Below are 118,181 nucleotides of genomic sequence, written 5' to 3'. Positions count from 1 at the left end.
GCTATTGCTTAACGCATTGTAAGCCACCCTGAGTCTCTGGAGAACGGCGGCATATAAATTAAAGCAAAAAAAAAAAATCTGAATAGATAAGCCACAGCCCTTGTTTCAAGCCGCTCCTGTAGAATGGACATCCTCCTTCCCAGTGGCTTCTTTTGTCACTGGATATACAAAGTGTGTTGGTCATAACAGCTGCCGCCTGATGATGCTACCTAGTTGGGTAATGTCTGCAGGCAAATAAGCCAAGAGTACTAAGGACTCCACAGTTCAACCTTGAGCTATAAATTCTATTGACGGTTCCAATATTTACTGAACTCCCCAATCTGGAATCCCAAAAGAGAGCAGAGTTCAGCAATCTTGGCAGGAAGGCCCATGTCTCCATTACCCAGGACTTCTGTACCATTTTGGTTACTGGTTAAGTCAAGTGAAGGTCTTTTGCCACCCAGGACCATGCAGACCATCCCCTAAACTGCCAAACGTCCACAGAAGAATTCTTTCAGCTATTGAAATGATGTAGATGCTTGTGGAGAAGTGCCAGCCAAGAAAGAGCCACAGCTCAGCATGCCCACATTAGCAGGATATAAAGGAAGGAGTAGAAGGAAGCAATGGGCATGAAGAAGGGTGAGAAAGAAGTAGCTGTTTCCTGGTCAGTCTACATCTGTTATGATGGTCTCTGACTGACTTGCAATGAGGATTCAGTCAAAGACACGGGATGGCTACAAGAGGACACCAAGGAATGGTAAAGAGAAGGTTCATTTGGAGAACTCCCTCATCCCTTCGAAATGCTTTTTCCACAACTGCTGCTATTATTTATCATGTATATAAAACACTGTACATTAAAGGTGGTCTTGTATTGTCCTCATCTGAACTCCGAGGAAAACTCCTTATTCTTTTCTTCCTATCACATAGCCAGAAATTAACTGACACATCACTGATTTACATAGATTTGCACGGCTGCTCATATCACCATAGTGACTTTGGGCAACAAAACATGTAAAATATCAACCACAAGAACCAATCAATATATGAAGCCTAAGACAGTGTCCCCCAACCTTTCCAGCTTTGTGGGGGGAAGGTGAGGGAGAGGAAATGGCTCCACACAAGTAGCAGCCATGTGCATTCTATTTGTGTGAGCAGTGGGCACGCATGTGCGCACATGAAGCTCCATTTGTCTGCCACAGGTTTGCACAAATGGACCTTCACACACGTGTGAGTGCCTGCCACTTGTGGAAATGGAGCTGCATGCACAAGGACACACCTGCCGCTTGCAGGGCCCAGTTCCAAGCGGTACCCCTGGCCTAAAAAGTCCACAAAGGTAAAAACAAATCCAATGAATTAAAAGTGCCCTGAAGGCTCCATCTACTGTAGCCATTCCCACCCTTGAGAGCAGAATTGGATCTTTAAAGCTTGTCCAAAGACTCAGCAGACCAAGGCTCCACTTTAGTGGAGGTCAGAGTATGGTGTCCCAAGGGGGCACAGGAAGGGGGCACACTGCCACAGGAAAGGCTTGTTTTCTGGTCCCTCTGGGTGACATTCTTTAACCTGACACTGACGTAGTGTCAGGGGGACACAACTGAATGTTTTGGGTGATACCACAGCATTTACCAACACCCGACAACTATCCAAGGGAGATGGGTGCAGTGGTGGGATTCAAATAATTTAACAACCGGTTCTCTGCCCTAATGATTTACCCAAACACAATAAGCAGAGAGAAAATGTTTACATACCAAGACATTTTAGACAATAGCGGTAACCTCAAATCTAATGAGACATTGAAAGAGCAAGGGATCCATATAGATTGGTGGCCCTATTTACAGATAAAATCCCGATATAGGAAAGATAAACAGGAAGAGGGAATAGAAGCGGGAATAAATAGCTTTGACAAGATATGGCTTGGCAACGAGAATAAACTATTAGCTAAATTATACTCCTACCTGCTCGATTATGATAGAGAAGGAGAAATACTTAAAGACGAAATGATCGCTTGGGGAAAAAATATTGATTCAAAGATAAATTTAGACGATTGGGAAGAGATATGGAATAGCAATCTTAAATTGACAAGAGCAATAAGCTATAAGGAAAATCAGTATAAAATGCTGTACAGATGGCATTTAGCACCATCTAGAATTGCAAAGATCTATCCGAATGCAAGTCCCAAGTGTTGGAAATGTGGCCACCACCAAGGTACCTTCTACCATATGTGGTGGACGTGCCCGGAAGCGAGGAAATTCTGGAAAAAAATACAAAAATGGGTCCAAGAAATATTAAATGAGGATATTAACTTTTTACCTGAAATCTATCTCCTGGGAGTGCTAAAATGGAAATTTGTTAAAGAAAAGAAATATCTGATTATTCATATCATCACGGCTGCTAGACTCTCCTATGCCAGTTGCTGGAAAGAGAAAGGATGTCCGACTGAGGAACAGATAGTCAATAAAGTATTGGACTGTGCAGAAATGTGCAGATTAACATATGTTTTAAATGGAAAGGAAGACGCAGAATTCTATACGATCTGGGATCTGTGGTATAGGTGGTTGAAAAATAAATGCAAAAGTTAATTCTCATTAGGACAATGTACAATTATTAATCAATCTATATATTATTGTTGTATCATGTATTCAATTTCACAGAATTTATGTATGAATTGTATAATACTTAGATAATTGATTAGATTCCATATATGTAAATATACAAGATGACTACACGTTGCCGAACCATAGAGTTTGAAATGTAATATATTCTTTATTCAATAAAACTTCAAATATATATATATATATGTTTTTCTATATATAAATCCATTCCCAACGTGCAAATAAATGTGTGAAGGAGGTTTATATTTTTTTTAACTATGCTGCCCAGGATAGAAGCTTCATCCTGCAATAATTCCCATCGGAATTCAATTTAATTTACTTAATCCTCCAGCAACTGATACTTAGCCACTGTATCTTCAAAGCTACTACTATATTAGCCAGGCAAACTCTTATTTTACTGTATAATTCCTATCTCTTTTTGCAATTTGGAGCGCAAGTACTTTTATGCTTTCAATTTGGTCTGCAGTCAGTTAAAATTGCACCTTATCAGTGCTGGATTTAATCCCCTCCCATTTCAGCACTAGATGGAGTTGCAGTCCTACCAATTGCTATGTAGCCCAGGTGAAAAACTTATGTGTTTTAGGATAAGTTGACTTGTATTTTAAGTTGATAAGGATGTTTGATAATAAGTACCATACAAGAATTCTGTGTGTCTTTGGTTTCCTTGCAGAAAATTTCTTCCCTGAGATATGAATTCCTGTACTCCCAAACAATGGACTGAAACATGATGCTTTCAAGTATTTATATAAGCGTATCTCAGAATTGGCGGTAGAACATAATTCAGCCAGAAAATATAACCTTTGACACAGATCTCAGATTTGGAAAAGAAACACATATTCATGATCCCCAGGGTCTGTAAAGCCCCAAACACGCTGAATTGCAGACCTGAGCTTTCCCTGAGGAGTTATATGAAGGCGGAACTCAGAATTGGCCATAGGACTCAATTCAGCCAGAAAACGTACCTTTTGACACAGAGCTCAGATTTGGAAAAGAAACACATATTCATATTCCCCATGTTCTGTAAACCCCAAAACACACTCAATTTTCAGGTCCAAGCTTTACCTGAATAGTTAGACCAAGCTGTATCTCAGAATTGATGGTAGGACTCAATTCCAGTTGTTGGAGTGATAGAAAGTTAAGTCATAACAACATTCCATACTCGAGGATTTTGCCTGCGTCTGATGGAGACTGACTCAAGTTTGTATCCAGTTGAGTGTGAAGAGTTGATTGGACAATGTATTGAACTTGTGGGTGTGGGGCAGGGCTGTGAACTGTCATCTGGGTGTCGAAAACCTGGTCTCGGCTTGTCCACCCAAACGCTCTGGAAGCAAACAACAACCAGAAGGAAACGAAGCGGTTTGCAGCATCTTTAATCAGGTTAAGCACAGCAACACAGGCAGGAGTAAGGCACAAGCCGGCATCGACGTTTAAAGTTAGCGCTACACGCAGCCGCTGTGTAGTGCTCTTTATACACTTAGTAACAAGCAATTTACCATTTGGCAATCAAACAGTTAACACAACACCCCCCCTTCCCACTAGCTTGCTCAACGATAGGGCGCGCTTCTGTTACGTCACGAGGAGGCGCTATTCGCAAGCTTTATGCTCCACCGAGCTCCGATGAAAGCGTTCGTTTCTTTTGTGCTTGAGCAGCAAGGTCCCTCCAAACAGCTGGGAGCACATCACCGGAGTTTACAGCCGCTCGGCCCCTTCTCATCTTCCTCCCCAACAATGGCGAGACCCATCCGGGGCTCGACAGGCGGCTCCCCTCTACCAGGAGTCCACCTGCAGGAGGTAAAACAGAGACATTAGTTACAGAAGATACTCTACCCACTGGGTCCCGGTTTATCTGGATGTTGGCGATGATACCGACGGATTAACTGGTCGGCATGGACATCTGGGGCTGCCACCCAAGACGCTTGTGCTAACGGACAACCTTTCCAATGTACTAAGTACTGCAGCCTGCCCCTGTGTACCCTACACAGACAAAGGTCCAAGTCATCCAGGAAGTTCCCACACCCAAGAACAAGACCAAACTCCAGGCGTTCTTGGGGCTTTAAAACTTCTATAGTCTTTTCTTGCCACACAAAACTTCTGTAGCTGAGCCTCTCCATTGCTTGCTTGACAAGAAGATGTCTTGGTCATGGGGCTGAAAAGAAGCTGCTGCTTTCTCCGCTGTTAAGGAATTGCTATCTTTAAACAGCATCCTGGTGCAGTACAACGAGAATCTCGCTTTGGAACTCACCAGTGACATCTCTCCATTCAGCATTGGCGCTGTTTTAAGCCACCGATTCCCAGATGGAAGAGAGGTCCCGGTTGCCTTTTTTTCATGGACTTTGTCATGAAATTACAGCCAGCTGGACAAGGAGGCTTTGGCTGCGGTCACAGGAGTCAAACGCTTCCATGAATACATCTACGGCAAATCATTTGACCTTGTGACCAATCACAAGCCACTACTGGGCCTGCTTGCTGGAGACTGCCAAATGCAACTATGTCAGCTAGGGAGTTTTAAGTTGCTTTTCAGTGGAAATAAATAAAGAGATAACTCTGGCCTCACCTCCATTCTTCGCCCACAACATAACAACAAGAAGACGACTTTCCTCTCCCTCCCCCCCCCAATTCCTGATCCTGCCTTTCTGCTACCAGGCAGGCAGTTAGGGGATACCAAGCATGCCCAGGGGGAGCACCTGGCAAGGCTGGGATGGGCCAGGGCTAAGGCAGTGGGGGTCATCCCCTCACCATCTCCTTGGTGGCCCCACTGACCAGATCTAAACACATTGCTGGCCAAATGCAGCCCACGGGCCTTGAGTTTGACATGTCTGAACTATTGAAATCTGTCAAAGTGTATGGGTCGGAGGGAGGTCCACTCCTCTCCTTGCGGGGAGACCCAGCTTTGTAACCAAAGCATCCTCAGTGATAGGATGGGAGACCACCAGGAGAGGTCAGGAGGCAGGGACAAAAGGCAACAGGGCTTCTGGTGACCAAGTGCTAAGGGAAGGAAGGAAGGAAGGAAAGGTTCCTTCCTTCCTTCTCTCCTTCTTCCTTCCTTCCTTTCTTCCTTCCTTCTTCCCTTTTCTTATTTTTCCTTCCCTCTTATTCTTTCTTTCTTCTTCCTTCCCTTCTTCCCTTCTTTTTCCTTCCTTGCTCTCTTCCCCTCTTCCCTTTTTCTTTGTCTTTCCTGTCCCTTCTTGGATGCATTCTCTTTCCTTCTTTTTCCTTCCTTGCTCTCTTCCCCTCTTTCCTCCTTTTTCTTTCTTTCCCGTCTCTTCTTGGATGCTCAAATGCAAAAGGGGAAACATTTCTCTATGCCTCCTCACCTTGTGATCAAATGCCACTTTTGCTAGTAGTTTGTGGCCACTTAAAAGACTGAGAACAAACCAGGCTCAGTTTATCCCATGCTTGCATTTTGTGGGGGTGTCCACATACAATAGTACAGCAAAACTGTCAAAATGATGGCTCTGATAGTTGATCAGAGCTCCTCTGTTTTTTATGTGCAACAGCTTTAGCGTTTAAGAACAGAGGCAAGTTACTTGCTTTTCTATATACATAATCCTTAAAAGAGCTCTCCTGTAGGGACCATGCTATGGTCTAATTCAGACTGGAAATATAGTCAAGGAAAATATTTTTCTCCACTTGTTTTGTCCTGTTTTCCCCACTTGAGATGGCTGTTTGCAACACACAAGGAGGGGATACTTTCCCAAGAGCTCACAATTCAAGAATACTAATGTGCCATTTGTTAAGTACACATGAGGTATCTCAGGGTGGGGAAGGCCATGGAAGGCCTATTGATAGAACAGGCCCTCAAGGTCTCCCTGACCTATTAAGATACCTCATGCTTTGTTGCGTGTTTCCGAGGATCTAGCCCAATAACTCCAACGCAGGTTAAGTTTGATTCAAAAGACATTTATTTACATCTTACTTATCTCTTACAGGTGAACATCTGGAATGGCGCTGGACCCTTGGACAATGACTTATATACCTGGGAGGCGGGGTCAAGGTGAGGAGGGATCAAGGGAAAGGCTAGGTGGGATGGATAACGTTAACCCTTGCCCTGCCATGAGTGCACTGTATTAGGCATTTGTATGTAACATGCTTCTCCCTCCCTTCCAGCCACAAGGACTCACTTACCTTGCAAACATCTGTCTCCTCTTTCCCAGTGTTTCTTTGCCTTTGAGGAAGGGAGAGGAGAGTTGGCTTGGAAATGCTTTTCTGCCAAGAATGGATGCTATAATACCATGCAGGTTCAGGCACCCACCCTCTTTTGCAGGGACCCAGAAACTCATTCTTGGTGAAAAGTGTTTGCTGGTCTTTTGCTCCTGCCCAACTACTTTGCACTTAAGTACTTAATGAAACCTCATTGTCCCATGGAGCACGCTTGCATGCAAATGAGGCATCTGCATGCACATGGGGCACTTGGAGCAACTTTTGAAGGCAAGCCCGCTGCTGCGTCTGCTCCCTGCCTGGCCAGCCGGTTGGCACAAAGTCTCACTATTTTTCTCCTTGTGGTCGTCCCTGCTCAAGCAGTGGCGGGCTCCATGGGGTCTCATTCCTGCTCTGGCATGGTGAACTTCGGTGGACTGGATGTGAGTGTGAAGGGCCGGGCCTTTCTCGCTCAGTTGGAGGCTTCGTTCAGCCTTCAAACAGTAAGGCTGGCCATGGAATTGGAATTGGCTGGGCACAGGAACCAATGCCGTCTGTGGCCCTGATGCGCTACTCGCTTGTGTGCGCCAGCCTTACTGTTTGAAGGCTGAATGAAGCCTTCAACTGAGCGAGGAGGCACTAAAAAATATAGTTCAGACCTTCCAACTTCTCACGAAAAAAGAAATCTCGTGAGGTTGGAAGATCTGAACCATTTTTTTTTACCATAGTCCCACAGACTACTTTAGTTGCCCTGCATGCAGCGATGGAGAACTGGGCCTGTGCATATGCACGCATGCTGGGATGATGTGGCCCGGGCCGAAGTGATGTGGGCTGGACCCTTACAGTTTCCAGGATAGCCGTGCGGGCCTGAGTTTGACACCCCTGATTTAATGTTTTTTTCCATTCAATTGTGTTCAATTGTTGGAGCCTGCTTAGAGAAGTCCCTGCAGTTCTTAGCAAGGTTTTTCAGAAGTGGTTCACCATTGTTTCCTTCCTAGGGCTGAAAGAGTGTCTGGTTCAAAGGCATCCAGTTGGGTTTGTGCCCAAGATAGAACTTGAATTCCCCATCTTCTGGTGAAGGTCTGGTGCCTTCACCATAGCATCAAATTGGCTTTCTCTTCTAACTTAACTCTACTTTCTTATGTCCTGCATTCTGAAATGGAGAAATAACGGCACCTTCTTCTATGTACTTGAAAAGTGCTGTCAAATCTCCCATCTAGTTTCTTCCATTTCTCTGCAGTGGATTTCATTTCTAGTCCCCTAGGAAGACTAGAAATCTTCATGGCTCTTCTCTGAAATAGGTAGTTTAACTCTTCCTTAAAATGTGGCGTCCAAGACACATTATTCAACATGTCTACCAATGCAACAGTGGAATTTTTATTTCTCTTGAGATGGCTTAACATTGCATGGGAAGGGGAAGGTGGAGGAGGAAGGGAAAGGGAAAAGAAATGTCAGCTGCCTATCTTCACTTTCTTTGAAACTTGCTAGTAACTTCCATAACCAGAGGGAAGGGGGCGTTTGGGAGGAGAAGAGTGCTGAAGGTGCAAAAGAATGCTGTGAGAATTTGGAGAGTAGGGACACTGATAGGAATCAGAGGTGCCAAACCGAGCCATCTTCCTGCCTTCAAGGATGCTGACCCGGGGAAAGGAATTTACAGTGGCACTTGAGGAACAAGGTTCCCAAACATCTGAACAGGACCTGATTGGGCTATTCTCCCAGGCGGAGGGTTTTAGACATTGGGAATTGCTTTCAATATAATAACAATTCATTAAATAAGTCCAACATTACATTACTAATCACTTCTTCCAATGTTTTATACAACTCGGCTGGTAAGCCATCTGGTCCAGGCGCTTTTCCATTCTTTTGTCTTTTTATTGCTTCTGTTAATTCCATTATTGTTATTCTTTCATCTAACATTCCTCTAAATTGTTCTGATATTTTAATTAAATCTGATTTTTCCAAAAAGTTTTGTATCTCCTCCTCAGGGATCTTTTCCTGTGAATAGATTTTTTCATAATATTCTTGGATTACTTTCTTTTTTTTCTTCAGTTCTATATTGTAATTTCCCTTCTTCATCTTGTAGATACTTTATAACTTTTTTCTCTTTCTCTTTTCTTAGTTTATACGCTAGCCATCTTCCTGGTTTGTTTGCGTTTTCAAAAAAATTCTGTTTCGATGGTCTCAATTGGTTTGCTAATGCTTCTTGTTCATTTAAGATTATTTCATGCTTCTTCAGTTCCATCAATTTCTTAATTTTTTTATTTTGAACATCTTTCTGAAACTTTTTTTCCAGGCTTTTATATTGTTCTTCCAATCTTACTTGTTTCTGCCATTTCATTTTGTTCTTTTTCCCCAAATATGTTATTGCCAGTCCTCTAATATATGCTTTTATTGTGTCCCATACATTTTGGAGTGATGTATCTTCCTTTTTATTTAATTTTTTAAAAATGTCCAATTATTTTCCCACAAATTCCTGGAATCCTTTTTCATTTAATATTGTTGTATTCAAAGTCCATCTTGTCTTTTTCTTTTTCCCTTTCCATACTATTGTCATCGGACTGTGGTCAGCCCAAATATTTGAACCAATATTCACTTCTTGCACCTCTTCTATAAGTCCAGTTGACATCCATACCATATCTATCCTTGACCATGATAGATATCTATTTGAATAAAAAGTATATTGACTCTCCTTCAAATGTTTTTGTCTCCAAATATCTTGGATACTTAATTCTTCTACCATTGTTAAAAAGGATTTTGGTAATGTTTTCTAGTTTTTTTATTTGTCTTCAGAGTTTTATAGTCCAAATCTGGGTCTGTAACGGCATTAAAATCACCCATTACACATACATTTTCATAATTCAATGCTATAATTTTTCTGTTCAATCGACGATAAAATTCTTCCTGCTTTTCATTTGGTGCATACAATGCTATCAAAAGTAATTGTTTAAAGTTCATTTTTATTTCCACCACCAAAATTCTGCCTTCCTCATCTTCAAAAATTAGTTTAGGTTCTAATTTTTCTTTTATATATAATGCCGCACCTCTTTTACTTTGTTGTATCAGTGATGTAAATAAAACTCCTAATTTGGGATATATTTTTTTAATTTGACTTATATGCCGCCCTTCTCCAGAGACTCAGAGTGGCTTACAATGCATTAAGCAATAGCCTTCATTCTTTTGTATATTTATACAAAGTCAGCTTATTGCCCCCACAAACTGGGTCCTCAATTATTATATTGTAATAATTTTATGTGTTGTTTTCTAATATGAACTTCTTATAAACATATAATGTCCATCTTCAGAGTATTTAATTTAGCCAATAGTCTTTCTTTTTATCGCTGCATTTAATCCATTTACATTTAAGGATATTGCTTTTATTTCTTCTCCCATGTTTATTTATTACTAGGTTTTAATTTCATTGCCCTCATCTCTCTTTGTTCGCTTGGGTCTTTGGCTCTTGCCCCTTCTCTCCAAGCCCTCTCTTCTTTCATTTTTTCCTCTTTATCCTTTTCTTCATCTTTCTCTTTTGCAATGCCTACAGCTCCCAAATCTTCTTCCATTGATACACAAAGTTGTTGATAAAATAACTTCTCTTTCTCAATTGAATCAAGTCTGTGTCTTTGTTCTCTCCATGTCACCATAATCCCTTCATGTATTAACCATCTAAAACTCACTCCTTTGGATATTAAAAATCTTGTTAAAAATTGGTATTCTCTCCTCAAATCTCAAACTCTTCTAGGTATTTGTCGTAGAACCACAAGTTCTTTATCCTTGTGTTTCAGTGCTGTGGTCTTTACTGCTTGAAGTATCTTTGATTTCATTGCTCTCTTTGTAAATCTTACATGTACTTCCCTTGGTAATTTATTCCTTACTGCATATCTAGTATAGATTCTAAAGGCTTCATCAATCTCATTTAAAATCTTTTCTTGGGGTCATTCCAAGGCTTCAGCCAAAATCTCTGCAATTATTTCTGGTAAATTTTCTCCTTTTTCTTCTTCTATATTTTGGAATCTTAAGTAAAATTCTGAGCATTCCATTTCGAGAAAGATAATTGTCCTTTTGTGGATTTTGTCCACAGAAACCAGATTTTCAACTTTTTTCTCTGTCATTTCCACTTTTTCTTCTACTTTTGTAATTCTCTCCTCCTTCTTCCCCATTATTTCTTTCATTTCTTGCAGTACCTGTTTGATATCATCATAGAGTGATTGCATAAATTTGTGCAACTCCATCATCTCGGATGTTTTCTGCACTTTTGCCACTCAGGGACTTGGTTCTGGCTGTGTATATTTCTTCATTTCTTCATTTTCACTTCTCCAAAAGCTTAATATAAATAGTTGATAATCCACTTATGGTTTAATTATAATCCAAATGTCTAATTCAATAATTGAATTAGTAGGCAAAAAATAAAAAATAGGAAAAAGGAAAAAAGTAAAAATTCTCAAATCATCCCTTCCCTTCAAAAATATAAGGGAAAAATAAGGGGAAAAAAACAAGCCAGAGGAGAGGGAGGAAAGAAAAACAAACAAAAAAAGAGATTGTAACCCAACTGTTTTAAAAGGGGGAAAAAAATTTTAAAGATCAAAATCAAAAACGAGTGCCCATAAAGAAAAAAAAAGTGAAGATAAAAAAAAACAGAAGTTTCTTCTGACTTTTCAATTCTCAATCCACAAAAAGGTAATACTTAAAAAGAGGAAACCAATCTATTGAATTCCATAAAGAAAATCTCCAACCAAAAAAAGAGAGACAAAAGTAAAAGGTAAAAAGACAAACTTAAAAGACTTTTTTTTTAGTTCTCGAAGCAAAACTAAACAACCCAGGAAAAAAAAAGGTGAAATAAAATAAAATAGTTACATTCCACAAGGCCAATATAAAAAAAGAAGTTCCAAAACACGTTTGAAGTATAATCTCTCAGCTTTCCACAGCTGTTCTATTATCTTCTTGGTTAAAATGTCCAGGTCAAGTATCTGTTAGACTTTCTTTAGAATATGTGTCTTTTTTATTATTTTCTTCTGCCACTAGATGGCACTGCAGGTTAACTTTCCGCTTAAACAAGGCTGCCAATACTTTTGCTTTAAAACAAAGTATCTTTTAAGCAATCAACATGGTAACAGTCCATTCAAAAAAAATAAATAATAGGTAATCCATTCAGTCAAAGCTTTAATATCCAAATGTTCAAATATCCAATTGTTTTTAAAGTCTCCAAATCTTCTTTTTTTTCAGTAAGTTTAATAGAAAAAAAAAAGTTAATGGGCACTCAGTCACGCATTCCTTGCCACCCCAATTTTCTAGATGTGGTTACGAGCACACACCCGCACCCACTCCTCACTCTCAGCCTCTCTTCTCCACCCTTTGATCATCCAGTTAGTTTAAGAGAAACTTTCAAGTGATAAAATCAAGTCAGTCTTAGGGTTAAAATTAGGGATAAAATCAAGTCAGTCACAGACTGATTCTTTACTTTCTCTTCTGGTATGGCCGCTACAGTTTTTTAGTGACTTCCTGGTCGCTTTCCCACCGTGTCCAATTTGAGGAGCTTCTTCTAGTCTTCCTAGGGGGTTTGCAGCCCCCCTGGATTGACCAGTGCATGCTCTTCTTGTTGGCTGTCCCTACAGGACAACGTAGATCACAAAAGACCCTCGGACATCGGGGATATCGACTATTTTTTAGGAGCCCCTTTGTAATTTAGATTCTAATTTTTTAATCTCCTTCTGCAGTGTATTTTGCATTTGCTTTTTTTGCTTTTTTTTTTTTTTTTTTTTTTTTGCTATATAAGCTATCACTATACCCCTTAGGTATGCTTTAGCCATATCCCATATAATTTGTAATAATGTTGGTTGTTTTGTATTTTCTGTAAAAAATAATTCAATTTCTTTTTTAATATTTAAAATAAATTCTTTTTCCTTTAAAATTTGGGGATTCAGTGTCCACCTTCTCCTAACTTTTTTCTGTCCTTTCCAAATTATTTTTAAGGGGTTGTGATCAGCCCACATATTTGGCATTATTTCTATTGTTTCTATATCCTTTCCTACAACTCCATTCATTCATGCCATATCTAATCGGGACCAGGATTTATGTGGGTTCGAGAAAAAAGTGTATTCCCTTTTTTTTTTTTTTTATTCAATTCCCTCCACTGATCGAATAAATTGAGTTCATATACCATATCAAAGAATGATCCTGGTAGTATTTTTTGTTTCTTTTTATTTTTCATACTGCTAACATAATCCTTTTTTTCGTTCACCACCACATTGCAGTCTCCTATCATGCAAGTATTTCTTGTTCTATATTCCTGTTTTATTTCTGTAACTTTTTCGTGTAATTTGCTGTAAAATTCTTTTTGATTCTCATTTGGGGCATAAATTGTCACCAACAACCATGATTTCTGCCCAATTTGTAGTTCTATGATTAAAACTCTTCCATCTATATCTTGATATTTTAATTTAGCCTTTACTCCCTCCCTGATATATACCGCTATTCCCCTCTGTTTTTGTTCAGCTAATGCTGTGTATAGTGTTGCTAATTTCGGGAATTCCAAACATTTTCTATGCTGCTCTTTTATATGTACCTCTTGTAGGCACACTATAGCTATACCTTGTTTACTAATTTTGTTAGTATTTGTTTTCTTTTAGCAGGGGCATTTAATCCGTTAACTTTTTTTTTTTTTGCTTTAATTTATATGCCGCCCTTCTCCAGAGTCTCAGGGCAGCTTACAATGCATTAAGCAATAGCCTTCATACTTTTGTATATTTATACAAAGTCATCTTATTGCCCCCACAATCTGGGTCCTCATTTATTGATATTAGCCTAATTTCTTCTTCCATTGTTCTTCTTCCACAGAAACCATATTGGTTTCTGTCTTCTATTGATTCTAACATCTCTTTGTGGTCATGTTCTCAAACCCACTCCTTCTCCTTCCCTTTGTCCCTTTTCTTCCTTGCTTTCTATCTCCAGTTCTATTTCTTTGAACTCCCATTGCTGGTCTTCCTGACTTCTAGATTCCAATTCCTCTTTGCTACTGCTCTCTTCTTCCACCCGCTCCAGCTGACCATAGAGTTCTTGTGTCTTGTCTAGATTGTCTATCTTGATCTTTCTCTCCTGCTATGATACCAACATCCCTTCTGGAATTAACCATCTAAATAGTATATTTCTTTTAATCAGCTGTGCAGCGAGAAACCTACAGTCTCTGTTCTCTTACTTTCTTCGAGACTTATTTGAATTTCTTTATCCTTATAAATCATTGGGTCATCTCTCGTAATCTTATAAATTATATCTCTGACTTTCTTTCTCGCAAATCTTATATGAACTTCTTGTGGCAGTCTATTGCGCCTAGTGTAGTTTGTGTGAAATTGGTACGCGTCGTCGATCTCCAATAATATTTCCTGCCTATCCCTTTGTAATGCTCCCGCTATCAGCCCTGCCATAATAGTGCCCAAGTCTTCTTCCTTTTCTTCCATTACATTCTGGAATCTTAGATAGAATGCAGCTCTCTCCATTTCCAGGTGGATAATTGATTCTTCGAGTCCCTTGTTCATTGCCATCAATTTTTTTGTCTACTACATCCAGTTTTTTTTTTCCATTTGTTCCAACCTCACTTCCACTGTCTTTATTCTTCATTTTTCTCAATTGTTTGTTGTATCGTCTCTATCTTATTGTCCAATTTATTCATATCTCCTTTCAATTCTATGATTTTTAGACATTGTTTCCTGCATCTTCATCACCGTTTCTTGAATGGCCAATAATGTTGTCTGCATAGTTTGCATGTTTGATATTACGCTGTTTTTCTGTCCCCAGCATTCCTTCTATTGTTCTCTGACCTGATGGGGATGAGGGTGTCAGTGATGGGCTTGATGTTGTTTTCTTTCCTGTCCTCAATCTTGTCGTTGTAGTGCTTGTCATATTACTCAAGTTTACAGTACTCTTTTTAATTAATTCTCAACTTAATTCAAATCTACTCAATTCCCTTTATAACCAATCTTGGCAGTACCTTAAATACAATGTTATTTGTTCTCTTAATTCTTCTTTATACCTTTATACCTTAATCTCTTCTTAATACCTTAATTTAGCCTCTAATTATTCATTACCACTATATATTTATATAAATGTCTATAAGTATTATTTTCACAATACTCAAATATATATGTTGGAATCTCAAGCAACCAGTGGTGTTGTAAGGCCTGCCAGAATTCTTCCTTCTTTGCAGAGGGTGGCTAGCAATAGGGAGAGAGAGAGGATCGAGCCAGAAGATAGGCTGAGATCTCAACTAACAATCAAGGGTGCTGTGATGCCTACCAGAATCCTTTCCCCTCTACAGCAGACAGATAATAATAGAGAATCTGAGAAAGCTGGGCCTGTAACATGAAGCCAAGTAGCTAGGAGGAGGAAGCAGGAAGAAAAACTGTGTCCTCCAATCAGAACACAGAGTTGAAGGCTAGCCAGCATACGTCAGCAGCAGCAAATATAGATAAGCGACAGCTCCGGCCCCGCAACAGAGAACCCATAGCTTCTACATGAAATAGAGCCTGAAGATGACAGGGTGTGAGCCTGTCGAAACGTTGCTTTAAGAAAAACTTTTAAAGTCACTGGTAGGATTTTAGCTGAGGTTTTAAAGGACCTTGCAGAGTGCTCTGTAAGGAATTTTAGAAGATTTTAAGCTGGGATTTTAACCAGGATTTTAAGAAGCACCGGAGTACAAGACGCACCTACCGTTTTTGTTTTATTTTTTTATAAAAAGCTTTTTTTATTTTTTAGACAAACACACATACAAACATACAATGTATTTTCTTTGAACAGAGCATTTGGTCGGTTCACAAATTTAAACAGTGTTTAGTCATTTCAATTAAATTTACAATTTCTATATTTCCTTTTTGCCATATTTATTCATCTATTTTTTAAAAAAACCAAAATTACCCTTCATCCTCTTCTCTAATCTTAATCAAATTCAATTTTTCCCTTCTATTCTATATTATACCCCTTCACATTGTCATCTATTTTTATATCCATCCTCACATTGGTTAATTATGTAATATTACAGTTGTTTAATACATTTTAATATAAATCAATTAGTTATATAACTATCTTTTTTGTATATTAATCTATATGAACATGAATATTCCAATTATTTCCATGCAATCCAATTTCTTACAAATCAATTAATTATCTTTACCAATAATAATAAACCAAATAATTTTCCCCATATATTCCTCCAATCCACAACTTAACCATTTCTGCTTTCAACACAATATACAATTAATAGTATCTCAATTATTACAATTCCCTAGTTAAATAGAGCTTTCCCCTTATGTTACTCATTTTCACATCTTAAACTCTCCCAATAACCCAAATAGTTTTGCCCATATAATCCTCCAAATCACAACTTAATCATTTCTACTTTCATCACAATATATAATTAAAAATATTTAGAGACTTCCGGTGGCTCCGCGTTCCCCGAATGGACGCTCCTTTAGGAGCTCCAGCCCTGTGATTCCGTTTGCCGCTAGAACAGCGAAAATCAACTGTTCTAGCAGCTCGAAACTCTCCCCTAGGGAAAAAGGGGGAGAGAAGAGCAGAAGGGTCTGGGTAGAGCTCCCCTAGACCCCCAGGCTTTTTTTTTTTAAGCCTGGGGTTTGCAGGGTGAGAGCTCCCTGAAAGCCCTTCAGTGCTCCGGATCCGGGACGAGTCTGCTTTTATGCAGAACAAGGGGTTGCGACCATACCAGCAGAGCAATTTTAAGGATTATTTGAACCTGGACGCTGGCAGAGCAAAATCAGGAGAGCAGAAAATGCAAGTATTAAACTTTAACTCCATTTAAAAGAAAAAGAAAAAAGATGGTGCTGGAGGGCATTAAAATGAAACTTACTAGTGAAAGTGATCGTTAAAGCTGCAACATTGTAAAAGCTACTGGAATATGTGGCTAGAAAGAGATTTAAAGTGCTAGTGAAATGAAAAAGACTATGGTGCTGACCCCAATTATTTCATACTTCTAAATTGTGTAGAAAATTATTGACCTGGCAGCTGAATAAATTTAAAGTGGAAATTGAAATATGGCTGACATCAAGGATGGAGGATCATTATTATGTGAGCCAGCAAACTCACAAGTTGTGACTGTAAAGGTTTTACAAGAACTCTTAAATTTTTATACTTCTGTTATATTGGAATCAGTTGAAAGGACTATTCAAAATTATACTCTGGAGAACAACAATGATTTGCTGGCTGAAAAAGAGGAAGAAAATCAAGTTATTTCGACTTTGGAGCAGGAAAAAGAGGCTGTCAAGATCATGATGGAAGTTAGCACAATGAAAACAGAGATTTTGGCAGAAGCTTCTATGCAGTTAACTGAAAAGCAGCAAATAGACTCTTTCCTGCAGACTGATAAGCTTTATTGTGACAATTTTTGGCTTGATAGACAGAATCAATTTTCAAGGAAGGAAGTGACTGATTATATAAGCAGGAAGCGTCGAAATGGAGGTTTCAAATTGAAGGAGATAACTTTTAGAAGAGAACGATTTCTAAAGAAGCATCAGCCTCAAATCTGTATTCAAAAATTTTTGAAAATAAAAGCAGGGGGAGGAGCAATGCTGAGGAAGAAAGCACTATTGAAGAAGAAGGACTGGAAAAAATATCAAAAGGAAGAATTGAAGACTAGTTTCTTTTGGGGAGGACTTGAAAAGTTTACTGAAATTGGAATTTTTTAAGTTTAAGTAAAAATGTTTAATAATGGATAGCTTTTTTAAAAAAAATTATCGAGGTATTAAAATGCTTAACTTTAAACTTAATTGATATCTTTCTGAAAGTTTTGAAATTGATATTTTGAAGAATGAACTCAAGAAGTTTACTGAAATTAGTATTTTTTTCTAAGTTTAAGTAAAAATGTTTAACTAAAAATGGATAGCTTTTTAAAAAATTACTGAGGTATTAAAATGGTTAACTTTAAAGTTAATGGATAGTTTTCTGAAAGTTTCGAAATTGATATTTTGAAGAATGAACTCAAGAGTTAGAAATAATTTAACTCAAGAATTAGAAATAATTTAATTCAATGGATTAATAGTATTTTTAAGGTTACATTCTGAAGAATATTCTATTGAAGTGTCTTTTCAAAAAACTTACTGAAGAATTAAAATGGTTAATTTAAAATTGAATGGATATAAAATAATATTTTTTTTCTTCTAAAAAGATATGCTTTAAAGAAAGTTTTATAATGTTTAAATTAGAACTTCAAAAGGGGAGGCTGATGAACAATTTTTAAAAGAGGAGTTAAAGAGTGTGAGGAAGTTTTGAATCTTGTAGTAAATTAGTTTATTTTAGCTTATGTTTGTTTTTGCTCTGGGAAGTTGGGGGTGGGGGTGGGGAAGGGGGGGTTAAAGGTTGTGTGGGATAAAAGGGTTGTCTAATTTTTCAATAAAATTAAAAGATAGATAAATGTATTAATAGAGAAGTAAGGAAAGTGGGGGAAATGTCATAATAAAGGAAATGATAATATTAAGATATGAGAAATATTGGAGGAGCAAAAAGAAGACACAAAAGATGTATTTAGAAGATATATTGACTGATTGATTATGTATTGTTTGTTTATAAAATAAAAAAAACTTTTTGAATAAAGAAATAAAAAACCAATATATCATTAAAAATATTTCAATCATTACAATTTCCCTAATTAAATTTTAAAATGTTCTAGCTGTTATCCAAGGTACAACTTAATCCTTTTTACTTTCACCACCATATACTATTAAAGGTATTTCAATTGTTACAGTTTATTTATTTATTTATTTATTTATTATATTTCTATACCGCCTTTCTCCCGTAGGACTCAAGGCGGTGTACAGTCAAGAAAAATATAGACACACAAACAACATAAAATTGCTAATTAAAATTGTTACTTAGTTTGGTCAATTAAATAAAACCCAGAATTAGATAACATTTAAAAAATCATTTGCATGTTTGTATGTTTAGCCCTGCCTGTTGGAACATCAGGGTCTTGAGGGCACGGCGGAAAGCACGGAGATCAGGGATATTCCGTATCTCCGGGGGCAGTTCATTCCAAAGGGTTGGAGCCCCCACAGAGAAGGCCCTCCCCCTGGGAGTCGCCAGTCGACATAATTTGACTGACGGTACCCTGAGTAGTCCCTCCCTGTGAGAACGAACTGGTCGGTGGGAGGCTATTGGTGGCAAAAGACGGTCTCGTAGGTACCCAGGTCCTAAGCCATGGAGCGCTTTAAAGGTGATAACTAACACCTTGAATCGCACCCGGAAGACCACCGGGAGCCAGTGCAGCTCGCGTAGGAGAGGTGTTACATGGGCGTAATGAGCTGCGCCCATAATCACCCGCGCGGCTACGTTCTGGACCAGTTGGAGCCTCCGGGTGCTTTTCAAGGGGAGCCCCATGTAGAGAGCATTACAGTAGTCCATACGGGAGGTAACTAGGGCATGAGTGACCGTGCGCAAGGCGTCCCGATCCAGAAAGGGATGCAACTGGCGGATCAGGCGAACCTGATAAAAGGCACCCCTGGCCACGGCCGTCAAATGATCTTCTAAAGATAACCGTGAATCCAGGAGGACACCCAAGTTGCGGGCCCTCTCTGTGGGGAGCAAGATCTCATCCCCTATTGTCAGTGATAGTACCAGCTGACTATACCGGGACGCCGGAAGCCACAGCCACTCGGTCTTGGAGGGGTTGAGTCTGAGCTTGTTTCTCCCCATCCAGATCCGCACGGCCTCCAGGCAACGGGACATCACAGCAAGGGCATCATTGGGGTGGTCTGGGGTGGAGATGTATAGCTGTGTGTCATCAGCATACTGATGAACACTCACCCCAAAACCACGGATGATCTCACCTAGCGGTTTTACATAAATGTTGAACAGAAGGGGTGAGAGGACTGACCCTTGCGGCACCCCACAAATAAGGTGCCTCGAGGTCGACCTCTGCCCCCCTGCCAACACAAACTGCGAACGGTCAGAGAGGAAGGAGGAGAACCACCGAAGAACGGTGCCCCCTATTCCTAACCCCTCCAGCCGGTGCAGTAAGATACCATGGTCGATGGTATCAAAAGCCGCTGAGAGATCTAATAGGACCAGGATAGAGGAGCAACCTCTGTCCCGAGCCCTCCAGAGATCATCCACCAATGCGACCAATGCCGTTTCTGTGCTGTATCGTGACCTGAAGCCCGACTGGAACGGATCCAGATAGACAACTTCATCCAGGTATCGGGGTAGTTGTCGCGCCACCACACTCTCAACAACCTTCGCAACAAAGCGAAGATTGGAGACTGGACGATAATTTGATAATATAGCCGGGTCCAGGGAAGGCTTCTTGAGGAGGGGCTTCACAACCGCCTCTTTCAAGGCGGCGGGAAAGACACCCTCACTCAGAGAAGCATTTATAATCCCCTGGAGCCAGCCTCGTGTAACCTCCCGGGAGGCCAGTACCAACCAGGAGGGACACGGGTCCAATAAACATGTGGCAGCGTTAAGCTTGCCCAGAATCCTGTCCACGTCCTCAGGAGCCACAGAGTCAAACTCTTCCCAGATGACGCTCTCAAGACCTGCCCCCGTCTCCTCCCCTGGATCTACCCAATCGGAGTCCAGGCCTTCCCGAATCTGAGCGACTTTATCATGCAGGAATTGTACAAAATCCTCAGCTCGACCCTTTAAGGGATCTTCCCGTACCCCCACCTGAAGTAGGGAGCGGGTCACCCTAAACAGCGCAGCTGGGCGGTTCTCTGCAGATGCAATAAGAGCGGAGAAGTAGCTAGACTTCGCCGCTCTTATCGCCACTAGGTAGATCTTAATATAAGATCTCACCTGTGTTCGGTCAGATTCAGATCGGCTTGTCCTCCAATCACTCTCCAGGCGTCTTTTCCGACGCTTCATCTTTCTCAGCTCCTCGGAAAACCAAGGAGCTAGACGAGATCGGCATCGGGTCAGAGGCCGCAAAGGCACGACGCGGTCCAAGGCCCCAGTAGCCGCCCTGTCCCAGGCGACCACCAGGTCCTCAGTCGAGTCGTGAGCCAGAGTCTCAGGAAATGGCCCAAGCTCCATCAGGAACCTTTCGGGGTCCATCAGGCGCCTGGGACGGAACCATTTGGTTGGTTCCGTCTCCCTGCGGTGGGTGGAAGTGACTTGAAAGTCCATGTGAAGGAGAGAATGATCAGACCATGACAAGGGCTTGATGTCTATATCCCCTATTCTTAGATCATTCAGCCACTGATCAGAGACAAAAATCAAGTCCAGAGTGTGATTCCCCAAGTGAGTGGGGCCTTGAACTACCTGGGTCAGGCCCATGGCCGTCATGGAAGCCATGAACTCCCGAGCCGTCTCCGACATCTCACCAGCAGATGGCAGGTTAAAATCCCCCATAACAATAAGTCTGGGGGTTTCCACCGCCACCCCGGCTATAATGTCGAGCAGCTCAGGCAGGACCGCTGTTACGTGGCAGGGAGCCAGGTATGCAATCAGTAGGCCCATCTGAATCCCCTGACCCCACTTCACAAGGAGGGACTCACATCCGGCTATCTGAGGAACAGTGGCCTCCCTCGGGCAAAGACTTTCTCTAATGATTGCTGCCACTCCCCCACCCCTTCCCTGAGCCCTTGGCTGATGGAATGCACGGAAACCTGGCGGGCACATTTCCACAAGGGGAACTCCTCCCTCCTGGCCTAACCAGGTCTCCGTAATCCCTGCCAGGTCAGCACCCCCCTCTGAAATAAGATCATGAATGAGGGGGGCTTTATTTACTTTATTTAATAAGTTTATACTTATTCATATTTCTAAAAAAAATAAAAAAAATTATCATTGTCTAGATTTCAAAAATATAAAGACAAATATTCCAATTATTATTCATTTCATTTTTACAATCATGATTTCTCATTCCCAGGATACTGTGGCGGCTAAACGCGACCACATGTTTACTGGACCCGTGTCCCTCCTGGGTGGTGCTGGCCTCCTGGGAGGTTACGTGAGGCTGGCTCCAGGGGATTATCAACGCTTCGTTGAGGGAGGGTGTCTTGCCGTCCGCCTTGAAAGAGGCGGTGGTGAGGCCCCTCCTCAAGAAGCCTGCTCTAGACCCAGCTGTTTTGGCTAACTATCGTCCAGTCTCCAACCTTCCCTTCTTGGTGAAGGTTGTTGAGAGTGTGGTGGCGCGACAGCTTTCTGGGTACCTGGATGAAGCTGTCTATCTGGATCCGCTCCAGTCCGGCTTCCGGCCTGGTTACAGCACGGAAACGCCATTGGTCGCATTGGTGGATGATCTCTGGAGGGCTCGGGATATGGGTTGCTCCTCTATCCTGGTCCTGTTAGATCTCTCAGCGGCTTTTGATACCATCGACCATGGTATCTTGCTGCACCAGTTGGAGGGGTTGGGAGTGGGGGGCACCGTTTTGCGGTGGTTCTCCTCCTATCTCTCTGACCGGTCACAGTCGGTGTTGGCAGGGGGGCAGAGGTCGACCCCGAGGCGCCTCGTTTGTGGGGTGCCGCAAGGGTCAGTCCTCTCGCCCCTTCTGTTCAACATTTATGTGAAGCCACTGGGTGAGATCATCCGTGGCTTTGGGGTGGAGTTCCATCAGTACACTGATGATACGCAGCTGTACATCTCCACCCCAGGCCATCCCAACGTTGCCCTTTAAGTGATGTCCCGGTGCCTGGAGGCCGTGCGGATCTGGATGGGGAATAACAGGCTTCAACTCAACCCTTCCAAGACCGAGTGGCTGTGGCTTCCGGCGTCCTGATATAGCCAGCTGGTGCCAACGCTGGCTATTGGGGGCGAATCATTGGCCCCCACAGAGAGGGCTCGCAACTTGGGCGTCCTCCTGGATACACGGCTGTCTTTGGAAGAGCATATGACGGCCGTGGCCAGGAGGGCTTTTCATCAGGTCCGCCTGATTCGCCAGTTGCGGCCCTTTCTGGATCGGGACTCCTTACGCACAGTCACTCAGGCACTCATCACTTCCCGCCTGGACTACTGCAATGCTCTCTACATGGGGCTCCCCTTGAGGAGCACCCGGAGGCTCCAACTGGTGCAGAATGCGGCCGCGCGGGGGATTATGGGAGCAAGAGGGCGCTCCCATGTGATGCCTCTCCTGCGCGAGCTGCATTGGCTTCCAGTGGTCTTCCAGGTGCGCTTCAAGGTGTTGGTCACCACCTTTAAAGCGCTCCATGGCATCGGACCTGGGTATTTGCGATACCGCCTTCTGCCACTGATAGCCTCCCACCGACCAGTACGCGCCCACAGAGAGGGACTCCTCAGGGTGCCGTCAGCCAGGCAATGTCGGCTGGCGACCCCCAGGGGGAGGGCCTTCTCTGTGGCAGCACCTGCCCTCTGGAACGATTTGCCCCCAGAGATACGAAGAATACCAGATCTCCGGGCCTTTCGCCATGACCTAAAAACTTTTCTTTTCCATCAAGCAGGGCTGGCGTGAACCCCCCCCCACCCCTTTTTTTAGCTCTTTTTAGCTTTTTAAGTGTAAATTAGGTTTTAATTGGATTGTTTTAAATTGTGGGCCAAAGCTGTATAATTCTTTTAATTGATTTTAAATTTTGTATTGGTATGTTTTTTATCCTTGGCTGTGCACCGCCCTGAGTCCAATAGGAGAAGGGCGGTATATAAATTGAATAAATAATAATAATAATAATAATAATAATAATAATAATAATAATAATAATAATAATAATATATTTCTTACTACTATTCATATTTCAATTCTAAATATGTATAACATCTTTCTCTTTCATTTCTTTTTCTTTTTTTCCCTTTCCCTTTTTATTTTTGCCTTTTTCTTTCTCCTTTTTTTCTTTTGTGTTTTGAAATCTTGAACTCTCCTCTTTTGCCCTAAATTTCCCATTGTTTGCACCTTTAGTGAGGAAAAATAGAAAAAGAAATCTGCCTCTGCCTAATTTTTCCTTGCAGCAAACACCAAACACCCTGCTTTACTTTCAGTTTCGTTTTCAGTGTAGCTTGATTAGCATAAGGGGGGAAAAAATCTGCTCCAGCACTTTTTGCAGCAAGCAGCAGAGCCCTGCACAAAACAGCTGAGAGCAAATCAGCTGAGAGTCGGGAGGCCAATCTAATCAACTTGTGCTAATTAGCCTATGCTGAAGCTGAAAGGAGCTGGTTTTTTTTTTTTTGCTGTTTGCTTGCAAGGAGGTAACTGCTGCGAGGCAGAGGCCAAAGGGTGGGGCCAGTAGGTGGGCAGGGTTACATTTGGTGTATAAGAAGCACCTAAATTTTCACCCTCTTTTGGGGGGTAAAAAGGTGCGTCTTATACTCCAAAAAATACGGTATATCCTTGCTTCCACATTGTCTGTGACTAGTCATGGCCTCGGGTCTGCCATCACACAATAGCAGACGGTTTCACGCCAGGTTTAAGGGGTTTCCTTTCATTGCAGCAGGTGAGCGCCTTTCACCTCGCTAACCCCCAGGCTTCCCCTTTATTTCGCGTGGCTCTCCAAGCTCTCCGCGTCCCGAAGGGTCCCCAATCATGAAAAAAATCAGAGTTAGAGGACGGAGACCATCCTTTTTCCTCTGCACTGCCACAACATCGCCACTGGAAGCCAGCTGTGTCCACAGCATTCTTAAGGGTTCGTAGTCACTTTGTCAAAGAATGAAATAAGATTTATTTGGCATGATCTGTTTTTGACAAACCCTTGGTTATAACTTCTGGTTATAACTTTGCTTGCTCCTAGATGTTTGCAGGTCTGTTGCTCGGTTATCTTTTCCAGTATCTTCCCAGGATTGATGTCAGGCGGATTGGTCTGTAGTTCCAGCATCTGTTTATTTTTTCCTTTTTTGAAGATGGGAACCACATCAGCTCTTTTCTAGTCTTCTGCTAGTTCCCCAGTGCTCCAGGATCTTTGGAAGATGTGATTCAATGGTTCTGAGATCACATCTTCCAGCTCCTTCAAAACTCTGGGATGTCTTCGGGTCCTGGTAATTTGAACTTTAGCATGGACAGGTGTTCTCTTACAATTTTCTTGCCTATTTTAATTTTAATTCCTAGTCTGACTTTTACAGTTGTTTTTGGTAGGGGTGTGTGTGTGAGAGAGAGAGAGTGGGGGGGGGAGAGAGAGAGAGAGAGAGAGAGGGAGGGAGGGAGGGAGAGAGAGAGAGAGAGAGAGAGAGAGAGAGAGAGAGAGAGAGAGAGAAGAGAGATGCAAAGAATAAATTAAGCAGCTCTGCTTTCTCCCTGCTGCCTGTCTCTTCCTTGCCATCTTCTTCCATTAGTGGACCAATTGTTCCTTTGATTTTTCCATTTTTTTATATGTTGAAAGAAACTTTTTTTATTACGTTTGACATTTGTTGCAAGTCTTACTTCATTCTGATCCTTAGCTTTCCTGACTTCATCTTTGAAGATTCAGGCTTTATGTTGGTATTCTGCCTTAGTATGTGTCCCTCTTCCCATTTTTCATACTTATCCTTTTTATCTTTCAGGTTATCAGAGAGTTCTTTGTGCATCCATGCAGGTTTCTTCTTGGGGTTTTTTTTCAGTAGTATTGAGCTGGACTGGGCTTTTATAATCACATTTTCCCAAAATTTCTTGAGCAGTTTCCTCGTTTAAGATTTTCATCCAAGGAATCCTTCCCAAGCTCTATCTAGGTTTCTCAAAATCAGCTCTTTTAAAGTCTAAAACAATGGTTGGATTGTGTTCTGTTGCTTGTGTCTGCATTATATTGAATCCCAGTATGACATGGTGAATCTCCCACAAAGTTCAACTCCTTCTATCACTTTTTCTCTGTTAGTGAGAATTAGGCCCAGTATAGTTTTTCCTTGTTGTGACCCCGGCTGATTTATCTTCGCATGCTGAGTTGGAGGATGATATGGAGGAGGAGGAAGCTGTCACGAGCTATGTGCTGGAGGGACCGTCTTCACTGGTGAGTCAGCAAGAACTGACATGTGCCTCTGGACCCCAGCCAAACTGAGGAGAAAACAGAGGCCGGTAACGACAAGGGGGAGCCCCTATTGGATGCAAGAGAGAGACGTAGGAGACGTCGTAGAGAACAGCTATTGCCACATCCCAAGAGGTGTGGTCAGGAGACGTAGGGCCACACCCTACAAAGTATAAAAGGGGTGTGACTGGGCTGGAAAGGCGTGGTGAACAATTTGTTGGCGTTTTGGATGCAGTGGATTTACAACTGTTAGTTTGGAGTTTTTTTGACAAGAGTCTGCATTCCTCCATTTGTCTGCTGGCTGTCTGCCAAGACCTTTGGAACATTGCCCGGTAACTATTGGACTGATATACTCTTTGGAAGAGAACTATTTATTAAAGGGCCAGCTTCAGCATCTCTAGCCTGCGTTTGTTACTGCCGGGCTATTTGAGCCTCTGCAAGGCCACTCGTGGGAGGGGACAGAACATTCCTCTAGTTCCCTCTTCTACCTTTTGGATGACAAAGTTGTCAGCTAAATTGGTTAGGAACCTGTTGGATCTCCTATTTGCTGCAGAGTTTGTCTCCCAGTTGATGTCAGGGTATCAAAGTCCCCCATTACCATAGTGGGAAGCAGAGGTGATATTCAGCAAGTTCTCACCAGTTCCAGTAGTGGAATTTTTGAGTAGTTCGGAGAACCAGTAAATACCACCTCTTACTGTCCCTGCCCCCATCTATTCTCTGCCTCCCGAGTCCCAGCTGGTCATGAGGAAATGGGGATTTTGCAGTAACCTTCCCCTGGAGTGGGGAGGGAATGGAGATTTTACAGTATCCTTCCCCTGCCAAGCCCACCAAGTCATGCCATGCCCACCAAGCCACACCCACATAACCTGTAGTAAAAGCCCCTCCCCCCACCCCCTGAGAATGAAATATTTGGGGGGATATTAAAAGAGGCAATTATTATATTTCCCCAAAGGAGAAATGGAGAAAAATCTTAACAAAGGCAGAAAGCAGCCCCAGTTTTCCTGCTTTAGGAAAACAGCCTCAAGCAAAAAACTTAAGTCTTTAGAGCAGCAGTTCTCAACCTGGGGGTCGCGACCCCTTTGGGGGTCGAAGGGCCATTTCACAGGGGTCGCCAAAGACCTCTCTTGCCCCCCCACGCCTTCACTCACCCTCACCCTCACCCTCTGCCTCGCCGGTCGCTTACCCTGCTCACCCCCAATCTATTGCTCCCTCCTGAGTCCCGCTGATGGCTAGAGGGAAAAAAACTGTTTAAATTCTTGCCGTGGGGTTTCAAAGGGCCGCCCTACAGCTGATCAGTGTTAAAAGAAAACAAATGAGAAGACCGGTGCCTGCAAAAATAGAAAAAAACAGCCCCTTTCAGCTTCAGCATAGGTTAATTACCATAAGTTGATTTGATTAGCCTCCGGACTCTCCGCTGATTTGCTCTCAGCTGTTTTGCGGAGAGCTCTGTTGCTAGCTGCAAAGAGAGAAGGAGATTTTTTTTTTTCCTAGCTATGCTTGAAAAAGCAAAACTGAAAGTAAAGCAGGGTCTTTGCTGCAACGTGACAAAATGAGGCAGAGGGAGATTTCTTTTTCTTTTTCCTCACCAAAAAAGGTAGGTGCAAAACTGCAAACAATGGGAAATTTAGGGCAAAAGAGGAGGTTCAAGATTTTAAAACACAAAAGAAAAAAAGCTCTATTTAACTAGGGAATTGTAATAATTGAGATACTATTAATTGTATATTGTGTTGAAAGCAGAAATGGTTAAGTTGTGGTTTGGAGAAATATATGGGGGAAATTATTTGTTTTTTTATTATTGGTAAAGATAATTAATTGATTTGTAAGAAATTGGATTGCATGGAAATAATTGGAATATTCATGTTCATATTAATATATAAAAAAGATAGTTATATAACTAATTGATTTATATTAAAATGTTGAATTTGTATTAAACAACTGTATTACATAATTACATAATTAACCAATGTGAGGATGGATATAAAAATAGATGACAATGCGAAGGGGTATAATATAGAATAGAAGGGAAAAATTGAATTTGATTAAGATTAGAGATGAGGATGAAGGGTAATATTGGTTTTTTAAAAAAATAGATGAGGAATAAATATGGGAAAAAGAAAATATAGAAATTGTAAATTTAATTGAAATGACTAAACACTGTTTAAATTTGTGAACCGGCCAAATACTCTGTTCAAAGAAAATACATTGTATGTTTGTATGTGTGTTTCTAATTATTGCTATTTATTCATATTTGTTCTCTTTTATTCTTTAAAGTTTAACAATTCATTCTTTATCCTAATATCCTTATATTTGTTTGGGGTTGGTTTTCTTCCCTTTCATCTTTTTTATTGTACAGCAATCTTTCAAACCTACCACCTCTCTCTTTTCTTTCCTTCTTTCGTTCTCTTCCCCCCCTCTTCTTCTCCTCCCTACTTCTTCATTTCTCCTTCTCCTCCTCTCTTCCTCCCTCTCTTACCCTCACTCCTACTCTGATTTCCCTTCCTTCATCCCTCTCTATTGCTGTATCCTTTTACGCATATGGACTACTCAGAGGGCTGAAAAAGTTATTTCTGACTGGTCCTCACACTTTTGACCAGTCCTCGAACTTACGACTGTCCTCACATTTTACGTTTTTGCCCTATCTTGTCACCATGGTGAAGAGAAGCAGTTGTGAAATGAGTGACACGGTTGTTAAGAATGCTACAATGGGCATAAATGATGACCAGTCATAAGTGCGAAGACCGGTCAAAAGTGTGAGGACCTGTCAGAAATCACTTTTTTCAGCCCTCTGGGTACTTTTTTTTTTTTTTTTTTTTAATTTGATTTATATGCCGCCCTTCTCCGGAGACTCAGGGCAGCTTACAATGTGCTCAGCAATAGCCTTCATCCTTTTGTATATTTATACAAAGTCAGCTTATTGCCCCCACAATCTGGGTCCTCAATTTACCTACCTTAGAAAGGATGGAAGGCTGAATCAACCTTGAGCCTTGGCGAGATTCGAACCTGCAGTAATTGCAGGCAGCTGGTCTTAATAACCAGCTTAATAACAGGGTGCCTTAGACCACTGTACTACCAAGGCTCTTTTGTGCACATGGACTGCTAGTCAAAAGTGCGAGGACCTGTCAGAAATGACTTTTTTCAGCCCTCTGAGTAGTCCCTATACACATAGCCATGGCCACCCGGTCACATGACCAGCTAGCCATGGCCACCCAGTCACATGACCTTTAAGCCACACCCACAAAATAAGCCACGCCCACAGAACCAGCAGTAAAAAATTTAGAACCCACCCCTGGTTGGGGGTCACCACAATATGAGGAACTGTATTAAAGGGTCGCGGCATTAGGAAGGTTGAGAACCACCGGTATTCAGAGAGAAGTGGGGAGAGCACACAGCCATGGGGGGCCACTGTATAGGTATCTGATGGATATTTTGTACCCATTAAGATAGCAGGCCATCCTATTCATAAACAAAAGCCTTCAGCCATAGCTATGTACAAAAGCCCACCTATCTCAATCCCATTTTGTCAGCCACCCCAGAAACAAGCTGCTGTCAATGAAGTTTCTGGAAAACCAAATACATAAGAGACCTTCCTTTTCTCGCAGCAAGCCTCCATTTTATTTCCAGCACCTTTCTCCCGGCTTGAAACCAGACTGGATTTTTATTCCAATACTATTGTTGGAAGAAACATCCTTCTAGGTTCTGCTCCAAGTGGGGAAACAGACACTGGAAACATGGAGACTGCTTGGAAAGATGGTTTAATGGTGGACAGGATCACATGGCTTGAGTTCCTGATCAGAAAAGGGGCAGTTACAGTGAGTTTTTCAGGTTTTATGCTCTCTCTGGCTTTGAACTTCCTGGGGCCCAGAAAGAGTACTCTGATTGGTTGTCAGACTCCCAGGGGGTGGGGGTCTTAGCTAGCCTTGCTGGCTGATGGTCACATGTGCTTCCCAGGTCACATGTGGTGAGTTTCTGCTGCTATTGTGTAGAGGGCTAATCCTATCTTTGTTGGATCTTTGGCAATTCCTACTATGGCTCTGCCTGAAGGAGGCAGATCTTTGTTATGTAGAATAGACTGGCCCAAGCCTTAATGGTCCATTGACAAAGGGTGGGGGCAGGAAGATGGCAGCTGCTTCAAAATATGCTCATCCATTTCTCATCCAGGGAAATATAATATTCTGCCTTTTTCATATTTCCTAAACTATTTCACTCTTCCAGGAAAGGGGTGGGTGCTAACTTCCTACACTATTGTGGTGTGTTTCCTATATCCATTAGTTCTGCTTCTTGTGTGGCAGGAAGTAAACATCTATGGCAATGTCATTTTTCCCCCTTTATATTGATCCATATGGATTCTAAGTTTTCCTCCTTGGTTTTGTGCATTTCTGTAGAGATTAGTGATCTTTTGTATATAACACAACTCCTCTTTTGTTAAGTCTGTTTCTTTTAAATAGTTTATCTCCTTCCATCAGTATATTCCAGTCATGAGTTTTAACCCAAGTTTCAATAATGGCAACTACAACATATCTGCCTTCAGGAACCAATACTCCAAGTTCCCCGTTTGTTCCCCAGGCTTTGAGAGCTGGTTCATAGGCATTTAAGTCCTTTTTGGCTGACCCTGGGGACGCTGCCTCCCTTTCCTGCTTCCTGTGAGCTTTTCCTTCCTTCCTTCCTTCCTTCCCTCCACCTCTTTGTTTGATTGCTTGTCTTAGAGTTTCTGTTTGGGATCAGGTCCTCAACGTCTTAAAGGCCGGTCCCCCTCCCAGCTAAGTTCGTTTCCCTCCGGGGAAGGAACCGGCAACTCCCTTGGCTCCACACAGCCTGGCAGCGTAAAGGCTCCAGCGAAACCAGGAAGCGAGCGCTGTTCTTCCCCGGGGAACCCCTCTCCAGCATGGGAGGCAAATCTTCCCCATCCTCGGGCGGCCTGCTTTGCATACAGAGGCCGGGTGTCCTCGGAGGAGTCCCGCCCCGCGCGCGCCCCGACTTCTCGGGCAGACGCGTCGCCGGATGCTGGAGCAGCGAGACAGCGGCCAACCCCGGGCGGGCGGAGGCGGGAGTACATCACTCCCAACCCCCCCGGAAAGAGAGCGAGCCTCGTTCGGAAGACGAAGCCGGAGAACTCGTCTCGGCCGCTTCCTGCTCCCAGGGCCGGGCTCGGCTCCTCTGCAGCCGGCAGCAGCTGCTGCGCCAAGTCCCACCTTAAGGACCGGGCCGCGCCCCCTTCCCTGAACCGGCTAGCTGGCCACCCCAGGACAAAAGCTGGTCCGGCTGTTCGGCTGCCCTCAAAGGCCGCGTCGATAAGCGGTCTTGTCCTGGTCCCGCAGAGCTCATTTGCCGGCTGCTAAGCCGCAGTTGCCACCCAGGAGCTGCCAGGGGAGGAGACCCCCGGTGACGCGCCCCCTTCACCGGGGCAGCTCGGCGGGGAGAGTCGAGCCCCCCCTGCCCTGCCCCGCCCCGCGAGGCAGCAGCTCCAGAGCGACGCAGCTCCTTCAGACGGAGCCCCCGAGGGTGCGGCCCCTTCCCTGGACTGAAGGCAGCCCCCCCCCGCCGCCGCATCTCCGTTCCCAGCTGAGGGCTGCAGGCAAATCCCCCACTCGGCCGCCGTTCCCGGAAGGCACAGCTCGGGCGTTTCAAGCGCCGTTGCGGGAGGCCTGGGAGGGCGAGGCCGAGGTGAGAAGAGCCGCCGACGGGAGCTCCAGGCCCCGCGTTCCTCGCCCTCCAGCGCTCCCAACAACCCCGGCAGGCAGGCAGGCAGGCAGGCAGGCGCGTCCCAGCCAACCCCCGGCGACGGGTCCCGCCCGCCGCGTCTCTTCCGTGGAGACCTTCCCCGACAAGCCCGGAGGCGGCAGTGGGGACTCCACGAGGCGAGCCCTCGGCGCTCTATAAAGAGGCGGCCGCGCGCGGACGGGGACCCTTCGGCCCCATGGAGGCGCCCGGTAAGCGGCGGGGCGAGTCGGCAGGGCGCCGCCCGAACCGGGGCTCGAAGGGCCAGTTCCGCGGAAAGGCCCTCTTCATATCCAGCCTTGGGGCGGCTACCACTTCCTGCCCCGCCACCCTCCGCGCTTCGGGGAAGCCCGGCTGGGCGCCCTGCGTTGGGTCTGGTAGCGGGCGGGGAAGCGCCGCGCCCTCCCCCGCTTCCTTCCGGGCCTCCTGGCGAAGCGCCGCTCTGGGGCGGGCCGCGTTTCTGGCCGGCTGCTGGGAGGGAGGAGCCGTGCCGTGCGGTGCTCTGGACGGCCTTGCCCGACCCGCGGGCGCGCCTGGCTTCCCGGCCCGGCCGCCGTCCTAGCTGCGCGCTTCTCTCGGCAGGCCGGGCGTGAGCGAGGAAGAGCGCCGCCAGAAGCAGCCATGGACCTGGACCGCCTGCCGCCGAGTGCCCTGCGCTTCCCCGGCTGGAGCGAGCCCTCGCTGCCCTTCGCCCGCGCCGTCGGCAGCGGGCGGGAAGAGTCGCTGGAAAGCGGCTACCTGAGTCTGTGCGGCCGCAGCCTCGAGGGCGGCGGAGAGCCCGTTGGGTCCGACCCCGGCCTGTGGCGCCCCCCAGAGCAGGGCCGAGTGGAGAGGCGGAGGAAGGTGGAGTTCTTCCGCAAGCTGGGCTACTCCTCGCAGGAGGTGCTGGGCGCCCTGCAGAAGCACGGCCCGGAGGCGGACACCAACACCATCCTCGGAGAGCTGGTGAAGCACGGGGCGGCCCCGGGCGAGAGGGAGCGGGAGCCCGCCCAGGCGATCCCGGAGGCCCCCGAGGCGCCGCCGCCGCCGCCGCCTCCGAGGGCGCGGCCCGCCCCCAGCAGACCCCCAGCCCAGCCTGGGCCTCCCGACGAGCAGGGAGGGGATCACCTGCGGCCGATCGTGATCGATGGGAGCAACGTGGCCATGAGGTATGTCCGGGCTGGCTCCTCTCCGGTTGGGGCGCAGTTGGCCTGGGAAGCGTTCCGTCAGCGAGGCCGCGAGCAAAGGCCCCGTCGCCACGCTCGATGCTTTAGGGACTGGGCTGCTCCCAGAGGGAGCTTTGGCCTTGGGAGGTGAAATAGCCTGGAGTGAGCTGCTTCCAGCCACACGGACCCCCGCTCCCTCCTTGGGAGTCGCTGGATCTCTCATCCACCGAGAGTTCTGACCTTGTGCTGGAAATAAAATGGTTGCTCAGAGAACTAAAGTACCACCAGGCTACCATTTCCTCATGATGTCCTGCCCTGCAATCCGAGTCACATCAGCCCCCAGAAAACAGACCTTGGGATCTGGTTCTGATCTGGAGTGGAAAACAGTGGAGAAGGTAGAGACTGAAACCCCTATAATGTCTCTGCCCTGGCTTTGGCTTCCTTCCTTCTCAGCCCTACAGGTGGCCATAAGTAATTTTATCTTCTTGGGAATTTAATAATGAGTGATTGCTGGATTTTGATAATACTGTAAAGCTGTGTGATTAGATGAGATTTAACAGGTGGGTTTTGAGCATGGTGTATCCTTGTCTTTGTTGCATGTGAGGGGTCTCTTGGGACCCCCTGCAATTCCCTCTATCTCTGAAGCAGGAAGGGGGGGGGAGCATGTGGGCATCCTCTTGACTGGCAACCAGTTTTGTGGCTCAGGCAGCTCTGCCTTTTCTCCTGCATTGACTGTTGGGCAAACATTCTTTCTTATCTAAACAGGAAGGAACCCAGCACCCGCGTGACTCAAGCACCAGTGCCTGGAGGAGCGAGCGTTTCTCTCTTCCTCCAGAAGTGCCTCCCCCCCCCAATCAGTTGGCCTCTCAGTGGGAACGGAGAGGGATGAGGCCCCAACAGAGTGGCATTGGGCAGAGGAGGCAAGCTCTGGGCCAACCAGGTGTGGCCTTTAGTGCAGACTGGGAGCTTGTCCCTTTAAGAATTGGAAAGAAGGATGGAGGGCCAAGTTTAAAACAGAATGAAGCTCCACCTATCCTGGGTGAGAGGGAGGCAAGCCCAGGGAACTCACTTTGCTTCCCTATCCATTTTGGTTTTTAGGTAAAAACTGTGCTTCCTAGAACAACAACTTCTTCATCTCCCAGGATTCTAAACATGTTGGAAATACAGTAGCCCTCAATTTACGACCACAACTGAGCCCAAAATTTATGTTGTTAAGTGAGTTTTGCCCCATTTTATGACCTATCTTGCCACAGTTGTTAAGTGAATCACTGCAGTTTTTAAGTTAGTAACATAGTTGTTAAATGAATCTGGCTTCCCCATTGACTTTGCTTGTCAGAAGGCCACAAAAGGTGATCACTTGACCCTGGGACACTCTAACCATCATAAATACATGCCAGTTGGCAAGTGTCCGAATTTTGATCATATAACCATTGGGATGCTGCAATGATCGTAAATGTGAAAAACAATCATAGGTCACTTTTTTCAGTGCTGTTGTAACTTTGGTCACTAAATGAATTGTTGTAAGTTGAGGACTAACTGTACACGATAGGGCAGGGATCCATGAACATTTAGCCTGAGCTATAGCTGCTTAAGTGGAGAATTTGCACTTGAGGATGCTGGAAGATGCCCTATCCTCTCCCTAGCGCCACCAGCTGGGTTAACCACTCAACCTGGAACTCTCCAGGCAAGCATCCTCCCATCACCAACTGATCCCGTGATGCTGGCAGTGGTGGGGCTGCAAAAATCTGGACCGCCACCAGATGGCAGGAAAAAGACAAGCAAGCCCTAATTCTGCTCTTGGCAGTGGGGAGAAGCCAGCCAGCAGTTATGGACTTCTGCCCTTTCCTTGCTGTGTTTAAGATAAAACAGATTGCTCTCCAGCTGTAATTGCCGGCCAGAGGGCACTTTCTGTTGAAAGGGAGGGGGACAAGAGGAGGTTCTGAGCGGTTCCTGGAGCAGCAGAGACGGAGTTTCTGAACAATCTCTTTTCAAGGAAAAAAAAAAGAAGGGGAATTTTTACAGACTGCTTCCTGCATGAGTGGAGTGACAAACTGTTCCTCACCGATTCACCCTTGCTTGGATAATACTTGTGGCAGGTTTATGCAAATCTTGGAGGGTGTGTGGAGCAGAATTGTCCCCGACTTCCTTCTACGGGAATTTCTCACGTCTGTTGCCACATCAGATGAACTACTTGGACCCTTTTCTCTTCAGTTGAGAATGTGGAAATGTTGGAGGAGATCCATCTCTGGTATTCCTTGCTCATCCTGCGTTGCACTTCAGGGTACTGAGGGGGACCAGATGGGCATGGATTGCTAGGGACCTTTGTGGAGGGGGTACTTTTCAGAAAAAGTAGTAACAAGAGATGAGTCTTCCCTTCCTGATTTCATTGCTGCTTTTTCTAGTGTTGGACCCAGGAAATAATAGAATAACAGAGTTGGAAGGGACCTTGGAGGTCTTCTAGTCCATCGCCCTTGTCCAAGCTGGAGACCCTATGCCATTCCAGACAAGTGGCTGTCCAGTCTCTTTTTTAAAGGCTCCAGTGATCACAACTTCAGACTAAATGAGAGTGGTAACCTTCATAACAGCCCACCCTCTGAGAAGAGTATGTCCTGGGGGACTGAGGGGCAAGTGCCAGCCTTGCCATTTATTTCATTTGATCTATGTGAACTATACATTAAATTGGGTGGTGCTGGGATTAAACTGGCATTAAACATTCACCCAGTAGCAAGAGATGAATTATATGAGTTATATTGCTTGCTCTAAGCCCGTGATGGCGAACCTATGGCACACGTGCCACAGGTGGCACGCGGAGCCATATTAGTGGGCACGCCAGCTCAGCTCTGGGGGGCATGTGCGCGCCGGCCAGCTGATTTTCGGGCCTTCTGGGCCCACCAGAAGTAGGGAAACAGGCTGTTTCCTGCCTCTGGAGGGCCTGGGGCGGGTGGGGAAGGCCCGTTTTTCTTTCTTACCTGGCTCCAGATCCGGTGGGATAGGAAGTGACGTTTTTTCCTGTCCCCAGTCTCCAGAGACTCCTAGAGAGGCTCCTAGAGAGGTTCTGGAGGCTGGGGACAGCAAAAAATGTCACTTCCTGTCCCACCGGGAGTTGAGAAATGGGCCCTTTCAGCCTCCGTAGGGCCTCCAAGGGAGTGGGAAAGGCTGTTTTTGCTGTTCCCAGATACACAGAGAGGATTTGGAACCAGGTAAGAAAGAAAAACGGGGCTGCCAGGCCATCATGTGCCAGGAGTGGGGGGGGGGAGGGGGTTGCACACACATGCGCGTGGGCACGTGCGCGCGCGACCCTCCCCCGCCCCCCCCTCTCCTGGCACGCGATGGCAAAAAGGTTAGCCATCACTGCTCTAAGCAATAGCACTTAGACTTATATACCACTTCACAGTGCTTTTACAGCCCTCTCTAAGCGGTTTACATCTTGGATGAGAACTGAACTCTCTTCAAAGAAGAACCAGAAAGTCCAGTTACCTCTTGAAAAAGCACCTTCGGAACAACCATGACCTTGATGACTGAGAATCTCCATCGACACTGCTTGCTCTATACTGTACTAGTGAGGTCACATATGGAATAATATTGCACTCAGTTCTGCTCACTACAATACAAAAAGATGCCTAGGCTCTAGAAATCATACAGAGAAGTGAAACAAAGGTGAGAGGGGGACTGAAGGCTAAATCAAGTGAGGGTTCTAGCAGTGGTTTGCTCTCCAAGCTTGTTTCAATTTAGTTGATGATGTTACCAGGTCTGGTAACGAAACGTTCAGAAACTAAATTGAAACAAGCCTGGAGCACAAACCACTGCCAAAACCTAAAACCCGAGCTACAAGTATTTTCTATTATTTCCATGTACGAGGGAACTGGATATGTGTGTGCGACTGAAGGGAAGGATTAGGGGTGACATGACAGCTGTCTTCCAGTACTTGAGGAGTTGTCACAGAAAAGATGGGGTGTCACAAAAACTGATATAAAAACGCATCAGACCCTTCCCACCAGCCATCTACTGACCACCCCAATTCAACACTTCCCAGTCCAATGTTTAAGGGAAGAGTCAAGTTTTTACAGCCTTCCAGAAATCTAAAAGGATAACGCCCATCTCAGCAGGAGGTTATTCCAAAAGTCCAGGCAGCTACCAAGAAGGTGCACCTCCAAGCTCTGGGAGAGATGATTGATGACCAGCATCTTGAATCAGGTAGGAGCCAGGGCAATTCAGGCAAGACTGATGCAATGTGGGCAAACTGTGGAGTGCCCAGATCTGTACATGCCTCTGCATCCTGGACCAGCTTCTGGGTGATCCTCAAAGGCAGCCCCATGTAATGTGCAGTGCCATAGTCCAGCTGAGAAGTGACTGCTGGCAAAACTTCGCAGTTTTGCTGTAGGGGTTTTCTGTAGGAATTAGGAGCTTCGTATCGTGTGAGAAAGGGTGATGGGGCATGTGAAGGGGAAGGGGTTCTTCATTTGGATGAAGCTGCAAGGAGTTTTGGTTTTTTATTTTTTTTAATAAAAATATCAAATCAACATGTGGCACCTGGGTGTCATCCATTCTAATACAAATAAAACTAATCAAGTTAATCATAATCCTTACATTCAATCCACTTATATATTTCTAATAATACATACTTATATTAAGTTATAATCTATCATTGTTCAATTATTCCACATTTTCTCTTATTACTTTCATTTTATGATATAAAATGTATACACTAACATTCCCCTTTTTATTTCTATCACTTATTCTAGCTTTTAATCATATCACCCTTTGTTAAGAGACTTTTTCTTTCTTATCTAACTTCTAATCATGTCACCTACTTAAAAAAAGAAAAAAGGAAGAAGAGAGAGAGAGAAAAGGAATAACAACTCAGAACAACAAAAAAGAAAAATCATCCAATTATCATCTCTTGCCTGCTTCAATATTTTAATTGCTACGCTTTAAAAGAAAGATAGGAAAAAAGAGTGAATCAAAGCAACAATATAAAAATAAAAAAAAAATCATCTATCCATCGTCTCTTGCCCTCTTTAATAATTTAATTGCTATGCTTTTTTTTTTTTTTTTACTAATTCCTCTCTTAAATCTTTACCTGCTTCTTGGATGTTTAATCCTGGTATTCCTCCAACCTCTACCCTCTTCCACTGCCTAATTATTAACATTTCTACCCAGGCCCCTAACATCCTTTCCACTCTCTTAATATATTTTCCCCCTGGTTTAATTCATCAATCATTATTATTTCCATTGTTGCCTTCTCTTTGTCTTCCTCCTCCTTCATTTCTTCTGTTGACTCCTTTTCCTGGGTGTCTTGGTCTTTACTCATCCTTCGTATGGTATTTTCCATTTTTTCCATAATCTCCTTAAATCCTTTCTCCATGATGTCTTTTGTATTTTGAAAAAGTAAGTCCATCTCCTTCATAATTCCACTTATCTCTATTAAGTATCTTTTTTTTTTTGAAAAAAGTTTTATTTTTTTAAAACACAAATATAAAACACCTCTTTTCCAAAACAAAGCATTGATCCAGTCACAAATTAGTACAAATCATTAACAAATCTTAACTTCCAATTAACACAACTTAATATTTTACTCAGTTATTTCCCTAAACTCTTATCAATTTAACTATGCCATTATCCCAAAAACCCGTTACTTAAATCTTAATCCTAACCAAATAACATTCCATTTTTCTCTTCCTTTTTGCTAAAATGGATATACTTTAACAATATAAATCATTACAGTTATTTTAAACATTTAAAAAATATTTTAACTATTACTCCCAATATAATCATCTTCATTTTTACTGTTCCCAACATAATCATTTTTATTTTTTAGCTATTAATTCCAACATAATTGTTTTATTTTACTGTTGAACTCAGCATTATCGTCTTTATTTCTGTTATTAAATCCAATTTATACATTTCATTTTTACTGTTAATCTCAACATACTCCTCCCTATTTTTGCTGTCTTACCCAGCATAATAATTTTTATTTTTGGCTGTTAATCCCAGCATAGTTGTTTTATTTTTACTATTAAACCTAACATCTTTATCTTTGTCTTTGTTGTTAACTATGATTATGTATCATTGCATTTTTGCTGTTACTCCCAGCAAAATCCTCTTTATTTTGTTGTCCTACCCAACATAATCATTTTTGTTTTTTGGCTGTCAATCACAGCATAATCATAGTTAACTTTGCTATTAATCCCAGCATCCTCCTCTTTTTTGTTGTTTCCATCCATTTTTACATTGTTTATTTCAGTTGATCATATTTATCATTATCCTTTTTTATGACAAATTTAACATTGAGACATGGTTCTTGCTTAAAACATAACTTTGTATATATTTAAAAATCTCTTTTAACATCTTAATTTCTCTTCTATTCTAATTTCCATCAACATTTCAATTTTATATATCTATGTCACAGTCTTCTCATATTTTTATACATCCATAATTATCTTATAAGAATCTCCTTTTTATTATTACTACCACTTATACATTATTTCATTTTTAATCACATTGTTTTAATCTTTTTTCTTTTTCCAGACGTGTCTACTTCATTTCTTCACTTTCTCGCCTGCTAGCATATATTTCCTTCCATTTTCAAAGTCTTCAAATTTTGTCCTCCATATGTCATAATATGTCTTTTTCTTATTTTTAATCCGAATAAAATGCATCAAGTTCCCTTCTTTTGAGCCTGCGCTAAATCCTTCTTTTGTTCCTGCGCCAGTTTTTTAAATTGTTATTATTCCAATTATAGGAGTTCCATTGTAGTTTCCTTTTCTTTTCACCAAAGTCAAACTGCCTGCAGATGAGAAAAAAAAAAAACCTCCTCCACAAAATCCCACTTTTATCTGTAAAGTTCAAAATTTTCCATAACAAAGACGAGTTACAATGTTCCTTTTTAGACTAGAAGGTGTCCCTCTGCAATCCACATTTTCCATTAGTCATGTACGTATCCATTTTGTTACAATTATATAACAGTCCAGTTTAATTACTCTTCTTCCTTTGATTTTAAAAGCATCAAATCATCTTTTTTTTTAATATCCAGTTCCAGTTTTAAAATATCCAGTCTTTTCACCCTGTCTCAATATTTAATTTCATTAGTTTTGTTCTAGAATTAGTTGTTTATCAGGTCTTTGTCTCTTTAAAGATGCATTTTAAATTTTCCATAGCTCCTTTGTTGTTCAGCCGCTGTTTTAAGGCTAGGGGTCTTAAAGTTAATAATATTGCTCTAAGTGTTGTTGCAAGCCTGGGTTGGTTGTCACTCACCCGGCTTCAAAGTGCTCCGTTTCAATCCACTTTCCTCCTGCACATCTCTTAGCCCGGTTGTCCCAGCTTCGTGGCAGCCGCCATGGCTGCCGCCCCCCCGCCACCGACTCACAGAGGATTCCCTCTGACCTCCGAGGAACTTGTCTGTCCCTCTTGGTCTTCCGAGTCACCCCTCCTTTTCCCCCGTTCCTGCAGGACGGTTCCGGTCCAAAGACCCATTGGTGGCAGTTCAGCAGCCGGGGTTTTCGCGGCGCTCATCAGAGCCCGCTATTTCCCCGACTGTCTCGCCACGACGCCAAACCGGAAGTTCCATCTTTATTAAGTATCTTGTTTTGTTTTTAAAAATACAATTTTTATCCAGCAGTCCAAGAACTATTTATTCAATCTTTAAATTACCCTTCAAGGAGTGCATTAGTCCCAATACTTTATGTCCCATAGGTTCCATTTAAGTAGTCCCAGAGGTTATACTTGGGTCTCCAATAATCCAGTCATAGGGTGGTTAAAAGTAATCCAATAAAAATTTTCACACACCTTTATATAGATATTTCCAGACTTGTAATTTTCCTTTCATCAGCAGGTGGCGCACTCAGCTTAAATTTCAATATCACTATGTTTCCAATGTTCTTTTAGTTATAGAAGAATTATAAAAGCAGAATAAGTTTTGCAAATGAATGATTCCAGCATTTTAAAATGCCTTCCCAGTACCACGCCTTCCCAGCTTAAGGGTTCAATTTTCTGTATATTTCAAAATTTCAAAGTGTATTATTTTCACTCCTGTGCCCTTCACTTCTGATCTGGTGGTTTCTCAGAATGCCTAGATGCCACTTTGACAGATGATTCTGAGCAGATAATTCTAAATTGTTCCTTGGGGTTAAATTTAAAGCGAAAGAAAAATCATGTCCCCCAGTTCCACTCACTGTTCACCTACTTCGCTCCAGCACCAGTTTTAGATGTTCATCGGCTGTCACAGCTTTGTGGCGGCCATCTTTAGGCTGCCTCTTCTTGCCGTGGCTGAGAGGGAGATAGAATCTAGATAGCCCTGAGTTTGGGGGGGGGGGAAACACGTGGTGTTTTTCCACTTCCTGGTGGTACAGCTTGAGGGCCATCTTTCCACCTTGAAAGGGGGTGGTGGTGTCAGGGAAAAGTTTCCCCATGGCAGGCCTAGTTCTTGTGCCAGCTCCACCAGATGACAGCCCTTCTTTCTACTGTTCACAGCTTTCCTTGCTCTACTGCTTTGGCCATCTTATTAGTGCTGAGACTGAATATTAACTCATCTTTCCAGATGAGGGATTTGAGTAGGGAGAGCATCAGGGGGTGGGCAGAAGAGTTGGGTGTGTGGGGGTCACTTTTGGAGGCAGTGCAGGGAAGGACCTGCTGCAACCAGGCCCACCCCTGTCAAACTTCATAACAAACTGCTTGTATCTTCCGGTAAACGCTCATTTCAGAACAGCTCTTGATTTTTTAAATTGCAGTGCCATTGTTTTCTGGCAGTTGTCAAGGAGATAGGAGAGCAAGTTGTTGATTAGGAGGACCATTTATGTTTGACTGCATAAATTCCAAGGGCTTGCACTGTCATGCTGAAGTGGATAGAAACTATGGATGTATAGAGGGGCTTTGGGGTTCCCTTCTCTTTGGCAGAGAGGGACAAGGCATCTCTCTGGCAAAAGAGGATCTTTGGATAGACATGGAAGAATTGGGAGGTTTCCAGTATTTAGTAGATGTATTGTCAGAAATGAAACTGCATTTGCTTGGAGGAAATATCGGTTTCATTACCCAACACAATATTGTCTTTTGGAGTAAATAACATGATGCAGAAGTGGGTGAGAAACAAGTGAGCAAGGGCAATTCAAAGCAGGCGAGAGACAAAGAGAAACAAGGAAGGAAACCAAACTGCTTTATGTCAACACCATCTGCCGATACTTTTCCATTTCTTTCTAGTTTGCCGATAGACTCTTTGGCACATTGCCTTTTGCACCTCAAATTTCTCATTCTTCTTAAGAATCTCACCCAACTCACAATCCAACAACTGCTTTTCCTTTTCTCAGGATCCTGACTCAAATATTGGTTTTCAAGTGCCATCTTTATTCATTCTTTCAATGAGAACACCAAATTTCTACTCACATTTTCCTGTCTAACGTACAGGCTCTCTCAGCCTAGAAAAGTATATCCACAGCTAACACACCTCCAGAGCCACCAGAAGCACACCTTTCACATTTTCCAAATGAAATGTCTTTCTTGTCCCACTCTCTACCGGTGCTGAGCCACTTCCCTTGAATCTCAGCCACGCTTTGTTGTTCTTACTGCATTCCACAGACAAGCCCTGCCTCCATATTCTTCCAAAATGTCCCATAATGCAAGCCTATTCACTGTCGTGCTCTCTTATGCTGCTCTGAATCATAAATAATTGAAAGTACAATAAGCTGCCTTCCTTATTATTCGTATATTTCTCATGACCAGCTGAAAGGCAAATGAGTGCTTCCTACACCCTATTCCTAGCAAAAAGTTGCAATGTGTGCTCCCTCATCAGCCTGGCCTCACACAGGATTTAGCAGGGGTCCCAAGGAGACCCCTGAGAGAGAAGGTCTTGGCGCCTGGGAAGAGAGGCAGAAAGCTGCAGAAGAAAGGGAGTGGGGAAGGAGGTGGGTGCCTCCCAAGCATCTTGAAGACCGGCTCAGGAAGGAAGGAGGGGTCAGCAGCCCCTCCAGGCTGAAGAGGAGGGGGAGGGATAGAACAGGTACATGTGAGAAGGCCACAGGGATTTTCAAGAATACAGTGTTTTCCCTGTAGGTTTCTCATTCGTCTAAGACAATTGAAATTGGGCATGCCTAGTCTAGTGAAAAGACGCACTAGGGGTGATATGATAGCAATATTGCAATATTTCAGGGGCTGCCACAAAGAATAGAAATAAATAGGAATAGAAAAAGAATAGAATAGGAATAGGAATAGGAACTGAATTGAATTGAATTGAATTGAATTATAGGTTTAGTTGGAAAGTACCTTGGAAGTCTTCTAGTCTAACCCCCTGTTTAGGCAGGAAACCCTGTCTAACATTTCAGACAAATGTTTATCCAATCTCTTCTCAAAAACGTCCAGTGTTGGAGCATTTACAACTTCTGGAGGCAAGTTGTTCCACTGATTAATTGTTCTAACTATCAGGAAACTTCTCCTTAGTTCTAGGTTGCTTCTCTCCTTGATTAATTTCCACCCATTGCTTCTTGTCCTACCCTCAGGTGCTTTGGAGAATAGCTTGACTCCCTCTTCTTTGTGGCAGCACCTGAGATATTTTAACACTGCTACATGTTGAGTGCAGTTGGTCAGCCAGTTATGAATCCATCTGGTGGTGGTGATGTCTAACCCACATTTTTCTATCTTATCAAGTAGTAGGTTATGGTCTACTTTATCAAATGCCTCAGTGAAGTCCAAGTAAATTATATCAACAGTATTCCTCTGGTCCACTAATTTTGTCACTTTGTGAAAAAATACATTAAGATTTGTCTGGCATGACCTGTTTTTGATAAACCCATGTTGGCTTTTGCTTATTACTTTGTCTGCTTCTAGGTGTTCACTGATTCATTGTTTGATTATCTTTTCCAGAATCTTCCCTGGTATTGAGGTCAGGCTGATAAGTCTGTAGTTTCCTGGATCTATTTTTTTTCCCTTTTTTGAAGATGGGAACTACCAGTCCTCTGGCAGTTCCCCTGTGCTCTAGGATCTTTGAAAGATATAGTTGAGTGGTTCTGAGATCTCATCTGCCAGTTCCTTCAGGACCTTGGGGTGTAATCCATCTGGTCCTGGTGATTTGAACTCGTCTAGGGTAGACAGGTGCTCATTTACCATTTTCTTCCTTATTTTAACTTGTGTTCCTAATCTGTTTATTGTGGTGCTGTTTTTGATAGGTTGGACTGTTTTTTTCCTTTTGTGTAAAGACAGATGCAAAAAATGAGTAAAGTAGTTCTGCTTTCTCCCTGTTGCTTGTCACCTTCTTGCCACTTTCTCCCAGCAATGGGCCAATTGTTTCCTTGACTTTTTCCTTGTTTTTAACATGTTGGAAGAAGCTTTTTTTGTTATTTTTTTACTTTTGTCACAAGCCTTGGTTCATTATGAGCCTTAGTTTTCCTCACTTCATCTTTGCAAGCTCGGGCTATTTGCTGATATTCTGCCTTAGTCACATGTGCCCCTTTTTCCACTTGTTATACTTGTCCTCTTTGTCTTTCAATTTATCTGGGAGTTATGCAGCTGGTTTCTTTTGAGAGTTGTTGTTTTTCTTCTTCATTGGTATTGTGCTAGAGTGGGCTTTTATAATCTCACTTTTCAAAATTTCCAAAACTTCTTGCGTTGTTTTCCCCATCAGGATTCTTATCCATGGAATCCTTCCAAAGCTCTCTCTAAGTTAGAGTGAGTCAAGCTATTCTCCAAAGCAGCAGAGGGCAAGATGAGAAACAGTGGATGGAAACTAAACAAGGAGAGAAGCAACCTAGAGTTAAGGAGAAATTTCCTGACAGAGAGAACAATTAACTAGTGGAACAGCTTGCCTTCAGAAATTGTGGATGCTCCATCACTGGGGGTTATTAAGCGATTGGTCAGCCATTTGGCTAACCTTTTTTCCGCCCGCTCCCATAATTCTATGTGCCCTGTCCCCGCGCATGCGCGCACGACCCCACCCCTTCGCTCCTGGGACATGATGGCCCGGTAGACCCATTTTTCTCTCTCCTCAGGCTCCAGAGTCTTTCTAGGCGTCTGGGGGGCCCAAAAACGGCCTTCCCCACCCCTCCAGAGGCCGAAAACGGCCCGTTTGCCAACTTGGGACCGGACGTTGGCAAACCGATCATTTCCGGCCTCCAGGGGGGTGGGGAAGGCCATTTCTGCCCTCCCCAGACTCCTAGAAAGGCTCTGGAGCCTGGGGACAGCAAAAAACGGGCCTTCCGGTCCCACTGGAAGTTGGCAAACGGGCCACTTCCGGCCTCAGGAGGGCCTCAGGGGATGTGGGGAAGGCTGTTTTCACCCTCCACAGGTTCCTAAAAAGGTCTGGAGCCTGGGGAGAGAGAAAAACAGGACTTCCCCACCACCCCTCAAGGCCCTCCGGAGGCAGGAAACAGCCTGTTTCCCTACTTCTGATGGGCCCAGAAGGCCCGAAAATCAGCTGGCTGGTGCGCACCGGAGCTGAACCTGTGTGCACCTGTGGCACATGTGCCAAAAGTTCGCCATCACGGGTATAGGGTCTCCTGCTTGAGCAGGAGGTTGGACTAGAAAACCTCCAGGGTCCCTCCCAACCCTGTTACTTTGTTATTCTGTGACAATCAGAGTCAATTTTCTGGCATGGTTGAATGAGTTTGGGCCCAGATCTCTCCCCATCGATGAGCCAACTTGGCTTGGTTGTGAATAACAGAAGGGAAGGGAAGCATGACCATTGGGAAACTTTGGAAGGGCTACCCCTCACATGTGGCTGCATAAGGTCTCTTCGATGCCAGCACATGAGGTCAAGTGTGGGAAGCGCTTTGAACCTGCAATTCTCTTCCATTTGCAGTCATGGAGACAAAGACACCTTCTCCTGCCGAGGCATCCAGCTGGCTGTGACCTGGTTTCTGGAAAGAGGACACAAGGATATCACGGTCTTTGTCCCATCTTGGAGAAAAGAGCATCCACGCTCTGATGTCGCCATTACAGGTAACAAGGTGGCCTTGGGCCATCTTGCATTGATGCAGGCTAGTGCTGGGCTCCTGTGCTGCTTTCCTCAGGATGGGGAGACACTTGACTGAGATGGGACATGCTGCTTCTTATCCCTCTGGAATTTTGCTTTCCAGTGGCTTTAAGAGGCCACTCCCTGAATTTTGCTGCTGGCCAAAGCATCAGGAAGACTGTGGGCACCATTCAAGTAGTCAGCCCTGTTTCCAGAAGTCTATCTGGAATCACCTGAACACTTGACAGCTTCTAAAGGCAAAAATTATGTTTGCAGATTTAAAAAAATGCTACAGCATCTTTAGGGGATTGATTTGTATTCTTGACCTTTTAAAGCAGGGTCTTCAATTTGGCAACTTTAAGACTTGCAAACTTCAACTCCCAGAATTCCTCAGCCACCTATTCTGAGAGTTGGAAGTCCACAAGTTTTAAAGTTGTGAAGGTTGCAGCCCCCTACTCTAAAGCATAAACTTGTTTAGACATTTAAATTAAGGGCAAAGCTATGGGAGGCAGCACCTGGAAGAAAACATGGAGGAAGAGGGACATCTAGGCAAATAAGAAAGACTAGAAGGAAAGAAGGAAGGAAGGAAGGAAGGAAGGAAGGAAGGAAGGAAGGAAGGAAGGAAGGAAGGAAGGAAGGAAGGAAGGAAGGAAGGAAGGAAATAAATGATTTGGCAGACCACTCATTGAGATCTTCCAAGGGGCTACAGTATCTGGAGCACCCACACCTTGGTTCACCTGATCTTTCCTCTGTAAGAAGCCTCAGTGGGGATGACTTCACCACCTCTTCCTGCAGACCAGCACATCCTCCATGACCTCGAGAAGAAGAACATCCTTGTCTTCACTCCTTCCCGGCGAGTGGCAGGCAAGCGAGTGGTCTGCTACGATGACCGCTTCATTGTGAAGCTGGCCTGGGAGTCAGACGGCATTGTGGTTTCCAATGATGTCTACCGAGATCTGCAAGCAGAACGGCCCGAGTGGAAGAAGTTCATTGAAGAACGCTTGCTGATGTATTCCTTTGTCAATGACAAGTAAGTCCTTGGCCTTGGGGAAGACTGGAGGTTGGCCATGAGACTGACCAGGGTTCTTGGGGGTGAAGAGTAGTCCCCCAAGGCTGTGGCTGAGAATTCTGGGACGTGAAGTTCCTGGCTAGGAAGTGCCCTTCTAATTCGCAGCCTGCCTGCTTCTTCAGCTTGATCTGACACCATGCCTAGCAGAGTCTTCTTAATCTCTCCTGAGCTTCCCAGGCCCACCAGGTTGCTCACTTCTAGCCAGCCTTTCAGGAGGTGGTAGAGTTGGTGGGGCTCCCAGCATTATGGCACACACTGTTGCCTTGGCAGATGGGGAAGGACTAGGCCTGGCCTTGGGACCTGTAGCTCCTGATGGATGTGGTTCCTCTGCTCTCCAGGTTCATGCCTCCCGATGACCCCTTGGGGCGCCATGGACCCAGCCTGGATAATTTCCTGAGGAAGACACCAGCAGTGCCCGAACACAAGAAGCAGCAGTGCCCATATGGTGAGGCCGCTCTCCTCTGCTCGGGACAGAACAGCTGGAAGGGTTTGGGGCAGTGGATGCCTGTCACATGGCTCGCCTTTCTCTTTGCAGGCAAGAAGTGCACCTATGGAATCAAGTGTAAGTTCTACCACCCTGAGCGGCCACACCAAATGCAGCGCTCTGTTGCTGATGAGCTACGGGCCAACGCTGGGCTCTCCCCCACCAGGACTGCGCCAGCCACCAAAGAGGAGAGGAGGAGCTGGAGGACCCCCCATGGGGAGTTCTGGGGCTCTGCACCTGCAGAGAGTGAGAAAGTTCCCCTGCAGAAGGCCTTGTCTGAGAAGATGAGCTCTGCCCCTCACATTAGACATGGCGATGTGCCACCCTTCTTCCTCAGTGCCCACGGCATCCCAGCCCGGAAGAGCCACAGTTACAGGAGTTCAGATCAGTACCAGCTGCCTCCCAGGGACTCCCTTGCCCATGTCTCTCAAGACCACCTTGACTCGGGCCTTGGCTCCCTTGAGAGCCAGCTCTCTGAAATATGGCCCAGCCCCTCAGCTAGTCCTGTCAAGTGGGCCCAACAAGAGCTGCTTGTGGGGAGCAGCTGCAGGGGTCAGGTGCCTGCCTATCGGGTCCCTCCTGGCCCGGAATCCAGGAGGTACAGCCAGTACCTGCCTCAGAGCTTCCTGCCATCCCCATCTGAACATGTCACACCTCACTCCTTTCCTGGCTACGATGTGGCCACCAGTGCTTCTCTGGGCCCTGGGCACGAGTACTGGTCCGAGCCGTACCATCCAGGGCCTGCAGTGTGCCAAGACCTGCCAAGGGCTCCCTGCCTGGCCTACAAGGACTCCTCACGCCATTGGGCCATTCCGGACAGTTTTGCAGAAGAGCGTGCAAAGGTGCATGTCAAGCTTTGTGGGATCTTCCATCCTCACCTGGTGGACACCGTCATGAGCCGCTTCCCACACCTCTTGGACCCACAGCAGCTGGCTGCCGAAATCCTCACATACAAGACCCAACACCCTGGGATGTGACACGGCTGGAGGAGGGAAACCCGACTCTGGGGTGGGGCAAAATGTGCCTTTCTGCCTGCAGTTTAGCCCATCATCCAGCGGCCACTCGTGGAGGGCAGGCACCAGGCTTGGTGGTGGCTCAGATGGGATGAAAAGGTCTGCCTCAAGCAATCCAAGAAAGTGGCCCAGGAACCACAATGCTGAGCCATTTTCTCATGCTGCATGAAGCCTGGCTGTCGGGTTTGTGCCAGGCAGAATGCAGGCAGCACGGCCTTGCTGGCAGTGAGTGTGTCTTTTGCTCCTGACAATGGCCGCTCAGAAGAGGTTGACATGGAAAGGAACCTGGAGGAAGTCCCAAGCTCTCCGGCTGTGGCACAGCCAGAATTGGAGCAAACCAGAGAAGATGTTATGATTTACAACTATAGCCATTCCCCAAATGGCTGCAGGGGGACGTAGCGGGTCACAAAAAAAAACGGGGAGGAAAAAGTTCCAGGGCGTGGCCAACTTTTTTTTTTACTTTTAAAAGATTTTTTTCTACAACCTCAAGAGTTTGCAGAAAAAATGCTTTTAAAAGCCTCTGATGAACAGGCAACTCAGCTGGGATCGTCAGAGGCTTTTAAAAGCATTTTTTTCTACAAAATATGCTTTTAGAAAAAATGCTTTTAAAAGTTAAAAAAAAAGCCTCTGATGATCGCGTGGCTCAGCTGGACATGGGGGGGGGCAGGAATTTTTGCTACCGGTTCTCCGAACCACCCGCCACCATTGCTACCGGATCAGGCGATCCAGTCTGACCCATTTCACCCCTGGCTTCCTCCCCCTCTCTGCTGGTGTGGTTGTCCCAATGGTCTCCTTTCCCTTGGTTTGGAACCTTCTGGGATTGTGAAGCATAACATTTGTTTCAAACCAAAAATCAGCTGTCCTTTCAGTTCCCCAAAGTTCTGTGTGACTCTTCTAGAGTAAGATTTGAAAATATCTTAAGGCCTTCATGTTATTTCCTCTCTCCTGGGAAAAGCCATGAGGCGCTCTGCATCCCTTCTCCTCCTCCAGTGCTGCTGGTGACAGGCAAGTCCTTCTCTGAGGGTTGTGGCTTCTGCCCTGAGATGGAGCAGTGGTGCCGAAAATGCTCCATGGGGAATCTTAACAATGTTAGCCTTATAATCAAGTTTATATCTTAAGCTCAGATGTCACAAATCCCAAGACTAAATACTAAATACAAAATGCATTAATGTGAAACCAGGAGGGTCTCCAGAAAAGGGACTTGCTTGAATCGACTGTTGGGGAGCCTTTTTAGTGCCAACTGTTTTGGGCAATTTGCTTGTCTCCTGACAGAAGAGAACTCCACCACTTTCTCAGTGGCTGTAGAAAGGCCCACTGGAAATTTGAGGGAGGGGGCCATGTTTAGCTTATCCTTTTCTATCAGCTCAGTCTTGAGGATTGGTAAATCCAATACGGGCAGTTACAGATCCTTCGGTAATGAATTTGCAACAATTGTTCCTGGTCCTGCCCTTTTCGGAATAAGTGATTCACTTGCAGGCCGGGATCAGTTGATCGGTTGATGCACATTGCATCGGTCTCTTGAGTGGTTCTTTGGAGTGGTTGACACTGAAGTCATCCCAGGAGCTGCTGCCTGGGGGAGAAGCAGGGCAGAAGTCCCTGTGGACAGCTGGCAATGCCACCAGGCCCTGCTGCTCTCCCTGCCAAGTGCCCTGAAGATCAGTCAGCCCTGCCAGCACCATGTGCTGAGGAGGCCACGTGTCCAAAGAAACCCTGTTGTGTATCATTAATTATGATCCATCACAGAAATGTGGTGTTTCGTGTTAGTAAGCAAAATGCTTTTTAATAATCATTTATAATCTTACAACTTTGCACTTGTAAATTACAAGAGTCATAGTTTTTAATGAAATGCTTTCTGAGCTGAGGCTGCTTTGGTGATGGTTGGTCTCCCTTTATTCTGCCCTAGGCAGAGTTGCAATCAAGTAAAAAATAAACCAACCTTGAACCTTGGAATGGCTGTCTCTTTTCTTCAACAGTAAAGTCTCTTTCCAAAGTACAAATCAAAGCTTTGGGTGCTAAAACCACTCTTGGCTTTTTCCTTATCTGCTACAAAGCTCCTCAAAGCAGAAGGGTAGGGCACAAGCGCCCTCTGCCATTGCCCCAGAGGCTTCGGAAGGCAGCTACGGGATGCTAGGAAGGCCACAGGAACATGTCTCCTTTCCAGGATAGCTGAGCTGGGGTCAAACCCATCAGCCAGTAACTGAGTGGGCCTGCATCCAGAGGAGGAGGGAGTTCGGAAGACTCTTTACAATATTTACTCTCCTATGGCCACCCTAAGGTAGGAACAGGCAATCCAGCTTGTGCGATGATTTACAAAGCAGTTCACACGTTACTTCGCTGCACATGGAAGGCAGAGGATAAAGATGCTTAAGAACAGCAATGCACGCAATTAGGTGGGTCCTGTTATGAGCGGGACAGAGGTCGAGGGGGGGGAGGGTTTTGAGGTCTTGAGTCTCTTGAGAGAAGGCGCTTCACCCAACAGCCCCCCTGCAACAGCCGGGGGGGGGTGTCCAAAGACTTCAAAAAGAGCTTATTTTTTCCGGGAGGGAGCTGATTCCTAAAGAACTGTCGGAGCTCTCAACCTGCAGCTGGCAAGAAAATGATGGGGCTTCCTGGTTCCTTCGGCGCTGAATCCTGGGGCGACTTCTGGATTGGCGGCACCTCTCAAGCGGACCTCCTACGGCCAGGCCAAGGGTGGCTTCGCCCGTGACAATGCCCGAGAGCGACACAGCGGAGCACGCGGCCCTACTCGAAGGCCCCAGGGCTTTCCTCTCCAGCGTGGGACTCCTGCCAGGGACTTTCCCTGAGCCTGGGTGCTTCCTGCCGGCAGAGGCGGTCTGACGCAGCCACTCGGGGGATTGCTCTCAGTGGGGAGGGGGCGGTGTAGCCTCGTCGGGAGGAGGGCTTCCTATGGGCCGAGACGGCTCCTGCTTTGCTTAGGCAGAAGCCAAGAAAGACCCATGGCGGTGGGGGGAGGCATGTGTTGGCTTCTCTCCTCATAGTTCATGGTGGGGGTGCCCCCTGTCCAAAAGTCCCTTTCTGACTCTCCAAACATGCAGGCAGGATGGCAACCCAGATTCAAGGACTTCCTTCTCAGATCCAGAAACAGGCTCTGGTCGGAGTGCATGATCTTAGCGCCCCCCCCCAAACTGTTTTTATCCTTGGCCTCTTTGGAGACAGGCGGCCAGCCGGTGTCCTCCTCGGGCCGAGGATTGACGGCCTCCAGCCACAAAACCAAGTGGCTATTAAGTACAAGACAGAGGTCAGAAGCAGCGAACTTCCTTCCTCTCCCAGGCCAGCTGCCTTGGGGCAAAACTTGGAAAGTCCCCACCTCTGGACACAGACTTGACACGCAGGACTTTCCGGAAATGGTGGAGCAAATCCTTAGGGCTTAGGACGAAGGAGGGAAGCCTTTGGGATCCGTTCCCCAAGGAAAAATCCACCAGTTGCATCTGAGCATTATTCACCTCATAGGGAGGGAGGGAGGGAGGGAGGGAAGGAAAGCCCTGCGCCAAAGAACACAAAGAAGTGAGGCTTGGGGAGCTGAGCAGCACCAATGACTAGCTTCTGCCCAATGCCCCTTCAGCAGCTCCCTCCCCTAGGAACTCTCTAAAGGGCAAAGGATGCCGTGCTGCTCTCCTGGGGAAGCAGCACAAGAGCAAGAGCCCCAGCTGTGCTTCTCTGCTATTCTGTGTACACAACTCTCTGGACACCGTACATTGAGCTGTACACCAAGCAATGCACACAAATCGGTTCACAGAACCCAGGCTAAATTGGCAACAAAACAAACTTATATGACCAAGTCATAAATATTTAATTCATGTTATTAAACCTACTCTTATCAATGAACCAGACTGAGTTTGGTAATTCCAATTCTTGTTAAAATAAAAATGTAGGATTGATAACATCATCACCAGATAGATATTGTCAATGGGACTACATGTCATCAGTCTCAGTGCTGCAGTAGAACGCTGGGTGGACTCGCCCGAGTACCTTAGCCAACTGCAACCACAGTAATTGGGTTTATGATCCGAACAATTGGGAACGGACCTATATACTTAAGACCCAAGTTCTTACAAAGTTGGTTTAGCTTTTAAGTGTTGACAGGTAAACTCCTCAATTCTGAGCTCCCTCTGAGGGGCTCTCTTCTGATCTGCCTGTCTCCTTTGCTACTCCCTGGTCTTATTCAGAGCTTTCTGCACATTTCCCCAAGCAGCTTTCAAGCTATCCATCCATTCAGCTTGTCAGGGTAATGCAGATTTAAAGCTGACCAGCCCCTTTAAGACTGGGGATGAGTCAGCAGGGTTATTGCCCTTTAAGAAGCTGCCTATATAAAGGAGGCCATTAGGAGGGGTGTCTCTTCGTGTATCATTCTCCTTGTGTATTGCTCCATGTGAAGAAGACTGATTGATTGCCTGGCTTTGCTTAGCACGTGTATCGGGTGAAATGCTCCCGGTTTGGACCAGATTGGGCGATCTGGTAGCGATCGTGGTGTGTGGTTCAGCGATCCAGTAGCGATGGCAGAGCAAAGCTCCACCCACCTGCCCCAGTGTTGTTACTTCCTGGTTTTAACATGCACTTCCGAACCGGTAAGGAAGGTAAGTAGATTTCACCCCTGACGTGTATGTATATATATCTTGTAGATAAACCACTGTTTGAAAAACCTCTGTGTACTGTATTTTGCTCCTGGGTTGTCTCAAAATAGCAGTCACACTGTGCACACTCTAACACAGCTATTGTTACTGAGGGAGGAGATCCCCTCAGAAACTCTGGCATTGATACAAATTTACCCCCCATGTTATTTTAAAAGGGGTGAATCCAGTACTGCTATGCACCAAGTAATTATAAGCCACTTCTGCAAAAGGTAGGAGCTCCACCCAGTTGGTTTGCTGATAGCAATGTTTACATAGCAATGTAAGTATTGCTCCACCATTGTGTTAGTTTTTTCTGCCACCCCATTAGTGCACATATGGAACCCTGAACTAAATCCCTGAGCTGACCCTATTTGCTTTAGGAACTCCCACCAAAACTTTGCTGTAAACTGCACCCACCCACCCACCCCCGGTCTGAAATGATGTGCCTTGGGACTCCATGCAGCCGGTAGACGTGCTGTGTGAACATTTTGGCCAACCTCTGGGCTGAGGTAAGCTTCGGGCATGCGATGAAGTGCGCTTGTTTTGAAAACAGGTCAACAACAGTCCAGATTATGGTTCTCCCATTACTCTCCAGCAGTTCCATTATAAAATCCATGATGATTTCCTCCCATGGTCTGCTAGGGTTAGCCCCAGCTGTAGCAACCCCTGGCAATCGTTTCATAGATGCAGACACTGGGTAGCTTTCATTTCCATTCCCCACTGTCCTGTCAGAGCTGAAGAAGCTGCTTGGATGAGAAATTAAACATCTTCAAAAGAAAAAACAAAGTCCAGTTTCCTCCTGAAAAAAGCACCCTTGGGACAACCATGACCTGGATGACTCAGAATCTCCGTAGACCACTGGGCAGCTGGTTATGTCAGATCCGTGTATCCGCCATTCTTCATGGAAGAAGTGGGGGGGGGGATTTTGAGTGTCACATGTAGGTTTTTTCCTATCCAAATTTCTTGCCTGATCCTCTTTGGGTATAAACCTTACCCTGATTTATAACCGTTGCCTGGCGCCAGGAATCCCTGAAGAAATCTCACACCTCGGAAAAAGGGGGAACGAGTAGATTGTAAAATGATCCTGAGAAACTCTTCGTATCTGTTTCTCAGAGAGGCTGGTGCAATTCGTATTCACACCTGCGGATTGGTTGGAATGCACATCGGACAGTGGGCAGGGGTTCCTAATTTCCTTTATCCTGAACTGCATGCCCTGAGGGACCCCAGAGCCTGCTTTGAGTTTTGACTTGCTTTCATCCCTTTCAATAAAAGATTCCTTTTGAAATACGAAGTTCTCAAGAATTTGTATTTTCTTGGAAGCGGGGGGGGGGGGGAGAGAAACTGGTCCTTACAGGTTATCTAGTTCTCTATGTCCTTCTTCATCTTGGGGTACCAGAATTATATTTTAGCCAGGTGAAGGATTTTTACAAACCCAAAGTGTCCAGCTGGCTTTATATCATGGCACCTTTGTAGGATTTGGGTCCTCTGGCTGGCTGGAACATACAGCTTGTCTCCCTTCCACGCCAGGTCTTCCCTCATTCTCAGGTTGGCTTTGTGATCTCTGAGCCATTCATCTTCCTTCAGGACCTCTTTTAGCTGTTTGCGCAGCGTGCAGTTGGCTGGCTGAGGAGTGGGTAGTTGCCGCTGCCTCACTGAGAGGTGAGTTGCCTGGAGGAAATGATGGATTATTTCCTCTTGGATGCTGTTGTATTGGGGCATCCAAGAGAGCGCATGAGCTTGGTGAACACCCTTCCCTTGGCCAGGTATCCCAGCATGTCCTTCATGAGGGGGAGGGGGTACATGTTTTCCACACAGGTATGATTGATCCCCAAAAAATCCACGCATAATCTCAAAGACCCATCTTCTCTTTAAAAAACACCGGGTCTGCCATCCTAGATTGTGCCGGTTGCATGAAACCACTAGTTAGATTTTTATTCACCAAATTCCTGAGCTCCTCCATCTCTCTTGGGGTCATTGAGTACATCTTTGGCTTTGGTAATTTTGCCCCCAACAATATTTCAATGGCACAATCAGTAGGAGGATGAGGAGGGAATACGTCTGATTCCCACTCGCTGAATGCTTCCACTAGGTCTTTGTATTCTTTTGGGATGCCTGTCCCTCTTGGCTGCCCTCGGTTAATGAGTTGATGGGCTCTAGTTTTCCTATTGCCATCAGCAGGCTTTCTCTGCCTCTGTGCTTCACTCCTATGCGTTGCAGTCCACCTGCTCTACTCCAGCACCAGTTGTCTTTCAACCTAGTTGCTGGGTTCCACTTTTTCAGCCACGCCAACCCCAATAACATTGTCTCTACCATTTTCAGGGCTACTATGAAATGTATAGTTTCCTTATGGCTTCCTGATCTCGGAGTTACTGGTTTCATTTAGGCATGTGGCTGGCAGTTTCCCAGTAAGGGAGCCATTGACTTGCTCAAACTTCATAGGTTGCCTCAATTTTTTAAGTCTCAGTCCCATCTTTTCCACAGTTCACAGGTTAACCAAGCAGCGGGTGCCACCTGAGTCTACCAGGGCTGTAAAGAATGCTCCCTCTTGCCCCTGAGTGGGGTACTAGCATCTCCACCTGAGCAGTCAAAGGAGTGATGGTTCCACTTATCAGTGGATCATCTTCCCCCTTGCTTTCGCTGTTATAGAAGACCAGGTTGGGGTTGCTGGGGGTCAGAGGTCCCTCCCACTCGCTAGAGGAGAAAGAGACGTCCACGATCTGCTGCGCCACCGGTGCCTTCTCCTTTCTTGGTGCCTTGGCCTTTGGCTGGCCGGGGCCCCTCTCTGCCAACATGGGTTGTGGGGCCGGACAGTTGGCTGCTCAATGGCCCTCTTTTCCACATCGGAAGCAGGCTCCAGGCAGATGCCACAGGTGGCAGGAGGGGCTGTTGATCCCTTGCACATTGGCAGGCATCTCTCCTGGCCTCGTCGGGTGTGACCCTCGTATGCTGTATGCTGCCGGTACTACAACAGGTCTAGTTCCACTGTGATCGCCAGTTGGTACCATGCCTCGAGGTTGTCTGGAATTCCTTGGGGCAGGCAGTTGGGGTATAGTTCCTTATTTAGTCCATCGCAGAAGGGGGTAGACCAGTAAGCATTCTAGCCACCCTCTCAGTTTCCTAGCCAGGCTGTAGAACTCCCGAATGTATTCGGCTATTGGCCAGCTCCCCCACCTTATGGCATGGATCTCCAAACCTGGTTCGGAGTTTGTCCAGGAGGACATCTGCATCCCCCAGCTTGTCATGCCCCCTTTGGAACCTGAATCTACAAGGGAAAATGAGCTGGAACAGGAGCCGACAAAGATCAAGGAGGCGGCTCCGTTGGCTTCGGAGGAAACTGGGGAAGGGCAGAGCCAGTCCAAGCAGGGTTTTTCAGGATTAGTAAGGCTTGTAGACAAGGAAGAGCAGGAGAGACAGAGCTCAGGTGATGATCCTAGAGCACGAAGAGAAGGCAAGAACAACACAGACTGAGCCAGCTACAAGGGAGGAGAGTGCCCTACCCCCTTCTCAAGGCACACCTGGGGACTAAGATATAAGGAGATGCCGGTGGGAGGGGCATTTGTCAGGAACAAGCATTTAATCTGTGGAGCCTCGTGTGCACTTGCCAACGCCTGGAGATTACTATGCTCTGTCTTGTGGGGCTTCCCCGGTTTGCCTGCTTCACTGAACTGGTTATTGTTTTGCAAACCTTGCTTACTGGACTTCTGGCCTTGGTTACTGCTTTGCTCACCTTGCTTACTGGACTATTCGCAGCCAGAGGCTGTTGAATGTGTATGTGAGAGTTCTGCTCCAGGACTTATAGTAAACGTGGGGAGGTTTGGGGGCAAAGTTGGAGCAATAAAGGGGAGTTAGACATGTTCTCTGGCTGTGTTGGTTTCATGCCACGCCCCAAGTCATCACATTTTGTTCCCGACCTAACTCCAACTTGCTCCTCCGTACCACTTTGGGTAACCATGGATCAGCTCTGAGCAGACAATGATCAGTTAGTCCAGCAGGTAGACCTCCTGCCTGCACAGGTTGCGCAGATGCAAGTACTTTGGCCACACCACAATTGCCGGGTAGCAGTGCCGGATAAATTTAATGGCTTGCTAGCCCAATTTCCAGTGTTTTTTGGGCAGTGCCAGTTTATATGAGCCTTCAGCCCAAGGACTTCCCCACTGACCGGGATAAGGTGGGGTTTTTGATTAGCCTTTTGTCGGGGTCAGCACCGCATTGGGAGATGCCCCTGCTGACCCAGCCCAACCCGTTGCTGGATAATCATGCAGTTTTGCCATCAGGTAAGGGCCATGTTTGAGGACCCTGTTAGGGCCCAAATATCAAACAGGCAGCTGAGAGAGTTGCGGCAGGGGTGGGAAATGGACATGGCCCAGCCAAGAGGGCTCCATAGGTCAGGCTTTCTTGGCAATGGGCCAGCTATCTCCACCCACACTGACTCTTGTGAAGCACCTTGTGCTAGCACTGAGTGTGTTCATGCCTGGTCATGAAGTGGTGGAGATCCAGGCCTTGGTGGACTTGGGGGCCACGGCCAATTTCATGGACTCGGTCTTTGCTGCACAGTGGTCCATCCTCCAGCGGCAAGTGTCACCACTGGTCTTGTTGGAGACAATTGACGGCCCCTTCGAGCCCTGTGGTTGCAGTGCCGAGACCCTTTCACATGCCCATTGGGCCACATGTGAAAGAAGTGTGTTCTATGTTGCCGCAGTGGAGTGGTTATGGGCTCATGATCTGCAGGTCATCTGGGGCACTGCGGTTCCCTGTTAAGAAGTATGCCACCCATCACCTGCATGCCTGTTCAGGGGGTGTGGCTACCCATCTGGACCTGGACCTGGACCTACCTATGGAGTTGGTGCACTATGCCGATGTATTCGGGGAAAAGGAGGCAGATCAGTTGCCCCCGCATCAATCTTATTGACTGCCCTATTGATTTGGTGCCCGATGCCAAATTGCCAGTGGGTCGGATTTACTCTCTGTCAGAACCGGAGTTGGCAGCATTGTGGGACTTTATCAAGAAGAATCTCTGGAAGGGGTTTATCTGGCCTTCAACCTCCACTTTGGCTGTGCTAGTGCTCTTCATCAAGAAGTCATCGGGGGGACTTCCGGTTTGCCTGCCACCGACGAAAGACGGTCCCGTTTTTGGACCGCCAGCCCCGCTGCCTGTAGAGCCTCTTCGATTCAAAGAAGCGGCTTGAAAATTCCCAATTCTGAAGGATTTGAGGAAGAGAGTGGGCGAGGAGCAGGTTGAGCCCCTGTGAGCCCCCAGAAAGTTATTACTGGGGAGGAAACAGGCGCAGCTCCCTTTCAACTCGCTGAGACTCCGGATGGCGTGGGACGACTCTACCCAGCGCAGAGCAAGTCGGCTGCAGCAACCTTTCAAGCTAAACAAAATTAACTCCAATAATTAGTGGGAGATAACAACTTGAACCTCCAAACCTCGAAACTGCAAGTATTATTATTTCTGTGATTTTATGATTCAAAGCACAAGCGTGAGTGAGTGAAAGCGGCTTGGAAAATGGCGCCCGGCTTCAGCGTTAACAAGCTGAAAGTGAGAGTGGATTTCTAAAGTTATTTCAGCTAGCTACAAAGTTGCGCTGTCTGTAACGAGGAGGAAAAAGAAAAGAGGAAAAATTCTTTTAAAATAAGTCTGAGCTTGCTTCAATTTAAATCTTATCCCCAATTTGTTTAAACCTGGGGGATTTTTTCAGAGGACTTTGTGGTGGTGGAAAAGGAAAAAGGATCTCCTTTTTCAGAAAAGCTAGCCTACATGGCAGAATGGCTTCCAAGCCTAAACAGGAAGGAAAGGCAGCAGGGGGGGGGGATCCCCCACACGTAAACCTGAGCAGCAGCAGCCTCCCAGCCAGCAGAGCCAGAAGACAGATTTTGATTTAGAAAGTTTGAAAGACTTTATTACCCAGGCTCTGGATGATAAATTTCAAAAGTCACAACAGGAAATTAAGCAGGAGATTAATGAAATTAAAAAGGTGGTTCAAGAGAAATATGACAAGGTGACTAATAAATCAATGACTGTGGTGTCTGGTCTGTCAGAAGCAATTATCAGAACAGATTCCAAGCTGGAAGAATTTAAATCAGAAATGAATGTTAAAATGAAGGATACTGATTACAAAATTTCTGATGCTGATAATAAAATGCAGAGAGTTGAAAACGAAATTACAATGATACAGTTCAGGTCCATGGAATTCGCCATAAGGCTTAGAGGTATTAAAGAGAATGATAGACAAGATTTGAGACAGATTTGTGCTGATGCTCTGGTTGTGCTGTTAAAAATTAACTCTGAAGAGATTTTTTACAAAATAGACAAAATTTACAGAGTGAATTCATGGGTGGCCAGAAAAAGACAACTGCCTAGAGATGTGGTGATATATTTCACAGATAGAAGAATGAGAAATGATATTCTGCAAAAGTCTTTTCTCTCTGCTGTGCAAGTGGAGGGAGCTCAGATTGGAGTCTATAAAGAACTACCACCCAAGATGTTAAAAGATAGAAAAGATTTCGGATTTTTAGTGAATGAATTAAAAAAACAACAAATTCCATTTCGGTGGGATGCTCCAACTGGTATAATTTTGAGGTACAATGGAGAAAGATATCGATTAAACACTGTTGAGAAGGCAGAACAATTCTATTCTACTGTTCTTAAAGAGCGCTCACCATCCCCACGTACATCCACTGTGTTGGAGATAAAGGAGAGTGACAAGGAGAAGCAACTTCAGCAAGAGATGGAAGAGCAGCTTAAGCAGGTGGAATCAGAGGCAGCGGAAATGCAGGGTGCTACAGGAGGTTTTCTGGAGGAGCCCCTGTTAGAGCTCTCTCCAATTCTGACTACAAGAGATGTGGCTTTGGACCTAGTCCGGATGGCTGAAGCTAAAGACCAGCATGTAACTCGAGCAATTTCTAAGCAACTTAAAGAAAAGCAACAACAGGAAAGATCTAAGGCACAACAATATAAGAAGGGAGTTAAGAGTACTACACAAGAATGTGAAGCCATGGGGGGAGCAAAGTCGAAGACTTCGGAAGATATTCGGCAATTCTGCTCATCGCTTCAAAAAAGTCTACATGACGATTAAGTTTCTATCTTGGAATGTGAATGGACTAAATTTACCACAGAAAAGGAAGAAATTATTCACATATTTGAGACAATTTAATAATGATATAATTTGCCTACAAGAAACTCATGTCAGAACACAAGATCAAAAATATTTGATAAATTCAAAACTAGGAACACACTTTATAGCCTCAAATTTGGAAAAAAAGAATGGTGTGGTTATTTATATAAATAAAAGACTGTCAGCTAAAATTATAGAAGCAGATGAAGGTGGCAGGTTCATAGCAATTGAACTGAACACAGTAAGTGGCCAAATTCTAGTGATTGGAATTTATGCTCCTAATCAACAACAGGATCATTTTTACAAAACTTTGCATACCAAAATATTGCAATGGGACTATAGATCTATTTTAATCATGGGAGATTGGAATGGAGTAATTGACTCTAAAATAGATAAAAAGAGTTTGGGGAAGTCAAGGATTAGACTACCACAGACTTTTTTTGACATGAAAGAAGATTTGGAATTAAAAGACATTTGGAGAATACATAATCCAAAAGAACTGGACTTTACTTTTTTTTCAGACAGACATAGATCTTTTTCTAGGATTGACTTTATTTTATTATCAGATGATTTACTTGTAAAGACAAAAAGAACAAAGATCTTTCCAAGAATTCTAACCGACCACCGCCCAGTATGGATAGAAATTGAGATGGGAAAGATTGAGAGAAGATCATGGAGATTAAATGAAAATTTGTTTAGATACGAAAAAAATATAACAGAACTTAAAAAGCAGATGAAAGAATTTTTTGAAATGAATTTGAATAAGGGTACCCCTATTGAAATCGTGTGGGATGTGAGTAAAGCGTATATGAGAGGGGTACTCATTCATATGAACTCTAAACACAAACTGAACCGACAAAAGAAAAGATCTGAAATGGAAGCAGAAATAAAGAATAAAGAACAGCTACTTATTAAAAATCCAACAGATGAAAGAATACGTGGTGCTATAAAACTTCTGAAAGATCAATTTCAAATGCTTATGGCGAAACAAACTGCAACAAATTTACAATATGCGAAGCATAATACATTTTGTAATGCTAACAAACCGGGCAGATGGTTGGCTTATACACTAAGGAAGAAGCAGAGTATACGGACTATTGATAGTATCGATATTGGAGGGAAGGAAATCTTTCAACAAAAATTAATTAAAGAAGTCTTTGTAGATTATTACACTAAATTATATGCTAAAGATGATATGCAGAATGGACTTATAGAAAAATATTTAGAAAATAAAAGAGTTACAAAAATTACCAACCAACAAAAGGAGAGAATGAATTATCCTATAACAGCTGAGGAGATTATTGTAGCAATTAAACAACTGAAAACAGCTAAAGCTCCTGGAACGGATGGTTTAACTGTGGTGTACTACAAAACTTTGCAAGCAGAAATGGTTGAACATCTTAGAGATTTATTTTGTAACATACAACAAGGGGGTAAAATACCCCCATCATGGAAAACAGCTTACATTTCCTTGATACCAAAAGAGCAATCAGGTCCTAAAAAACCTGAGAATTTTAGACCAATATCTCTTCTGAATAATGACTATAAAATATATGCAAAAGTATTAGCCAACAGGTTGATGCCAGTTATCCAAGAGGTGATTCATGATGATCAAGCGGGATTTATAGAAGGCAGATATATGAAGGACAATGTAAGGCAAGTTATAGATTTATTGGAATATCTTGAGAAGAACAAACAGATCCCTGCAGTGCTGGTTTTCTTGGATGCGGAGAAGGCCTTTGATAGAGTGGATTGGAATTTTCTACTAAAGACTTTAAAAAAGATGGACTTTGGGGATCAATTTATACAGGCGGTTTCAGCAATTTATCAAGAACAAAAGGCACAGATTATTATTAATGGAAGTTTGACAACAGATTTTAATATTGAGAAAGGAACAAGACAAGGTTGTCCGTTATCCCCATTGTTATTTATTTTAACACTAGAGGTCTTGTTGAATACAATACGGGACTCAAGTACCTTGAAAGGTATAGTGATAAGGCAAGAGGACTACAGAATAAGGGCATTTGCAGATGATCTGGTTGTTACCCTAACACAGCCGATGGAATCAATAATCCAGATGAAAGACATTATAAAAGATTATGATACAGTATCAGGATTTAGACTGAATCAGAAAAAAACTAAGATGATAGTCAAAAATATGACACAAGATCGAAAATACGAACTTGAAAGGAGGGCAGGTTTTGAGATTGTACCAAAGGTTAAATATCTAGGAGTTCAGGTTGCAGAATCAAATATGAAATTGTTTCAAAATAATTATGAGGTGTTGTGGCGTGATGTACAGAAAGATATAGAGACTTGGAAAAAACTGCAGCTGTCTTTACTTGGAAGAATAGCAGCAGTTAAGATGAACATTTTGCCAAGATTTCTTTTTTTGTTTCAAATGATTCCGGTGCTTAAAAGCGATAAACAATTGAAAGAATGGCAAAATGGATTGAATAAGTTTGTCTGGAACGAGAAAAAACCGAGAGTGAAATTGAAAATTATGCAAGATGTTCCAGAAAGGGGAGGTCTCAAACTTCCAAACCTACAATTATATTATGAAGCAGCAGCCTTGACTCAAGCGAGTGATTGGTTTGGAAGGAAAAAGACTGGAATATTGAATATAGAAAGCTTTGATCTTGAATTTGGTTGGCATGCTTACTTATTCTATGAAAACAAAGTGGATAAAGTCTTTAAAAGCCATATACTTAGAGACTCCCTGATGAGATTTTGGAAAAAGCACCGATTCAAATGGGATTACAAAATACCGCTATGGCTGGATCTTGGTCATATTATGTGGAATACAAATATAATGTCACTCGGGGGGGGGGGGGTTTATATAAAGAAGTTCTTTTTACAGATGCGGGCAGATGGCAGCTGAAGACATTAGAGACACTGTTGGATGAAGGGATAAATCTAACTTGGTTACAGTATAATCAACTTCAACTGAGGTGGAAAGAGGACCAAAAAACTGGTATAATGATGCATGAGGAGGAATTGGTTAGACATATAAAAGAGAAAGGTCCAATGCATATTAAAAGGCTTTATAATGTTTTGTTAGAAAGAGATTCAGAAACTGAACTGGTTAAAGATTGCATGATTAAATGGGCACAAAATTTTGCAGAACCAGTGATGTTGGAAACATGGGAAAAAATTTGGGTTCAGAATGTCAAATTCACACAGTCGCAGAATTTGAGGGAAAATTTTTACAAAATGTTTTATAGATGGCATTTAGATCCTAAGAAATTGTCGTGCATGTACCCTAATGTTCAGCCAAAGTGTTGGAGATGTGACTGCTTAGATGCTACATGTTATCATATTTGGTGGACTTGTAAGAAAGTGAAGGCTTTTTGGATAAAAATTTGGTGGGTTATGCAGAATGTTTTGAAGAAAAAAATTCAGTTTTCTCCACAATTGTTTTTATTGGGTATAGTTAAGGGTTTTACACTGGGTGAAACAAAGTTGATATTGTATATGATAACAGCGAGATTACTGATAGGTCAATATTGGAAAAATGAAGCTGTGCCCACTATCAAGGAATGGACTATGAAGATGGCCAGTTTTGCAGAGATGGCGAAGATTTCAGCATATCTAAAAGATCACTCACAAGAGACTTATGAATGGGAGTGGAAAAAGTGGATAGATTATGTGCAGAACAAATATCAAACTAGGAAGTATCAGATAGCTTTTAACTGAAAGTGTTATATAAAGATAGAAATATTTGAATTTTGTGAAGATGAAAAACATTGGGGATGGAGGGGTTCAAGTTTTATAAAAAGGGGATCTTGATTTGGATTATATTCTGTGGAAGTCCGGGGGGAGGGGTGGGTTAGGGAGGGTTAGGGAGGGTTGGGGGGGGGAAATGGGGAGAAAATGTAATTGTAAAACTTTTCCAATAAAAAAAAAAAAGAAGAAGAAGAAGTCATCGGGGGAGCTGCACCTGTGCTGTGATTATCACAAATTGAATGTGATCACAGTACAGAACCAGTACCTGCTTCCCCTCATCCCTGAACTGATCAAGTGGCTTCGCCAGGCCAAGATCTTCATGAAGCTGGACCTGTGGGAGGCCTATAACTTGGCCCAAGTTCGTGCCGGCAACGACTGGAAGATGGCCTTCCAGATGCATTACAGTCACTTCGTATATACCATGATGCCATTCGGCTTGACCAACACATCCGGTGTATTCATGCATTTTATGCATGACATCTTCCGGGACTTGCTGGATCAGTTCATGGTCATCTACCTTGATGACATCCTGGTCTACTCGTCATCCCCGCAGAAACTCTGGAAACGTGTGGCTGCTGTTACGACGCTTGCCAGACAACCACTTATTTGCAAAGCGAGAGAAATGCCAGTTCACACAAACAATGATCAACTTTCTGGGTCATCATATCTCATCCGCTGAGATGGAGATGGACCCAAAGAAAGTCGAGTCAATGTATGTGTGGCAACCTCCATGGCGGGTCAAAGACATGCAGCGACTGTTGGGGTTCATGACGGGTGGTTTCTAAAAATTTTTACTACCAGTTCTGTGGGCGTGGCTTGGAGGTCATGTGACTGGGTGGTTGTGGCTAGCTGGCCATGGCTATATGTATAGGGACTACTCAGAGGGCTGAAAAAAGTCATTTCTGACAGGTCCTCGCACTTTTGACTGGTCTTCACACTTACGACCCTCACATTTATGCCCGTGCAGCATTCTTAACAACCGTGTCACTCATTTCACAACTGCTTCTCTTCACCATGGTGACAAGATAGGGCAAAAAACGTAAAATGTAAAACGTAAAACCAGAAGTGACAGTAAGTCTAGGCATACTGCCGGAGAGGCAGTTTCTGTAATAAAGATTAGGCTAGGAAACAACACCAAATGTTGTAATAAAGTGGAAAAAACCAAAAGGAGATTTCTTTTAACAACCGATTCTCCAAACTGCTTAACTACTTAACAACCGGTTCTACTGAAGTAGAATTCCACCACTGGGTCTACCCATTTATTTTTGCAGGCACCAGTCTACTCATTTGTTTTTTTTTAACACTGATCAGCTGTAGGGCAGCCCTTTGAAGCCCCGCGGCAAGAGTTTAAACAGTTTTTTCCCCTCTAGCCATCAGCTGGGACTCAGGAGGCAGCAATAGATTGGGGGTGAGGCCAAATAAAAGGTAAGAATAACCCGGGGGGTGGGGGGCAGAACCGGTTCGGTGATATCATATCGTCACCCCTTCCGGCTCAGCCGAACCAGGCCAAACCGGGAGGAACCCACCACTGGTTCACAAACTATTACTGCATGTTTGTTCCCCACATGACTACTCCCCTTTCTAATCTGCTCAAGAAAGGAAAAAAATTCCATTGGGGCGCCGGAGAGCAGGGAGCCTTCGATGCCCTGAAGGCTGCCTTCACCTCTCAACCCATCCTCAAGCATACTGATCAGTTCCGGCTGTTTGTGGTGGAGACAGATGCATCGGATCCAGATAATTCCACACTTGGTTCAGGAAGTAGGCTTGTTTCTCCATCAAACACAGCTTTTAGAGGTGGGGCCTCCCAATCATCCCAAACTATGTTTCCCCCAAAATAAGACCTATCCTGAAAATAAGCCATAGCTTGATTTTTTACACATGCGTGCAATATAAGCGCTACCCCCCCAAAATAAGACCCCTAATTAAGACCCCTAGTGGTGAAGCTGCTTACCTTCAGACGGTTGCAGCCAGGCCTTGCACACCCCAACACCTGCCTTGCCTTGCCAGCCCACTTCTTTTGCGGGCGCTTACGCACCTCACTCCTAGCCTCTGTTTCGGTGTCAGAGGCCTTCGGGAAAAACTCTGCAGCCAATAAAAAAGCTCTGGATTGACATGCACAGCACCCCCTGGCCTCTGTTTCACTGTCAGAGGCCTTCAGAAAAAGCCTCTGTAGCTGATAAAAGAGCTCCAGATTGATGGCAATCTGGAGCTCGTTTCTCGTATAGACCAGGTCTTATTTTCGAGGAAATACGGTAGCACGTAGCCTGGGTTCCTGCTGCTTCAGGGATTCTCTGGGCTTGCCCCGCAGCTGTGGGAGGGGGGTTGGCAACCCCTACTGGGGGAGCCCCTACTCCTTAGACGATACTCCCTAGACTCACTCTTTGTGGTGAAGGGGAGTGGGCTGCTAACCCAAGCCTCGTTCCAAGGACTGATGGATTCACTGGTGCTGCTCCTTGCATCTCCATTCTGACAAATCTCTCACACAGTTGTCCACAGATGGGCTACAGCTGTTAGGAATTTCGACTCCTCTGGCTCTTCCCAATCTGCAGCCCTCCAGGCCTTCCATTTGCTGCCTAGATTCATGGCAACTCCAGACAGAACCAAGGGGAACTCCAACTCGGCTGCCTTCTGCACTCGCTCAGCCATCGCACCTTCGGGTCAGGGCAAATGGATCCGGCCACAATCCTCTCCTCACGCACCAGTAGCTGCTCCATCTTCTCCGTTCTCACTTTGGATCACTGTTTGAACTACGGCATCCACTTCAGCAACTACTGGTGCCTCCTGAGGGGGGAACGATCCAGGATTCGCTGTGGCATCAGCTTTTCACTCCGTTCTGGACATCATTAGGTTACAGCTCTCTTGGAGTTATCCAAGTAGGCTGAGTTAAAAGAGATTATTTAATGTCATTGGTCTAATTAGCAAACCAAAAGCAAGGAAATAACTCTCAGAAGACTTGGAATTTCCAAAAGTAAAATTTTATTGGATAAACCATGTTGTGGGAACTGAAGAAACAAAACCAACTCTGATTTCCCACGCAAATGCTTGCCCTATTAAAACAATACTTTATCCTTCTCTCCACCCCTCGTTGATCACATTGTCCAATTATGAGATGGTCTTTTTTTATGAGAATGGTCCATCTTTCTTATGCACTTACAGCGATGACCTTGCTGGCTCCATGCTCACAATCTCTACATACATTCTCCACATTCCATTTCCCTCCCTCCAGTTCATTGGCAAATTGAAAAGCATTAGGTTTGAAAGAAGTGGTTCCATCTTGACACTACATTTACATGGAGGGAAATATGCAGTGGGGTACCCCAAGGCTGTTTTAGGGCCAGGACTCTTCAACATCCTAACAAATGATCTATATGAGGGGCTAGAAGGGAAATTCATCAAATTTGCAGATGACACCAAGCTGAGGGGAATTGCTAAAACTTTAGATGATAGACTCAAGATACAGAAGGATCTTGACAGACTTGAGCATTGAGTGCTATCCAACAAGACACATTTCAGTGGTGAGAAAAGTTAAGGTCCTGCATCTAGGCAGAAAAATCAAATACACAGGTATTTCATAGGTGGCCTCTGGCTCAACAGCAGTAACTGCAAGAGGGATCTAGGTGTCTTGGTGAACCTGGAATTAATTCCTGATAGAACAATTAATTCCAGAAGTTGTGGATGCTCCATCACTGGATGTTTTCAAGAAGAGATTGGGCAGCCATTTGTCTGGAATGGCATAGGGCTTCCTACTTGAGCAGGAGGTTGGATGAGAAGAACGCCAAAGTTTCTTTCAACTGTTTTTCCAAATTCTAATCTTTAAGGACCAGTTTGTTTACACAGAACAGGCCCTGTACTCTCCCCATACCACACGTCTAACCAGATGACATGTCAGCGGAACAGAAGGGCTGCTGAGCAGGAAAGGATTGTTATTCGTGAGGAACATCTTTCCGGAAGTAGAAACTCACTGACAGGGATCTCAATCAATGCCTCTGAGAATCTGTGGCAAAGCAAGAGATCCTCCCCTCAAGGGAAACTCCAGAAAGCCCCCCAAAGGCTATTTCTGCCCCAACTACCCGCCTTTCCCATGGGTGGCTGAGAAGACAAATAGAACAGATCCAGGCTCTGAAATCTGACTCCTTGGCCTGACTTTCTCTGGGAGGCTGAATTCACACAACACCCAAGGCCAAGGGAACTTTGTTTATCTGTACCTTTCTGTATTGCAACTCAAGCCATTATGGTTCATAAATCAGACTCATTTATTAGATTTTTATCCCATTACCCTTTATAATTCAAGGCAACAAACATACCTGATATTCATTCCTTCCTATTTTCCCCACAACCCAGGGAGGTGGATTGGTCCGAGGCAGCACTAGAACTCGAGTCCCCCAGTTTCTAGCTTGGTGTCCTCACCACTAGACCAGACTACGCTTTAATACTTATGCATCAGCACAATTTAGGATATCCCCTAATTTTGGTTTACTCAACCACCTGTGGTTATAGCTCTCAATGTGATATGAATGCAGCCACAAAACAATCTAAAGTGAATGTGGATGTTGTTTTATTTACAATAAGGAGACATACGTATTAAAAAGGAGACTGCTTGCCCCACACATCCATGTTTTTCCCTCAAGTTAGCAAGTATTTCAGAGTAAAATCGAATCACCTTTTCCAGTTTGAAAAAACTATTTGGTCTCTGAAGAATAAAAGCATCTAGCAGGCAATTTGTCTTAATCTTTAACAAATGGAAAATTAAATAAAGTTTATTTTTTTTTAAAAAAAAGAGCCAAATACATAAGACAAAACAATTCAACCAGAAGATGGCAGCAAGTAGAGAGGACTTGACTTCATGGATTTTATGCATGATGAATTGGCAGCAGCTGTTTCAGCCAGCAGTGCCGCTGGTGTGCAGGCTGCTGCAGGAAAGAGCTGGGCTTGTGCTTATTCAGTCTCTTGGGAAGGAAGGAAGGAGAAAAGTTCCTGGAAGATTCATCCTGAAGGACCACTAGTAGTCCTGTGGGCACAAGGGCAGAGTGAACATCAGTGAAGATGCCAGCACAAATTGAAGAGGCACCACTTCCCACCCAAGGGAGCTGAGAAGGACCAGCACCACAAGGTGACTGCAGGAGTAGAGCAGGGCTAACCCTGGAAAACCCGGCTCCAGACTCCGATCACACCCCCTCAGACAATGCTGACCTTCAACCATCCGAAGCAGAGGCTGCAAGGAGGACATTCTTCTCCCCTTTAAGCAAGTTTCACCTCAACCCTACCCAGAACTGTGCAGTAACTGAAAGATGGCAGGACGTTGGGGAAAAAAAGGGAAGGGATACTTACAGCTCGTGGTTTTTTGTTCAACTTGAGATCAATCCTGCAATGGGAGGAAGGAAGAAGTGAATGTTGGCCTACGGATGGCTAAAAAGGCAGTCCTTGCCTGGGCCACAGCAGCAAAGGGACAAGCCTGATATGAGCATTTCCAACCCACCTCCCAATGGCACCGAAAAGCAGATTTCACCCAACTATCAGAATAAACACATTAGAGAGTTAGGCAGCATCCAAAGACCGTGGGAACACATCATCTGCTGGGTTAGCATGTTAAAGATAGAACTTAGAGGAGGAGGAGGAGGCAGCAGCAGAGGAGGAGGAAACGGTAGCCAGAGGATTTAGTGGTACCAGTAAGAATCAAATTGTATTTTCTGCATTTGGGAAACTGCCTTATCTGTAGGCCTCAGAAAGCAAAGCAACAAAAATGAATTTTCAGAATTCAGTAGAAGTTTATCTGCTTTTCAAAATAAAAAATTAAAGAAGCAAAGAGGGTAGCCGAATGAGTTTTTTTAGCCAAGGTTATTAAATAAAAAGTTACCTCCATTGTGGTTTTGTCTGTATTTTTAAAAACTTGCCAGCCTAACCTAATATACATACCTACAATTAAACAGATAAACTATGGATTAGAATAGTTTTGAAAGCGCACATGGGGAAGTTGAAGGAGGATGGCGAAGGGGAAAAGAAAAGTCTACACACTGACATCACAGCACAAAAACTAAGTCAAATCAAGTCAAACTTACTCAAAGTCATAATCAAACATGCCAGACGGGCTGAGGGGCAGCATTCGAAAAGAAGAAAGCAACAGAAATTAATACACTAAGGAATTAAATCAATTAGTTGATTAGCCATCCTAGCGAAGTTCAAAAATAAAGAGCAAGTGACACATCATTGTAATCTTGAAATATAAAATCCACCCAAAACCGCCCCCACTCCCCCAGAAGTCTGCTACCCCAAATAACCCTATGACGCTGCAAGGGACAAATATCATCAACCTTGAAAAGAAAAACAAGGTGGGAACCTCCCACAATGCTTGAAAGGAGCACAGCAAACAGCCAGATCGGTAAACGATGGGCACGACTCTGGCTGGACTGCCTGGGCAGAATGGAAGAGAACGAAAATGGAAGAGATTTTCCCCTACTGCCTGGCCCAGTGCCGGGCCTTGAGAAGGCAGAACACCAGCCTAGATTGTGGAGAATGCTGGCCCAGGGGCATTAGCCAAGAGGGGGTCTGCTTTCACTTTCACAGGTAGCTCTGGCGCTGAGAAGACTCTGCTCCTCAAGTTCAGCCCAACCTATGTCTCTGCAGCTTTCTCCCGGCCTGTGAAAGGGAAGATCTGGCATATTTCAGAACAGAATATCCAGGCTTGACCTTGTCTATTGGTACTTCCTGCCTTGAAGATTTATTTATTTGAAGATTTCCAATTCTCAATAAGAAATGCCTCGCTACAAAAAAAGGGTTATCATCACACACTTGCAACTTAAACAAAATACATATAACAACAGTCCCACTTCTCCTCTTTGTACCTTCACTTTCATCCCCTTCTCTACTGTCATTTTCAAGACTACATGACTGCTGGGGCAGTGTCACTTCCTTGTGTTAACATAGAGCAGACTGCATATGGAGATAATTCATGGCTTTAGCAGTAAAATATCATTTCTGGGTTAACCTGCCAACTTAATTGGCTATGTCGTTAAGAGAAGAGGGGATGTCTCTCTTTGGGACAGAGTCCCTGGAAGACTGCTGCTGATTTTGGAATCTCCTTGGGGTAGAAGACCATGATCAGCCTCTGAGGCTTTTCCATTTGAACCCCAGGATGGGGATCAGCTGCCAGATTCAAAGGCCCATGGGGAGGGGCGAACTCTGATCCTAACGTACCTCGTCTGTGGGGTGACAAGACACGCTGAACTAGGACCGTTCAAGAGACCCATGTCAGGAAGGCCCTTCAGAGGCTCCGGTGGGAGCAGCCGGGGACCCAGGGAGAGAAGCTGCCCGGGGTCTCCAGTCTCCCCGGCTCACCTGTGTCGGTTTTTATTCTTCCGCTTTTTGTGGCTACTGTGGTGGCTCCCTGAGGCGGAGGAGGCCGCTTTCTGGGGCTTCACCCCCTGAACGGACGCATCCAGCTCTTCCACCTCTTCCTGGCTCGGCTCGTTTTCTTGGTTGTGGAAATCCGGGGAAGTGTCGCTCTCGGTGCCGCTGCCGGGCTCGCCTGCAGGGAGGGAGGGGGGGAGGGGGGAGGGCCCCCAGGCTCAGCTACCCAGGACCCGGGAAAGGGGGGCCGGGGGGGGAGGAGGGGGGAGGGGGGTCCTCCCAGACTTACGCTTCTCAATCAACTGGTCCTGAACTCCGGCCAAGGCGCTGACCGCCTGGGGGGGGGCAGAAGAGAGGCAGGAGGTGAGGGGGAGGAGCGCGACCTCGCCGCCTTCCCCCCCCCCTTAGCGAGACCCCCACTTACGGCCGCCGAGGTGACGGAGGACTTGCTGAAGAGCCGCTCCGCTTCCTTGAACTTCCGGTTGCGACGGTCGTTCTTGCTGTTGGAGTTTCTGCGGGGGGAGGGAGGGGGGAGAAGGGCGGGCAGCAGCGGGGCTCAGGGGCGCCTCCCTCCCCCCCCTCCCCCCCTTCCGCCCCCCCCGCTCACTTCTGGTTGGTGAGGTAGCGGTCCCAGCCGCGGATGATGTTCCCGTACATCTGCGTGTCCTCCAGGTAGCTGCCCTCGAAGGCGTAGATCTGCCGCTCCAGGTTGGCCAGCGTCTCCTGCGGCGGAAGGACGGGCCGGGCTAGCGGGGGGGGGAGGGTGGGGGGGTCTCCGCTGCACGCCCCCTCCCCCCCCGGCGCCCCCCTCCCCTCCCCCCCTCCCCCCACGCGGCTCACCGCCAGCTCCTGCTTGCGCTTGACCAGCTCGGCCAGCTCGCGGCGGGTGTCGGGGATCTGCGGCGGGGCGCCGGCCTTGGCACCAGCCCCGTGCAACGCCGCCATGGCCCGCCCGAGCGCCCGCGCGGAGCAGCCCCACCACGACCAGGCCGGCGGAGGAGGAGGGGAGGAGAGGCGGGCGGGGGCGGAGCGTGGCGCCGCGGCGGTGACGGGAGGAGGAGCCGCGGCCTGGAGCGCCCTCGGCCGGCTGGCTGGACGCCCGCTTCACCCGGAGGCCGCCGCGCCCCTCGTGCGCCCGGGACCCAGCGGGCCAGAGGAAGCCCCGGCCGGGTCGCCTCAGCCGCGCCGCGAGGCCGGGCAAGCGAAGGCGGCAGGCCGGGAGGGAGCTCGGCTCATCTCCTTCCCGGACAAGGCCCCCGCGAACTCTGGTGGGGCCGAAGGGCGTGATCAGCGCAGAGGAAAGGAGAGACGTGAAGAACAAACACACACACACACACGGAGAGCGAGAATTCTGTATTCTCTTCACCAAAAAGCATCTATTTTTAAACAAACTGGAATAAAGGAATAAAAAAGGAAAATGAGCAGAAGGGTCTCTTAACTGTAAATGGCGGCCCTGCGTGTTCAGGATGGTCCACCACTTAAAAGAGGTTTTATCATGAAACATGCACTGGAAAAATGATCGGATGCCACTGAAGCACCAAACTTTAAAAAATATCACCCCAAAGCAAAAACGGGGTTCCTGGCCCATGACCACCTCTAGCAATCTCCACCTGAGGAGCCTCCAGATGTTAAGGCAGCGAGGGCACCCAGAGCCTCAAGGCTCCAATGTCCACCAGATGGATCCCTAGTGGATCCAGGTTTACTCGCTGTCGGCGCGACAGGTGGATTCTTCCTCCTCCTCCTCTTCTGTCTTCTGATCATCCTCTGTGGCATCGGAAGACTCATGGAGGAGGACGTATTCCCTGCTGCTGAAGCCAAATTTCAGCACATCCTTCTCTCTCAGTTCATAATAGCGCTGAGGTTCGATACGCTGGTTATTCAGAAAGGTGCCGTTGCCTGAGCCGAGGTCAATGATGTATGGTTTCACCTTACGACCCGCTGTGCCATCAGGACGGGTATACTCCACAAGCCTTGCAAAAGAAAAAAGAAACCCATGCCAGTTAATGCCCAAAGATCCAAGAATAGTTTGCTTCTTATGTACCTCTGAATTTGGATTCCTTCAGCTTCTCACATAGCTCTAGAGAAAGAGATCAAAAATGCCAGATCCCTTTTCATTCCACAGCTGGAGGCCTTTGTGCCCAGATGGGAGAAGGCAATTTATGTCCCTAGATTGAGTGGCTGCCCAACTCCCAGCAACCCTGGGTAGTTTACAGTGAAATGAAAGAAAAAAGGCACATGTACCAGGAACAAACTACGCAAGATACCCAAGACAAGTAAGAGGCTTGACAGCTCCCTCAAGACCAGGCCATGAGCAGAGCCAGGCTTTGAGAGACTTGTGGAAGGAGGGGTGAGACCAAACTCTATTGAAGATGACATTCCTCAAATGGCAGCTCCTGGTCTCCCAGCCTGGAGCCTTTTCAATGTCCTGGTGGAGAAAAATCACTGGAACTCGTAACGCTAACACTGAGCCTGGTGGCTCAGCAGACTAATAGCATTGTGATTAACACCAGCTGTCTGCAATTACTGTAAGTTCAAATCTCACCAGGCTCAAGGTTGACTCAGCCTTCCATCCTTTCTAAGGTGGGTAAATTGAGGACCCAGTTTGTGGGGGCAATAAGCTGACTTTGGATAAATATACAAAAGGATGAAGGCTATTGCTTAGCGCACTGTAAGCCGCCCTGAGTCTCCGGAGAAGGGCGGCATATAAATCAAATTTAAAAAAAACAAAAACAAAACACTAATCCTTGATGGGCCCTGCCTTCCTCTCCTCTTATAAAAATAACGTTCACTTCTCCATCTCAGGAAGGGTGCACTATCTTCCACTGGATGCTCTAGGTAGCCTGGCCATAGGTGAGGGATGGTAGGAATGAGACTTAACATAGTCAGCAACCAGATTCTCCACGTGGCCTTGTTTCCCCTTGGTTGAAAGTGCTTCCACTTTCTCCTCAATTCCTTTTGAAAGCCAAGGGAGTGGCCTTCTGCTGGTTGTCCTCCCCACCTATTTCTCTTCCCAAAGTCAGGCTCATGAAACCAATGAATTGTCACTTCTCAGCAGTAGTTTTCTTTAAAGCTACCCCCCTTTTTTCCACAGGTAGTCCTTGACATGATGATTGGGGCCGAAATCTGGTCATAAATTATTGCAGTTATAAGGAAGCCATGTTTTTCTGTTTTTCTGATATTTTTCATGGTGATTGTTAAGTAAACCACCAAGGATTGTTAAGCAACCTCAATTTCCACGAATTGTGGTCATGCAACCATGGGAACCATAACTGTTAGTAAATGCAAGCTATTTACCAAGCATCCAAGGCCAAGGTAACTCCAAATGGTTGGAAAATGACTGTTGATAAGTCGAGGACTACCTCTATCACTGATTCTTCTTCTAGCTGCTTTTTAGGCAAGCAGTTTATTCAAATCTCTCCTAAGCACCATCTTCTGCAGTCGAGCTTTCAAGTTCGACTCTTCAATTCTCTCCACAGTGCAACATTTGCTCCCTTTGATAGCAATTACTCTCTCTTGCTTGATTTCTTTTCTCAGGTCACTAATCTTTTCCTGACAATCGTTAAACTAATCGCCAGGGTTGTGATTTTTCACAAATTGTGGCCAAAGCAGCACCTGTTGCAGTGTCCCATGTCACTAAAGCTTAAAGAAGATCAGAAAGCAAAAAGTACACACAGGGTCATCAAGGAAGAGTATAAACAGGCAGCTAGAATTATAGAGAATAGGTCAGGAAAGAATTTATTTGGACAAGGAATCCTACCAGGTTCTCTGGAAGAATGCACAATGAAGCCAGCAAAACACCAGTAGGTAACTAGTTTACCCGGGGATCAGTTTTCTCCACCAAGACAATAGTAAACTGGCTCAGGATCAGGAGTGCAGATGGAAAATATAGTCAAGATGCATTTAGTTACTTAACCCAGAGTTATAAGGACCTTGAGGATGGTTAACAGAAGTCAACACCTCAAGAGCAAGTTTGCCAGGCTAACTTTATCTCACATGATCAGGTAACAGTGCTTGGTTGTGGAAGCCCTTTGGCAAAAAGCATCTTGATCTCAGGAACACATCTGATAAACCGCCCCAGGACAGGCTGCTTTGCAAGTCAGCTAAGTGTAGCATATGAATGAAATTGATACCACAGCTGGCTTGCAAATCATATCCCAAGAGTGCTTGTCAATCATTCTGTCACACTAAAAAGATAAAATGGGCAGTTGTGGACCAGAATAGAAGTGCATCACTTCTGTATTCATCAATGTTTTTCTTAATTGGGAAAAAAAGTGGTAGGAAATTCTTATCAATTTGCAGAGTATATAAAATTGGATAGATAGGTGATACCTAGAAGACAAGAATAATATAATGTTGAAAGGTTGGAGAAACAGGCCAAAAATATCATAGCAACATTTAACAGAGACAAATGAATAAGTACAGATCAGGAAATAGTTAGCTTTATAGCAATAGTTGTGAAAAAAAATAGTGCTGTGAAACTTTGCAAAAAGCTGTGGAACTTGAATTAGGGAAGCATAGCAAGTTACTCCACTGCTGGGTCGCGTGGTGCAAGCCAGTGAAGCTGCTTGAAAAGGGGAAGCCACTTCCAGGTTTGCACCATGTGGTCCAGCAACAAGTAGTTCACTATTTTTTCCTAAACCAAGCTCCAGAGATCTTCAAAAGATGAGGATGTAGGGCCTGGTGGGATAGCCCAAGGCCTGCAGAAAACATGGGAGTGGATTTGGGGGCAGGTGGGGGGTGGGGGACTACAACATCCCTGTGGTCTGCCATATAGGTGAATGACTGCAGTGGGGCTGCAGAGGCCATAATTTTGAGACCAGGTTATAAGTAGGTTTGGGAGGGTCCACCATACCTTCAAACGGCCCTAAGGACCAGTCACAAGTCAAGGACTATCTGTAAAGAAGTTGGTTAGCATGCCTGCATTATACATACAAATTCAAGCCTGATCTTCTCAAATTCTCCCTATCTACTGAAAAAATCCCATTCCATTTCTCGATTACCATGAAGCATGTATTTTATTTATTTGTATCCTGCCTGGCTACTTTACTTTGGCTAGTATGGCAGCAGTAACTGCCATCTCTGTCCAGGGGCTTAAGATCATTGTTGCCCATTACACCTGCCAGACCATCTTCTCTTCTTACACTTGCCTTCTCTTCTACCAAGCAGCAGTTAAGAAGCCTGGACTACCGGTGATCCAGAGCAGCCACTGAGACTGCAGAATAACATAGGAAAAACTTGTTTAGCTTTTGCCCATCTTGGTGGAAAGGTGATGGCAGTGGAATGGCACAATTGCTGCCAAAAGGAACTGAGCCCTCAGTTCCTTCTTCTCCAAGGGAGGGGAAGAAGAAAGTATAGCAGGCTGGGTGGGAAAATACAAGGGGCAATAAGCAGCAGGCTCTAGAGGTCAGTATGTGAGACAGAGGCTGTTGCTGCTGCTGCTGCTTTTGTTGCTACCACAACCACCTAAATAGGTAGGGAGAGAGTAGAATGGGCAGCCAGCTTGCCCAGAGAAAGTCTGTAGGGGGTTGGCTTTGCCTATGCAAGCTACATTTTTGTAGCTCTCATCAAATTCACTCAAAACCTCCCAGGGGAGTTGTGGCCTACAGCTTGAAAATCTTGCCATAAGCAGCTAATCCCACTCCCCACTTCATCTCACCCCTCTGGATTCAGAACTTACCGATACTGAAAAACAGCATGTTGTTTAGAGCATGAGGGATGATCAATAGGGATATCAGCAATGCGTCGGTGCCTTCCCAACAGATAAGCACTCTGCCGGTGAATATACATAACAGGAAGAACTTCATCATTCTTGAAGGGATATAAACGCCATCGCTTTTTGGGAATGCGTGCTTCTGGGGGTTCTGTATATTTGATCACAACACCACGAAAAGTATTGGAATCCTCCAAAAGAGCACCAGATAGTTCAAAGCTTGGTTTTTCCTTCTTGCTAGCCTCCTTGTCCGTATTCTTGTTGCTGGGCCCTTTTCCCTCACTATTTTCCTCATCTCCACTTGCTTCCATTTGTTGACGATGTTGCCGGCGCCTCTCATTATAGAATTCCCTTTCTGCTTGCTGATCCAGGAGATGGTGGGCATCCTGTTTCCTTCCACGACTCTCAGCCTGTTCCTTAGTGAGCTTCCTTCGAGCTGAATGGTCCCGGTACCTCTCCCTATTGCTTTTTTGTTGCCTACGTTCAAGCTCTGAGCGGTCTTGATTCTGCCGCTCTTCATGTCCCCTCCGAGAATGATCCTCCAGCTCCTATAACAGTGGAGGAATAAATAGATAGGTACAAGTGGAACTCAGGAATAAAAATAAATATTCTTGGATTCCCAGCTACATTTTATAAGAGTTCACTATTATTCCAATAATGGTTGAAATACATGGCCGCAAAGCATGGCTAACATTTGAACTACTGAACGGTCAAGTGTAACTGAATGGCTAATGAAACCCTAATGTCTAAAGGCCGCGGGACCACGGAAGCGCGAGGGCTGCAGACCGCCAGAAGCGCCTGAACTGGAACCCTGGCACCCAAAAGCTGGGCTGGCGGCTGCGAGGCCCAGACCCGAGACCAGCCGCCTCACCTACGGCCAGGAACTCGCAGCACGTAAACCAAGAACATCCGGCCTGACGTCTGGAGTGTTACCGATACAGGAAAAGCGAAGCGACCTGCTGCTCACGCGGGCCGCGGCCTCCTCCCGGGCACCCCGCGCCGGCTCCTCCAGCCGCGTACCTGCTTTATCCTGACGCCGGCGTGTCGCGGGCTCCGGCTCCGCTTTTCCCGGGGCAGCGGCGACCTGCTCCTTTTGCCCGAGGACCGGCGCCTCTTCCTCGACTGCGACCTTCCAACGACACAAACCCCGTCAGGCACCAAGGCCGGGTCCGCCACGGGCTACCCCCCCTCCCGCCCCCCCCGGGCCAACCCTGCCCTTGACGCTCACCTGTCGGCCTCCCGGGGGCTTCCCCGCGGGCTGCGCTTCCGGTGCCGCCGCCGCCGCCGCTCCGACTCCTCCATCGCGCCTCACCGGCTCCCAGTTCCTGGTTTCCGCCTCTACGCCACCGCCGCCCTCTGCACGGCCCGGAAGCGCTCGACGAAGTGCTTCCGCCTTGAGTGGCGTGACTTGCGTCCCGTGAGTGCGACGCGGCCAGTGATTGGCCGAGGCCAGCGAGCGGGTTTCTTGCATCGTGGCGCGCCGGGGGGGCTTTGTGCGCCTGCGCGCGCTTCCGCCCCCGGCGTCCCCGTGGCCGTGGCAACGGCGGCGCAACTGGCTCAGCGCCGGTCGGGCCTGGACGCGCCGCCATGATCCCCCCTGCAGACTCCCTCCTGCGCTACGAGACGCCGGTGCTGGTCAGCCGTAACACCGAGAAGCGCTCGCCCAAGGTAGGCGGGGGCCGGGGGGAAGGGGCCGGAGGACAGCGAGGCCCCCCCGGGTATTGACCGCTCCGCCGCTCCGCAGGCTCGGCCGCTGAAGGGGACCCCGCAGTTGTCGGTGCCCGCGGGGCCCGTCTCGCCGCCCAAAGGCAAAGCGCCGTCGCCCTCGGTGGACCCCAGCAAGCAGGCCGAGGAGATCCTCAACGCCATCCTGCCGCCGCGGTGAGGCACGCGGGGGGCGGGGGGGGGCTCGGCGCCCGGGGTGGGGGGGCGGGGGGCTGACCTGCGTTTCCCCTGCAGGGAATGGACGGAGGAGAACCAGCTCTGGGTGCAGCAGGTCTCCAGCACGCCCAGCACGCGCATGGACGTGGTGCACCTGCAGGAGCAGCTGGACCTGAAGCTGCAGCAGCGCCAGGCGCGCGAGACCGGCATCTGCCCGGTGCGCCGTGAGCTCTACTCCCAGTGCTTCGGTGAGCGGCGGGCAGGGGGGGACCGGGGGAGGAGGGGCCGCCGGCGAAGCCTGAGTTGTCCCTCGCTCCCCCGCAGACGAGCTGATCCGGCAGGTGACCATCAACTGCGCCGAGCGCGGGCTGCTGCTGCTGCGCGTGCGGGACGAGATCCGGATGACCATCGCGGCGTACCAGACGCTCTACGAGAGCAGCGTGGCCTTCGGCATGAGGAAGGCCTTGCAGGCCGAGCAGGGCAAATCCGACATGGAAAGAAAGGTAAGATCAGCCGGAGCTCCCTGGCGCTCCTCTGGCCCAGGCAGAAGGGAGACTTCCCTCCGAGGCTGCCCTGGTTGAGCAAGCCAGGCAAATGGCAGCCGGCCCTTCTTAAAGGTTCCCCGGCTGGTGTCTTCTCTGTCTCAAGATTGCAGAATTAGAGGATGAGAAACGGGACTTGGAGAGACAGGTGAACGAGCAGAAGGCCAAGTGTGAAGCCATTGAAAAGCGGGAATTGGAAAGGCGACAGGTTGAAGAGAAGAAGCACACAGAGGAGGTCCAGTTCCTGAAACGGACTAATCAGCAGCTCAAGGTTAGGGAAGACACAAACCGAGCATTCTAGTTTTAATTGGCTGCAACTGTAGTCACATTACTCTGCCTTCCCTTCACACTAGTCCTTGACTAACCATAACTGAACCCAGAATTACAGTTGTTAAGCAGGTTACTGCCTGATACCTGATTTTGATGGTTTTTTGCATTGTAATTAAGTGAATCCGTTTTATCCAGGTTTTTTGCCATGTGTTCATATCATTGTAGGGTGCTGCAAAGGTGAGCCAGTTGTCAAGTGCCCAAAATGTAATCATGTAACAAGATGCTGCTGCTGTCACAACTTTCAAATCAAGTCATAAATTGCTGCGCATAATTTATGCACGTAGCGGTGTTGAAGTCTCTAAAACAAAGCCCACTCAGGATTCTGTCTTTCAAATTTAACAACTATGCTTTAATTTCTAAGCCAATCATATTGTTGCAAAATGATCCACTGCTAAAATATTTGATACAGTATCTCTCCTTCCTGCCCAGCAGCATCACCATCTCTCAGATAGCAGTTTTGTATCTTTTGGCACAGGCAGTATTCCTCACTGATCAACTGCTTTGTCTGCATTTTAGGCACAGCTCGAAGGCATCATTGCACCGAAGAAATAAGCTTTGACAGCCCAATGCAAAAAGTGCCTTGAGGGGAAAAGGAGAACACGGCTGTAGAGAATTTTTCCTGAAAGAGTGTATCTAAACTGCTCCACCTCATCTGAATCAACATAAATCCAAATACTGTTCAAATGTCTCTTGTACATTTAAAAAGAATCTCAACTGGCTTGGGATTTGTCTTTTCAATTAATATTTACTGGAGGTAAATAATAGAGGTGCTTTTTTTAAAAAGCCAGTATTTTAGTTCTATGTGGGAGTCTGCCCAACTGCAAAACAAAGAGTTGTACAAAATGCATTAAAATTAATCCTGTAATTTGATGTAGTGGTTTAACTGGTATCACACATCCTAATCAACTTCTCTTTTACCATCCATATAAGCCAAAATAGTAAGAAATCTTACTTTCTGCTATTTTTTATTGTTTTCACATCGATTGTGTCTTTTGTAAGGATCCCAAATGGTAGCCAATAGTTTTCATGTTGTAAATGTTTACTATGTGGATTTATAAAGATAACAATTTCAAGATGTATCTTTATTTATCTTGTAAATTTTTTCTTGTTTATCTTATTTATTTATATTGACGCCTTCAGTGTCAATTTTCCTTTTCTTCCTGTTTCTATTTTTGACATTATGAGTATCATAATATCGAACACCAACTTTCTTTGAATGCTGCTGCCGCTCTGCTCTTCTCTTCTGCAAAGGCAAAACAATGGTTTTGGAAAAATCCAAGACAATGGACAATGTAATAGCTGTAATTTACTATCCCAAAAGGAAAAAAAATTCCCATATGTAAGCGCTGCTACAACTCTATTTTTAAAATCCACACTACATGACAACTATGCCACATAAAATGAACAAGTTTCCTTTGGGCTGCACCTTATGAAAACCATAGAGGACAACTGATTTACATCCTGCCTTGAGTTTCTATATAACTCAAGGTGACCTACCTAATGCTCCCACCTCCTGTTTTCCCCAGAACAATTCCATGAGAGTTTGGGCTAAGGAAAGGTGACCGTCCCAAAGGCACTTAGCCAGACTTCACTGCTGACACCTACCTCCTTTGAATTCGGTTTCTTGCAGACACTGGAACTCTGCTGTTCCTCTCCCTCTGAAACCTTCCTTTTCTTTCTTTCTCCCGATTTTCCTAAAAGTAGCGTGTCAAAGAATAGTAAGAGACAAAGCTCTTTCTGAAGAGCCAAACATTGTGAGCAACAAAGAGTTTTCCAGTAAAGGACAAAACTCTTTTGGAATGGGATGGCTCTGCTCCCCTACCACATAAAATGACAAGCTTCCTGACCCCCCTTTTCTCTGATGCATACCTTAGATAGGTTCAACAAACACAAGTAGCTAAGTAAATAAGTAAAAGTGCTCTCCAGAATAAGTGCGGGCCCTTGTACTGCAGCTTTCTAGGCTATACAGATGCATTTGGAAAGCTCTCCAAAGTGAACTAAGGCAACTACACTTTTACAGTCACTCCTTAACAACCAGTACTCGGTACACACTGTCAGTGATTCAGATGTTTGTCAAAATCCATGCAGATTTGTAACAGTTGATAGTTTTGAAAAGAACATTTGCGGAGGACTGGACTATCTGCACTGCAACACAGAATTCTGTGGAATCAAGCCAGTACTGGCCCTTTATAAGAATAAAGCTATGAAATGTGCATAGGATGCAGACACTAGTAAAAGAGCCACCATACCTCTTGTCTTCTGAGTTTCAACAGCCATTGAATCCAACTCTGATTTTGCAAGTATTTTTTCATTCAGCCCCTTAGGGATTCTAGGCAGGAGAGCAAACAAACAGTTACTCTACCTAAATCTGACTCCCCATTCCAGTTGTATAGCCTTAAGTTTCACAGGATAGCCTAATTCTCTACCATAATCATAAGTTGAAAAAAAATACAATGTAGAATATATATTTTACAAATAAGCAGCTGTGGACACAGCCAAGAAAACTAACTAATGGATCACTGAAATCAATCCAGTGTTCTCAATGTACAAATTGCATGTGTCAATACCTGACTCTGGAGAAGGCTGTATAGGCAGTCCTTGCTTAACAACTGCTCAGTTTAGCAATAGTTCAAAGTTACAACAGCACTGAAAAAGTAACTTTACAATAAGTCACTGCACTTATGACTGTTGCAGCATCCCTGTAGTTACATATTTGAAATGCGGGCGCTTTCAGAATCAACAGATACTTATGACTATTGCAGGTCCAGCAGTCAGGTGTTCACCATTTGCCTGATTTACAGCTGGCTTCAAAAAAAGGCAATGGAGAAACTGGCAGTAAAATTGGAAGTCACATGATGCCTCATTTAATGACTGCAGTGGGAGTGACAGTCAATCTTGTGTCTGGTCACATGATGTGTTGTTTAGTAACAGAGTTGCCAGTCCAAGTGTGGTCATTAAGCGAGAACTACCTACAATGCTGGAAAAAGTGGAAGGAAAGAGGAAGAGGATGACCAACAGCCAGGTGCATGGATTCAGTTACAGTGGCAATGAGTGCACATTGGAAAACCTGAAAGACCAGGTTAAGGACAAATCATAGAGCAAAATCTCTCTGGCTGCTCAGAGTTAAACCTGATGGGATGTAAATAAGTTGGGGAGAGAGCTGCTTTGGAAGGTTTAGAAGGTTTAGAAGAAACCTCTTTTTAGGATTATAATGAGGACAAAAATAATCTTTACTTGTCTTGGCTTTGGGAAGAAAAGAATATATAAAACAAGGCAAGGATGGTGGTGTCACATCTTCTCATAAGCTCCCACTTCCCAAGCTGCAGTCTCCTACCAACCCAATCACCTCTACATTTTCAGGGGCCTCCCTTCTGCAGAAGCGGGCAGAATATGGGCACATTCCAGTCTTTATTCAAACCATCACCTACAGCTGAATAACAGCTATCAGTAGCAGGTGAGTTCTTTATCCCAATCGTGCATCATTAGATGTTGAACTGTTTAGCATTGGGAGGGGATGAGATGGGACCTTCACTGACACAAAATCAAGGAAAGAAAAACGTATTTATCCATTCCATCCCAATCATAGGGGTTGCTTAATCTCTTTAGGTGAACACAAAGAAATTTACTGATTGCTATAACTGTTGGCAGGCCCTACCATTATTGCTGGAAGTGATTGGGAATTCCTGCATGTGGCAGAAGAAACATAATTTTATTTTATAGCACATTCCCACAGCTGCAGCCCTCCATGTGTCCTAAGTATAATCCTAAAGCATGCTCCACACATCTAAGAAGTTCCAAGTAGAAATGGCTGTCAAAGAGTAAGCTTACAGCTTAAGTGGGCAAGCCTGATTTTTTTGGAGAAGGGTGGATAGGGAAAATATGGGTTATGCAAACTGACTGGCTGTACAGGAACAACTATGAGGAGAGAGCAATGCCCAGATTATTCTCTTTTCCTTCATAGTCCCCTCCTGGTTTTGTGCCCTATTCTTCCACTTGCCCCAGACTACATCACTGTTCCATTTCAGTCCCTGGACAGATTAAAACAGCTCCTTTTGTTTCATTGAAGGAGCCAGAGAATCCCAAATGTGCATATTTCAAGCCACCTCAAGACCACTCATCTGTGCACAAAACATATAGTGCCTGGAATTTTTGTTCCAATGTGAGTTGGGTGCTGCAACCACTTCTGAAAAGAAAGAAGGTTGGGGATTGGTCAGCCTTGGGTTACAATGGTGAGTGGGTGTTTTTAGGCCCTTCTTTCTGACCAATCAAATGAACCAAGGAAGCTAAGATGCCCTACCTTATTGCTGAGAATCTCCTGGCCTTTGCCTTCTCCAAGAATCTCTTGTACTTGGCAATCTTCTCGTCCAGGGACCTAAGTACTACCTTTGGATCTTCTCTGGGGCTAGCCTCACAAGTTGGCCTCCCATGTGGGGAACTCTGCTCCTCCTCTTCTTCTTCCTCTGTACCACTGTCTGTTTCACTGATACCCGATATATTCACAGGAGCCAGATCCTCTTCCAAGAATTGAGAGGTCACCGTGATCTTCTCATAGTTTTGTGGCACTTGAGGCAAAAGCCACTTTGGTGTCACATTGGAGCACTCATTACTCCCAGCTTGTCCTTCACATTGTTCTTTCATCCCTGGGTTCTCGCTGTGACTCAGGCCTATAGTCACATCTGAGGCAGCTTCTGTGGGCTGAGAGATTAAGCAATGGAAGTTTATCTGCAAGCCAGGTTACTTGTCCATCCCCATCTTTCACTTTGCCACTGGATTGCTCAACTCCAAACAATCTTCATACGATTTTCTACTTGTGAAGGCTGGCCAGGATCCCAACCTGACCTGTGCCTGTCAGAACCCAGATTCATGAGAAAAGATAATCAAGCACACCACTCCCTTTATGCATATGCACCACCACCACTGACTAACCATCCAATCCTCCCATCTCCCTGAAAAGAAGATAAGGATTCCAGACATAAAGAATGGCTGTTTTCTTTTTTCTTCTGACAACAGAACATGTGAGGAGAAGGAAGATAATTACAGGTAGTCCTCTACTTATGACCACAACCATTGCTAAACAAGTGAGATTTGACCCATTTTATGACCTTTCTTACCAATATTGTTAAGTGAATCACTGCAGTTGTTAAGTTAGTCACACCAATGTTAAGTGAATCTGGCTTCCCCACTGATTTTGCTCCTTAGGTCACAAGCAGGGATACTGCAAATGTCATAAGTGAGAGTTGCCAAGCACCCAAATTTTGATCATGTGGCTATGTGAATCCTGCAATGACCTTGTGACAAATGGTCATAAGCCACTTTTTTCAGTGCCATTGTAACTTCAAATGGTCACTAATGAATTGTTTAAAGTTGAGGACTACCTGTACACTAAAGTTAGTTGTTCTGAACTACTCCCATGAGCAGTTTTACAGCCATGACAAGGATGCAAAAACATTTTAAGTACGTGTGATCTTTATTCAAGTAAGCTGGGCCCTCGTCACCTTGCATGCAGATGGACACCTAATGGCACAGAAAAGGCTAGTTGTCTGCCTATTGCGCCCAGACAGACATTATGAATATTCATAGGGATCCAAGAAGATGAACCGTTATAAGGGAAGGAACATTTCTATTATTTCAAGTTCTTGCTTGAAAGCCAGCACATTTATCAGTTCTGCATAAATACTGCTTGATTTTAACTACTGCCCTTTTATTTGCTTTCAGGAGTCATTCCCCTTTTTTCTTTTTGAAAAGAAACTCTCCAGCTATTCTGGCAGCCCTTACCTGAGAATCTTGTTCAACATTTGGAGGCTTCACAAAGAACGGGATGCGGCCTCTCTGCCAGTCATTCAGCACCATCCGACTGACCGTATGCAGATCAGGCTCCCCTCCCTGAAAAGGCACAAGGGCCAGCAGTCACAACTGAAGAAGGGAAGAGAGGAGATCAAAGAGAGGAGATCACTGGGCCTGGTGGCTCAGCAGACTAAAAGCATTGTGATTAACACCTGCTGCCTGCAATTACTGCAGGTTCGAATCTCTCCAGGCTCAAGGTCGACTCAGCCTTCCATCCTTTCTAAGGTAGGTAAAATGAGGACCCAGTTTGTGGGGGCAATAAGCTGATTTTGTATAAATATACAAAAAGTATGAAGGTTATTGCTTAACGCATTGTAAGCCGCCCTGAGTCTCCGGAGAAGGGCGGCATATAAATCAAATAAAAAATAAAATAAAAAAATAAAAAGAGAACAGCTTGATGATGAAGGGGCCTGGGACCATGACTTCAGGCAGGATGTGGGGGGGGGGGGGGCACTTATGGGCTGAACTCATACCATACCTCCTCAAAATGTTTCACTGTGTACTCTGATGGCCTGATTCATCTAATATGCAAAGATGAAGGGACACTCCCCAAATTACCATGAACCCCATTTCAGCCTCCTAGAGCATGCCATGAGCAACCACACTATGTCATCATCTCCTTGTTCCATAATCATCTTTTCTCTCTCATCCCTTCTGGCTGCTCCCCGCAGGATCCTCAGGAGCAGGTTCTCCTTCAGAAAACATCTCACTTGCTGACCAAACGTCCGCACTAAGGGCTCCAAATTCCTTTCTCTATTCAGCACTCATAAAACCAGATTCACCTTTAGTAACTTCCCAGTCTGGAATGCTAACTTCTTCAGAAAATCCTCTGCATTTCCCCAGGACTCTATTTTATACGTCTTCCGGATGTATTCAGGCTTGGCTCTATCCAGCACTGTAGCAATGTGGTCTTCCGGACTCTTGATTTTTTCTACCTGAACCTGGAAATTACAGAAGAGTCAAACTCCCAGCTTTTACCAAAGACAGATTTCCACACATACCTCTCCAATGACTAATAAAATACAGTTGGAAGGGACTTTAGAGGCCTTCTAGCCTAATCCCTATACAGTTCCGGACAAATCATTGTCCAATCTCTTCTTGAAAACTTCCAGCAATGGAGCATCCACAGAGGTAGCCCATTCCGCTGATTAATTCTTCTCATTGTGAGAATTTTTTCCATAAGTTGGATCTCTTTAATGAGCTTCCATCCATTAGTTCTTTTCTTACCTCAGGTGCTTTGGGGAATAAGTCCATCCCCTCATCTGTAGCAGCCCCTTGTGTACTGGAAGACTGCTAACATGTCACCCCTAGTCCTTCTCTTCTGTAAGCTAGACATATCCAGTACCTGGAACCGTTCATACGCTTTAGCCTCCAGTCCCCTAATCATCTTTGCTGCTCTTCTCTGCACTTTTTCTAGTCTCCACATCCTTTTGTATCATGGTGACTGAAACTGGGCACTGTGCAATATAAAGCTCTATTAGCCCTTCATGTGATCTAGATACTATCCCTCTGTTGATGCAGGCTAGGATTGCAGTGGCTTCCCTTCCCTTCAATTGCAGCACACTGCTAGCTCATGGTGAAATGGTGGTCTAATAGGTCACCAAGATTCCTCTATTGCTGTTGAGCCAAGTGCCACTATTCTGTCTCTATGCATTTTTTTTTCTTGTCCAAGTGTCAGACATTAATTTTCTCACCACTGAATTGCATTCTGTTGGATAGGACCCCATGTTCAAATCTGTCAAGGTCCTTCTCAATCTTCTAAACCAGGGGTGTCAAACTGGCAGCCCACGGCCCAGATGCATCACATGCATCACATCCACCCTGGCTCCAAGAGGCAAAAAACAGCATGATACGTCACGTGACGCAATTGAGTTTGACAACCATATTCTTCAACATGAAGATGTTGAAGAGCACTGGGCCTAAGGCAGAACCCCAGGGCACCTCACTGCATGCTTCCCTTCATGTAGATTCTATTGAGGACTAGATGTTGATTGCAGTTTGTCAGCCAGCTATGAATACATCTGGATAGTGGTGCTGTCTATTCCACATTTTTCTATCTTACTAAGAAATAGGTTGTGTTCTACTTTGTCAAATACCTTACTGAAATTTTAAGTAAACCAATCTATTGCGATTATTTAAGTGCCAGCATCTTGGCAACATTTCAATAAATAAGACTGGCAAGTCAGACTAAGGCAGAAAAAAACTTCGTCCAATGTCTCCCTTGACACTTACAACTCCTTTCAGTACAATATCTGTTTCCGAGTCTCCTGACGGGTACACCACACCTGGGCAGTCAATAAGGAAGATACGGCGCATTAAAGTGATGTACTGCCATACCTGGAGGGGAAAAAGGCCAGACTGTCTTTTATTTCAGAAGGAAGAAAACACATGGCAGCAGCTCTTGATACTATTCAAGAATATAAACATCAAGAATTTCATGGACAGGAAACATGTGTGAGTAGCCCTTTAATGTCATTACCTCACCTGCTATTACTTTGGAAAGGCTATTTAACACGCGTGCTAGAGTGCAGGGCATACAATAAATCCAGCTTGTTTTTCTCGTCTCTAAAGATAGCTTTTCTAGTGTTCACATGTCAGCAAACTCAAAACCATGTGGCAAGGGTTTGTTGTTTTTTTGGTAATGACATTTAAGTGACATTCTGTAGCTGGCTATTGACACAAAGTTTCTCACTCTACATGCTACTTCCAACACTGCTAATCTGATAAAAGTTTTGTTCAGCATCCCACTCCAAGGGATGGTGACAAGTTATCAAGTATTTGTCATATATGCAGAAATAAAATCTTAAGTACAGAGGACTATGAAGTACACATCAGGCACTTTCACTCCAGCCCTGCAATTCTGCAATCCTAGAAATGAGAACATGCTTCACACTGGCACAGAAGACCTTGCCTTCAGGCAGAAGTAGTCCTGTCAATCACAACAGCTACATTTTAATCCTGAATCTGTGGGGAAGCTTGCCTTGGTTTCACCAGCAATGGGAGCCACACTGCAGACTTTCTTGGAGCGGAGAGTGTTGATTACAGAGCTCTTCCCCACATTAGGGTATCCAATGAAGCCCACGCTGATCTGCTTCTTATCTACATGCAGCTGTTAGGGAGAACACACAGAATAACACACAAACATCCCAAGAATTAGAGAAAGAAGCTTTGGACCAGCAATTGGCTTTTGGAGAGCCAAGTGTAAGATAGTTGATTGACTAAAAGTCACCCAAACTGGCAGTCTCTTTTCCATCTACAGCTTGTTGGTTTAAGCTTTTAAACATAGCTTATAAAATGGGCATTCATCAGTAGACACTTTAAGCAACCAGGAGGACTGGCAAAGGCTTCAGCTGATGAGGCAACTTAGTCAGACAGGGAATTTACTTCTTTGTTTGGAAAATGAAGGGTTAACCATTTCTGCTTTTCCCTGAAAAGCGCTGGAGACTGCAAGAGGGCATTCAAAATATAACCTCACAATCCCCTGGCCATTCAAGTGACCTACTCTACAAGTCCATGCCAATGTGATGATGTCCCATGGAGGACATGAATAGCTCATTAGAAAGCAAGCATCCAGTTTTGCTCTTTCTTTCCTCATTTGGGTGATGCTGATCCCACTCCAGACTATGCCCCTTCTTGGCCAGTCAGAACTCTTTTGGAAGACAAATCCTTGAAAATGAAAGCAGTTCAGGTGACCTGATATCATGATGATATTCTGAACCTTCCCTCAAATTAGACTGCCTACAGCAAGGGTGTCAAACTGGCGGCTCACAGGCCAGATGCGTCATGCGCAGGCCACGTCCACCCCAGCTCCACGAAGGGAAAAAACATCGTGAAACATCACGTGACAGCATGACGCCACAAGTTTGACACCCGTGGTCTACAGAATGGCATGGTCTCTGGGAGAATAAATCTTTCAGATATCCAGCAGCTGACTCCGTCTCAGGATTGATCCTTCTTGCTAATTATGACAAATCACCACTCCTATCTGTGTGCTATCAACCAAGCAACAGAATCTCCAAGAATAGCTGCTTCTTTTTTAGTTGAAGCTTCAAGGCACCTCTGTGGACTAATTAATTCTCTTGGAACTTGTACTTACATCTTTCACTCCCCCGGATCCCACCCCCAATGTTCCAAATTAGTCCCTGCATCTCAGAAATGTGCTTTGGGAAAGGGGGGGGGTCAACCTATTCTCCATTCTGAGATGCAGTGATTAATTAAAAAATAGGTTGACTTCTCTGTGACAGCCCCTCAAGCATTGGAAGACAGCTATCGTGTCACCCTCATTTCTTTGCTAGACTCAACACACACAGTTCCCACAACTGTTCATTGTACAATTTAGCTTCCGGTCCCCTAATTATCTTTGTTGCTCTTCTCTGCATAATTTCTAGGACCTCAGCAACTTTTTATAAAGATATACTATACCTTTCCAAACTGCCGCAAGAGCTGAATGAAGGCGCCTTTTCCAAAAGAGTTTGTGAGGCTGGCATGAAAAGCCAAGGTCGGATACTCCTGAGACAGCACTGCCACCCAGCGCCTCTGGAAGAAATAAACCAAATCTCCATGCTCGGCAGCCCCCCCATCCCATGCAAGCCAACAGCTTAAGGAGGAAGTTGGCAGCTGACAGGTTCTGACCCCCCCCCCGACTATTCTAAGATGCAACAGGTAAAGCACACATCCAAACAGTTGCAAAAAGTCATTTCTGACTTAAACTTCTGCAAGCTTCATTCCTGACATTTCCCAAGCTGATGTGCAAAACGGTCTCTCTGCACTGGAGACAAGCAACCAGCAGCTTCTTGTGGCCCACCTCATTTCCCAAGGGACCTACCGTCACCCACGTGGGCACAAGATCACATTTGTTCAAGACAAAAATGAGATGCTTCCAAGGCTTCTCCTTCTTTAGGTAGGCCTCCACGTGAGGGGAACGGGTCCCCATGGGATCTCTGGCATCCAACACTTGTACAATGACATCTGATGAATCTATCACCTGGCAGTCCAGAGACAGGGAGAGAGATTTAGTAGACTGGGGAAGCACCCAGGAGGATTTCCATGTTTTAACTCTTCATAACAATCACGTTGAAGCATTTCAAACTACGCAGATAAGCAATTCTGTAGAGACTGAGCTGAGAAATCTAGAATTGAACACATCAAACTCCAGGCCTACTTTAAATTGGAAGAAACTCAGTGCTTTTTGTCTACAGGTTAGGGAATCAGGCTAGAAACCAGGAGATGGTGAGTCCCAGTTTCACCTTAGGCATGAATGCCAGCTGGGTGATTTTGGGCCAGTCACTCTCTCTCAGCCCAATCCCACCTCACAGGGAAAGACAGGAGAAAGAACATATATTAAGTATGCTTGCCACCTTGAGTTATTTATACAAATAATAAAGGAGTGATAAAAACAATAAAAAAGACAAGCAAGCTAAGCTCAGGATACCTTGACAAGAACAGCTTTCCCATGCCTTAGTCAGAAATGTTTGTGAGAACACAATTATGCAGCCACATTCACCATCCTCTCATATACCTTGTAAAGTTCTCCCCAGATCCGCTTAGACTGTCCTTTTTTGTAGATTTCTTCTTGCATCTCCACCCTGAAAAAGGGAACCAGAAGACTCAGCAGCACAAAAGCACAATCATGCTATATGTCAGCAGATGACTAGATTGCAGATTCGTTTTCTCCTGGGAGAAGGAACTGCCTCTCCTTACAATAGATTTGGGCACCCAACATATTGTCTCTTCTCACAGAATACTCTTCCATCAGCTGAACCATCCACACAGGTGCTGCTGTGGTGACTCCCCTCTCGTGCACTATTTATCTTTTTCATCTTTCATTTATTATTATTATTATTATTATTATTATTATTATTATTTATCATTTATTATTATTATTATTTATCTTTTTATCTTTCATTTATTTGAAAGTTTTATTAATTTTAAATGCCAGGTCTCAAAGAGGAGACACATTGCAGGTGTCCCTTCTGTTGGTTCTATGTTAAAACCATTTAGTTGTAATCAAGTAAAACAAGTATTTTGCAGACTATAGCAAAGCTCTCTGGCACATGAAATATCACTGCACCTCAAGAGCAGAGAATATGGCACGTCCTGTGGTCAGAATGGGAAGAATTCAAGTTGAGTGGAAGCAGAATTACCACCCAGTAGTAGTAGTATCCACCCAGAACAGAAAAGCCAGAAACTCCAGCCAAAGAAGTCAGTGGGATGCCTGCGTTAAAAAAAATCATCCAGGTGCTCCCAATAATGTAGCTGGAGCAATTAGTGATTAGGGATACAGGTGGATGCAACTGAGACCCCATTAGGCACAGATGTCAAACTCAATAGTGTCAGGGGCCGGATCATAATATATCATGACTTTTTTGCCTTTGCAAAGCTGGGGTGGGTGTGGCCTGCACGTGACATGTCCAGCCTGTGGTCCTCCAGTTTGACAGGCCTGCCATAAGCACACCTAACACATCACACTCCACACACCTCTACACCAAACCATATTTCTAGGTGCCAGTTCCAATAGTATACCTCACTCCAGTTTCCTCTGTCACCAGATCCCGGTCTTTGTCTTGGCTGTAGTTGCTGGCCTCAGCTACGGCATTTTCCACCAGAGACTGCATATCACTTGCCAGGAGATTTGGTCGTTTCCGCTGTGATTTTGGACCAAAGGTTGTTCCAAAGGTTTCTGTATCAAGAATGTGGACTTTGGAATTCTAAAAGAAAAAGATCCCGTCTACATCATCCTGGCTCAGAACAGGCTGCTCCAGCTCACCTGGGCCCCACAAAGAATTTCCCCCATCTGAGCTTTCCCCAGAGAACAACTACAGGGCCACAGCAACACTACTCCTGGCCCAAAGCGGCCTATGATAGCCAGAGTGTAAACTTTGTGGCTTGGGATCCCTTCTTTCCTCTGTGATTGAAGTTACAAGGATGAAGATACTGCTGTTCTTTGCCAACCGCTTTGTTTCAGCCATAGAGCTTTCATTCTACCAAAATTCAGAACTGTCCAGGATAATCTTCCTCAGAGCTTGATTTCTGTTTTGGACAGCCAGCTCCTTCTTTGGAACCAACTCTTCTTTAGCTACTGTATTTTTTGGAGTATAAGACACACCTTAGTTTTTGGAGAGGAAAATAAGAAAAAAGCTGATTGACAGGTGGATCAGCCTCCCAGAATATTCCCAATCAGCTGTTCCCAGAGGTGAATTTTAGTAACAGATTCCTAGGTTGTGAGCTCTGTGCCTTGCTTTTTTTTCCTGCCTCTGAAACTTCTGAAGCTCTGTTTCAAAAAAAACTTTTTTTCCTGCCTCTGAAAGTCTCCGAAACAGAGCTTCAGAAAAAATGTCTCTTTTTTCTGAAGCTTCATTTCTGATGTTTTTTTCAGCCTCTGAAACCTCCGTTTGAAAAGCCGGATGGGGCTACATTTGGAGTATAAGACGGACCCAGATTTTCACCCTCTTTTTTGGGGGAAAAAGGTGTGTCTTATACTCTGAAAAATACGGTAATAAAAACTGCAAAGTGAATGATATGCGCTTGAACTTTAGAGGACCCTAGTCAGAATTTATAGTTTTCATTTTATTAGAGACATATGGGAACTGCTGAAAAAAAGAGCTGTTCAGAAGAAAATCAAGCTACGCAGGAAAATAAGAAACATGGCTCTAAAACCAGAACAAAAAAACATTTTTGGACTTGAGAGCAAGGCACTGGGATCTGGCAAACTGACAGGTAGGCCTCACCAGTAGCTTGAAAGCAGCTGTGTCTAACATTTATAGATTTCCCTGACATTGTATGCCATATGCTAAATAAATAAATAAATAAATAAATGTGTTCTTTCTCTCTCAGGCTCTAGATAACTATGAGCAAAGATGAACACGACTATAAATATACCATGTTTCCCCGAAAATAAGACCGTCTTATATTTTTTTGAACCCTGAAATAAGCGCTTGGTCTTATTGCCATGCTTCCAAAAGCCCGACTGGTCTTATTATCAGGGGATGTCTTATTTTGGGGGAAACAGGGTAAATGATGCATCTCCACTAGGCTTTCCTATTGCAGTCTTATATTTTGTAATTGGCAGAGGGTGTCTCATTCTGTGAGGGAAGGGAGATAGAGAATGCAGTTAGAGTCTCCCCCAGAGTCCAACCCTCCGAACCTCCACCCACACACAGTGGTAATATCTGGGTCAACAGGACAATTATACCACTCACATGAGGTTTAATCCGGTCATGGAGCAGAGAGAGGGGCAACTTGCTTTGTTTCATGACCACTCGATAAGGATCCTTCATCACCATCTTCATCTCCTCCTGGAATCTCTGGAGGCAGGACTGTTTGATAACACGTGTGTTTCCTACATAAAGAGGATGTTCCAATTGTTGGTGCCTGATGTAGCTTGGATTGACAAAATGCAGGGAGCAACACAGCACTTGTATCAGCAGCCCTCTCAGTCTCTCTAATACAGCTTTGGGGTTAATCAAACCCAAGCACAGGAAACCCCCCCCCCCATGTCCCAATCAAAGCAAGCTCACCAAACCATTTAATGTTGGGCTCCACGCGGGCTATGGTGCCTGGCGCCACCGTGGACTGGAACTCGAGTGGTCGGACCAGTTTCCCACGATTGTTCCTGTATAAAGAAGAGCAACATGGGAGCCCTTATAGTAATTGGCTTGCTTATAATGTACAGCTTAAAGCTGCAGCTCTGAAAAGAGAGCCCCCTTCACATGAAAAAGGTCCTGGCCCTCTCTGGGTAAAGCTGAACTCAATGATGCATCAGCAAAAACATTATGGAACTAGATGGCCCAGCCCCAACTTGTATTCTCCGTGTGCTAAGAAGATGAATGCCTTTAAAATTGTATGCATTTTCAGAATGGGTGCATTACAAAAAGATTAAATAAATTAACTCCTATCCCTTAAGAAGACAAGTTGGGCTGGGCCATCTAGTTCCATAATGTTTTTGCCCACCACTCTTCTTGTTTACAGGAAAGGGCAAATAAATGCTCAAACAAAATTCAATAGCCTGGCATAACAGAGTAGACATAACAGGTGAGCAACTGGAAGTAATAAGGGCTCCTTAGTCAGTAGTCAGATAGAAAGGCAACAAGTTGCAGAGATGGAGGCTGACACTTTTCCACAGGCTGAGCCAAGTGATGGAGAAACACATTGCTAAGAGATTTCATAATTGCAGTTGGCCCCTTCCACAGACAGAAATGCTTGGGAAAACACGCAAGGATGATTCCATTTAGCACCTGCTTGTGGATGCTGAACACATGCGGGTGCACAACTTAGCACAAAATTGACTGGTTTCCAATTGGAGGAAAGAAGCTCCAATATTGGGAAAAATATTCATATAGCTGAGGAAAAACAGAGGCTAACTGTACCTCAAACTGATACCTTCCTGGAAAATGATCACTCTGCCACATGATAACATCAATGTAAACATTTGCTAACTAACCCCATGTCCAGGAAGCCAAAGAACTAGCGTTTATGAGGTACTAAATCAATAAGAGGGTGATTATGGAAGCTTCCCCCCACCCCATTTAAAGATTTTTGATATTTATTTATTTATTTTAATAAAATTTATATGCCGCCGTTCTCCCAAAGGACTCGGGGCGGCTCACAACAATAAAATCACAATAAAACAGCAATAATAAATAAGATTTAAAAAGATTCAATTAAAATCCCACGATTAATTAAAACTCCCAAAACAGAATCAGACAATTTGCTTAAATATGTCATGGATGGTGCCTACAAAGGGGGAGCAGGTGGGTTTCACTGTAGTTTCTCAGGAAGGAGGGAGCACACTGCAAGGGGGGGGGGGGGCGGGGAGACAAGAAGCAACACAGCCCAGAACTGGATAGGAGATACAGGAAGAGTCATTGCCACTCCCTAGAATCAACCAGGGTATATCGGTTAGGTTTAGTCTGACAAAATTCTGCCAAATGGTGTGAGCAAATAAAACACTAGACTTTGGCTGGATTATTGTTCTTAGGCTGGGCCTGACATGGTCAGAAGGTTGGAAAATGAGCACTTTTGATGTGAGTTGGAATCCTGACCAAAGAAGTCTTCAGCAACTGTGAAGAAAAAAAGACTGCATGGAACTGGCCTCTGAAACTGCTTTTCAAGTTTTCAGGGAGAATGGGTAGAAGACTAGTTCCTTTCAAGATCTTCCCAGAAACTGATATGACCATGTCCGGAGCCAGTTCCTGATTTATCTAGTTCAAGTTGGTGAACTAGATAAAGCTACAAGAGAATATTTCTCAGCAAAGAAACAGAATAAAAATAATAACAAAACAAACAAAACAATGCAAAAAAGTTTACCAGAACTTTTCTTGGAACAATCTGGATGGAATTCTGAAGGTACATACATATCCTCAAGAACTGTCTCATCCCAATGGGATTGGCTTCCCCCATTCACTCTGCAGAATGGGAATGCTGCGGATCCTATCAGCCAAGACATTCTAGTGGTTGGGGTCTAGAAGAGCCCTTTCTGCCATGGCTCCTGCCCTTTAGAAACATGTCCCTCAATGTGAGATCTGCACCCACTCTTCTGACCCTCCAAAAGGGTTTGAAGACCTGGCTCTGCTGGTTCCTCAAGGGTCCTAAGGGGACATCCCACGCTGAAAGTGGTTAATGGACTTGGAAGGAAATCCCACCCGCACCCCATTGTATTCTGGTTGTATTTTAACTTATTTCATTTCTGCTAATTTTAATATTTAATGTGTTAATGTTTCTATCTTTGCTTTTATGTTGTAAGCCACCCAGAGTTGCCCAATGGTGAAATGGGTGGCATATAAACTTAGTAAATATTCATCAGTACAGGTAGTCCTCAACTCACGGCCGCAACAGGATCTGGAATTTTGATCACTAAGCAAATCAGTCATAAAGCAAAGTATCATTTAGTGACTGCAATCCTGGCACTCCTAGTTGTCAGGGTTGTTAAAAGGAAAGAATCCGGGGTACGGAGCATGGGGGTGCTTCAGAGGCTTGGGGGAGGCCCAGCCCAAGCCATGCACAAGTTGGGTGGTGCTGCTGCAGTACACTCAAAGCTGCCCCTGAAAGACTCGTGTCCCAGCCTGGCCCAGCAGCAGAGTGCCGGGCTGCCACACCCTGGGAAGTTCCAGCCGCCCACCCAGCCCAGCAGCACTTCCGACTGCAAGGACACTGCGATTCCCCCTACCCACCCCACCCAATTTGCATTCTTTTGGCCACCTTATTATACAGCAGAACCCATCCGGGGCAGTGCCAGGGCTGAAGCGGAGGCCTTAGCACACCGACACTAACCTCTCAGCGCCTACTTGAGCCCAGCACTGCAGAGGAGAAATGCCACCTCTGGTGGGAACCTTTGGCCCACGTGCCGGAGGTGGCATGCAGAGCCCTCTCTGTGGGCATGCAGGCCGTCAGCCCGGCACAGGATGCCGGAGGGCGGGCGTCGGCAAGCCGCGGGCCCTTTCGTCCCTCTGCGGCAGCTCCCACCACCGGCTGGTCCTGCTCCCCGCCCGCCCCTGCGCAGAGAAAGCGGGCCCCTCTGATCCGACCTGAGCCCGAGGGCCAGGCAGCGCCGCCAGCGGCCCCATTGGCTCTGCGGGGCTCGAGCTGGGAGGGCGGGCGGGGCCCTCGGAGGAACGGAGCCCCTCTCGGCCCAAGGAGGCGGGCGGAGGGCTCGCAGCAGCGCCCAGGCCCTTCCACTCACCGGCGCTCCCGCTGTCGATACATATTGAGGCGCCGGATGGTGGCGCGGTCCCGCATGTTGTGGCCTCCGGCGCCCGCCGGCCGATCTGCGTGGACAAAGCGGAGGTTAAGCGGCCGCCGCCCGGCAAACCCCGCGCCGCCTGCGCCGCCCGCCCGCCCGCGGTCCCACTTACCCGGGTTGGTGCTGGCGCGCGATGGGTTGAGGCTGGCGCGGCGGCCCTGGTAGCGCGGCTTCCCCATGGCGGCGGCGGCGGCGGCGGAGGAGCTGGAGGGAGGCCCGCAGCAACGACTTCCGGAAGAGCCCAGGCGCCCTTCCGGCTGCCGCCCGGCCGCATGACGTCACGCGAGGCGGTTCCGAAGCCGCGGCGGCAGATGAAAAAAGTTGCAGAAATTGTCCCACCGGATCAGAACGGAAGCGGAAGAGGAGGAGACCTTCCTGGAGGTCTTCTAGTCCAGCCCCCTGAGAACCTCAGACAACCTCAGACAAGGGGCTGTTCGGTCTCTTCTTAAAGCCCTCCGGGGACGGAGCCCCCACAACTTCCGGTGGCAATCTGTTCCGTGGGCTAATTGTCCTCACCGTTAGGAAGCTTCTCCTTAATTCCAGGCTGCTTCTCTCCTTGATGAGTTTCTGTCAAGTCCTCACAGTTACGACCCGGCAGAGACTGCCCTACCGCGATTAGGCTGAAAGCGGGAGCAGTAGAGCCGCGCCATTGGTCGCCCATCTGACAGCTTGCTATTTAAGCAGCTGTCAATGGGCTGAGTTCTTCGAGTTGTTCTGAGGCGCCTGTTGTGCCATTTGAAGTTGTCCAATAAAGAGCTATTGCCTAGCCTGGTCTCCACGCCTTGTTCTTCAAATAGAGCAGTTTCCCTCCATTGTTTCTTGTCCTGCCCTCTGGTGCTTCGGAGAATAATTTGACCCCCTCTGCTTTCTGAGGGCCCCTGGAATACTAAGGGGTATCATGTCACCCCTTCTTCTTTTCTTTAGACTAGCCAACTTAGATCCCTCAGTTGTAAGCTGTACTCCTTGGGTTCTGGTAAGGAGGCAGTTCCTTCTCATACCCACTGGCCAGCTGCAGCTGCTGCACCCCTTCTCCACCCTCTGCTTCTGGCTGGTCTCCTGGCTGCAGCTATGTCTCTGCCTTCTGTCTGTGGAGATTCTCAATCGTCCAGGTCATGGTTGTCCCAAAAGTGCTTTTTCAAAAGGCAACTGGACTTTCTTGTTTTTGCTTGAAGACATTTCTCATCCAGGAAGCTTCTTCAGAACTCCCTATCAGCCAGATGGCCTTCTGAGGCGCCTGCCCTTTCCCCCTCCTCTTGCCCCCTGGTTCAGAGTCCCCCACGTCTTCCAGACGCTCTTCTGGGCCCCTCTCCAAAGTTCCTAATATACAACATTTTTAAAAACAACTCAATTCAGCCTGAAAAGTTGAGTTTTGACCCAGAGCTCAGATTTCAAAAACATATTCTTGTTCCACTGGCTCTGGAAAGCTTAAAAGCCACTTCGTTTTCAGATCCGAACTTTTCCTGAGGAGTTAGCCCAAGGCATATCTCCGACTTTGTGGTAGAATTCAATTCAGCCAGAAAACGTGAGGTTTGACTCGGAGCTCAGATTTGAAAAACAAACACATATTCATGTTCCCCCGGCTCTGGAAAGCTGATATACTGTAAGGTTTTTTAATTCAGCTCAGAATCTGATAATTCCAATGAAACTCTGAACACGAGGTTACTGATAATCAGCTTTTATTTCTGCAGAAAGCAAAAGACTGGACGACCTTTTTGTCTCCCACCTTAACAGAGCAGGCAGAGAGAAAAGCAGCCGCATAAGGAGAAAAAGAGTGCCATCTGGAGGCAAAAGAAACGATAGAACTAAACAAGTGCATTGTAAAGAATGATGCAAGACTGAGGTGAGATTGCTGAAGCAATATAAGAAAAGGAATCTTGTTGAAGACATTGGAGGACAATAAAACACAAAGGGAAAAAATATTTATATAAATATAAATAATATAAGAAATCTAAGAAGCAGAATTGATTGTAAAAGGTAAAATAACTTTTTAAATATTTAAGATCGAATTGCTGGATCTTAAAATTATTATACCTATATAGTCTGTACATATACCGTATTTTCCGGCGTATAAGATGACTTTTTAACACATGAAAATCTTCTCAAAAGTCGGGGGTCGTCTTATACGCCGGGTGTTGTTCTCCTGTAACCAGGCAGACCAGCCCGAAAGGCTCTGACGAGCCTTAAATGGCTCTGGCGATCCCAGCTCTGACGATCCCAGCTGAGTTCCCTGCAACTCAGCTGGGATCGCCAGAAACCATGTAAAAGGAAAAAGTTTTCCCCCTCCAGCTTGCTTACCTCAGCTGCTAGTCGCAACGCTTGCCTTGCTTCCTTGCCTGAATCTATTCCATCAGCAAGCAACTCCCTGCCTGCAATCAAGCAAGCAGGGAGTTTTGGACTTCAACTCCCAGAATTCCTCAGCCAGCAAAGCAAAGCTGGCTGAGGAATTCTGGGAGTTGAAGTCTACAAGTCTTAAAGTTGCCAAGTTTGAAGATCTCTGTTCTATTGGGTAAGTTTTTTTCCCCTTTGGGAGCTTTAAAAAAAATAGTCAATTGGGGTTATAATTGGGGGGTTTTTTAGTTGTTCTTTTTTAGACCTAGCCATTTAAAGTTTAGGAAGTTTTAAATTTAGCTTTCATATAAAAATAAAAATAAAATAAAATAATATTTGTGCAGCTTTCTGAGATTTAGTGTTTTTGTAGTGTTTCACTCTAACTACACAAACACACAAAATCTCACAAAGCTGTATGTGGAATTTTGTGTGTGTAAAGTGTGAAAGTTGGTTTTTTGGACTTTTTGTGGCTGTGTGAGGTTCCTGCTTGTTGCAGGGGCCATTTTGGGTCTAGCACAGCTGCTTTTACATTGTGGGTGAGCCAGTTGTGTTGTGTATGTGTAGAGTGTGAAAGTTTTTTGGGGGGCTTTTTGTGGCTGTGTGAGGTTCCTGCTTGTTGCAGAGGCCATTTTGGGACTAGCACAGCTGCTTTTACATTGTAGGTGAGCCAGTTGATGTTTTTTAATTTTTATTTGGTGTGCATTGGAAGAGGGGTAGTCTTATATGGCGAGCAGGGCCGGATTTTCCTATAGGCTAACTAGGCTTCAGCCTAGGGCCTCAAGATCAAGAGGGGCCTACACAGTGGTGGGATTCTGGGGGTTCTAGGGGGTTCGGCCGAACCCTTTGTTAAATTGCTGGCTCGCCCTCGCCTCCCACCCGCGCGGCGCCAGCCTACCGTAGCCAGGGGTGGGCAATTGTGGCTCTTTTACAACCTGTGGACTTCAACTTCCAGCTTGGCTGTCTGAGGAATTCTGGGAGTTGAAGGCCACAGGTTGTAAAAGAGCCACAATTGCCCACCCCTTCCCTAGCCTGAGTTCCGCTGCCTGGGATCCACGTGGGCTGCCGGACGCAAGAGAGCAGGATGGAGAAAGCAGCTTCCACGCCTTCACTCACCCTCACTCTCTGCTCTGTTGGATCGCTGGCCGTTCGCTTACCCCGTCCATTCCCCATCTATTGCTGCCTCCGATGGCTGGAGGAAAAAAAAACTTCAAATTCTTGCCGCGGGGCTTCAAAGGGCCGCCCTAGAGCCAGTGGTGCAGCCGAACCCTTTGTTAAATTGCTGGCTTGCCCCGCCCCTCCGCACCACTATTTATTGCCAATAAATAGGGCGAGGGGCGAGGGGCGGGGGAGCCAGTAATTTAACAAAGGGTTCGGTGTTTTTTTTGTAATTTTATTGGCCCACGGAGCTTCAGCAGAGGCTAATTGGCCTCCCGGCTCTCAGCTGATTTGTCTCGGCTGTTTTGCTCAGGGCTCTTCTGCTTCCTTGCAAAGAGTGTTGATTTTTTTCCCCCTAACTATGCTGAGAAACGAAAGTGAAACTGCTTTGCTGTTGCTGCAAGGTTGGAAAATTAGGCAGGCAGAATTCTTTTCTTTTTCCTCACCAAAAAAGGTAGGTACAAACAATGGGAAATTTAGGGAAAAAGAGGAGAGTTCAGGATTTTAAAACACAAAAGAAAAAAAAGCTCTATTTAACTAGGGAATTGTAATAATTGAGATACTATTAATTGTATATTTCTGAAAGCAGAAATGGTTAAGTTGTGGTTTGGAGGAATATATGGGGGAAATTATTTGGTTTATTATTATTGGTAAATATAATTAATGGATTTGTAAGAAATTGGATTGCATGGAAATAATTGGAATATTCATGTTCATATTGATTAATATACAAAAAAGGTAGTTATATAACTAATTGATTTATATTAAAATGTTGAATTTATATTAAACAACTAATATTACATAATTAACCAATGTGAGGATGAATATAAAAATAGATGACAATGGGAAGGGGTATAATATAGAATAGAAGGGAAAAATTGAATTTGATTAAGATTAGAGATGAGGATGAAGGGTAATATTGGTTTTTTACAAAAATAGATGAGGAATAAATATGGCAAAAAGGAAATATAGAAATTGTAAATTTAATTGAAATGACTAAACACTGTTTAAATTTGTGAACCGGCCAAATACTCTGTTCAAAGAAAATACATTATATCTTTGTATGTGTGTTTCTAATTATTGTTATTTATTCATATTTGTTCTCTTTTATTCTTTAAAGTTTAACAATTCATTCTTTATCTTAATATCTTTATATTTGTTTGGGGTTGGCTTTCTTCCCTTTTATCTTTTTTATTGTACAGCAATCTTTCTCCTCAAACCTACCACCTCTCTCTTTTCTTTCCTTCTTACTTTCTCTTCCCTCCCTTCTTCTCCTCCCTACTTCCTCTTCCTTTCTCCTTCTCCTCCTCTCTTCCTCCCTCTCTTACCCTCCCCTCCTACTCTAATTTCCCTTCCCTTCCTTCATCCCTCTCTATTGCTGTATCCTTTTATGCATATGGACTACTCAGAGGGCTGAAAAAGTTATTTTTGACTGGTCCTCGCACTTTTGACCAGTCCTCGAACTTACGACTGTCCTCACATTTACGTTTTTGCCCTATCTTGTCACCATGGTGAAGAGAAGCAGTTGTGTAATGAGTGACATGGTTGTTAAGAAAGCTACAATGGGCATAAATGATGACCAGTCATAAGTGCGAAGACCGGTCAAAAGTGCGAGGCCCAGTCAGAAATGACTTTTTTCAGCCCTCTGAGTAGTCCCTATGCACATAGCCACGCCCACCCAGTCACATGATGAGTTAGCCACGCCCACCCAGTCACATTATTGCCAAGCCACACCCCCAACTAAGCCACGCCCACAGAATCTGTTGTTAAAAAAATTGAATCCCACCACTGGTGAAAGGGCCTCATAAGTGGAATAGCCTAGGGCCTCTTTTCATCTAAATCCGGCCCTGATGGCGAGTATAGCCCAAACCCTATATTTTAACAGGAAAAGTTGGGGGTCGTCTTATACGCCCAGTCGTCTTATACGCCGGAAAATACGGTACTCATATTTATTTATCTTCATTTGTAAATTAATATAAATTGGTCTTAAAGTGTTAAATCTTGGGTTACTACAATCAGAATAACTACATTAATTTAGATAACATATATATCATATTTAACTAATAATTGTATATAACCTTTATATATTTGCATATCTATCTATCTATCTATATATATACATACATACATACATACATACATACATACATACATACATACATATACAAACTGATTACAGAATATAAGGATTTTACATTTGTAGCAAAATATACACACCCATATATCTATATATTTATATCTATGCTTTATATTTACATATTCAAAGATATATTGAAGGCTTTATCATTATCATTGTAGAAATTGTGCATAAGAAATACAGGATTGTGGAGGCCTAAAGGGGATACCTGTATAGTTAACATATTGTATGTTATTTTGGAAAAACCATTTTCGGGTAGGCAAAATTACGAGCACAACAACTATTACTAAGATAAGTAAGAAAACAGCTCCAAATCCTGCTTCTACAACTTCATCGCCTGCACACCAACATTTAATAGAGAGCATGTTGTGAACAGAGAAATCAGACTCAACACTGAACATCCAGAGTATGCAAGCTATATTAATAATGATACAAGGTCTCCCACCTTAACAGAACAGGCAAAGAGAAAAGCAGGTGAGCGCAAAAAAACCTCTTTTCCTTCTTCTTATAGTCTACACGACTTACACATATTGCTTGCTTGCATAGATCGTCAATTCTATAGAAACATAATTTCATATCATGCGAACTTCATTATTTTTCTCAGTGCTCTGAAAACAATAGACCTTAGAATGGGAAAGAAATACATTTTCTGGCGTATAACTCAGAGCTTTGTTAGGGAATGCTGAACACACATTTTAAGTTACAAGCAAGGCTACTTGGCAGAATCCACATTTTACTTTTCCAAGAAGTTACTTTGCTAGGCTAAGCTTGGCAATTTGCCTAGAAGTTTTATCTATGCATTTGGCAGGTTAGGTTACAATGGAGCTTTTCTCAACAGCAATTAACAAAAGCTGAATTAGGTTACACTCTGTGTATGCTATAAGCCTTTCATTCCTCCCTTTTTTTTAAGGCAATAGGATGCTTCCTATTGCTGGAACAATGGTGAATATTGCTTGGGTACTGGTGTCAAAGTAAGAACTGTGGCAGGCTTGTCCTGTCTTCCTGAAACCACAACTGTTATTCCAGAAATTGTGCTAGTAACAACTGATCTTATTACAGGTATCAAGCAAGGTAATATCCTCCAAAGGCCAGAGCTATGAGGAACAAAATTCTCTTCCAATCTCCAAATGTTCCCTTAAATCATCCAGCGGTGTCTAAGATTCCATCCCAGGTTTGAACAGGAACGTGGGGAAGCTTCCTCATACGGTCTGCGATTTCTTCAATTGCTTTTACGTTATCATCTATCTGGATACAGCAATTGTTTAGATTGAATTTTCCACAGACGACTCCTTTGACTAGAAGATAATCTAGAGCCAATCTATTTTGGTAAATAGCAGTCCTCATTTGAGTATTAGTTTTAGCCAGCAAATTAAAGGTTACAAGCATCAAAACAAATAGTCATTTCTGGGCTTTGCCCAGGTACAGGGTGGTTATAAGCTAACTGTTGGGTATAATGATCATTTCCTCCCACAAATGCATACAACCATCCCTTAGTGGTTAACCTTACTTCTTGTGGAGTGTGACACACCACTTGGCTACCTTTGGAACAGGTGGCATATTGTATCTGGTCCTGTGTGCAGATGGATTTTATTCCCTGACAGGTGTAATCTGAGCGGTAAACCAGAGTTTTAGTGATCTTAGCTCCTGTATGAGTGGTTTTTATACACTCTTGACAGGATGAGTTGTTATCTGCCTCAAGAGTGAGGGAAATCAGTTTCAGACTCAGACTCGGAATTATCAGAATCTTTTTCAGATGGAAAGAGCTGGAGCCATAGTTCGTAGTCATCGCTGTCATATTCCTCATCCGATGGCAAGACGTCATGAGAAATCGAATCCTCAGTAACAAATGGAGTTGGCAATGCCTCTTGTGGAAAAGAAATAGCACGAGCCGGAGGAGGCAGTGGACACATCAAATAGTCAAGCACCTAGGTTTAGTAGGAGGATAGTGCACTGCGGCTCTAATCACGCACAGCTTTCTTCTTGAAATGCAGCAATCTTCATCAGGCAGCAATAATCCAAAGCGAAAAGCCAATTGCTATAAAAGTGAACGGCAAGTAGTCAGAACTCCAGGTCATCCAAAAGGTCTGCAGGTGAAGCTGGGGTTCATGGCAAATATAGTTTCAGATCGGTGGTGCGTTGACACTCCCACTGGGGTGGCGGAATCTTCTCTATTCTGGAAATGTGGAACCAAGCTCTTATTGCCTTCACCCACAGCCACTGTGGGTGTGCTGAGAAGAAACTGCCAAGGGTTGGACCACTTGGCACTGGTTGCACTCGGGAAGAGTTCCTTTACTTGAGCCCACTCTCCAGGCTGGACTCATGATGTCGCTGGGGTTACTGGGGGCAAGGCGTCTTGCACCTGTTGAGAAATACGAGACAGAACCTGGGCCAGTTTCTGCAAATATTGTGTTATATTTGTCTCTCCTTCATCCCTCGATATTGACGGGGATGAGAAAGGTCTACCATATAGCATCTCAAAGGTTGACAATTTCCACTGTCCTCGGGGTAATGCCCTGATTCTTGCCCTGATTAAAGCAATGGGCAAGACCTGTGGCCAAGGCAAATGAGTCTCCTGACATAACTTGGCTAAATGGGTCTTTAATGTTCAATTAAAATGTTCTGTGAGTGCTGAAGCTTGGGCTCAGTAACTTGAATGAAGGTTCCAATTAATCCCTAAGTATTTACTCACTCCTTGAACTACTTGGGATGTAAAATGTCAGACACTATATTTTTTGGTACTCCAAATCTAGGGATAATTACCTTCTATCAGGGGTGAAATGTAACATTTGTTACTACCGGTTCTGTGGGCGTGGCTTGGTGGGGGGTAATGTGACGAGTAGGCGTGGCCAACTTTAAAAAAAAATATTTCAAAGCATTTTTTGTAATGCCTTGAAAAGCCTCTGCCAATCAGGTAACTCAGCTGGGATCGTCAGAGACTTTTCAAAGCATTTTTTTACCACCTCTTCGGCCAAGAGGTTGCAGAAAAAAATGCTTTGAAAAGCCTCTGACAATCCCAGCTGAGCCGTGCGATCATTAGAGGCTTTTTTTTTTTTTTTTTACTTTTAAAAGCATTTTTTCGTTGGAAGAGGTTGTAGAAAAAAATGCTTTTAAAAGTAAAAAAAAAAAGCTTCTGATGATTGTGCTGCTCAGCTGGGCATGGGGGGGGGTGCAGGGATTTTTGCTACTGGTTCTCCGAACCACCCGCCGCCATCGCTACCAGATCAGGTGATCCGGTCCGAACCAGGAGCATTTCACCCCTGCCTTCTATCATGATCTTGACAATGTTAAAAGCTGGATCTAGCCCAATAACTCAAAGACAGACTCCAATTCTTTTCTGTAGCTTTATTATAGAACTGATGGTACTGGAGGTCACTGACCTTGTACCTTTCTCTTTCAGGTATACATCTGGAATAATCTGTGGACCATGTGGTTGGACCTTTTGTACCCAGGAGGAGGGGCAAAGAGGTAAGGAGTGGTTACAGGGATTATGGGATATGTGGTAAGTTAACCCTTGCAGGTCCGGGTGATCAGGGAGATATAGTAGTTAGGCATTTATCATGACAAAACCCCCTCTAAATGCCTAACTGGGTACCTGGGGAAGTGATTGTATACATACAGAGAATACACAGGCACAGGCACGAATTACAAGTAAACACACATTTTTGACATGAGGTACGCATGCTGTTTATGTGGTAGGGGTTTAGTGAGAATATCTGCTGTTTGCTCCTCTGTGTCACAGTGTACTGCCTTAATGAAACCTATCTCTGAAAACTGCCTGACATGTTTGTATTTAATGTCAATGTGCCTAGACCGCTGACCTATGGCATCGGCCCTTGAGATCTCTATCGCTGCCTTGTTGTCTTCGTGGATAACTATTGGATATGAGGGTTCAGCCCAGATGTTGCAGAGCAGATCATCGAACCATACTAAATTGTTTGCGGCCTTCGATAGGCAAACAAATTCTGCTTCCGTAGTTGATGTGGCCACCACTTTTTGCTTTCCAGTGTACCAATGGATGGGGCAATTGTTGAGTAGTAGCACGTAGCCAGAGGTGCTTTTTCTGCACTCTATGTCCCCAGCCTAGTCAGCGTCAGCATAGCAGGTTAGCTTTGGTTTCTCGGATGTTTCTGGTTCTAGGCAGAGTAGGGCATCCGCACTGAATTTTAAGTATCTAAGTAGTCTTTTGATGGCGTTCCAGTGTGTTACCGTGGGTTTGCTTACATGCCTGGACAGCAGATTGATGGCTAGGGCGATGTTGGGCCTGGTCCAGTTGGATATATACAGCAGTGACCCTATCGTTGATCTGTACAACTTATTGTCTGTGAAAGGTTCAGATTCCTCGTACATAGTCTTCAGGAACTTAGGTTGCATGGGGGTCTCGCTGGGTTTTGCTTCGGACATGTTGCATTTGGACAGCAGCTCGATGATCTTTTCTCTCTGGGAGAGGGGGAAACCCTTGTTGGTTTTTATCACCTGGACCCCTAGGTATCTATCGATCTTTCCAAGTGACTTTAAGGAGAAGTGGCTACCCAGTTCAGTGGCGAACTTGTCACATCTGTCCTTGTGTTTGCTGATGTACAAGATGTCGTCCACGTAAACGAGCACACCTTCGAATGTGTTGTTTTCTCTCTTCGTAAAGAAGCATTTGTCGGCTGAGGTGGCCTCAAAGCCCATGGATCTAAGAGCCTTGGCTAGGCAGTCATACCACCTTTTGCCTGACTGCTTGAGCCCGTACAGGCTTTTGTTCAGCAGCCAGGTTTGGTTCTCGCCCTCGTTGTACCCAGGCGGCGCTTTAACGTATATCTCTTTATCCAACTCGGCGTGCAGGTACGCTGTTTGTACGTCAAATTGGAAAACCTCCAGGCCCAGGATGGTGGCCACCATCAGGGCGCTTTTGACGCTCTCCGCCCTGACGGTTGGCGAGTAGGTGTCTGTATAGTCTTCGGGGTATCTTTGGGCAAAACCCTGTGCGACTAGTCTTGCCTTGTATAGGACCTTGTTGTCCTCTAATGTCTTAACCCTGAACACCCATTTGGTTCCTATTGGTTTTTTGTCCTCTGGAATTTGGACAGGTGAGTATACCTGGAGGTTCCTTAGGCTCTCCATCTCCTTCTCCATGGCAGACATCCATTTTTCTTTCTCTTCCTGGGGGAGCCCGAGGATGTCCTCATATAAGCTGGGCGTGAAATGGGTGTTGTGGATGGCCATAACGTAGTCCTCTAGCTTCTTTGGTAGCTTGTTTCTGGTTTCTCTGATTGGCCTGCTGGGGGCTGGCTCGGTTTCCTGCATGTTGTCTGCCTCTTTGTCTGTCAGGTCATCTATCTTCAGGGAAGGATGCCCTTCTTTCCACTCTTTGACGCTCGCCTTGCGATGGTTGGCTTTGTGCCCTGCGACCTCTCTGACCTCCCTTTCCCCTTGGCCATGCTCGAACGTGACCCTATTGGTTGGAATTTCATTGGAGTGTACCCTCGACCAGTTTGCGTTTTCGTGGAAACTGGCTGATCTGGAAACCACAAAATGGTTATTGTTGTCGACAAATCTGTAGCCCTTTGTGCCCGGTTCGTAACCCACGAATCTCAGTCTTTTTGATAATTTCTCCCCTTTCTTTCTTGTCTGGGAATGTGGACATCAGCTGGGGTGCCGAATATGTGTAAGTGTGCGATGTTGGGCTTTCTGTTGTATAGCATCTCGTATGGTGTCTTATTAATAGAGCTTGACCACAGTCTATTCAGAGTGTAATTAGCGTAGTGTAATGCCTCCGACCAGAAATGCTGTCCCATCCCAGCATCCTCCAGGGCGCATCTCATCATGGTTTGCAATACTCCGTTCTTTCTCTCTGAGACTCCATTTTGAAAGGGGGACAAAGGTGAAGAGGTGTAATGCGCTATGCCCTGTTCCCTCAGCCACCTTGTGAATTCTTTTGCCATGAATTCTGAACCCCTATCTGTCATTATCTGCCTTATTCTCATGTTATGTTGCATATCTACTCTTCTGTGGAATTCTTTAAACCTTTGGAACACTTCGTTTTTTGTGTCTGAGGGAGTAGACATACCCGTATCTGGTGTAGTCATCCACAATCGTGAGGAAGAATCGCTTCCTATGGCCTACAGAGGGTTTCATTGGCCCTACCAAGTCCATATGCACCAATTGGAAGGGGTATTCCGTGGTTCGTTTGGATCCCCTGGGGATGACCTTAACCTTGATCTTAGAATGCTTACAGACCGAACACTCCAAGTAGTTTTCACAGTTCTTTACTTTGAGACCCTCGGTACATTCCGTCATTTTCTTTACAATGGGGAAGCTTATGTGTCCCAGCCTCCTGTGAAGGAGGTGGGCGCAGTTATCATGCAATGGCTTGCCGATAGATACAGACTTGTTTGTCTTCTCATGGCTACATCCTGCCTCCTGCTGCACCCCCTCTGTTTCTGGATACTTATCTACTTTGTGGTTCGTGTTGGTATCAATGCCTTCTTCCTCCCTTGCATTGGGTGTGAAGTAGGGAAGTCCCTCGTGTATGGTTACCTTTCCTATCTCTTTCCCTTGCTTGATCAAGTGTGCCTTTCCATCTTTAAATTTTATCTCTATGTTTGTGTCCCGTGTCAGCTTTGTGATGGCTAGCACGTTGTGGGGAATCTCTGGTACATACAGTACCCCTTTTAAATCCCCTATCTGTGTGATGTGTACGTTTCCTTTCCCCACTACTTTGACCTTGTTTTGGTTTGCCACCTTTATTTCTGAGTCTACTTCTGTGAGTGAGTCTAGCAGCTCTGGGTTACAAGTAGTGTGACTTGTGGCCCCTGAGTCCAGAAGCCATGTGTTTCTCTCTATCTTATGTTTGTCATTTGGGTCATCGTACCTGATCCCGTACATGGAGCCAGAGTTACTGTCCCTGGAGTGGTCTCTGCGCTTGTGGTGTTTCCTGGGGTTGGGTGACCACCCTCGCCCTCTTTCCCTTGGGTACCTGCGTTCAGGTGACCTTCCCCCTCTACTGTCGTGCTGTCCCCTGTCCCTATGGTTCCTGGGGCAATCCCTCTTTAGGTGGTTCCTTGACCCACAAGAATAACATTCTGAGGTATCCCTGGCCCTATCCTGGAAATCCACCCTCTTCGTGGGTCTAGGATCCCTTTTGGATAGTTGGCGTTCCCTCCTCAGAGTGTCCTCTGCAACGAGCTGACTAGTCAGTGCGTCCAGTGTTAGGTATTGCAAGCTGAGGCTATTTAGTTGGGTTATGAAGCTGTCCCAACTGCTATCAAGAGAGTTTATGATTAAGCTTATCATGCTCTCTTCAGTGATGATTTCCCCCCTCTGCATGAGCTCTGCCCTTGCAGCATTCATCTTTAAAATGTGCTCACTCATGGGGACCCCTGCCTTGTGCTTGGTGGAGTGGAACTCCCTAGATAGTCTAGTGGTAGTGGCTCTGCTCTGGCTATAAAACAGGTTACATAGTTTTTGCATAACATCATAAACAGTTAGATTGTCCTCAATAGATGGATACATAGCAGATGGAATGGAGGTTAACATGATACAAAATGCCCTGTGATGAATGCAGTCAATTTCCAGTGACCAGGGCTTTTGGGGAGGTCTGTTAGCTAGGAACAGTGCATTCTCTCTCATGAGAGCAACTCTTAATTGTTGACTCCATTCTATAACATTACCCCCATTACAATGGAGTTCGCTATACGGCTTCGGGGAATTCGAGAGGAGGAAAGACAGGATTTGAGACAAGTCTGTTCTGAGGCCTTGGCTAAGATTCTACAAGTTAATCCTGATGTGGTTTTTCATAAAATAGACAAAATTTACAGAGTGAACTCTTGGGTGGCCAGACAAAGACAATTACCTAGAGATGTGGTCATATATTTTACAGAAAGAGAAATAAGAAATGATATCCTGCAAAAATCCTTTTACACTTCTGTACAAGTTGGGGGCTCACGAATTGGAATTTATAAAGAATTGCCTCCTAAAATGTTGAAAGCTAGAAAAGAATTTGGCTTTCTTGTTAAGGAATTGCAAAATTTACAGATACCCTTCCGGTGGGACGCACCAGCTGGGATAATTTTCAGATACAAAGGAGAAAGATGCCGTTTGAATACCGTGGAGAAGGCACAACACTTTTATACTACTATTCTTAAGGAAAGAACACCATCTCCACGTACATCTACAGTTTTGGAGATTAAAGAGAGTGAAGAGAAGCAACCTCAACGAGAATTGCAAGAACAGTCCAAGCAGGAATTAGAAGGAGTGCAAGGTGCAGAAGGAGGTTTTTTGGATGAGCCCTTGCTGGAATCTTCTCCAATTTTGGACTCGGTTCGGATGATTGAATCTAAGGATCAACGTATAACTAGAGCTCAATCTAAGTTACTTAAACAAAAGCAACAACAACAACAGGAAAGACAAGACAAGGAGGCAGTTAAGAGTGCTGCACAAGAGATTGGAGCTATGGGAGGAGCGAAATCGAAGCTTTCGGATGATCTTCAAGTATTTTGCTCTGTGCTCCGAAAAGAGGCTCATGACCTTTAAGTGTTTAACTTGGAATGTTAATGGGTTGAATTCAGCACAGAAAAGGAAGAAATTATTTACATATTTGAAACAATTTAATAATGATATAATTTGTTTACAAGAAACGCATATTACAACTCAAGATCAAAAATATCTGATAAACTCCAAACTAGGAACACATTTTATATCTTCAACTTCGCAAAAAAAGAATGGTGTGGTTATCTATGTAAATAAAAAATTAACAGCTAAAGTTATAGAAACAGATGAAGATGGTAGGTTTGTAGCAATTGAATTGCTTACGGCAAAGGGCCAAATTCTTTTGATTGGAATTTATGCTCCCAATCAACAACAGGACTATTTCTACAAGATGCTACATACCAAAATACTGCAATGGGATTACAGATCTATTTTAATTATGGGAGATTGGAATGGAGTAATTGATTCTAAATTAGATAAAAAGAGTTTGGCAAAGTCTAGAATCAGACTACCACAGACTTTTTTTGACATGAAAGAAGATATGGAACCAAAAGATGTTTGGAGAATACATAATCCAAAAGAACTGGACTACACTTTCTTTTCTGATAGACACAGATCCTTCTCTAGGATTGACTTTATCTTGTTGTCAGATGATTTACTTGTCAAGACAAAAAGAACAAAGATTTTTCCAAGAACTTTGACTGACCACAGCCCAGTATGGATAGAAATTGAGATGGACAAGGTTGAGAGACGTTCCTGGAGATTAAATGAGAACTTGTTTAGATATGAAAAAAATACAACAGAACTTAAAAAGCATCTGAAAGAATTTTTTGAAATAAATCTGAATAAAGGTACCCCAATTGAAATTGTCTGGGACGCAAGTAAAGCTTATATGAGAGGGGTACTTATCTACATGAACTCTAAACATAGACTGTTTCGACAAAAGAAAAGATCGGAATTGGAAATAGAAATAAAGAATAAAGAACAGTTACTTATTAAAAATCCAACAGATGAAAGAATAAGCAGTGCTATAAAACTTTTGAAAGACCAATTTCAAATGCTTATGGCGGAACAAGTTGCAACAAACTTACAATATGCGAAGCATAATACATTTTGCAACGCTAATAAACCGGGCAGATGGTTGGCTTACACATTGAGGAAAAAACAAAGTATACGGACTATAGATAGTATTGATATTGGAGGAAAAGAAATTTTTCAACAAAAATTAATTAAAGAAGCTTTTGTGGACTATTATACCAAATTATATGCCAAGGAGGAGGTGCAGAATGGACTTATAGAAAAATACTTAAACGATAAAAGAGTTACAAAAATTACTGATCAACAAAAGGAAAGAATGAATTATCCTATAACAGAGGAGGAGATAATAGTAGCAATTAAACAGTTAAAAACAGCTAAAGCTCCTGGTACGGATGGTTTGACTGCAGTGTATTACAAAACCTTGCAAGCTGAAATGGTGGAACAACTTAGAGATTTATTTTGCAATATTCAACAAGGGGGTAAAATACCCCCATCATGGACAACAGCTTACATATCTTTGATACCAAAAGAACAAGTCGGTCCTAAAAAACCAGAGAATTATAGACCAATATCTCTTTTGAATACAGATTATAAAATCTATGCGAAAGTATTGGCCAACAGGTTGATGCCAGTAATCCAAAAGGTGATTCATGAGGACCAAGCGGGATTTATCGAGGGCAGACACATGAAGGATAATGTAAGGCAAGTAATAGATTTATTGGAATATCTTGAGAAGAATAAACAGATTCCTGCAGTGCTGGTTTTTTTGGATGCAGAGAAGGCCTTTGATAGAGTTGATTGGAATTTTCTACTAAAGACTTTAAAAAAGATGGATTTTGGGGATCAATTTATACAGGCGATTTCAGCAATTTACCAAGAGCAAAAGGCACAGATTATCATTAATGGAAGTTTGACAACAGAGTTTAAAATTGAAAAAGGAACAAGACAGGGATGTCCGTTGTCCCCACTTTTATTTATTCTAACACTAGAAGTCTTGTTAAATACAATACGGGATTCTAACACCTTGAAAGGAATAAGGATTAGGCAAGAGGATTACAGAATAAAGGCATTTGCAGATGATCTGGTTGTTACCCTATCACAACCAATGGAATCAATAATCCTGATGAAGGACATTATACAAGACTATGGTAAAGTCTCTGGCTTTAGACTGAATCCAAAAAAGACTAAAATGATAGTTAAAAACATGACACAAGATCGTAAACATGAGCTTGAAAGGAGGGCAGGTTTTGAAACTGTACCTAAGGTAAAATATCTAGGAGTTCAGGTTGCAGAATCAAACATGAAATTGTTTCAAAATAACTATGAGGTGTTGTGGCGAGAGGTGCAGAAAGACATGGAGACTTGGAAAAAACTGCAGCTGTCTTTACTTGGAAGAATAGCAGCAGTTAAGATGAACATTTTGCCAAGATTTCTTTTTTTGTTTCAAATGATTCCGGTGCTTAAAAGTGATAAACAATTGAAAGTTTGGCAATCTGGAGTGAATAAGTTTGTCTGGAACGAGAAGAAGCCGAGAGTGAAATTGAAAATTATGCAAGATGTTCCAGAAAGAGGAGGTCTTAAACTTCCAAACCTACAGCTATATTATGATGCAGCAGCTTTAACTTTAACAAGTGATTGGTTTGGAAGGAAAAAGACTGGAATATTGAATGCAGAAAGTTTTGATCTTGAATTTGGATGGCATGCTTACTTATTTTACGACGATAAAGTAGATAAAGTATTTAAAAGTCATATACTTAGAGACTCTTTGATGAGAGTTTGGAAGAAGCACCGATTCAAATGGGATTATAAAATACCGTTATGGCTGGATCTTGGTCATACTTTGTGGAATACAAATATAATGTCACTCGGGGGGTTTTTATATAAAGAGGTTCTTTTTACAGATGCGGGCAGATGGCAGCTGAAGACATTGCAGACACTGTTGGATGAAGGGATTAATTTAACTTGGTTACAATATAATCAATTACAATTGAGATGGAAAGAGGACCAAAAAACTGGTATTATGTTGCATGAGGAAGAATTGGTTAGACATATAAGAGAGAAAGGTCCAATGCATATCAAAAGGCTTTATAATGTTTTGTTAGAAAGAGATTCAGAAACTGAATTAGTTAAAGATTGTATGATTAAGTGGGCACAGAATTTTGAAGAACCAGTGATGCTGAAAACATGGGAAAAAATTTGGGTTCAGAATGTTAAATTTACACAGTCGCAGAACCTGAGGGAAAATTTCTACAAAATGTTTTATAGATGGCATTTAGATCCCAAAAAGTTGTCATGTATGTACCCTAATGTTCAGCCAAAATGTTGGAGATGTGAATGTTTGGATGCTACGTATTATCATGTTTGGTGGACCTGTAGGAAAGTTAAGGCTTTTTGGATAAAAATTTGGCGGGTCATGCAGAATGTTTTGAAGAAAAAAATTCAATTTTCTCCACAACTGTTTTTATTGGGTATAGTTAAGGGTTTTACATTGGGTGAAACAAAATTGATATTGTATATGATAACAGCAGCAAGATTGTTGATAGGTAAATACTGGAAGAATGAAGCTTTGCCCACTATTGAGGAATGGACTTTGAAGATGGCCAGTTTTGCAGAGATGGCGAAGATTTCAGCATATTTAAAAGACTGTTCACAAGAGACTTATGAGTGGGAATGGAAAAGGTGGATAGAATATGTTCAGAACAAATATCAAACTAGAAAGTATCAAATAGCTTTTACTTGAAAATAATGTACTAGAAATTTTTTAAAGTAATGAGATAAAGAGAAAAATTATACAGGGGAGGGAGGGGCTCAAGTTTATATATAAGTGTTATATTAGGGTTCGTCATGATTATGAGTATACTATAGGGAAGTCTGGGGGGAGGGGAGGGTTAGGGAGGGTTAGGGAGGTCAGGAAGTTTGGGGGGGGAGGTGGGGGGGAAAAAGGGGTGAAAATGTAATTGTAAAACTTTTGCAATAAAAAAAAATATATATATATAACATTACCCCCATCTAACTGCAATTTTGGCAAATTGGCATAATTTGCCCCAGAAATGTTAGTAAGGTTACTTACTGCGGGAAGCTGTCCATGGTCCAAAATGTGATTGAACTCACAATAAGGCTTTGGGATGTCTGTGGCCATTTTGTACTTGCTTGGATCTATGTAACTTGCTTCTCTTGTTACAGGCAGGTACTGGGCATGCGCGAAACTCATTCCGCGCTGGAGTCCATCGGGTGAGGTTCCTGTTGCTGGAGCTCCCAGGCCTAGGCCTAGGCCTGTCGGTGGGAGGCTGGACCCGCCTCCGGTGGGTCCGAAGATTCCTCCTGAAGGTGGACACCACTGCTGGATGGCCGGATCCCCGGCGAAGAAGGGCAGAAGGTGAGGAGGCGATGCGGTCGTAAGTCGAGGACTTTCACAGGTCGGCAGCGCGGCAGCAGTGGAGGTCGTAGGTTGAGGATTCCCTGCACCCAGCGGCTCAGCGGTAATGGCAGCAGCAGCGGCGGATCCTCCCTCGTGGTCGCTGGTCCCTGGTCGCGTGGATCGGCCTGGTGGATGTCGTGGCGTTGGTGAGTAGCCGGTTCTTCTCTTCTCCCTCGGGCCTCGCGTTGTTGGGTGTAGCGGGTGGTGAGTTCGAGTCCTGCGGTTGATTCTTCCTGCAGGTGGGCGGTCTTTTGTGCCGGTTGTTGGTGTGCGCGGTGTTTTTAGTTGGCTGTGACTCGGTTGCCTGGTCTTTGTTGGTTGTCCTGGCCTTCTTGTGCTTTCCAGGATTTTTCTTTGATTTATTGAGTGCCGCAGGAGGCTCGAAAGCGGAGCCTAGGGCAGCGGTGATGGTTTGATTGCCTTTTGCAACTCGAGATCGGTAGGTGTCTTTTTCTGAGTGATTGTGGTTTCTTCGTGGTTGCTTTCAGATTCGGGCTCTTCGTAGTCGCTTTCTGAGTCCCCCTCGTCTGTTTCGGGGTTCGGGCATTTTCGCGCCAAGGGATTCAAATCCTGGCTTCCCATTGGCTGGTGTTCATCCCAAGATGGCCGCCGGGAAGGGGGCGCGAAAATGGATTCTGCCAGCTCAGGATCATTGGGTTGGGGTGGCTTACCCCTTTTTACTGGCTTTTCTTTCTCGGTGGTCTTTGGGCCCTCAATCGCTGCTTCTTGTTGCTCGAAGAGGCTTTGAAGGTCCGCGATGAGGTTTTCTTTGTCGCTACTTGCCTCCATCAGTTTCAGGATGGAAAGTTTGAATTTGTTCATTTTCTGTGCTGTTTCTTCTTCCGGGGCGGTGATTTCCTTGGATGGCTCCTCTTCATCTGCTTGTGAGTCCAGGCTGGAGTTCTGCTCGCTTCCAGCTTCTGTCTCCTCCATGGCTGTGGCTTTGGTTGCAAGTTTCTCAGCCATCTTCTTGGTAAGAGCTCTGGTCTGTACTCTGTCTGCTTCTTCAGGGTTCAGTCATTATCTGGAGTTATGGGCAACCGACCTCTGCTACCATTTTGTTGTAAGCTGGATCTAGCCCAATAACTCAAAGACAGACTCCAATTCTTTTCTGTAGCTTTATTATAGAACTGATGGTACTGGAGGTCACTGACCTTGTACCTTTCTCTTTCAGGTATACATCTGGAATAATCTGTGGACCATGTGGTTGGACCTTTTGTACCCAGGAGGAGGGGCAAAGAGGTAAGGAGTGGTTACAGGGATTATGGGATATGTGGTAAATTAACCCTTGCAGGTCCGGGTGATCAGGGAGATATAGTAGTTAGGCATTTATCATGACAGACAACTTCTTTAGCTGTTTGGGTGACTTTGGGTATGGCCTCTGGCCATCTGGTGAACATATTGACTTAGCTCCTTTCTTAGGCATTTCTATGAAATCAACCTGCCACGCTTCTCCTGGATAGCAGGATGTTCTAATATGTCCTTGTGGGATTTTGGCTCCTCCTATGGGGTTATTCTTCTGACATATCTCACACTGATCCATTACTACCTTACATAACCTTCTCACATTCTCAATCCTGTATCTCCTTTCTAACCATCTCTTCATTACTCTTGGACATGCCGGGAGAAAGGAATGGAGCCCCCTCTGCTGAGTGTGCAAACTGAAGCAGATGGGGGCTCAGATATGACCCCTGGCTCAGTATGAGTGGGGTGCCTTGCCTGCCGGGGAGGAGGGGGGTGTTGGGGTGGGGGAGGGGATCTCTGGGGTGTTGGAGAGCCAGAGTATTGCGGTTATGACTGGGAGAGGTAGATAAGGCGGGAGCCGAGGGGTAGGCCGCTCTCGGGGAACTAGGACTCACTGCCTCAAAGTGATTACTTGTTCCAGCCCCTTTGGTTTTGGTTCACTGGGCTCACCTCATATACCTGGTGACTTGGGATGTCAGGGCCCTGGCCTCAGGCTGCTGCTGTTTAATGCCAGGTCTGTTGTTAACAAGACTCCCCTTGTTTGAGACTTAATCCTGGAGGAGGGGGCTGACATGGCATGTATAACTGAGACGTGGCTGGGCCAGGAGGGGGTGTGTGTCCCTCTCAGAGATGTGCCCAGACGGGTTTCAGATATTGCATCAGCCACGATTACAGGGAAGGGGTGGAGGCGTGGCAGTTATTGTCCGGAAGAGTCTTTGTCCTCACAGGATCCCTGCCCCGGAGATTGTTGGGTGTGAGTCTCTCCTTTTGAGGTTGGACTCAAGGGTTCAGTTGGACTTGATGTTGACGTATCTGCCTCCCAGCTGCGTTACGACAGCCCTGCCTGTGCTGCTAGAGGCAATAGCCGGGTTGGCGATGGAATTTCCCAGGCTTATGGTACTGGGGGACTTCAACTTGCCATCACTTGGTGAATCCTCAGATGCGGCTCAGGAGCTCATGGCTTCCATGACAACCATGGACCTGACCCAAGTAGTTCAGGGTCCGACTCATGGGGGGGGGGACCCACTTGACCTTGGTGTTCCTCTCGGGGCAGTGGAGATATGATCTGGAATTAAGGACTATAGATGCTTCTCCCTTGTCGTGGTCAGATCATTTCCTGCTGAGGTTAAACGTCAGGGCGCTACTCCCCCATCGCAGGGAGGCGGAGCCAATTAAGTGGTTCCGCCCCAGACACCTAATGGACCCTGAAGGGTTCCAGAAGGAGCTTGGGGAGATACCTGACTCCCTTGTCCACAATCCAGCTGAGTCTCTGGTGGCTGCCTGGAATAGGGCGGCATCTGGGGCACTGGACTGGATTGCTCCTTTGTGACCTCTCCATGGCGGTGGATCCAGGAAAGCTCCC

General features: G+C 45.0%; 5 protein-coding genes across 11 annotated transcripts; 2 read left to right on the top strand and 3 right to left on the bottom strand.

Annotated features, from left to right (window-relative positions):
- Positions 1 to 31,791: 31,791 nt before the first annotated feature.
- Positions 31,792 to 49,896, top strand: ZC3H12A (zinc finger CCCH-type containing 12A). 2 transcript variants are annotated; one of them, XM_070949858.1, is made up of 5 exons: positions 31,792 to 32,452; positions 45,228 to 45,367; positions 46,176 to 46,410; positions 46,788 to 46,894; positions 46,985 to 49,896. In XM_070949858.1, the coding sequence occupies exons 1-5, from the start codon at positions 31,926 to 31,928 to the stop codon at positions 47,908 to 47,910; spliced, it is 1,935 nt and encodes a 644-aa protein (XP_070805959.1). In that variant the 5' UTR covers positions 31,792 to 31,925; the 3' UTR covers positions 47,911 to 49,896. The 2 variants fall into 2 exon arrangements, with proteins under 2 accessions (XP_070805959.1, XP_070805958.1); XM_070949857.1 differs by having other exon boundaries at positions 46,788 to 49,896.
- Positions 49,897 to 67,951: 18,055 nt separating this feature from the next.
- On the bottom strand, positions 67,952 to 71,761 carry MEAF6 (MYST/Esa1 associated factor 6). 4 transcript variants are annotated; one of them, XR_011600744.1, is made up of 9 exons: positions 71,603 to 71,761; positions 71,370 to 71,485; positions 71,187 to 71,274; positions 71,052 to 71,097; positions 70,751 to 70,940; positions 69,475 to 69,504; positions 69,273 to 69,331; positions 68,747 to 68,780; positions 67,952 to 68,426 (listed from the first exon to the last, which is right to left on the bottom strand). XR_011600744.1 is itself a non-coding variant. In XM_070949513.1 (8 exons), exons 1-8 carry the CDS (start codon positions 71,705 to 71,707, stop codon positions 68,418 to 68,420), a joined length of 618 nt encoding a protein of 205 aa, XP_070805614.1. In that variant the 5' UTR covers positions 71,708 to 71,761; the 3' UTR covers positions 67,952 to 68,417. The 4 variants fall into 4 exon arrangements, 2 of the variants coding, with proteins under 2 accessions (XP_070805614.1, XP_070805615.1); XR_011600745.1 differs by lacking the exon at positions 69,475 to 69,504; XM_070949513.1 differs by lacking the exon at positions 69,273 to 69,331.
- Positions 71,762 to 72,100: 339 nt separating this feature from the next.
- SNIP1 (Smad nuclear interacting protein 1) lies at positions 72,101 to 77,838 on the bottom strand. Its single transcript, XM_070949434.1, has 4 exons — positions 77,701 to 77,838; positions 77,493 to 77,601; positions 76,440 to 77,020; positions 72,101 to 72,732 (listed from the first exon to the last, which is right to left on the bottom strand). The coding sequence occupies exons 1-4, from the start codon at positions 77,772 to 77,774 to the stop codon at positions 72,462 to 72,464; spliced, it is 1,035 nt and encodes a 344-aa protein (XP_070805535.1). The 5' UTR covers positions 77,775 to 77,838; the 3' UTR covers positions 72,101 to 72,461.
- A 134-nt stretch (positions 77,839 to 77,972) lies between these two features.
- DNALI1 (dynein axonemal light intermediate chain 1) lies at positions 77,973 to 80,233 on the top strand. Of its 3 annotated transcripts, XM_070950113.1 has the most exons (6): positions 77,976 to 78,140; positions 78,217 to 78,353; positions 78,432 to 78,601; positions 78,678 to 78,856; positions 79,002 to 79,166; positions 79,742 to 80,233. In XM_070950113.1, exons 1-6 carry the CDS (start codon positions 78,060 to 78,062, stop codon positions 79,775 to 79,777), a joined length of 768 nt encoding a protein of 255 aa, XP_070806214.1. In that variant the 5' UTR covers positions 77,976 to 78,059; the 3' UTR covers positions 79,778 to 80,233. The 3 variants fall into 3 exon arrangements, with proteins under 3 accessions (XP_070806216.1, XP_070806215.1, XP_070806214.1); XM_070950115.1 differs by lacking the exon at positions 79,742 to 80,233 and having other exon boundaries at positions 77,973 to 78,140; positions 78,971 to 79,122; XM_070950114.1 differs by lacking the exon at positions 79,742 to 80,233 and having other exon boundaries at positions 77,973 to 78,140; positions 78,432 to 78,856; positions 78,971 to 79,104.
- On the bottom strand, positions 80,198 to 97,028 carry GNL2 (G protein nucleolar 2). Its single transcript, XM_070950112.1, has 16 exons — positions 96,919 to 97,028; positions 96,747 to 96,831; positions 93,586 to 93,680; positions 93,268 to 93,407; positions 91,592 to 91,776; positions 90,588 to 90,654; positions 89,895 to 90,053; positions 89,492 to 89,605; positions 88,050 to 88,178; positions 87,302 to 87,406; positions 85,852 to 86,010; positions 85,001 to 85,108; positions 83,523 to 83,920; positions 81,475 to 81,554; positions 80,831 to 80,919; positions 80,198 to 80,468 (listed from the first exon to the last, which is right to left on the bottom strand). Exons 1-16 carry the CDS (start codon positions 96,983 to 96,985, stop codon positions 80,340 to 80,342), a joined length of 2,109 nt encoding a protein of 702 aa, XP_070806213.1. The 5' UTR covers positions 96,986 to 97,028; the 3' UTR covers positions 80,198 to 80,339.
- Positions 97,029 to 118,181: the final 21,153 nt, after the last annotated feature.

The sequence above is a fragment of the Pituophis catenifer genome, unplaced genomic scaffold (genome assembly GCF_029215685.1).
Source record: "Pituophis catenifer annectens isolate HBS135680 unplaced genomic scaffold, rPitCat1.0.hap2 SCAF_9, whole genome shotgun sequence".
Classification (NCBI taxonomy): Eukaryota; Metazoa; Chordata; class Lepidosauria; order Squamata; family Colubridae; genus Pituophis; species Pituophis catenifer.
Note: the sequence above shows the minus strand (reverse complement) of the source record. Positions and strands in the feature narration are given on the sequence as shown.

Bases quoted from the DNA above. Each gene is read 5' to 3' on its own strand.
- ZC3H12A (XM_070949857.1), top strand. From the start codon at position 31,926: ATGGACCTGGACCGCCTGCCGCCGAGTGCCCTGCGCTTCCCCGGCTGG. The intron at 32,453-45,227 runs GTATGTCCGGGC...TTCCATTTGCAG, and splicing joins GGGAGCAACGTGGCCATGAG to TCATGGAGACAAAGACACCT. The intron at 45,368-46,175 runs GTAACAAGGTGG...CTCTTCCTGCAG, and splicing joins CTCTGATGTCGCCATTACAG to ACCAGCACATCCTCCATGAC.
- MEAF6 (XM_070949513.1), bottom strand. From the start codon at position 71,707: ATGGCGGCGTTGCACGGGGCTGGTGCCAAGGCCGGCGCCCCGCCGCAG. The intron at 71,275-71,369 runs GTGAGCGGGGGG...CTCCCCCCGCAG, and splicing joins CGCTACCTCACCAACCAGAA to AAACTCCAACAGCAAGAACG. The intron at 69,505-70,750 runs GTGAGCCGGGGA...GCTGCCCCTCAG, and splicing joins AAGAATAAAAACCGACACAG to CCCGTCTGGCATGTTTGATT.
- SNIP1 (XM_070949434.1), bottom strand. From the start codon at position 77,774: ATGGAGGAGTCGGAGCGGCGGCGGCGGCGGCACCGGAAGCGCAGCCCG. The intron at 77,021-77,492 runs GTACGCGGCTGG...CCACTGTTATAG, and splicing joins CCGGCGTCAGGATAAAGCAG to GAGCTGGAGGATCATTCTCG. The intron at 72,733-76,439 runs GTAAGTTCTGAA...TTCTTTTGCAAG, and splicing joins CATGCTGTTTTTCAGTATCG to GCTTGTGGAGTATACCCGTC.
- DNALI1 (XM_070950113.1), top strand. From the start codon at position 78,060: ATGATCCCCCCTGCAGACTCCCTCCTGCGCTACGAGACGCCGGTGCTG. The intron at 78,141-78,216 runs GTAGGCGGGGGC...GCCGCTCCGCAG, and splicing joins CCGAGAAGCGCTCGCCCAAG to GCTCGGCCGCTGAAGGGGAC. The intron at 78,354-78,431 runs GTGAGGCACGCG...TTTCCCCTGCAG, and splicing joins AACGCCATCCTGCCGCCGCG to GGAATGGACGGAGGAGAACC.
- GNL2 (XM_070950112.1), bottom strand. From the start codon at position 96,985: ATGGGGAAGCCGCGCTACCAGGGCCGCCGCGCCAGCCTCAACCCATCG. The intron at 90,655-91,591 runs GTATACTATTGG...TCCCTTTTTCAG, and splicing joins ACAGAGGAAACTGGAGTGAG to GGTGGAGATGCAAGAAGAAA. The intron at 86,011-87,301 runs GTAAGTGTCAAG...TGTAATTTCCAG, and splicing joins ATATTGTACTGAAAGGAGTT to GTTCAGGTAGAAAAAATCAA.